Here is a 144,179-nt window from a genome sequence, read left to right on the forward strand (position 1 = left end):
ACTCTGCCAAAGGAGCCCTCTTCACTCTCTGTCACCTCAAGAAAATCAAACCATTCAGACCCACCGATTATTTCAAACTCGTAGTTCAGTCTCTTGTTCTGTCACGTATTGATTATGGTAACGCCATCCTTAATGGAATCCCCAAGGTACACCTAGCTCCAATCAAAGCTGTGCTCAACCTTGCTGCCAGGCTCATCACTGACTGCAAACGCTTCGATCATATATCCCGGCTCTCAAATCTCTTAAATGGCTCCCTATCGAAGGCAGATCTGCCTACAAAACCACCTACATTACTCATAAAGTCCTCCACCAAAACACTCCGCAGTACCTCTCAAAGAAACGCCACATTGCGGGCTCCACTCGACCTCTGAGAAGCACCAACACCCTACTCCTAATCCCACCTCTGCATAAAAAGAAAGCCACACAATCTTGCTCCTTCTCTGGCAATGTCCCTATTATCTGGAATGCCCTCCCAAAAAACCTGTGCTGTTATCCCTCCTATTCTAGTTTAAGAAAAGACCTCAAAACCCACCTCCTCAACTACTATTGGGGTTCATAACCTGTGTCCTACTCCTGATCTCTTATCAATCATACCATATTTGTTCAGTAATATATACCCTGTTCTCCTGTTCACCATTTACCTAGTTACTTAAATGTATAGCTCCTGCCCCTGTTTATTTATCTTGATTTGTATAATGCTCATGTTGTTTGTACTTTGCATATTTCAAATTTTTTGTTGCGCTACCTTTCATATGCTTTGATACCCTATGTGCCTTATACTATCCTTATCTTGTAAAGCGCTCTGATACCTCTGGGTCTAGCCAGCGATATATATAAAACCTTCCAAATAAAAATAAAATAAATAAAATAAGGCCACAGCTATGTACCCATCTGTACCTCCAAGTCCAAATGATTTTCTAATTTGAACGTAGCCTTGAGCAAATTAGCTGCAGGCATTGACGACTGACACGCCAACTTCCTGCTGATCTCACCTTTTCGTTTTGACACGACATAAAATGTTGTCATGGGAGAAGAGCATGAACCATATTTATCTTTTGGGATTGGTATTTGACCCAGACATGTGATTCTTCTACACCTAGTTATAAAAAACATTATACTTTCAGGAAAGGCTAACGGTACATGGTAAAAAAACAAGAAAAGTTTTGTATTTGTGTCTCATTTTTTTAAAATTCTGAAGTGCCTTTAGACACCAGCTACCATAAAAAATCTAACAGATTGAAACCTTTTTTGACAGCCGTCTTTTTTTACCAGGAACATAAACAGCAGGTGATGCAATACATTTTCCTCTACAGAATGTGTCAAAATGCAACAGCAACAAAAAGGGTTATAGAAACTTAAGGAACCCGCTGCAGACATGCATCTAACATGGAAGTAACTTTCAATATTTTATGACCGGTAGTTTTAAATACTCCATCTATTATGTTTTTTGACAACTGGGATGAGGTCAGGGATAGAAATTATAACCAAGGGGATCTTAACTATATTTCCTGCTCTAAGACTGTTCCCATGAGGCACAGGGTCAGACTGATTTGCATATGGCCATGTCTGAACTGGGGTGGTGGAGTGAGCTAAAGAATGATGATGGATTAAACCCAGATCAGTTGACTGGGGGTGAGTGCTTGCAATGTTCAACACTCCGTCCATCATCCCCTTTGGTTTTGCTTTGTTCGCCCTAAGTTGACAGGGTATGCCCAGACGTGGGTCCCTTGCTCACTTTGCCACTGGATTCAAGATAGCCTGGCTGATGATGGTTATGAACCCGAAACCAGTCCCAGGATGCTTGTTTCCGGTCCAGGGAAGACACAGCTTTGCAGTTCGGGCTGGACTGTTCCCATGAGGCACAGGGTCAGACTGATTTGCATATGGCCATGTCTGAACTGGGGTGGTGGAGTGAGCTAAAGAATGATGATGGATTAAACCCAGATCAGTTGACTGGGGGTGAGTGCTTGCAATGTTCAACACTCCGTCCATCATCCCCTTTGGTTTTGCTAAGTTTTATGACAGTTTACGGGTTTTATAATATTGTATTCATCGTGTTTTTGTAAAGTATGATAGTGAATTCTTTATGATTATTTTGTGTGGATTTTTGAAGCCGAAATACAAATTAAAAAAAACTGACACAATGCACATAACCTTTAAGTGCGCTAACGTGCTAACCCTACGCCTCTGACACGTGTTACTCTGAGCGAATACATCGGTAGGAGGGAAGATAATAAAAGCTGCCATGAAAGCAGAAATGTGCGGCTATGCAGGCGCTCCTGTGCATGACTACGTGCTTTTTCGACTACAGCCTTATAGGAATTCACTGTGGAGACACCAGCTTTAAAAATAGATGGGAGATTTGTGTGGGCATGTGAAGCATGAGGAAAACTGGCACAGCACTGGGTGAAAGCTAGACTTCCAAGGTGCTCGGCGCCAGGAAGAGACTTTACGACCACATCAGCTGCAACTGCTCTGGCCTTGTAGACAAAAACAAAGGGCAATGATACTGTGACTTCCGAAGCTGCCTACAGAGAGCAAAGGAAGATTGAAACACGTCAGCCATTTTCTGGTCCTGCACTGTGGTGCTCATGATGGGATCCGGTTAAATGTAACAAAGGAACAGGTGTATTTGTCTTGATCCCCAACTTTGGAATGCAATGCAAGCCGAGCTCCGTTGCTCCCATTGTCCTCTGTTTTTCAGACAAATCTATTTACACCCTCCCAATTAAAATGACTTGTAGATCTCATTGAGTTTAGTGGATTTGTGTTAGATCCCTGCAGCTGCCAACTGGCACGGAGCTAAGCGCCTCTTCTAGAGTTACTGTGGCTATATCTGCCAGTGAAAAATGAATCCACTGCCAGGGATACCCCTCTGGAGGTCTTATGTTGTCTTACATGAGATGCCTTCTGTTACTCATGGGGAATGAAGTCATGCCACCCTGGCAGAACTGCAAGGGCAACTGTAAACTAGCCAGGTGCCATCCGCAATAATGTAAAATCATACTTCATAAAACATACAGGTTGCTTGTTCTTCACATATGTATGTAGGGTTAAAGGTTTAGCACAAGCCTAGCTGGGGAGCAATGGAGTGCTGAACAGCAAGTGTGAAGGTAGTGGAGGCTGGTGACATTGGAAAGTGTTGGGACTCAAACGTTAGGTATTACCTCTACGTAGTAAGCTACGCCGGCAAGCGTAATGAACAAACGTGGGGTCCAGGCTGGATCCTCCTCCAGAAGAATTTAAAAAAAAATAAGATCTGCACATCTTCAACCACCTCTCTTTCCTCTTCAGCACCCACTTTTCACTCACTTCCTTGCATCTCCCTCACTTCACCACTCCAAACATACACTACACTCACTCACATTGCAGCTATATATTAACTTTAACTTTTGCCCTGAACATATTTTGCCATCTGTGCACCCACTTCACACACATTTTCACAAAATTGCATTTACAACTGGAATACATGACCATTGTTCTGTGTGCTCTGCGGAGAGGCCAACCCACACACAGGCACTTTGCTTTGGCTTCAGCTTCAGAACTCTCAATCAAAGCCCCTCATAAACACCTTCACAGATCACAATATGCACTGAAAAAAAATACAGAAAGAAACACACGATTAAATAGCTAACTCTTGAGGGAGGCAAGATTAAGTAAAACTTGAAATAAGAAATCGCTGACATGTATTACCTTAACATTTTTAACACTCGTTGTACATAAATCAATTCATGTTTTTGGCATTAATGTTGTTAAGGGCATGAAGATTGGGCTAGTTTTAATGTCATACAGCAGATAACTGTCTATTGTGAGCACATATCTCTGCCTTGCCCTTGACTCGGATATTTGTATCAACTTCACAAGGGAATAAGAACACTGCCTGCTCGTCTTTTTCATCCAATTCACGAACAAATGCTCCAGCTCCACTTCTAATGGGCCACCGACGTGCAGCCAGGGCCTAGGCTGTCACAGTCGGGGAGGTTAGCATGGCGAGTGGTCTCTACATAACAGAAGATTAGCATTCTAACACTTACCATTACCGAGGACAAGGCACAAAAACACATGTGCACTGTGCTTGCATCCACTGCTACGTGTGACGAATGGGAAAGGATGGGCTCTGTACCTGTGAATGACAGATGGCTGCTCTCACAGAGGGACAGAGACTACAGCGCCCCAAACCATGATGCTGACAGCGTCACTGGCCTATAGAGAATACTGCTATAGACCACAATGGCAATTATTAATTATGAAGGGCTTTAGAACAGTAAGCCCTCCGTCGTGCGTCACAGTTCAGAAAGTTGATTTACAGCCTGGCTTCCATCTCCTGATTCAGAGCGAGGCGGGGCAGGCAGCCTGGGGCACACAGCCCAGACTTAAATACATTGATTTGTTTAGAGATACGATTGTATCTCTAAATAAATTGATCTACTTAATTTTTGTACAGGAATGTGAAGGAAATAATTTCAGGGTGTACAGCCCCAGAGCCCTAATGGAGAATCCACCCCTGCGTGGAGGTTGTTAACAAAAGGCACTTTAAATGTGAATTCCTCTTGTGTGAGCAGATAGTACACTTTGAAAAGGTTTACCTTCAGCTTCTTTTAGAGTAGTAGACTGCCAGTAAGTTTGCCACAATCTTACCAAGTGCCACAGAACAACTGCAATGCAATAGCCTGTTACCTGAACACATAAAAAACAAAGCATGAGAGGCATAGCCAGGAAGCCGATTCAATATGATGCCTGCTAAGTAAGCTCCCGCTCCAGAGTGACAGCCACCGCAAGAATCACGCGTTTCCGGGGCTCAGCAGGCATCCTCCATGGGACCGGAGGCTGCAGAGAGGCGAGAGATGTGGTAGGCACCCCGGGGACAGACACATAAGCTGACTCTTGGACTGAACCTCTGCCAAGCTGCGCATTCAAAATGGTGGCTGTTCCCTCTGTGCCATGAGTGCCTCTCCAGGACTTTAATTGAGGAGGACCACAGCCCCTTATGGGCCGGTCTGAGCTCAGCCGACCTAAACAGCGCTCTATGGTATCCGTCCTGCTGTCACCCAGGGACAGCCATCAGTGCGGCTGGAGTCGTGATGGCGCCCCACACTCTGCGGAACTACCTGTGCTGAGGGCTCACCAGGCATCTTCCATGTGACCAGAGGCTATGGGCAGGCAATAGAAGAGGTAGGCATCCCGGGGACAGACATTGTATCACAGAAACATGGGCTAATGTTCACTCCAGTCCTGAACAGCTAATAGCAACTCCACAAGCCTACTCATTGATAAGAGCTGACAGAGTAGGAAAAAGAGGTGGCAGTCTTGGGATAATTTATAGAAGTCACTTCAAAATAAAATGGATTCCATGCCTAACTCAGAATGTGAAATGTTATCCTTCAGCCTTGAATTTACTAACAACTACTCCATTACAGGCCTGCTCATTTATCGCCCCCCAGGCACTAGACATGATTTTCTTCAATCAAGTCATACACTAGTTGAGGGGGGGCGTGTAAGAGCGAATATACAGTACTTGGAGATTTCAACTTCCACTTAGACTGTATTGAGGATAAAGACACAGAAGCTATTCTGGATATTATGAATGCTTTCAACCTCCCACAGTTAATACATCAGTCTACTCACAATTGTGGTCACATTCTGGATGCGATTTTTTCAAATAACTGTTTCATTTCGTTCAAATAATTATTTCCACTTACATGGTCTGACCACAAAGCAGTTCTTTTTGAACTGCCTATCCCCCTATCTACTCAAAGCAGGAATATAGATTCCAACCATTTGCCATTCTTTCTCTGGTCAAAAACTATTTTCGACATTTTGGAACAACACCTGTCCCAAGCAACGCCTTCTCAGTTGCTCGACCCAAATCAGGCCACAGCGGCCTATACCATTTGGCTCAAATCGGCCATCTCAAAAGCGGTTACAAACAAATGCGGCAATAAACACAAACTTAGACAATTCATACCTTGGTTTTCAGACGCTCTTCGTCTTCAAAAACAGAAGTGTTGAAAATTGGAAAGGATATGGAGATTAAACTACAATCCCTCTCACAAACTAATACATAACCACTCCCTGCCCAACTATAAAGCAGCCATCATCAGGGAAAAGTCATCCTTTTTTACACAGCAAACAGAAGCGTCCAAGAACTCTGCCAGACAAATCTTTCAGGTTATAAATAATGTAGTATTCTGATGTATGGTTTCTCTCCTATGTTATCCTGTTCCTAGCTGCTCAGCCTGTGTGTGTTCTGAGTGGAATGTATGGTGAATGGTCTATAAGTGGAATGCCTGTGTGACTGGATGAGTGTGGACAGTTGGTGGATGGGGCTGAGCAGCTAGCATGCTGCTCCTGGTGGGGCTGTTAATGATGACTTACAGGCTGCTCTACAGTACTTACATACCTGTTTATAAGGACTTACTGAGGATTTATACTGCCTGTCTACTTATATGAATAAACCTACTTGGATTACATCAAACCAGCGTGGACTTTCAGGCACATGCATCATCATAGGGTTTTGCGATTCCTTAATAGCGATTATTAAGGAATCGCAATTAAGGAATAGCAAAACCCTATGCATGTAGGAATCGCTAAAGAAATAGCGATTCCCACAAATTCCTTAATTGCGAGTCGCAAATTGCAAGTCGCAATTAAGGAATGTCTTCCCATTCATTCCTATGGGCCTCCAGGCCCATAGGAATGAATTAGAGATTGCGGGAGCAATTTGCGAGTACCAGTAGGCACTCGCAAATTGCTCCCGCAATGTCGATGGTGCAAGGGTGTCAAAATGACACCCTATTGCACCCATGTATGTTCACTCTGCACAAATGTTGCATACACACATGCTCTAAGGGCATGTGTGTGGGCAACATGAAACTTAGAAAAATGCAAATAAGTGCATTTTTCTAAGTTTTCGCAAATTACCATGAGGTCCAGCCTCATGGTAATTTGCTCACGCTAATAGCGAAATCGCTATTTTTTAAACTGTAATGAATTGCATTTAAGGAATCTCAATTAGGGATTCCTTAAATGCAATCGCTATTTCAGAAATCACAATAATTTGCGATTTCTTAAATTGCGAGTGGCCAGTTGTTTCATGCATCGCAAAAGCTATTTTTGCGATCGCAAACGGCCGATTTTTGCGATTCGCGCCGTTTGCGATCGCAAATAGCTTTGATGCATGTGCCTGTAAGTTACTACATTAATTTTGGCAACGAGTTGGGGACCTCCCCACACACTACAAGTGGTACAAGTAGCCTGAAGAGATTTAATGATGCCTTCTACAACAAGTTGGAACGAAGCCACAACAGGGAGAAAACGACAGGCACAGACAACAGGAACAAGACGCAACAAGATTAAGCTACAAGATTTCACACAGAAATTTAGGAGCCAGAAAGGGAACATAAACAGCACGTCAAGCAGCCCCACCAGTGTCCATTTACATCGGACAGCCCAGCCCAAGCATGTTGTGTTGTGTTCACCTGGCATATGTTGACAGTATGTACATGATCAAGAGAAGTAAGCATAATCTTTTTACTTGTATGTGGCTCACTTGGCTCAAATGAATGTTGCGCAAGGACATTTGTTTGGTGTGTTATGCTACACCAGCTCAACCGTGCTGTACTGTGTGTTTGTGCGTACACCCACAAGTCCTGCGCCATCAAGGGAAGCTTGCTCCTTGAAAATGACTTTCTACATGTGTACACAATGCTTGGATGCAGCACATTCCATGTTCTACATGGCCATCTGTCCTGGGTTTGGGCTTTTGACTCTCATTGTTTTAGTTCCTGTCCTTTTTGTGATGCAGGTGGTGTTTCCCTCATCCTTTGGGTTCTACAAATAAACTAACTAAATTTCCAGAGACTAAAGGTAATAACATTAGTCAATCTTTTTGTGAGGATATAGCTTCTCATTTTCGTAACAAAGTAGAACAAATCTACAACCAGTTCTCTGCTTCGTGTGACATAAACCTTATCGCTAGGCCCATGACTGTCCAAGCTGCAGCCAGTATAAGTCCTCCATCCAACTTCAACCAATTCGCATCTACTACCTCTGCAGATGTCCTTCACTTACTCAATTCCACAAAGTCAGGATCACCTTATGACCCTTGTCCCCCCTCCATACCAAAACTGATTTCAGCCCCGATCACTACACTTCTAGCTAGCATCTTCAACAGGATGTTTAGCATCGGTACCTTTCCTCATCTTTGGAAAAAGGCCTCGATCTTGCCACTCCTAAAGAAACCCAACTTAGACCCTGCTAACTATCGTCCTATCTCAAGGCTACCACTCCCAGCCAAAATAGTGGAAAAACTGATTAACATACAACTGACACAGTTTATTCAGAAAAATCATCTGTTGGATCCTTCTTAGTTTAACTTTAGGGCCGAACATAGTACTGAGATGGCATTAATAAAAACCACAGCTGAATTAAGAACTATCCAGGACAAAGGAGGTTCTGCAACACTTATTCTCCTTGACCTGTCGGCGGCCTTCGATACGGTTGATCATTTCACTCTTGTCAACCGCCTCAAAAGATTGGGCATTGCTGATAAAGCCCTGGCCCTACTTCAATCATTTCTAACTGACAGAAGTCATTCAGTTATGTTGGAGAAATGTTCATCCAACTCCTTCTCCCTTCCGTGCGGGGTCCCCCAGGGATCTTCTTTAAGCCATCTGCTCTTCACTGTCTATGTTTCAGAATTGGACTCCTTGATTAGATCTTTTTGATTGTCCCCTACATCTTATGCAGACGATACTCAAATCATGGTGTCGGCCTCCAACAATACAGAAGTCACCATCTCTCAATTTCACAACTGTATATGAGCTGTTAGTGACTGGATGGGAAGGCATTGTCTCAAACTAAGCTTGGGGAAAACTGAGGTGATACTCTTTGGTAATAAACCACAATTTTGGAGCCCAGCATGCTGGCCAGCAGAGTTGGGAACCCTCCCAACCCCAGTACAGAAAGTAAAAAACTTAGGCATAATTATAGATGACAAGCTGTACTTTAATAAGCACATAAGCTCAGTTGTCTCTACCAGCTTCAACACTTTGAGAATCATCAGGAAGGTTCTTCCTTTTATTCCTCTCACCTCTAGAAAAACAGTTGTTTCCTTACTAATTCTCACGAAGCTAGACTACTGTAATGGACTCTTTGTTAAGCTCCAAAAACAACACATGAAGAAACTCCAAAGCGAACACAATGTGGCGGGCAGGCTTATTTTTCATCTTCCCAAGTTCCACCCAGTTTCAGCCTCCGTTAAGGAACTTCACTGGCATACGGTAAACAATCGCATTAAATTCAAGGCATTATGCCTCACCTATAAGGCCTTGCATGATCTAGGTCCTAGTTACCTCAAACAATCCCTCTCCTGGTACATACCCATCAGAGACCTACGTCCCAAAAATTCCCTGACGGTGTCACGTCCCAGTTTTAAGAGACTCAAATGGGGAGGCAGTTGTTTCTCCTATGAAGCCCTGGTTCTATGGAACACCCTACCTATGAACATTAAGGCAGCTCCCATACTTTTGAGTTTTAGGAAATTTACAAAAACCTGGCTTTTTAACCTCTAGTCACCCACTGCTTTCACCTTACTGCTATCCAATCAGCGCCAAGACACCCATGGGTATTCAAGCGCTTTAGAAACATTTTAACATAACATAACATAACACATGATGACTCTCGTCCCGGTCCTCTGCCAAGTCATGCATCCAAAATGACAGTCGGGCCTGCCATGCCACAAGTGCCTCTCCGGGGCCTTAATTGAGGGGGAACACGGTCTGTTACAGGTCAGCCTGATCAAGGCCGACCTGAACAGTGCTTTATGGCACCCTTCCTGCCGCCAACCAGGGACGGTCATCGAAGCGAACCGTGGCTGTGACGGAGCTCGATACCTGGCGGATCTGCCTCTCCAGAGATCAGCGCAGGGGGTGGGGGTGATAGCGGCCCCCATCCTCATAGGCCTTCAGTCTCTTTTCATTGGGGTCCTTGGCAACTAAACCCTCAGGAAGCGGCACCCTAACAGTGCTCTCCCCCACATGGGCAGACCAGACTTACGACATGGTGAGGGATAAAGGCACAAAGAGGTCTCTATTTCACCATCTCGAGAAGTATGCATTCCCGAGCACAGAGGATGAAAGCGGAAAGGGCAGCATGGCAGACACAGAGGGAGCAGCCAGATATGTCACGCCCCACCCTTAAGGAACTGCTGCAAGCCATTTAGGCCTCCAAGGCTGCATTAGAAATTAAAATAGATATGGTAGTGACAGATGTCACGCTAATCTAGGCAGACATGGGGAAGATTGTGGGTGTGTGACCGCAACGGAGGCCACCCTGAAAGAACACTTGTGTTCTATTAAAACCCTAATTGCTGAAGTCCACCACCTCAAAGTGGTCACTAGACAGCTCCATGCCAGAGCTGAGGACGCTCATGGGGGATTTTTGTAACGACACAACTCACGGACACTGGATTTAGTATGTTTATTGTAACATACAACTGCCCTAGATGATCTGTCAGCTGCTCCTGGTCCAACTGCTCTCCCTCTAGTTCCAGAACCCTCTTAGCTCACATAGAGTCAGTAACCAGGGAGCAGCAAGCATACCATGAGGAATGTATACAATGAAGAAGAAAGATTTATAACGTTAAGGTAACAGAAACAAACAATAAAAAAACAAGCATAAAAAAAACCCATCATAGAATGACAATGAAATTATGCACATACAAAGTCATCAACACTCCCTTCAAGAAACAAAAGAAAACCTAAGAACATGCATAATCATCAAGATATTTAGGTCTAACTTTAAAACGAGAGGAACGATCACTAATAGACATTTCCCCCGTCTTGACATTGGAATCCACACTGGTAAAATTGAGTTGACATGGCACTCAGTATAACTTATAGTTTCATCTTGTAGTATTTCTTGAACAAGACTGGAATGAGAACTTTCACCTTCAGAATTTTGGAGCTTCAACCATTCCTTTTGTTCCGTGGCATTACAAATTGAAAGATTTCTGGTATTCCACCAAGTGCCATTCGTCAACTTCACACAATTACCTTTTACATATACAAAATTTTTAGGACAGGACCATTTAGAAGCACCTTTTTTTGTTTAGTCATCAACAAAAACTCTCACAAACATGCCAGACTTGAAAGGGAGACTAGGTTTGAGAATCCTCATATTGTGTCTTTGTCCACATGTATTTTGGTATTTTTTAACTCTGTTTTGCATACTCTCAAGATCAACAATACACTTACCAGCCTTGTTCATCAATGCAGGCACAGCTACCGTACAAGGTCCCTTCCTTCAATTAAATTGAAAGGAGTTTCTCTTGTGACCGAATGTGGAGTGGTTCTATAACACCATAACATATCTTTGACTTGTTGTTTACAATGTAAACCACTTTTACATGCAAGTTGTATACACTCCACTAGCACTCTATTAAACCTTTCAAGTAGACCATTTCCCCTGGGATGATAAACAGAGGTTTTGATATGCTTAATACCCCAAGTAGATAGAAACTTTTCAAAATCTCCAGAAATGAACTGAGGACCATTGTCAGAGACAATTTCAGTAGGACACCCCACTCTTCTAAAAATGTCCTAACAAAAAGAAATTATGACACTGGATTTAACCTCCTTCACAAATGCCACCTCAAGCCATTTAGAAAAATAATCGACCATGACAATTGCGAATCTGTCATTGGTACCAAGTATTTCAAAAGGCCCACAAATGTCAATGGCAAGTTTTTCCCAGGGTAACTTGGGCAAAGGTAAGGGATTGATGGTAGTTTCTTGGGTAGAATGAGATTTATCATTAACAACACAAGCAATGCAATTACGTACAAATCTTTTGATCTGCATATCCATTCCTGGCCACCAGAAGTCTTCTCTGATACGCCTTTTCATAGCTGACATACCACAATGGCCTTCATGCATAAGTCTTAAAAGTCTTTCTCTTAATCCTTGAGGTACAAGCAATCGTCATCCTCTCCTTACAATGTCATTCACAATGGCAAACTCTGACCAAATACGCTTGAAAGACTCTAATGACTCAGGATGTAATTTCCACCTTTGAACATGACTAAGAGCCTCAACAAGATTTTTGATAGTGTGATCCTCTTCAAGGCAGATTTCTATTCTTCTTCGGAAATGGCACCACACACATCACTAATTTCCGCAACCATCCATTCATCCTCATCATCAACCTATTGCACACATTCCAATGGCAATCTGGACAAGCAGGCAGCATTTATGTTTTTTACACCCAGAACATATTTCACATCAAAAGAAAACTCTTGTAAATGGTAAAGCCATTTGGCTATCCTGGGTGTAGTTCTACCTGCACCCCTTGTGGAAAACAAATCCACTAAAGGTTTGTGATCCGTACGTATTATGAACCTGATGCCCCACACAAAAATAAAAAAATGCTGAACACCCCACCAACAAGCTAAAGCTTCTTTCACAACTGTTGAATACGTATGCTCAGCACCTTTCAAGGTGCGCGAGGCAAAGGCTACAACTCTTTCCTTGCCATCATGTATTTGTATCAATACAGCACCAAGACCATGATTACTGGCATTGGTAGAGATTATGGTTTTATCATATGGATTAAAAGGTTTTACACAAACAGCACTTGCAATAGATCTCTTTATAGCATCAAAAGTTAACTGACATTCATTAGTCCACACAAATTTCACACCTTTCTTCATGAGATTTCTTAATTCTTGAACTTTATCTTTGAAATGATTGACAAATTTGGAGTAATACTCCACAAGACCAAGAAATGACCTGCGTTGGACTTTGTCAGAAGGAGGAGCCTCTAAGAGTGTGGCCCAAATATTCTACTTCAGACACACCGAATTTACATTTTATAAGCCCCATGGTGAGCCCAGCATCCAAGAATCTCCTCAAAATCTTTTCCAAAAGGATGTCATGTTTTACAATATCCCGCCCCCACACAAACAAATCGTCTTGAAAAACCAAAGTGTTCTGCACTCCAGATAAAAACTTCTGCATTACTCTTTGGAAGAAGGTAGATGCAGAAGCAAGTCCAAATGGCATGCGAATGAATTGAAATGCCCCCTCTGGAGTAATAAAAGAAGTAAGGTGCCTGCATTTCTCATTTAAAAGAACCTGATGGTAGGCACTTGACAGGTCCAGCATGCTGAAGCATGCACCTCCTTCTACACAGGCTAGCATTTCATTGATTTGAGGTAGACGATTGCGATCAATCCATATACAATCATTCAAGTCTCTCAAATCAATGTGCAACCTAATATTTCCATTGGGTTTCTTTGCCAAAACGACCGGACTCAACCACTCAGATGCCTCAATAGGCGCAATCACACCTTCAGTACATAGCCTCTGCAGTTCTTCTCTCAAATTTTGTCTCACGTCTAGAGGGAACATTCCTTAATTTGTGTACTTTGGGTACAACATTGTCTTTTAAAATAATACGATGTTTAAATCTTTTCAGACAACCAAGGGAACTTTTAAAAAGATCAGGAAATTTGGTGACCCACTTATTATTGCTAGAGGATACAATAGTTAAAACTTGCTCTGGGTGGTTTGGTTCCAAAATAATATCTAAGGCTCGTTGTTCCTTCCATCAAAGAAGGGGTTTCCCTTTTTCAACAATGTAAAGTTTAGCCATGGTTTTCCTTTCATGAAAACAGATCTCAGTTATCACATAACCCAAAACAGGAAGTCTGTTTCTACAATACCCTTCCGGCGTGACATCGGTGGCTTGTAAATCCTCTATCCCAAAGCCCAAACTTTCCCAAGTGACTTTATCAAAGTTGGAAAAAGGAGAACAGGAATCCGCCCACACATTAATTTCCTTTCCTTTGATCCCAACAATGCATTTGGTAGGGCGATAACTATCTTTAGTCCCGTCACAATTGCAAACTTGGGAAGAATCAATCATTAATAATTCTACATCCTCTTTCACCATATTCATGGATTTCTTATCAACTGAATAAGTACTGGTGCCTTTGCACAATCTTGCGAAATGCCCCATTTTCTTGCACCTATAACATCTACTCTTAATTGCAGCGCAATGACTGGCATCAGCAGTGTGCATGGGACTTCCAAACTTAATACAATATTTGGACTTCATCCATGACTGAACCATTTTTTTCTCACTAGATTTGGCCTGATCCTCCCTCTTGATCTGTTGCCAGAATTATTAATGCTATGAACTGACTCATCTTGGACATCTTGTTTAGAAGAATTGCAACCTGATTCTTTAACGTATCTAGACGTGTTTTCCATTCTTCTTGCTACTTCAATAGTTCTTTCTAGAGTAGGAGCTTTCATTCCTAACAATTTCTCTTGAACTTTGACTTTATATAATCTATTAATCATTTGATCTCTGATCAACTCATCTCTCAGATCCTTAAACTTACAGTTGACACCTAACTTTCTTAAATTGGCTACAAACTGCTCAATTGATTCACCTTGTAATTGAGCACGTGAAAATAATTTGTCTTTCCACTATTATACTAATTTTCTTGCAAACATTTTCTTCTAATGCCTTTAACGCAATTTCCTAAACGTCAACTTCGCTATCTCCACATTCACCCCATTCTTCAGTAGCATTTTCTTCTATCAAGGCATTGTTAACCCGGTAAAGTTTTTAACACATTTCTTCCTTCTAAACCCAAAGAATGTTTGAGAATGGCTAATTTCCTTTTTGCTACATAAACATCACCCCCTATAGCTTCAAGGTAATTCTCGAATGTCTCTTTCCAATCTTTCCATTGCATGCATGGTTGTCCAGGACTTTGTGAAAATAGCGGAGGAGCTGGTATCGATTGCGATGTCATAGAGCCAGAAATATGTAAAATAGTTCACCAAACACAAAGTGATAAGTTAAAAATGATATAAATAGTGGTTAGTGTAAAATGTACTTTGTAAAAGATATGGTGAGAAACAACCAAAACAGGAGTACCAGTGGTGTGTGTGTCACCGATGAAATGACACACAAAAATACTGGATATTTCGAGCTGTAGAAATTGTTAGAATACCCAAAATCATCAGCTGGCCTTCATGTCAAAGGAGTAGACGATCGTTGCAGTGGTGAGCTGGCCTTAATGCCAAAGAAGGAGTGGACAATCGTTGCAGTGGTGAAGTATGCTCATGTGAGGAAACGTTGCAGGCGTACGTCCACCTGTTACAAATGAACAAAAGGCCAATGACCAGAAACAGACAATGTAATCCGCCGTTTGCCTTGTACTTGAAGAAAATTGCCCAAAGCAAGATGGAAGCACACACACGTGGTGAACGATTACGTCTACATTGGCCGGTTTCAAATGGAAGCACGTTGCAAATGACACGTGACCTCACGTTGCAGCAACGTCAGCATGCATCAGAGGATGCGCAGTTGTAGATTCCCAATACAGAGCTCGAGCAGATCAGCACGAGCAAAATCCAGTGCAAGCTTGGCGGTTGTCAGTGCCACAAAGCAGATACAATTCTTAAATTATTCCAAAAGTCGAGAAAAAACAACGTACCTTTCGCTGGAAATTTTCTCAGTGTAGACCCCAAAGTAAAAGAATCACCACAATGTAATCAAGGGCCGCAGTTCACGCAAACAAAAATTTGAAAGGAGAAAACAAAATTCACGACAGATAATCTCAGGAGTCCTTAATGGGGTATCAATCATATGCTCCTTGCCAGTTTTGTAATGACACAACTCACGGATACTGGATTTAGTATGTTTATTGTAACATACAATGGCCCTCGATGGTCTGCCAGCTGCTCCTGGTCCAACTGCTCTCCCTCTAGTTCCAGAACCCTCTTGCCTCCCATGAAGTCAGTAAACAGGGAGCAGTAAGCATTCCATGAGGAATGTATACAATAAAGAAGAAAGATTTATAACGTTAAGAAGATACAACAGGGATCCCATTGCAATAACGTCTGCTTTGTGAGAATACCTGAAAAGGTAGAAGGCACTGATGTTGAGAAATTCATTGAGGACTCTCTACTCACTTTGGTGAACATCAAAGATTTTTCCCCTCAACATGCAGTAGAATGGGCCCACAGGATACCCATGGCCACCCGAGGCTGGGTGTTCGTCCACAAACGATAATAGCCCACTTTCTCAATTCCAAAGGTAGAGACGCCATACTGAGAATAGCCCGCTCCTCTCTGTATACCATACATCCATGGTATTTCCTGACTTTACTCAAGAACTACAAGTATGACTGAGGTCTTTCAAGTAAATCAAGTTGGAATTGAAGAAGCCTTATCTGCAGTATTCAATACAGTCTCCAGCAAAATTACGGATTGTGAAACACTTTTGACTTTAATAAAGAGTTGGGGTGGGACTCCTGAGACTCAAAGTACTAGTGGGGCTTAACCTGAATGATTACTGCTAGCGAAAGGAGAGTGGGACTCAGGAACCTGCCTATAAAACATTAGAAACCTGACACCAGGGAACTGTCTGTATTGTTTGTGAATATCATATTTTAATTTGTGTTTGTATATAAATACTCCTTTTTTCATAAAAGCAGGTACGTGACTGAACAATCATTTATTCTTGCTGCTGAACGTATTTTGAGTTGTGAACCTGTGTTCACCCCTCTGTGTCTACCTCCCCTCCCCGGGAAGCTTTGGATTGCTTGTACCCGCACAACAACTGAGAGTCAAGTGCTGAAGGGGTACTTGGCCCAGTTGCTCAGGATCCATAGTAGGTTGGGCGCTCACAGTAGCTCCTGCTTGCCTCGTGGCCCTCTGAGCAAGGTTCTGACAGTTCTCACAGTACAATAAATCTGTGTTGGGAACACTCATCCAGAATTTGAAACAATTCCACCCTTAAAATCACCAATATACATCCACATTATGGGAAAAAGTATGGACCACACAAAATATATCATAGAATTGTCCTGAAGTGATCATCTAAAGCTATTACCAAAATGGAAGCGAAAGAGAATGAGAAAGGCTCGTACTAATAAAAAAAAGTCTGAGAAGGCACCAGCAACCTTCAGACCCAAGATAACATCAGATAAATTATTTCCAATCTTCAGTAAGCATTGAAATCAAGTTGCCATTTCAGGCATCAACAGAAGAGTGCAAGAAACTAAAAGTCATCACCGACACATGTAAATACACAGGGCACTTCAACTGAAAAAAATATCAGGTTAAAATCTTCCAATCAAAATTCCCTAGTCTCAGACGAACAAGGACATGAAATAGCATCAAAAAGAGATCAAGTCAATACTGAAAACATAATCAAATATGCAGGTTTTCATTCACCATCCAAAGGAGGATAATTGTGATACTGCTGTACAAGGCCAAGTGCCTTCAAAAGCAACAGCTGTCGCTAATAATTGTAATTCAGTACTAAGGCAGACACCAGTTACACCCCCAAAATATAACTATAAAGGGGGAATTAGCTCAAGTAGGTACAAGGCGGTCAGTTGAAATAATAGACCATATGAAAAACGACAAACTCCCTTGGCAACCAATGCTACCCACGTAAATCAAAACTATCCTCTCACTCAAACTCAAAAGAAAGGGTGAAACAAATCAAGTAAGAGTAACACTGCCTGTAGAAAACAGGGGCCAACTATTATCAGAAAATGAGCAGAATAAAGTTATCAAAAATAAATTAATATTTCACTCAAGGTATAAATCTAAAGGTAACTTTGATGTATTAAATAGAATTAAATATTTTGAAAATGGTCAGAGCAAAAAAGGGGTTTTCTCACTTTAAATCAACACACATTAAGTCAATAGAGTTTCAGTCGGTAAATAGCACACATGCAAACAATGCAACATTAGTTTTCTGGTCGTCAAGTTAGATTGTAAACCAATCAAAAAAACTATGGAATAAATGGAGAATTAATATCACAGAAGGCTATGGGTCCTTTCACCTAGAAATCTTATTACCTTTTAAGAGTGAAGGGACAAGCACATTTTTAACATTCGGTAATGCTCTTTCTGGTAGAGACTTAGCCGCAGATTCCTCAACTTTTGAATATTCCCCATGCATCATAATGGATCCAGAAACCTTTCAGCAGTACCTCTGTGCACCGGAAAGTCTTACCATGCGGCTCCACACTGACACGTTTCACTCTGTAAATGACATGCGGGCCTATATAGGCACCACTTCCACGCGCTGAAGTTAGTTGCTTTCAAGACCTCCAGATGCTGAGCCCCAAAAGCATATTGGTAAACTGTGTGCAGATTCCTATACTTGGGATTGTATTAAAGGACAGATTCCAATCTTAGAATGGGGAGACTGGGAGGGTCAATGAGGAATCTACGATGAGAAAAGAGTCTCTTTCAGAAAGATGGTTACCTAATGTAAGTAACTTGTTCTTCAAATAGAGACTTCTAGCCACAGATTCCTCCCCTTTTGAATGGATACCAAAGCAATACCCATTCAGAGGTGGGTCTGTGATTGGACTTAAACCAGAAAGCCCAGCAGGACAGAGCAGGCAAAATGCCCTTCCAGCTAACTTCACTTTCCAGGCAATAATGATTTGTGAACATATGGAGGGACACCCACATACCCACCTGGCAAATGTCTAGGACAGGGACTTTGTGTGCCACCTCAGTGGTAGCAGCTTTGGCCCTGGTACAATGAGCCTGTAGTCCTTCTGGAGGTTTCTTTTTCTAAAATGCGTAGCAGTTCCTAATGCATAGCACAATCCAGCTAGAGATGGGTCTCTCTGCGCTGCTTGCTTTTTTGGTCCAGAAAATCCCACAAAAGCTGATCGTCTACCCAGTGGTCTTTGGTACGATCTTTGTAGAAGCGCAGTGCTCTCTTGGGGTTCAATCAATGAAGTCTCTCCTCCTTCTTAGAGGGGTGAGGAAGAGCATAGATTGCCAGCAGGCTAATGGCTTGACCGACAAGAAATGGCATCACAACTTACAGCAAGAAGGATGCCTGCGTCACCAGAACGAGTTTGTGAAGAAGGAAGTGTATGGTGGATTGGTACAAAGACCCTGAAGCTCAGTCACACGCTGTGCTGAGGTGATGGCAATGAGAAACACAATCTTGATAGTAAGAAGCCATAAAGGGCAACTGTGAAGCGGCTCAAATATAGTGCACATCAGATGAGGACTTAATTATGGTCTCATTGGGGCATGATAAAAGGATGTGGGAAACGTGTTGAAGAACATTTACATCACAAACAGTGGCTTTAACAACGAAGGCTGATCTGGCAACCTTAGGAAGGCCAAAAGGGCCGCAAGATAACCCTTAACCATGCACAAAGCAAAACCTTGCCGGGCAAGAGGCAGAACAAATAACAGAACATCAGATAATTTGGCTTGCAGGGGGTCAATCTGGGTGTGCTGCACCAAGCCACAAATTTGTTCCGACAGGCATACACAATTTGCGCTGAGGGATGCCTAGTTATGAAGTTTACAGTTTTTTTGGGATCGTGCACAGACCGAAGGTTGAGCAGTTTGCAATGTTGTCAGGTGCCACAGAGGTATCACTCTCAAAACCCAAAGAGTGTAAGAAATCAGAAAACACATGCGCAAGTTTAACATCAACTACCTCGGAGGAAAGTTGAAGGAGGTCAGCTGTTGCTACTCAATCTCCAAGTATGAAGGTAGAGAAGGGAGAGGGGTCTGCACTTTCTGCAGCAAAAACAATCTATAGGACCCACCTGTGTAATGTGATCGCTCGCCAGCATAAAAAGAATCGGGTGGATTCTGCCTCCCACTGGTTGGCTGTGTCCCTGCAAGGGCATGCTGAAGAAGTTTGGCAGATGGGCCTGCAGGGGGTGGTAGGTTGAGCAGTAAGCTAAACTTGGCTGTGGGTGATGTGGCCACCACCACCTCTTCCTTGATACTTCTGGGGTCCCTGTAGGGTTTTAATGGGTTGGTGGTAAGGGATGCCTCGGCCAAAGCCGTGAACAGAACGGTGAAACTGTTGAAGTTAGTAAGGTGGGGCAGAGAGGTCCAGGGAAAGAGTAGCCCTGCTCTCCTTAAAATGCCGCAGAGCGAAAACTGCTTTTTTACCAAACAGATGAGTGCCATCAAAGGGCATGTCCATCAGGGAGGACTGGACATCACCAGAGAAGGGGGGAGTACGTGGCACAGTGACCAGAGCTGGGGGCGATCGGGGTTCAATTCTCTGCGTTGGCGCAGCATCCTGGGATTCTGGGCAAATCACTTAATCTTCCCATGGCCATGGACAGCACCTGAATACCCTCATGGGTGATAAGCTGTGCTATATAAATCCACAAACTTTAACTTTAACCCACTCGATTACAGCCAAGCATGGTGGCAAATGGCAACTATGGTGCCTATGGCCCATTCAATGGAATTGGTGGTGTCCAAGCCACAAAGAATCATGATCTTGGCAGCATCACAACAATATTGAATTGCCTGAGAGAGTACAGGTCGAAGGTCTTCCGGCACATCAGAGAGGAATTCTTCCACAGAATCCCAAACGGCGTTAGTAGCATCCCAGCAAACAGCTGGTGTTAAAAGATCTGAGGACCAAGCTGGTAGAATAAAATATATGTTTTCAGAATGTTTCCACTCACTTAGATTCCCTATCAGGGGGAGTGGTGGGAAATATGGTGGGATTAGAGAGGCTAGTGGAAGCCTGCGCCACTTCACTTTCTGGCAAGGGGTGCTGCGAAAGCAAAGCTGGGTCTTTAGGAGCAGGGCGAAGGCAGCTGGCAATTTGTCTATTGACTAAGGGGCCAGAGCAGGGTTTGACCTAAGCCCTCAGTAATGTGCTCGTCAGTGCCATGTTAAAGGGGAGAAGGGGCACAGAAGATGGTTTTAATCTCCAAGGTGGGGTGCTGGAGCTCAAGTACTTCAGCCGTCGTATGCATAACCATGGCATAGGAAGCAGAATCCTCTGTGGTTGGTCCAGGGAAAGAAAAAAAATGCCATTTTATCGAGTGACATCTCTTTCACACTAAAGAAATTTTGGGTAAATCTCGAGGTAAGTGTCTTAGAGAGACAAGAGGGAGCTCCATATCTGTGTCTGGTAGCGCGGGAAGAAAGAAACTGACGTCAGTATGCGGGAGTGGTGCCTATATAGGCCCCACATGTCATTTTCAGAGCAGAATGCATCAGTGTGGAGCCACAAGCCACCACTTTTCAGCATGCAGAGGTGCTGCTGAAAAGTTTCCAGGTCTAGTGTGACGCCTTAGGAATATTCAAAAGGTCAGGTATCTGCAGTTAGAAGTCTCTAACAGAATTTGCAGATACAACTGGCACCAATACGGGGGCTAGCAATCCAGGATATTTTGGTTATTAACAAGTGGGTATTGGTGGATCACCGGGATCGGGCACACAGCGCTGATAGAGCATCCATGGGCCGAGGAGGACACGAGGGACTCCTCTACGGGGCGACAAGTGTCAAAAACATACCGCAACGTACACAGACAGTAATGGGAGTTTGGAGAGAGACCACACAGTTTTTGGGATGAAGAGGGAGACTCTCCGGGATAATGCCGGTGTGGCACTTTAGTCTGCTGTCAGAGGTGGGAGGTCTAAAGAGGTTCTCGAAATGGGAGCCTATGGAGAGATGTTTAGAGGAATCAAGCTTTTGTAAAATTTGAGGACCTCCATAGGGAATACAACCTTTTTTAATCCGAGCAATTTCGTTATATATACAACTGGGGCATGCCCTTTATTGCCACCTGCTGGAGGGTGAACAGATACCTGAGTCCTCCCCTCTGGAGAACCAAATACTCATCGAGGCACTGAAGGAAGGGGTAGTGTCGACGGTATACAGGAAACTAATACATAATTCCCCAGACCCATTGGGCCCCCTGAAGCTGGCGTGAGGTGGGGGATCAAGGAGAGCTTTATGAAGAGGACTGGGTGGAGGCCCCCCAGATCCCGCAGGAGATTGCCATCCGAGTAAGATTCAGACTGTTCCAAATTAAAATGCTACATAGGATTTACTATTCACAGACATTGATTCAAAGATTTGGCTGGGCAGAGTCTCCGCTGTGTAGGAAGGGATGTGGGAGTGAGGGAACATTTTTCCACATCCTTTGGGCATGCCCACTTGTGCAGAGCTACTGGGCAAGGGCGACGGCAAAGATGGCCAGAGTCACAGCAATGAAGGTCCTTCTGGATGCAAAGTGGTTACTCCTAGGGATTAAGTGGGAAGAGAATTAGCCAAGGTACACGGAGATCTGGCTAAGGCTGGCAGCTGCAGTTGCCAAATGCGAGATAGCAAAAGCATGGGGGTGAGATAGCAGAGTTGGGGGCCAATTTGGATTGGTGCCATTGGCCAGAACAGGTCATCTACAGTGTGAGACTCTGTCCAAAAAATGGGAGAAATTATGGGGGGCATGGAGTGAGTACAGGGGGTCAGGACGTTTGGATTCAGAGGGAGCGACTCCACATGGGGGGGGGCTGTGGGGCCGATATGTGCATGTTGCAATTTATTGGGGTGTAAAAGCACCGCATCTGTAATGTTGGGAAATACCGACCAGCCATACAATGAACTAATGTTAGCTGTATGTGTAATGATTGTCAACCTTCTATTTATAATATGATGTACAAAGCCTAATTTGTTCAAGAAAAAGACTGGAAGAAAATGCCACCAATAAAGTAAATATGATGCAGCAGTGCACCACCACTGCAATAGGACCCACACATTTTAAATCCACTGAAAAATTAAGTCTTCAAATTAATATTAATCTGGTCACTAATCTCTATAGCCAAACAATAGATTGGAGTTGCTTCCCTTCAATATTAGCAAAACCAGTGGAATATTGAAGGAATTTTACAACACTACCAGCTTTAATCATTTGGAAATATGCTCATGGAATGTTGGGGGCCTGTCTCGATTAGGCACAGATAAAAAGGTACAAAATTATTGGCAAAAATGTGACATTCTCCTGCTACAGGAAACATGCTGTGAAATCACGTTTCCACTGATAGGTTATATAGAGCACCAAAAACAAGCAGCACAAGGTGGCAATAAAGGTCAATCAAAAGGGATATTGCTTCCAATCTGAGTTTGGATTTACCATAAAAGAACCTTGGTTATTGGGGATATTAGCAATTCTCTGGGACAAATAAAGCACTACTGTTATTGAACATCTATACAAATCCAGAATCAAGTAAAAGAAATATAGAATTTCAAAAAGGCTAGAAGAGAATATCACAGACTTAAAATGTGAATACTACTTTGCGGAGTGATTTTTAATTGGCAACTTCAATTTGAATATGATGAATGATTTACACGACTGTGAGTTAGTATGTTACCAGAACCATCAATGGTATATTCCTTAACAACATAGGACCAACTCAAGAAAGCACAAGTGAGGAGAACATACCCACATTTTATTACAATCAGGGGGACTGCGAGTTTTAAACTGCCGTTTTAACGCGGCTCCGACACATATTACATCATCCTCAAGAAAATCTTGGATTATATTTATATCTTAACAAGTTTGAATCTATTGAAGACAATAGCACATTTTAAGATAGATATAAGAGCAGCAAGTGATCACTTTCCTCAACATATGACAAAAGAACAGAACATAAATACTCTACAAAAAGAAAGAGGTTTGATGGTCCAACCAACTGCTTTTAACATAAAAGTTATGAAATTGACTTCAATAAGCAGCGATCAGATAGTAGAAGAGCTAAAAACGGAGAACAATTATGTATTGCTGAAGAAAACAAGAATCAATCACACAATTACCTAAACTGACCTCAGAAATAGTAAAACTTTTACAGAAAGCTTAACAGAAAAATTCTCAACCCCACCGTTAACTAGAGGTCTTAAGCTGGTTAAGTATGGCTGGAAAAATGCTTGGTTCACACAAACATGAAGATTGAAAAGAAGAAATCTTAACAGAACTCAGATATCTCAAAAACTCAACCACAATCAGTCAAACGGAACTGCAAAAAAATATGTGCATGGACCCAAAAATGTTTTTAAAAATATGTGGAGGGAAAATATAACTGCTCACATGCAAATGTGGACCACGCTGAAAAAAATCAGCAAAAGCAACAAAATAAAAGCCTTTTTGGACTTCATAAATAAAGTGGCAAATAGGCAGTCCATATCAAATAATGCAAATATTAACAAACAGACATGGATAACTCAAAGTGCCATTTTATATGATGCTCCTAAGCTGAATAATGACACGACACATCAAATTTGAATATTGATTTAAATAAACTGTGGCGGCTGCTGCCAAGCGTTCCAATATTGGCCCCCAAGATCCCACAGCATAAGCCCCGGGAAGTCGGTGCTCCCCAGGGCATTTATAAGCCACAGGAGGGAGGCCCCTATGTCTTTAATTTCCCCATGCCCCTGGGACCTAGCCCACCCAGGGGCCTATTAGTAAAGAAGCGCAGGAACCCGCACTTCTTTTTTTCTTTCGGCGGGAGCTGGTTTTTTTCCTTTAAAAAAGTTGTTTTTTTGCCCTAGCGTGGTCTCCGCAAGAGGTACAAGGGCTCAGGTGGTCCCCAGATGGCTGCCAACACTTCCTGGCTGAAAGTGTAGGCAGCCAATCAGATCTCAGCACGAGATCGGGAGGGTTTGCGAAGCCTTCGCGTCCCTATATATAAAGATTTGGATTTTGCTTAATATCTTTAAAACTACTGAACAAAATACAAAAAAGGCACTTTTCTAGAATAATATCTACCTTTTTGCCAAATTTGGTGTAATTCCGTCCAGCGGTTCGGGCTGTAGCCATGTGTAAAGTTCCTATGGGAATCAACATAGGGAAAACGCATTTTGGGACCCCCCCTTTTTTTCAGCCCCCGCTTGACGGATCACCACGAAATGTTCAAGATAGCACCTGAAGCGAGTATCAAACTAGTTTTGATTTGAAACGTTCATAAGGATTTGTCAAACGGTGCCAAAGTTATTAGCAAAACCAAAACGCTCTTCCAATGAGAACTAGGTCCTATCTATACCTACCTACTGGCGAAAGCCAGTAGGTTACATATATATATATATTCACTTAAAAAACCATAGGTTTCACACATGTTATAGTTAGCTGGGCATTTCCCTCGTAAAAAACCAATGAAATTCCCCTGTTATAGTTAGTGCAGGCAACTATAACTCACGCGACCGCAATCCTCTGCTGATGACGTCAGATATTACATCACTGTATTTAGACACTTATTTACCCATGTCTTCTTCCATTCATCTTTAGCTATACATATATTACATTTTTTTTTTTCAGAATGACACATATGTCATCAGTGATGTAATATCTGACGTCATCAGCAGAGGATTGCGGTCGCGTGAGTTATAGTTGCCTGCACTAACTATAACAGGGGAATTTCATTGGTTTTTTACGAGGGAAATGCCCAGCTAACTATAACATGTGTGAAACCTATGGTTTTTTAAGTGAATTTGCAAGGTTTTTTAAATGCTAATTCCTAACTATAACGTGTGTGAAACCTATGGTTTTTTCAGTGAATTTGTACGGTTTTTTAAATGCTAAGTTATGTATTTATTAATATATTTTTTTAAACAAAACTTTTTCACGGCGCGTGCACGGTGCGCTTCGCGCACCGTGCGCGCGCAGTGGACACGCAGTGCGCTTCACGCACCGCTCGCCCACTTTACGCAGTTCGTGCCGTGCACGCACGGAGCGCTTCGCCCCCAAGGGCCTAATTCATTTTTTTTTTTTGATAAATTGCGGAGTGCGCGCACGCTGCGCGAACTTCGCAGAATTTTTTCCGTTTGGGTGGTGCGCGCACTCGGCAATTTTTCGAAAAAAAAAAATTGTTTTTTGGCCCTTGGGGGTCCTTCTGGGACCCCCTGACCATGGCTAGGGGGTCAGGAACTGTCTACCCTGCCCCCTTTTCACGTTCTCCACATTTGTTTTTCACCCCCTCAGATTGCGAGAGACAAAATGGCGGCCGACACTTCCTGGTTTCGACCGATTCGAATGTTTACTAAGATCTAACAACCAATCAGAATTGCGCTCGCGCACGGCAAGGTGCGCGCACCCAGCGCGCACGCTGCGCGCGTACAGATATATATATTGATTTAAATGCTATTTTCTCTGGAAATACTGAACAGATTTACACCAAACCTGCAAAAGGCACTTCATGGACCTTATGGCTACCTCTCTGCCAAATTTCACGTAATTCTGTTCAGCCGTTCGGGCTGTAGCTGCGACTAAAGTCCCTATGGAAAAATCCATGGGGAAAACGCGTTTTGGGACCCCCCTTTTTCTCGGCCCCCGCTTGACGAATCACCCCGAGACTTTCAGGGTAGGAGTGGAGCGGAGCGCCCCATTAGTTTTGAAAATTTCGCGAGGATTCGTCAATCGGCGCCAAAGTTATTCAAAATAGAATTTTGAGATTTCCTATGGAAAGTCGGTCCTAACTATAACTATCTACTGGCGACCGCCAATAGATAATATATATATATATATATATATATATATATATATATATATATATATATATATATATATAAATTCAATGAAAAAACCAAAGGTTTCACACATGTTATAGTTAGCTGGACATTTCACTCGTAAAAAACCAATGAAATTCCCCCGTTATAGTTAGTTCAGCTAACTATAACTAGCGCGCCCGCAATGCACTACTGATGACGTCACATATTACATCACTCATGACATGGTCAGTGACATCACTCATGACATCACTGATGACATCTCAAATGACATCACTGATGACATCATCCAGTGAATGTGTGTTTTTCTGAAAATTAAATATGTTTTATATATGTATATCTCAAGTTAGATGGAAGAATAAATGAGTATATAAGTGTCTAAATTGATGATTTGTTTCTGAAAAATTGATTGTATAACTGACTGATTAAGTGTATCTTTTTGAATACATGGCTTAGTGAGTAATGTTTAAATGTGTAAATACCTGTATCAGTCTCTCACTTTGTATATAAGTGGCTGCATGGGTTGGTGAGTAGCTACATGAGTGTCTATATAGGTTAATAGTTGGTTTTTTGAGTATCAGTATGAGTGTCTGAGTGTCTTCATGGTGCGGTGGGGGGTATTACGTAGTGCATAGATGCATGAATGAGTGACTCACTGTTTGTATGTGTTGAAGACAGCATGTGTGCAGGACTGTATGGGTGGATGAGTATGTGCATGGGTGTGTTAGTGAGTGAATGACTGTCTCAATAGTGTCTTCATAAGTAACTACATATGTTTTAAACTAGTATATGTGACTATTGTTGTTTATAAGTGAGTATATGTGAGAGTGAGAGATTGGAAGAGTTCCTGTATGAATAAGTATGTGTTTCTATAAGTGATTGTTAAAAAGACTAAGTATGTGTAAGTTTCTGTAAAAGTAAGTGTGCTGGTGTGTGTATAACTGTATATGCAAGTAAATGGATGTTTGATTCTTTATTAGCATGAGTGACTATGTGTGTGAGTAACTCTATGGATGAGTGGGATTGTGTTACAGGATGTTTAGGTGTATGAGTACATATGATGTGTGAGTACATGTATGAGTGACTGTATAGGATTGTTGGTGGATGAGTGGATGTGTATGTGGATCTTAGAATTACTGAATAGGTTGTTGTAACTGTTATTGGTATGTCCATTGTTTTGAAAATTTTAGTGTCTATTTTTGAATGTTTGTATCAAAGGTTATATTAGGGTGAGAGGAGGTCTACCACTCTGTCACAAGGATAATGTCATCAGTGATGTCATTTGAGATGTCATCAGTGATGTCATGAGTGATGTCACTGACCATGTCATGAGTGATGTAATATGTGACGTCATCAGTAGTGCATTGCGGGCGCGCGAGTTATAGTTAGCTGAACTAACTATAACGGGGGAATTTCATTGGTTTTTTACGAGTGAAATGTCCAGCTAACTATAACATGTGTGAAACCTTTGGTTTTTTCATTGAATTTCTAAGGTTTTTTAAATGCTAATTCCTAACTATAACGTGTGTGAAACCCATGGTTTTTTCAGTGAATTTCAAAGGTTTTTTAAATGCTAATTCCTAACTATAACGTGTGTGAAACCCATGGTTTTTTCAGTGAATTTGCAAGGTTTTTTAAATGCTAATTTTTTTTTTTTCTTCTATTTTTTTTTACATATTTTTATTTTAATTTTCTATCCTTTTTTAAAGACTATGGTTAAATTTTTAAAATTCTATAATATGTTTTTTTTAATATATTTTATAAAATAAACAGGTAAAATTTATTAGCAATACATTTTTTCCTTTTTTTTAAATTTTTTTTTTAGTACGCGTACCGTAAGCTTACGGTAAGCGTACGGTTTACGCAATGTCCGTAATTTATCTACGCTGTTTGCGTATAGTTACGCAATTTGCGTAGCCGCGCGTACTCCGAGTGGGGCGCGTACGCGTGTACGCTACACGCGCACGTTACGCGGAAGTGTCGGGGAGTGACTGTTATGCGCATGCGCGCAAGCGCGTGTCTTTTTTACGCGCATGCGTACTTTTGCCGTAAGCGTACCGTAAGCGTACGGTAGGTCATGTGATCATGAAACACAACTTTTGATTGGTTGAAACTACTTTCAGTTCTAGAACTCTCCTACACCACACCCATTCCCCTCATTTCTGCTTGTGATCCCTTAGGAGAAGGAGCTGGGTTGTCTTTGTGATACGATGGCAGAACAGCAGAGCTCTTCTGAGAGTGAGGCTAGCAGCACTACCTTGAGGCAGAGAGCAAGGAAACAAAAGACCTCTTACGTATGGGAGTATTTTACTTTTCCAGAAGGCCAGCAAAAGGTAAATGCACCCTTAGTGACTTGCAAGCTGTGTAAGCGTGTACTTTCAAGAGGTAATCCTGACAGGAAGTATTCCTTTGGGAATCACACCATGATGAGACACCTTAAGGATGTACACAGAAGGACACATGCTCGACTTACTGAAGGTAACCCTTCAGTAAATCAACCAAGCACATCCACAGCAGCTCAGCCTGGACCATCATCTGCAGAGCCGAGTCCTTCTTCTGCAGGTCAGGTGAGCCCTTCATCTGTGGGGGGAGCATCTCCTTTTTCTGGTCCTCTGGAAATTAACCCTCGGTTTGCGAGGGTTGAAGTACGGTGCGCCCATTGTCACGATCTAATTACTTATAGGGAGACCAGTATTTCCCTAGTGAACATTAAAATAGATCAGCACACTTGTCGTACCGTCTAATATTCCCAATCTTTCTTTCCTCTGTCCCTGCATGAACACAACGGCTCTTTTAAGAGCCAACCTTACCTTTCATCTATTTTTTATATATTTTTTTAAAAACTTTTTTTATTTTTTTTTTTACCGTACGCGTACGGTACGCGTAATTTATTTTTTTTTTTTAAAAAACACTAAAAATTAATTATCACATTACAAGGTCCTTGAGAGACTACAATTAAAAACTGCAAATGTGATTGTAGAGAAGTGGAAAAAAGGGACCATGGCATTATTGACTTACCATACCCACTCAAAAAAAGATTTATTCATTTAATTTATTTTTAATTGCTTTTAAAATGGTTATAGTTTTCGAAAATTTTCTATCTCAATCTGAAAAAAAATAAAAAAGTATTAATATTTAATAAAACATTTAATAATACAGTACACATATTTACATATTTTTCCAAAAATATTTTTGCCTTTTTTTTGCTGTTTTCAGAAAATATTGCATTTCACTATACATTGTGAAAGCAATTGCATTCATCATTTAACAGCAGGCAAAAAAAAATTAACAATCTCAAAGATTGTTTTTAAAAAAGCCCAGAATCTCTTTTTTCATAAACATAACTTTAAAGAAATGCATAATATTCTAAAAAAATATCATCTAATATCTATACTTACTTCTTTAAAATACCGTCTGATATTTTTGTTTCAGAAGTATAATCACAATAATATATGTCAAATAACTCCACAATACATCTGGTTCCATTTCCTTTAGGCCAAATAGTAATTTTAAAATTCTTTTTTTGTTTAATTTCCAATGGTAATCCAATAAAAAACAAAAGTTTAAATTGTACAGATGTCACCGTTTCTCTGTAACATTTTGGTTTCCGAAAGATTAATTAATAATTAAATAAGTCCACAATAGAATTGTTTACTTTTCCGCATGGCCAAATAGTAATTTTAAAAATCTTTTTTGAAAAAATTTCCAATGGCAATCCAATAACATTCCAAAATTTAAATTGTGCAGATGTTACCGATTTTTTCTAAATTTTTGGTTTTCCAAAGTTTCCTTAAAAAATGGAAAAATTCCACATTACAATTGGTTACCTTTCCATTAGGCCAAATGATAATTTGTTAAATCTTTTTATTTGTAAATTCCAAATGGTAATCCAATAAAATGGTAAAATTGTTTTCTCCAGATGTTGTCAAATCTCTCTAAAATTTAGGTTTCAGGAAGATTAGATAGGAATTTGCTAAATCAAAAGGCAAACGTTGCTTAAAAATCAATTGGGAATCATTACACAGTGTCCAGCCTTTTTCACATTTAAGATAAACTGTGTAATGACCAGAAGTTACAGTAGGTCCATCATGGAAAATTATTGCAACTGTTACAAAAGTTTTTCCTGAAATTGATAATTGCTGTCCTGTAAACTTCTTTATTAAAGTATCCAATTTTGAACCATCAGCTCTACATCGTTGCATCATTAAAATTACATACTGTCTGTATTCCTTTAAAATTAATGTTGAAAACATGTCAGATTTACACTCACTGCATTGCATGCTATGATTAGCATCTTTAACTAATTTAGCAAAAGTGACTGTTTTACTCTCTGGCAATGTTAAATAAATAAACCTTTCAGAATCAACATTAGAGCCACATATATTATAACAGTTTTCACAACTATGTTCCCATTTATAAGAGAGACCAAATAAATTTTCAATGTTAACCCCTTCTTCTTCCAGTACCTGAAGAAAATAAATCAAGAATTCCTGTGCGTCTTGCTGTACATTTTGAGAAAACTGTGTTCGTCCTGAACATACATCTAAAACTTTTCTAATTTCAGTAGCACTTTCTATTTGAGTTTTATCATTACTCAGCTTTTCAAAAAGGAGACTCAGCACAGTACAGAATCTTTTTCCCTGATTTACTATTATCTGCTCTTGCAAACTTTCCAGATAAAATGCAACATTCAGCACTACATTAGCGTAGCAGTTGACACCAGAGCTATTTTCAAAATAACATCCTACAACCTGTTCTTCATTTTCCTTATTCTTTTTGCTTGCAATTACATCACTCCTCTTTTTTTTCCTCCTCTCTACATCTTCATTACAGATATTCTCATTTCTCCTTTTACGAGAAACTACACGTTTCTCCAACACAGGATACTGACCTAAATGAGGAGCATAGCTTCTTCTTAATCTATTATACTCCTTTACACAGTTTGTATCAGCACTAACTTTTGAATCATCAAAGTCTATCATGAATAAACCTGATAATGTTTTCACTCGTGACAAAGCAACATATGCCATACCTTCTTTGAACACAGTTGAACCAATGTTCACAAATGCACAATCTACAGTCAATCCTTGAGACTTGTGAATAGTTACAGCATATGCTAGAGAAAACGGAAACTGCTTCCTACGTACATATAAGTCTTTCACAAGCATGAAACGAACTGTACAACGACAAATATCTTTAACTTCTTCTATCTGATCAAATTTTATTTTTAAACATTCAATTCCATCTTTTTTCTGATAATTAATAAAACCCACAACTCTTCCCATAGCTCCATTAACTAAACCTTTTTCAACATCCAAATTTCTCCTTAAAAATACTCTACAGTTCATGCAAACATATAGATTTTTTTCTAATCCAGCTGTTTTGGAAATCTTCTTCTCTAGTGAATCCAATTTATTTTTCAGTGTGCCTGTTAATGTGACAGTAATTCTTCCATCCTCAATTTTGTCCACTGCTTCCAATTTCCTGATATCTTCCTTTTCCAATTTCATAAGCTCCTCATTGAATATTGAGCATTCACGTAGAGTTGGCATTAAGCAGATGACACTTTTGTTTTCTGCAATGTTCTTGTATATCTTCTCTGCAACTATTTCTTCCTTTGGAAATAAATTATGTAGCAACCGAGTCTGTAATGCTTTTTTGCCAGCTTCTGTGAGTAGTCCAATCCTGATATCTTTCAGAATACTTCCATATTCTTCATCGTTTGCTTGCCTCATATTAGTTGTAAGTTCCTTGTACTCAAAGAAGGACCAAATATTTGTATTACCGATGCTTCCCAATGACTTCTTCGTGTCTTCATGTGTCACAGTATTAAACACTGGTTGTCCTTTAACTGGAGTAAGTTGCAAAAGATCTCCAAAAACTATGACGTGTTTTCCTCCAAATAACACGTCATAGTCTGACTTCAGAATTTGCTGCATTCTTAAAGGCACAAAGGCAAGCATTAAGTTCGATACCATGCTCACCTCATCAATAATGAGAACTTGCATCTTCTTCAATACTCTTGAAACTTCCAAGCATGCTTCTCCAGTTAGCTTGTTGTATTGTATTTTGTTCTCATGCTCCACTGGTAACATTAGCAAACGATGTAAAGTGATTCCTTTTATGTTATATGCTGCTAACCCAGTTGGAGCAGTCACCACACAAGACAAAGTAGAATCCGTTTTTTGCTGTAGGTAGCTTCTGATGACTTTTATTAGGAAACTTTTTCCAGTTCCAGCTTGCCCGCTTACATACATCCTGATTGGATGAAATGATGTGCATGAGCACTCTTTTTTTTCATGTAGAAATCCGTGATCAATTTTGTTTCTGATCTCTTCATAAATTTGTTGCTGCTCTTGATTCAGTTGTCTTTCCAAATTTTGTAAGTCTATAAATTCTTCTTGAGCTTGATTCATAGCTGTTTCCACTTCATTCATGGCTATTGATGCTTCATTTTCAATGATTGGTTGTCCTAGGGGATCTTGACTGAGTGTTCCTGAACTTTGGCTGTCCTGAGAACTGTCTCTAGCTATTTCTGCTGCAATTGTAGTTTCCTGTTCAATTTCTTCATTTAACATTTGCAGATAAGTTGTGAATGTTCTGCATTGTATGCTGTCTTTGCAAGCATTAAATGAATCTTCATAGCTTTGAAATTCTCCCAGTAGTTCATCCTCTGTACGCCATGGTTTAAACAGCTGTAAAAGAGCCAAGTAGTAAAATTCCTTTTTGTCAGTAGTGTCGCAACTCAGCTTCCGGTGATTTATCAAACTTCCTTTTGTTTGCTTCACCAAACATCCTTCCTCACCAATGACTTTATATTTTCCATTGTTGATGTCTTCTGCGGCTTTCCGTGAATAAATGTAGTTCTGCAGCACTTCATAGAGACACATGTTCTCCAGATGATGACTTCTCTTTGGGTAATATGTATCCAACATGTTTGATTTCAAAATATCTGTACTTTCTGGGTCATTCTCGGCCAAATATTCAATTTCTCCAACAGATTTCAGTACCCGATTTCTCATTGCTGCAAGGCCTAAACTTGCCCAAATTATTCTTCTTGATTTCGAGTAGAGACTTGCAGAAGATAACCTATCTGAACATTCGTAGGATCCAATTTCTCGATGCGATAACATCTTCAAACTGAAACTGTACAGCTTCTTACTGACAGTTTTCTCGTGAGAAATCTCTTCCCACATTTCCTTCAATTCTGTTTTTTCTGATTTCGTAATGTAAGACGTTACATATCGAGCAACAGCAATGGAATTGTCAGCTACATACTGTATATCCATGTTAGCGTTCCACATGGATAAAATCACTGGGTTGTAGTCATTTATATTTTTTGATTCTTCTTTTCTTTTAAGGTTGTAGGTATTCTTAGGTGATTTTCTTGTGATAGTATGTCTCACAGATGACATAAAACTGTTAACTCTTCCATTTGAAAGAACAGGTCTAGGAAATCCAAATCGACATTTAGTGTAGTATTTATCTTTGCTCTTGTATTTCCGTCGACAGTATTTTCCACACCGATGACTTTGGAAACGTAAAACTTGCTCCTTTAACTTTTTCTCTTCTGTGCTTTTTGGTATAGCACATGTTGCATATTCTTCAATGTAAGATAACACTGCTTCATCAGTATCTGTTCCAAACTTTGGGGCATCCTTGATCCACAACAGCATATGAAGATGAGGAGCACCTCTTGCCTGGTACTCTTTTCTCCAAAAGAAATCCACTACTTCTCCTAGAGGTGGATTTTTTTTATTGCAGATGAAGGACATCATAGCCTCAAATCTATGATTGAAATATCTGCAAACATTAACCGGATCCAATGAGCACAGTTCTCCTGCTGTCTTGTATTCGATGTTTTTAATGTTTGAATTTGCCTCTCGTAGAAAATCCAGTAAATCATCCCAAGCGTACTCGGCACAGCTTAGGGTAAGGAACCATGTTGGAGTTCCTAAATTCCGTAACATGCATTTTAATTCACCATGGCGTCGGTACCAATATTCATTTGTCCCACGCTGACAAGCCATCAGATTGATCAGTTGTGTTTCCAAATGATCATCTCGGTGCTGCACTTTCTCCATAAAATCCTTAGCAGACACATTTTGTAAATGTACTCCACTTTTTAAAATGTGATTTACTGCATAAGACAGTGCAGACAAGTCGCTTTCAAATAAAAGATGGAACAAATAAGGAATACTTTGTCGAAATCTGGGATCTTCAGCATATAGTCTTGTAGTCCGATACTCAGAAGCTGGAATCTGTTCCGGACGTTCATCGTATCGTCCTCCTTTTCCTTTAGGAAACAGCTGGGGAAAACATCGAGCTTCCAAGCTCTCCTCCCATACACTCACGGGAGTTCCTTTTGCTTTCTTCATCTGAAATAGATCAATATTGTCTCCCATAACTTCTTTTGAATGAAGAGGATGTATGCTAAAATGTTCATAAATTTCTTCTTCCTTTGACTTGTCCACTTTTTCAATTTGTCCAGTTGGTGTTTCTGTGTCTTCTTGTAAATCTTCTTCTTCTTCTTCTTCTTCTATATAAATTGATTCATACCATTTGTTATTCCTTTTCAAATACAAATTTGCTCTTTGTACTTTCCGTACATCTACCAGCTCCTGCCAAATCTTCTTATTCTTTGTAGGTACACCATTAACCAGAATAATTAATGGTTCAGTTTCCAAAGTATCCGCATCAATAGTTTCCATATTTTTTTTCAAATCCAAGGGCAAATACACCACTCTACCTTTTAAACCTCTCAGTAAATCTGAAGGAGGTAATTTACCAGTTTTGGGCTCCAGACGTACTATGGTCTGGAACGGATGAACACATTGAATGAGTATAGACTCATATGTATTTAATTCAGAAAGTTCAGCAGGAATAGCATCCAATTCTAAATTATTATGTACAGCTCTGGTCGGCATTCTATTTTCCTCTAACTTGTTGTAACAGTATTTACAAATACGCTGAACTTCACCCAATTCAAAACAATTTTCAAGAAATATATAGGTGGCAAAATCCTTCCACTTATAATTATCTTCATTTTCACTCTTTCTGTAGAGATCAACATACCTGGTTTGTTTTCTATAATGAGTTCTGCGGCAACAAATACAAGTAATATTTGGTCTTTCATTAGAGATTATTGCAAATTTTGTTATGTGATCATTAAATGTCTTACTTACAGAGGGTTCTACATTTTCTTCCACTTCTTCCTCATTTACTGTGTCCTTCTCTGCACTGTTTTGTTCAGGACCAAAGTAACAAAACTGAATTTCATCAACAACCTTCTCTACATCTGATACCGTTCCACGGAACAGAGCCCTATTCAATTCATCTAACTTTATTGCTGGACTTTTAGCAAAATACAACCGTCTCACAAACTTTCTCATTTCAGTATGATGAACAGCCAGCATACTAAAATGATGGAAAACACTATTACACACTTTTCTAGATAGACAAGCCAGAGAATGACCCTGCAAACCAGTATTCTCTCTCACTCTGCATGGATCTAGACTTTGAAGCACCTTAATCTTCTGTTTCACACTTTTTTTGCTATATTCTCTTAGAAACTCACGAAATTTATCAATAGATTCCTGACGCACAGTGCAAATACTACTACAATTCCAAGTGTACACTGGGGCTTTAGGACGTCTCCCCATAGCCTCATCCGCCATCACTTGTACCTCATCTCTTGGAACCATTATCTCCTTCTCCATTATGCAACCATTTTTCACTTCATAAGCACGACCTCTGGTGTCAACTGCATGCAGCAAACTATTACTTTGAAAATAACTCTCTTCATTAAAAAAAGGTTCACTACTTGAACTATGCATCCATTTTCCTAAAAACACTTTACAAAAGTTTGTTCTGTTCACTACTCTTTTCCTTTTGCTATGTGATTTCAGTACATTAACCATTTTGTCTAATGTACGCATCCTATTCAAAATTAAAATGAATAGTTTCCTTTTTAATTCTAATGCCTTTGCTGCAATGGCTTCAATTTCTTTTTTTCTCTTATAAAACTTTGCCTTTTGCTTATATTTCTTCACATCCTTTATCAAATTGGACATAACTCTCCTCTGAAACATTTTTCTACGTATCTCTTTAAACGCTGTTTTTCTGTTTAAGTTTATCTTTTTAGTTGCAGAAGGTATATTTGCATTAACTAAATTCTCAATTTTTTCCTGTCCTTTTCGATTGAAATCATTCTTTCCAGTACAGACATTTTGTACATTTTTCCTTTTTTTGAATATGTTCCTTAGAAAATCTTTTGTTTGCTTACCAGAAGATTTTTTCTTCTTCCCAACATGAGCATCTTCAACTAACTTAGGTCCTCCAGTTGTCTTCAAATATAGGTTTTTTTTTTGCTCTTTTTTTACTCTGGATTTTGTAGGCATCTTAAATTTTGTTCACTGCTCTTCAGCAATACCTGAAAAAAACTAAAAAAAAATTCCTTTATTTTATTTAAATATATTACTACATTTGTTTTCACATTAGTCACAAAACGAAATTTCTTTGCCAATTTGAAAGCACACTTACTGCTCTTTTTTTTGGCAAGTGATAAACACTTTTACAGACTGACACATTATGAATCCACTTTTCAGATTTTTTAAAAAGCATATGTCCAAACTGCTTTTTCAGACCATCACCATTTGTAACCTGGGTGACTGCCTACACTCCAGCAAGGGCAACCAGCCTTAGTGATGCTGAATGTATTTGCATTACTGACTGAAACCTCAAATCCCACTCGCTTGTGAATACTGTGCATGTTTCCACATGGTAAGCAGCTACCTGTGTGCTAAGAGTCAGCTTCTGCACCAAAAAAAGGCTCCCCCTTTCCATCTAATGCAACTGTGAAATCACCAGAGCAATACGCAATAAATCTCTGCCTGTAATTCCTATTTGCACACAGAGTCATGTTTTCACATTAGTCACAAAACGAAATTTCTTTGCCAATTTGAAAGCACACTTACTGCTCTTTTTTTTGGCAAGTGATAAACACTTTTACAGACTGACACATTATGAAATCACTTTTCAGATTTTTTACAAAGCACATGTCCAAACTGCTTTTTCAGACCAGCATCATTTGTAACCTGGGTGTCTGCCTACACTCCAGCAAGGGCAACCAGCCTTAGTGATGCTGAATGTATTTGCATTACTGACTGAAACCTCAAACCCCACTCGCTTGTGAATACTGTGCATGATTCCACATGGTAAGCAGCTACCTGTGTGCTAAGAGTCTGCTTCTGCACCAAAAAATGGCTCCCCCTTTCCATCTAATGCAACTGTGAAATCACCAGAGCAATACGCAATAAATCTCTGCCTGTAATTCCTATTTGCACACAGTCATGTTTTCACATTAGTCACAAAACGAAATTTCTTTGCCAATTTGAAAGCACACTTACTGCTCTTTTTTTTGGCAAGTGATAAACACTTTTACAGACTGACACATTATGAATCCACTTTTCAGATTTTTTAAAAAGCACATGTCCAAACTGCTTTTTCAGACCAGCACCATTTGTAACCTGGGTGTCTGCCTACACTCCAGCAAGGGCAACCAGCCTTAGTGATGCTGAATGTATTTGCATTACTGACTGAAACCTCAAACCCCACTCGCTTGTGAATACTGTGCATGATTCCACATGGTAAGTAGCTGGCTGTGTGCTAAGAGTCTGCTTCTGCACCAAAAAATGGCTCCCCCTTTCCATCTAATGCAACTGTGAAATCACCAGAGCAATACGCAATAAATCTCTGCCTGTAATTCCTATTTGGACACAGAGTCATGTTTTCACATTAGTCACAAAACGAAATTTCTTTGCCAATTTGAAAGCACACTTACTGCTCTTTTTTTTGGCAAGTAATAAACATTTTTACAGACTGACACATTATGAATCCACTTTTCAGATTTTTTACAAAGCACATGTCCAAACTGCTTTTTCAGACCAGCATCATTTGTAACCTGGGTGTCTGCCTACACTCCAGCAAGGGCAACCAGCCTTAGTGATGCTGAATGTATTTGCATTACTGACTGAAACCTCAAACCCCACTCGCTTGTGAATACTGTGCATGATTCCACATGGTAAGCAGCTACCTGTGTGCTAAGAGTCAGCTTCTGCACCAAAAAAAGGCTCCCCCTTTCCTTCTAATGCAACTGTGAAATCACCAGAGCAATACGCAATAAATCTCTGCCTGTAATTCCTATTTGCACACAGAGTCATGTTTTCACATTAGTCACAAAACGAAATTTCTTTGCCAATTTGAAAGCACACTTACTGCTCTTTTTTTTGGCAAGTAATAAACACTTTTACAGACTGACACATTATGAATCCACTTTTCAGATTTTTTACAAAGCACATGTCCAAACTGCTTTTTCAGACCAGCATCATTTGTAACCTGGGTGTCTGCCTACACTCCAGCAAGGGCAACCAGCCTTAGTGATGCTGAATGTATTTGCATTACTGACTGAAACCTCAAACCCCACTCGCTTGTGAATACTGTGCATGATTCCACATGGTAAGCAGCTACCAGTGTGCTAAGAGTCAGCTTCTGCACCAAAAAAAGGCTCCCCCTTTCCATCTAATGCAACTGTGAAATCACCAGAGCAATACGCAATAAATCTCTGCCTGTAATTCCTATTTGCACACAGAGTCATGTTTTCACATTAGTCACAAAACGAAATTTCTTTGCCAATTTGAAAGCACACTTACTGCTCTTTTTTTTGGCAAGTAATAAACACTTTTACAGACTGACACATTATGAATCCACTTTTCAGATTTTTTACAAAGCACATGTCCAAACTGCTTTTTCAGACCAGCATCATTTGTAACCTGGGTGTCTGCCTACACTCCAGCAAGGGCAACCAGCCTTAGTGATGCTGAATGTATTTGCATTACTGACTGAAACCTCAAACCCCACTCGCTTGTGAATACTGTGCATGATTCCACATGGTAAGTAGCTGGCTGTGTGCTAAGAGTCTGCTTCTGCACCAAAAAATGGCTCCCCCTTTCCATCTAATGCAACTGTGAAATCACCAGAGCAATACGCAATAAATCTCTGCCTGTAATTCCTATTTGGACACAGAGTCATGTTTTCACATTAGTCACAAAACGAAATTTCTTTGCCAATTTGAAAGCACACTTACTGCTCTTTTTTTTGGCAAGTAATAAACACTTTTACAGACTGACACATTATGAATCCACTTTTCAGATTTTTTCAAAGCACATGTCCAAACTGCTTTTTCAGACCAGCATCATTTGTAACCTGGGTGTCTGCCTACACTCCAGCAAGGGCAACCAGCCTTAGTGATGCTGAATGTATTTGCATTACTGACTGAAACCTCAAACCCCACTCGCTTGTGAATACTGTGCATGATTCCACATGGTAAGCAGCTACCTGTGTGCTAAGAGTCAGCTTCTGCACCAAAAAAAGGCTCCCCCTTTCCTTCTAATGCAACTGTGAAATCACCAGAGCAATACGCAATAAATCTCTGCCTGTAATTCCTATTTGCACACAGAGTCATGTTTTCACATTAGTCACAAAACGAAATTTCTTTGCCAATTTGAAAGCACACTTACTGCTCTTTTTTTTGGCAAGTAATAAACACTTTTACAGACTGACACATTATGAATCCACTTTTCAGATTTTTTACAAAGCACATGTCCAAACTGCTTTTTCAGACCAGCATCATTTGTAACCTGGGTGTCTGCCTACACTCCAGCAAGGGCAACCAGCCTTAGTGATGCTGAATGTATTTGCATTACTGACTGAAACCTCAAACCCCACTCGCTTGTGAATACTGTGCATGATTTCACATGGTAAGCAGCTACCTGTGTGCTAAGAGTCTGCTTCTGCACCAAAAAATGTCTCCCCCTTTCCATCTAATGCAACTGTGAAATCACCAGAGCAATACGCAATAAATCTCTGCCTGTAATTCCTATTTGCACACAGAGTCATGTTTTCACATTAGTCACAAAACGAAATTTCTTTGCCAATTTGAAAGCACACTTACTGCTCTTTTTTTTGGCAAGTAATAAACACTTTTACAGACTGACACATTATGAATCCACTTTTCAGATTTTTTACAAAGCACATGTCCAAACTGCTTTTTCAGACCAGCATCATTTGTAACCTGGGTGTCTGCCTACACTCCAGCAAGGGCAACCAGCCTTAGAGATGCTGAATGTATTTGCATTACTGACTGAAACCTCAAACCCCACTCGCTTGTGAATACTGTGCATGATTCCACATGGTAAGCAGCTACCTGTGTGCTAAGAGTCTGCTTCTGCACCAAAAAATGTCTCCCCCTTTCCATCTAATGCAACTGTGAAATCACCAGAGCAATACGCAATAAATCTCTGCCTGTAATTCCTATTTGCACACAGAGTCATGTTTTCACATTAGTCACAAAACGAAATTTCTTTGCCAATTTGAAAGCACACTTACTGCTCTTTTTTTGGCAAGTGATAAACACTTTTACAGACTAACACATTATGAATCCACTTTTCAGATTTTTTAAAAAGCACATGTCCAAACTGCTTTTTCAGACCAGCATCATTTAGAACCTGGGTGTCTGCCTACACTCCAGCAAGGGCAACCAGCCTTAGTGATGCTGAATGTATTTGCATTACTGAGTCCAACCTCAAACCCTTAAACTATTCTTTTATTATACCAGTACACCTTAATTTATTGTGAAAACATAGTCCATATTATTTTACATGTTCCTCACATTTAAATTTCTCCCAAAACAGAAAATAATAAACACAACTTCAACAAAAAGAATTGCATTTCTATTATTCATTTCTTAATTTACCATATACATCCCTTCTCAGACTCTAAACTCACCTTTAAAATTAGTTAGTTGTGAAAGAAATGTGGCACTCAAACAGCAGATTATCAGAGCCAGGATCTCTGTTCTCTACACCTCTCTCCTCTCAGCAGAACCAGATAATGGCAAACTTTCCCTCTCTTTTTCCACACATATACATGTTAGTTTCAAATCTCAGTGCTTGCCCCTTTTTTCAAATGTAATCACACATTTCTATTGGTTGAAAACCAACCCTTTTCCAAAAGTACCCTTCCCCCAACTTGACTTCTGCCTAGTACCCTTCCCCCAACTTGACTTCTGCCTGCTACCATAGCAACAGCTCATGGAACACTGCTGTGTGGAGTCAGGTCAGAAGTTCGCCAAACAATGTTTCAATTCCACAGAGCAAGAGTGCTTGACTTTTCAAACCTAACAGCAAATCCATAGTACTGTTCTTTGGTAACACATTTTTCTGTACCAATACAAAACATGCTTCTATTAATTTACACATACAGCCTAGTTTTTATTCTAGAATGGTATGAAACAGCCAATCAGTTCTTTTTTTTGTTGAAAAAAATATGTATGCCTCCATTTCCAAACTGTCTTTCTTTTCATATTGCCATTCTACTGAAAGACACCTCCTGAGTGCATCCAGTTCTCCTTTGAAGATGTTCACAGTGTGGATTGTAGGGCACAGCTATGTCTTCTGGAGTGAAAAGTATGCAGAGAAAACAGATATGGTGAGAGACCTTGCTTTGCCAAATGTAGACATTAAATGGATTGGTCAGAGAGGGTTAAAGTGGCACCAATTAATGCCATTGGTGAAATCCTTCATGCACATCCAACACCCTGACCTCATAATAGTGCACTGTGGTGGCAATGACCTAGGCACTTTGACTGGGGTAGGTCTGGAAATGCTTATGAAGGAGACCTTTGCACAACTGTTTTCACTTTTCCCTAAAACTGCCTTTGTGTTTTCTAACATATGCCAAAGGCAAAAATGGAACTGGTCCAATCATTTCTGTCCGCAGATTGACAATGCAAGAAAGCACGTCAACAAATCTGTTTCTGCTTTCCTCCGTGACTATGGTATGGGTTCCATTTACCACAACAACTTGCGTTATGACATGTAAGACATTTATAGAGGAGATGGTGTACACTTCAATGATGAAGGGAACAGAGTCTTCCTCTTGAACCTTAGACTCTGCATCGGTACTTACTTGTAGGTACCACAAAAAAATCACTTCATAAACACAACGGCTCTTTTTAGAGCCCCCTAATATCTAAACACTTAAATCTGATTTTCATTTATTTTTTTATTTATTTTTTTACCGTACGCTTACCGTACGCGTACCCCGTGATTTTTTTTAAAATCAATAAATGTTTTCTTTGTACTTTTCTGTCCTTCTTTGACCCCCTTACAAATGTTAGGGGGTCTGTAACTCTCCTCCTTGCCCCCTTTTCTTGTTATCACTCTTTTTTTTCTGAGTGAAACACTCGAAATGGCGGCCGCCGCTTCCTGGTTTCGACCGATTCGAATGTTTACTAAGATCTAAGAGCCAATCAGAATCGCGCTCGCGCACGCCACCGTACGCGTACGGTAAGCGTACCGTAAGCGCACCGTAAGCTGGCTCAGATATATATATTGATTTAAAGGCTATTTTCTCAGAATCTACTGAACAGATTTACACCAAACCTACAAAAGGCACTTCCTTGACCTGAGGACTACCTCTCTGCCAAATTTCTAGTAATTCTGTTCAGCCGTTCGGGCTGTAGCCCTGTCTAAAGGTCCTATGGAAAAATGCATGGGAAAAACACGTTTTGGGACCCCCCTTTTATCTCAGCCCCCGCTTGACGAATCCCCCCGAGACTTTCAGGGAAGGAGCGGAGCGTAGCGCCCCACCTATTTTGAAAAATTCGCGAGGATTCGTCCACCGGCGCCAAAGTTATTCAAAATAGAATGTTGCGGATTTCCTATGGAAACGTGGTCCTAACTATAACTACCTACTGGCGACCGCCAGTAGGTAATATATATATATATATATATATATATATATATATATATATCTCCATATACACTAATATTTATTGAAGGTGTGGGGGCGAGCAAGGGAGTGCGAGAGGGGTATTCCTACCTCCTCTTGCTGACTTTGGAGTGATGTGGCTTATAAGACATTCAAGCTATTGAGGCACCGAAAGGGTTGAAGCACTTTGTAAGCCCATAGATTTGAATTATGGATTGTAGTTCTGAGAGACATTGGATGGTATTTTTAATTGTTGCTCTGCAATTCCAACTGGTATTGGTATTTACTTCCATGGTGCATTTTGGTAAATAAAGGATTGTCAGACTGCAGAACTACAGAGCAGCCTGCTGTTAAATATCGACACCTGTTAAAAAAGCCTGTTCACCAATGATTAAGGCTCACCATGGAGCCGAAACGCATCTGGATAAGTGAGCACACTGCCGCTGTTATTGATTAAATAAAGCACCTCCATTCCTGACTTGCCGAGGCCGCCCTGAGGGCTCAGGGGCTCCCAGCTATGGAGGAGTTTAGAAGGTTAGATATATATATATATATATCTGAAATCAATTGCCTGACATATCCAGTATGTTTGATCCTGCTTTTGGGCCCATTGTTACTGCTTTTTCTTTCCAGGATCTTGTGGTTTTCCGTCACTGTCTCCTGCAAGATAAGTGGAAAACTTTCACTAACAGCAAACCATTCCTCAAACCTTGAGTAAGCCCCATGCTTCAATTTTTATTTCAAGAAGTACTCACTGTCCATTTGGTGGTCTGTGTTGGATTGTGCTTGGTGACTCTTGGCTCTGCAGCATTGTCACTTGTAGATTGGACGCTAAAAGACAGTGCAAAAAAAAGAAGATACTTTACTGCAGTAAAGAGACTTGTGACTATGAACTGATAAGAGACATTTGAATGTGGAAAGTTATTTTCTAACCTTTTCATTTTTTCTGTTGGATTACTTTAAGAGTCATTCACCCTTAAGTGTTCTGGACCTACTGCCTTTTTGAGTTTTCAGGGTTGTCAGCAAGGAAAGAGGAAAATCTTGGGTAAGAGTTATATGGCTGTGTAGGAACTCTGTAACAATCAAAAATTGAGATATTAGGGGAAGGTGACAGTGTTCATTTGGTGTTTTCTAGATTACTGATGTTAGAAGGTTGTGAGCATATTCAACCTGTTGTGGGCATTCGACGGAGACCCCTGTTCTTCATTTCTGTGTCTTTTCTTTTCTCCAAATCGCTTTCCCCTGAGGGCTGTTGTGATTTGGGAAGCGTGAAATTTCTCCCAGTTATAGCAGGGCTTAGGAGACACTGGAAGCTGGCTTCTGGAGACTCATCTCACACCTACAAAATCTGATGCAGACACTTTAAATACTGGTTGCATACATTTGTGACAAAATAGCAGGCCCCAGTATATTCCTCTTGTCCTAGCAAGGTGGAGTCCCAGAACCCACCACTATCTGACATCATTGCTGTATTAGTATTGTCAAAAAATGAGACATGGGACTTGAGACAGGCAGTTCAACAATCCCAAAGTGAAACTGAGACATTGATTCAGCGATTAAATGAATTGCAAGGAGGCATTAGTGATGCTGGCCCACGTACTAAAATACTGCCCTATGAAAAAGTACCTAAGAAATCATTGTTGAAGCTCCCTAACTTTGTTTATACTGATTCTCAAGGGTCTGATGTAAATAAAGGAGCTTCTGGTGGGAACATATCAGTGAGCCCAATAGTCCAAGTAGAAACCCCTCAAAGTGTTCAGTTGGCCCCACCTGAACGCTTCTTTGAGGAACCATCTACATTTGCTACCTTTATCAATCAGTGTCAGTTGCATTTCAAGTGCAAACCCAATTGCTTTCTCACTGATCAATCAAAGGTGGCATTTGTGCTTTCGTATTTGGGGGAAACCGCAGCTACATGGTCCATACCACTTTTATGAAGTCAATTGACACAGAATTATTAAACTTGAAACAAGGTAATAAAGCCCTAATCACATACTTAACCACCCTTAATAGGTGGGTGGTGGAGTCAGGCTGGCCTAAAGAAAAAAGGGGTCCTCTGTTTCACTGAGGCTTGGAAAATGAGTTAAAGGACTTATTAGCTCAGTTAGTGGATCCGCCTGAGGACTGTGACGAATTGATTGATTTGATGGTACAGCTAGACCAAAGAATAGGTGAAAGTAGGTCAGATAAAGGAAGAAGTGAACCAAGACAGATAGTGTCAAGGGAAAGCTGAATAGAAGATAAAAAAGAGGACAAGCCTGAACCAATGCAGATGAGAGGCTTTCATGGCCCTCTTTCTTCTGAAGTGCGTCACGGAAAAAAGAGTCGAGATTCTGCCTATACTGGGGAAATGCAGGTCCCTTTTTAAAAGATTATCTTAATAAACGCAAAGAGGAAGTTAAGACACCATCCTCTTCTTTCAAGCTATCGGGAAACACAGAGGTCCGGTAATTGAGGAGGATAAACTTCTGGAGACTAGGTTCATTCGTCCGCCTCCTTCCCCAGTTTCTTCTCCTCTGTTTTTTGTCCCAAAGAAGGGGGGGAGTTACGAACTTGCATTGATTATAGAGCCCTTAATCGTGTAACAATTAAGCACAGATACCCCTTCCCCTCATTGCATCGCTATTGGATCAGGTGAAAAATGCTACTGTTTTCACCAAGCTTGATCTTAGAGGGGCTTATCATTTGGTACAGGTCAGAGAAGGAACAAACGGAAGACCGCTTTCTGTACTGAGTTTGGTATATTTTAACATGTGGTAATGCCATTCGGTCTCTGTAATGCTCTTGCAGCTTTTTAATTCTCTATTAATGAGGTATTACATGATTACATTGATGTCTGTCCAGTGGTTTATACTGATGATATTTTTTGATTTTGTTTTAAACCATGGGAGAACATATAATTCATTTTAAAAGTATTTTTATGAAATTAAGGGTACATTGGTTGTTCACAAAGTTAGAAAAGTGTTTTTTCCATGTGGAGGAGTTTGAGTGTCTTGGATTCATTATTTCAGCATAAGAAATACAAATGATCCGAAGAAGGTAGAAGTAGAAGCCACTCAAAAGTAGAAATCAACTCAATCAGTTCAGGAGGTGCAGAGTTTTTTAGGCTTTTTTGTTTTAATAACACATTTTATTTGGTTATTTTGCAATATGTAGGGGTCGCAACCCCACCATGGCAAGAGAGATGTACACTTAGCTTGTGCCAACAACCATATTTCTGATTTATAACAACACCCACCAAACATGTAGGTGACATAAACGAAAAACTTACAGACAGGTTCCGGTCTCCATATTCGTGCAAGCAGTGTATTCATCATAGTGTGCAACATTAAACATATCCATAGACACATTTTAGAACTTAAAGTGGGGATATACCAGCACATAAAAACAAAACAATCCAATCTCAGGGGTCCGACTCAGGCACGGGGAGAAGGTCGATACCACGATAGTCTGCCCATCGAGTCCAGATTTTGCAATGTTTAGCGGGGCACCCTCTGGCCTCAAAAACAGCAATCTTGGCCCCATAAATTTATCTATCTCAGTTTTCTATTTGCCCAAGGTCGGGGCGATGTTGCCTTCCACATTTGCGCTATGTCCCTCTTGGCCACCATGAGAGCTAAAAACAAGAGGTGCTGCTTATACCTGTTCCCCCCAATGTCCTCTATTGAATGTAACAAGAAAAAGCGAGTGTCAAGTGGGAGATCCCATGACAGCACCTGATGAAGACATAAACGGATTCGGTGCCAAAACGGCTGTAACGCTGAGCAGCTCCAGACCGTGTGTAGGAATGTCCCCTTCTCCCTATCGCACCTCAGGCACATGGGAGACTGAATAACGCCCATCCACCATAGGCGTACCCTAGTGTAATATGCGCCATGTATGTACTTAAATTGGATAAGCTGAAAGCACATGGAAACCACTGTACCCCTAGGGCTGGTGATGGCTTCGGCCAAGTGATCGGCGGTCATCGTCGGTGATTTCGGGTATATCTGCTTGCCATGCAAGCTGTGTCTTGTCCAGTGTGGTGGGTGTATGAGTTGTCAGTGTCTGATAGACCTGTTTGATCTTGAGGGGTCCTAGGTGTCCTGTAAGCAGCCGGCCCTCTAGGGGTTGAAACTCAGGGAAGGATTCTAATGTTTGGATCTGGGGCAGAAGTGAGTGTCAGAGTTGAAGGAACTTATACAATTGTGATTTGAGTAAATCGGAATCATCCTGTAGTTGTTGAAAATATTTCATTGTGGTGCCACGCATTACATCACCGAGGTTTTTTAGGCTTTGCTAATTGCTATAGAAGGTTTATCAGCCAGTTCTCAACATTGGTCTCGTCGATGACCAGGCTTCTGAAAAAAGGGGTATGTTTTCATTGGACAGAGGAGGCAGAAAGCTTTCAGACCCTGGAAAAAATAGTTCATCATGGCCCCACTGCTTAGGCATCCAGATCCCCCTCAACTCTTTCATGTTGAGGCAGACACATCACTGACAGCTGTGAGTGGAATACAATCCCAGACACATTCTGTTATGAGTCAGATGCATCCAGTAGCTTATTATTCTCAAAAAGTAAGTACAACTGAATCTAATTGTACTGTAGAAGGCAGTGAATTATTGGCAATTAAGTATGCCTTTGAAGAGTAGCAACACTACTTGTTGGGGGCACAAGAAACTGTAACCATTCTTACTGGTCATCGTATTCTACAATTCCTTAGACCTGCCTGAGCCTTATCGGCTCATCAATTATTGTAGACTAAATTTTTTGTAGACTATGACTTTGTAATAACTTTCCAACCAGGCAGAAAAAATGGAAAGGCAGATACTCTCTCATGCAGGGCATGGTCACTGGGAAGGGGGCAAAAAGGAAGTGTGGGATCAGTCTGGGAAATACACAATCTGGCCCAAGTGAGCGAAGGCATGGTCCCATAGAGCATCTCAAAAGGGCGACCATGGCAGTCAGAGCCACCAAAGGGAAAGGCAAATGTCAACGTGCATACAAGTAAAATAATGAGGGAAAGTGTCCTTATCTATGGAGAAAAACACCGTAGCTCGTGAAGGTGAAGAAAGAGTAGGGTAACCCGTCCAGTTGTCGTCACTCATCACAATCAAGGATCCCTTCCTTTCCTCCTGGAAAAAAGACCATAACAACAATCAGTTAAATCTCATGCAATGTGGGATAAAAACAGTAACATGAGAGGATCAACAACAGGGGGAGGAAATGTCAGTGGTCCTGACACAATAAATGGTGATACGGCAGAAGTCACACATCATTCTTCATGTATGTGGACCCCAAGCTATTGGGCCAGATTTTGTTCTTCCCAGACTGTTCCTGTACTTTCTTTTTGCCCCCTTCTCAGTTACCATGCCCTGCTCATATCAGCCTGTCCACCCAGAACTCTCTTTACGTATGGTCCCCCACCACCCTATTAGTGACTGCATACCAGCATACCAAACATACTTTTTCTCCTGCTGCTGGAGGCTTCCATCCTCTGTTTTCACTATGGCATGCACAGATCAGAGAATACTCTCCCATGCAGGCACTTGCCTCACCCCCACATGTGGCCACCTTGGCAACAGGGAATTTCTTATGCTATTCTTTTTTTCAAAAATGTATTTTTATTGAGTGTGACAGGTCAAAATACAATGGTCACATTTCATAAACCCGTAGCCATTATTTGTACATTTTCGAAGTTCTAGGGCGAAAAACCAATTTTTTCCCTTTTTTCCTCCCACCAAGTTCTTGCCTTCTGTCTTACATCACTATTTCTATGGGGATTCTTCCATCTGGTCTACTCTCCGCAGTATCCCCCGCTTGGGATCACACACAGATTCCCACGGTACATATTCCAGATGTTCCAGATCTGTTCCCACTTTTTGGGGCATCCTCTGCCTATATACTCTGTTTTTTCTGCTACCATATGCCAGTCTAGGTCCCTCTCCCAATCTCGCAGGCACTGCACTACCTGCCCCCCCAGTGTTGAGCAATATTACGCTTTGCAATTATGAGTCCTAGTGTGACCCAGATCCTCCCTTTCTCGCTGAGGTCTGTTGGCTTCCATATGTTGAGGAGACACCAGCCAGGGTCAGGGGTCAATTCTATCCCCACAATTTTGGACATTTTCCGTATTATGGCAATCCAATCTTATGCCATTCTTGCCTTTACAGTCTTGAGGGCACCAATATTGCATGAGTTCATTCCTTGCCAATGTCCCTTCATTTGACAGCCACTTGCATTCTCCTTTGTTCTTTTTTCTCCATCCTCCACTGTCGCAGAGCCATGACACCTACCGGTTGTTTGACATGTTTGCTATATCACATTTATGCATGCTTTTGAGTAGTTTCTTTACTGTGGTTATCTGATCCTGTTATGTATTACAAGTTACATACTGTCAGGGTTTCAGTTCTACACAGTCTTTATCTTTCTCGCCCCGCACTCGTGGCAGATTGACTGTTGACATTGGGCCATACAGAAGCCACCCATTCCGATTGAGACCATTCTGATTATTTACCATTCTGGAAGAGGAAAATGCATTACTTTGTGTCTTATCACATCTTGTCGGTGTGTTTGGAGACATGTGTGCAGCTATATTTTCAGAGAAGTGCATGTTACATGACATATAAACGTCTATTACTTAGTACCTCGTTAGACATAACACTAGGACTTCCTGTCTATTTACATGTGATCAAGACCGCGCTGAGGGTAAAAACGCATTGTGAGCTTATACAGTAAACTTTTTGCATGATTGATAGTGTCCTGAGCGTGCATTTATTGTCTCTGGCTGCTGTAATTTATGCCAATGTGCTCGCAGTTGCAGCGCACCAGCCTTCACGGGTCACGGGTTCCAGAGAGGGCAGATTGTGGTTGGATATATATGTATATATTTATGATTGAAATCACTTACCTGATGCATCTAGTGTGTTTAATCCTGCTTTTAGGCTCATTGTTACTGCTTTTTCTATCCTGGATCTAGTGGTTTTCGGTCGCCATCGCCTGCAAGACACAAGTAAGAGGAAAACATTCACCAATAACAATCCTATCCTCAAACCTGGGTTAAGGCGCAGGCTTACATTTTTCTCACAAGAAGTACTTACCATCCATTTGGTGCACCATGCTGGATTTTGCTTGGTGACTCTTGGATCTGAAGTGTATCACTTGTACATTGTAATCTAGAAGACAGAACAAAAAAGAAGAGACTTTCCTGCAGTAAAGAGACCGGTAAATATGAACTAATCACAAGAGACATTCATATGTGGAAAATTATTTTCTAACCTTTTTGATTATTCTGTTGGATTACTCTAAGGATCAATGTTTAGTTAAATCAAACTTGGTCAGTCTTTATCCTCCCTTTTAGGAATGAAGTAATTCCTTTTGATTAAGGACACTAGCCAGGTATTATAATGTTGGGAAGGGATGGGTTAACAGAAAAGAATCATAGATTACAGTTTGTATAAAATGATCGTATTTACTTTTGTTTTTCTTTGGGTCATCGCTCTCTAGTGCTCTGAGCCTACTACCTTGTGGAGTTTTCTGGATTGTCTGAGGGGAAAGAGGGAAATCTTGGGTAAGAGTTGTATGGCTGTGTGGGAACTATGTAACAATCAAAAATGTAGATATATGGGGAAGGTGACAGTGTCTTTTGTGTTTTCTAGATTACTGATGCTAGAAGGTTGTGGACACATTCAACCTGTTGTACACATTCTGCGCAGACCTCGGTTCCTCATTTGTGTTTTTTCTTTTCTCCAATTCCCCTTTCCCCTGAGGGATGCTGTGACTTGGGAAGTATGACATTTCTCCTAGTTATGGCAGGGACTGGGAGACACGGGAAGTTGGCTTCTGGATACTCATCTCGCTCCTACAAGATCTAATGCTACCACTTTAAATGCTGGTTGCGTACATTTGTGACATAATCATACTAAATCTTGGCACTAATCAGCTATGTCCGACAATAAGCAAGGCAACATTGCTGGTGCCCCAGGCCCGAATGGACTACCAATAATTGTTTCTAAATGATACTCATTTCTGGGCACAAGTTTTTCTTCCCTATGCAATGATTGTCTTCTAATAAAACAAGTGCAGGAATCTTGGTGAGCAAGCATCCTACACCCCACATACAAACATTGTTCTCCAGAAAACCCTGCAAATTATAGGCTTATTGCCCTTTTGGATGTGGAGGCAACATTTTTTACATCCCTACTTCTACAAGATCTTTAAGAATGCGTTGATAACACTGTTCTTATTCCCATAAATTAAACAGGTATTTGTAACAGAAGCAAAGCCACCACAAATCATCTGGCTTTATCCATTCTAGTCAGAAACCACTCAGTATGTCTGTTTTGTTGATCTAAAGGAAGATTGCCATAAGGTGTCAAGAAAAGCACTATGGGAGCAGCTGAATCTCCAGGGAATTCCCCTTGACATCTTGCGAGCAATAGAGCTGCTTTACATGAACACGTGGGTGAGGGTCAAGATGGAAGATGGGACAGTAACAACAAGGAAAATATCTACGAAAGATGGTCTAAAGGAAGCCTGTGTATTAGCTCCATTATTATTTCATCTTGGGAGCTCTCAGTCTCCGAGGCTAACATCCCACCAAATATACAACTACCAATACACTGATGATAGAGAACTAATCAGCCAAACTGTGACTGGCCTACAGAGATTGATATCAGATATCAATCCTATGTCACAGCCATTGGTTCAGAAATAAGTTGTTTTTTTAAACTATATAGTGCTCTTGGCCCGTAAACCTATAAAACCAAATAAATGCTATTTGAAAGAAAATAATCACAACAATATACAGTGACCTTCATGTTATCTTCGACCACAGACTTAATTTTAATCATCAACTACAGTCATTCTTTTTTTTAAAAAGGCACGATCATTGACATTTGTATTTTAATCTATAGATAAAACTACAATGTCCTTAATTTGAATCAAGTTTAAGGGTCATAAATAGTAAATTGATACCCATATTAAGCTATAGGTTGGAATTGTTCAGAGGTGGAGATGCTGGAAGGATTAACACAGTACATGCACACTCATACAAATGTTTGTTTAGGCTTCAGAACAAAATATACTTTTCAGAACCAGATTTGTTTGAATTTAGATCTGCCAAAGCAAGAACTAACCAGACATGGACATTTTATCAAACTTTGGTAATCTTGCCTGGATAACGATTGGGACCCCTAAAGGATACAATCCATGGCAGCAATATTTGCTGACTAGCAGGTACATTTCTTGAGTACACTGTTGCAGCAAGTACTAGGCACTTTTTGATAAATGTGTTTCTTGTTACTCTTATCTTTTCCATATAACTTAGTTCTCCGACACTCACTTGATCCTCTGATGGATCTTGTATTGTGCCACTGAGGGGTTGGCAACCTAACATCCGGATAGCTAATGAGGATCAGGAATTGGATAACGATTCACAAATTTGTAATTAGATTCATGTATACGACCCTCAACACCAGACTATATAAAAAAAGGATTATTACTGCTAGCCCGAACCTTCTGAAGAAATTTAGCCGAACTAAAATCATGCAATCCAACAATTCTGTTAAGGCAATACAAAACAATAACATTAGTCTCTTTGCTGATCTCTCCCTGTCATTAATAAATCAATTTGAATGCACAACCAATTTAAGGAGACAAGTCATGATAAACAGAGTCTTCGGTTGAGTTAAGGTAAAGTTTTCGAAAATATTCAAAAGGACAATACATCATGAATAAACATTTGATATTTAAAAAGTTCATGACAGTCTAATTAGTTTGGGCTTGCCATAAGGTGAAAAAGGAGCTGTGGCAAAGTTCAGCAAGGACATGAGGCACGACAGCTCATGGGTAGGGTCCCATCGAGAAAGAGTCCAAGATTGGCAAACACAGCGTATGTATTAGCCGGGAAAAGAGCAAGTAGATTCTGCAAAAGTTCCCAACAGAAGGATGCAGGGAATCAGTCTCCGGGGTCTGTCAGAGAACCACCGTACATCCATCAAACCAATCTATAATATAATCCTCTAGTTCCATGGTGACGCCTCCTTGGTCACCTCATTGTATCAGACCACTCAGTCCATTGGTCAGTTCGTATAAGATGTTTGTCATCTGGCATAAAGGAAGACACATATTATAGAAAGAGGTCCTACTGATCACATAAGTTGTCAGATCATCCAGTACACATAAACTTTCAAACAATGATCCTTTAGCACATGAGTGATTCAAGAGGACAGTTTCCAATAGCAGATGTTCCCAGAGTATCAACCTTTGGTGCAACAGGCCTTGTAAGCAAGTGAGAACTCTCCTAGTAAGACAGTTTTGCTTTACAATGAAAATTGAGGAAAACTTCTCACGAGTGTTAGACAAAGTAGAGTAGGAAAAATGCAGGCCTATAATAAAGTTAATTTCAAATATGCAAAATATAAAGTAATGGAACTATACATTTCATAGGGGAAATCAATAGACTAAAAATCCTTTCACTTAAATGCAACATTACTGCATTTTCAAAATACTAACATATAAAGTTATTTAAAATCATAAAATGTTAATATTATTTCAAATGTTTTACATTAAACATACATATATGAAGATAGTTGTCTGACGGTTTCAGGTCATTTTCACTAAATATGGCTATGCAGCATCAGTTTTCTTTTCTCATTCGATGCACAATTTCACATATGCAAATATGATGAAATTCAAAATTCACACGTACCATTATCTAGATTATGTTAGATTTCATTAATTCTTTAAACACATTACTATTTTATTGAGGATAATTAGGAATTTCATAACATTTCAGTACATCACTTTAACTTTTTAACACACTTTGAAATAACATGTTAAAGCTGGTTAATAAAATATGAACCTATATTATCCAAATGATTATGATTTAATCTATTCTACAATTATTTGCAAAGTTTTACAATGTAGGAACTAAGTTCTATTACATTTATTTTTCATGTTTCTTTAACATGTGGTTAGTGTACATTTATTCATAGGTTACTCACAATGTCTCATAATTTGTTTATGTGTCAAGCAAGGGATCTGACAGCTTTTCAGCTGCATCAACACCACCTACTAATGTTGCATATAAAACTCTGGTCAGCAATGTTGTAAAAAAAACTCTTTCCAACAAGATAAGAGCACCTTTGCAAAGAAATCCCACGCTTGGTCATTAATTACATTGTATAAATATCTAAGGCTGCAAAAATACGATAAATGTTTCCATGCATTTAAAAAAAAAACAATTTAATACAGAAAGGGCTGTTTCGCGACAAAGGACCTAACACCCATGTGGAAAGAAATGTGTACAAAATAAAATTGCAGACTATGTGGCTATGAGAAGGACTCAATTCTACATATCGTGTGTGTGCGTGTAGGTGTGTGTATATGTGTGCGCACAGAGCTGAATGCTCCACGAAGGACATTTTTATGAACATGCTTTAATCAGCAGCATAGTAGGTAAGCACGTGCAATTGAGCTATAGGTTTGCAAAATGTATGGGCTTAGTTACACAAATGTTCACTATGTATATATCTTATTAATAATGCACTTAACACTTTTCCAAATTCCACATTGGCTTAAATTATATTATCCAGATATAACATTTTAAATATATGTTAATGTTGTTTTGTAATGTCTGTTTGAACTTGTCTTGTAAAGGTTTTTATTAACCATACAGTAAAAAATGAAATGATAAATGGCCTGCACATAAGTTTATGTACACATTCATACTTACTTTTGTGAACGGGGCGATACAATTATTTACAGATGAAAGAACATTATGATTTTTAAAAATAATCTAAATTAAACCATTTTAAACATTTAAAGATTATACCACCCTCACTATGAAATTAAATATACAGAATACAAAGTAATGTATAATCCTATTACACTATAGCAGCATAAAACAGAAAAAACAGAAATATGTAAATCATAAAAATATAACTGTATACCACCCAAAACTTATATTTTCATAAAATAATAAAAGATTGCTTAGCAGCTGAAGATCCCTTGAAGCAGAAATCCAATTCCCCATGTACATTTCCAACCTAAAAAAATACCATAACCCCATAAAAACAAACAAATATTCCAAAATAAAATTATTAATCAATTGAAAAAATCCATATAAAATCCTTTGAATCCCCAGAAAACAAGAAAAATACATTTAAAAACAGAAATGCTCCAGGAAAACTGAAACATACACAGAAAATGAGCGTGAAACTTTGGATATATAAATTATTTAAAAAAGAAACATACTCTCAAACAAAAAAACCTACCTCACAAAAGGCGTTATTACCTGTAACCAAATAACATGAATTCACACCTACAAAACAAACAGTGCTCAAAGTCATACAACCCCATCCTATATTAAATAACTAGAATTGTGATATAATAAGTGAACAACTCACTACACTACACACTAGGCCCTAATGCAGTTATTAAGCCTAGTAGAAGGATTTATTACACTCAACTAGCTAAGCCACTATTACTAAATATGCCAACCTTCACTAGCCTGAATTTAGACCCACCCAACCTAGCACTATTAGTCAAAATTCGAAAAAGAAATACCCTCGCCTGGAAAGCACAGCTGCATGCATAGAATGCCATCCTTGTTGCCAGTTCCTGCATACTGAAGAAAAGAATTAGACTATAGAATATGGTGGTAAAAAAAGGCAGCAAAATGGAAATTAAAAAGGACTTTACTTACACTTCGCTAAAATTATTGGAAGCATTTTTATAGTTCTTTTACAAAATCCAAATATTGTATATAAAAATGTTGCAAGTTGTTTACAACATTAACACATTGGTGTTTTCATAAACACAGCTAAATAGATGGGAAACAATGTAATCATGTACAATTTATTCATGTGTTATTAACAGTCTATTTTCTAAAATGTTTTTAATTGTATCATTGTTGTCTCCAAAAAAGGAATGACATTCTTTTTACTAATTGTACACATTTTGTCTAAACTAAAATAACAAATGGGTTATAATTATGCTGTACTTTGCTGTAATTAATATCATGTTTATCATGATAATTAATGTTTATGTTCATCTGTAAATATACACTTTATTTAATAAAAATACATACTTTAATATATTGCATATTTGTTATGTGTATTTTGCATTTGGCTTTGTTGAAAAATGCATTTCAAGTTTTTTTAATGTGTAATGAATTATAAATGTTGTTTGTGTATGAATTGTGTTGACTATTCTAACTCAAACCCCACACCCATTGGAGAAACTGTTTGATTGTGGAAAGTTCATATTTATTATTCTAACTCCATCCCAACAGCCATTGGGGAAAGTGTGTACCCACTCTCATTGAGACAGTGTTTAATTTTGAGGAGTTCAGATTTACTAATATAACTCCAACCCAAGGTGCTTTGGAGAAGGTGTTTAATTTTGGGGATTCCAAATTTACTATTCGAAGTCCACGCCAATACGCTTTGGGGAAACTGTTGAGTTTTGGGGAGTTCTAACCCCAAATCTACTATGCCCACAGTGCGCCTAAATGCAGGCATATAACTAATGGCAGGATTGTGGAGGCAATTAGGAGTACTGCGAGGGCTTCACTTTTCACTTAATAGCTATTTGGAAGTCTCACACCACAACTTCCCAGGGTGCCTAATCAACTTACAATTTGATTCACATACGTTTAAGGAATTCCTCCTCCTAAATAGTGGAGTATGTCCAAATCAAAGTAAAAATTCTTATTAATTGAACATCATGTGATTGTTTCAATTGATTCTGTACGCCCCTCTTCTTACCCCTTCTTGTCCCTCTCCCAGGCTGATATGACCCCTTTCCTTGAAAATTGAATGTATCGTAATGTATCCTTACATATGATTCTTGTAGAAATTTGTGGTCACCATCCTATGTCTTTCCACTGTTGCTTATTCTTTAAAACTGTTAATAAAGACATACCAAAAGAAAATCTAATTAAAATCACTAATTGTGGGCTGTAGTCATGCACCTCTGGGGTGCCCACACTAGTAGATTAGGTTATCAAATATTTGGTCCTGATAAATCGCCATTTACATGCTCAAGAGCACATGCATCAAGAAACTTGTCGACCTCTAGATGAACTCCAGGATCAATAATACTTCAGGAGTTCCCCTTGTTTTTAACCCTGAACAAGTTCATCCACTTAGAATAAAGGTAATTCTGGTGTCCTTAGTTAATTTCAGTTTCTTACCACTTCTCGATCCAGTCTAATAAAATATGTTGGCCCACACAAAGCAAAGGGCAACCGCCGGTGGCCAGGCAAACAACTAACAATGTGGCAGAGAGAAGATATCCAACAAAGTGCCCCCTTACGAGGCATGTTGGACATTGTAGAGCATGCCCAACTAAAAACACGACCCGATAATAAAGCATGCCACTTCAGTGGGTGAGAGTCTGTGTATTCTATAAAGTGTGCCTCTGTTGACCTGACATTGGTTCCATAACCAGAATTTGGAATACAGGACCTCGATTATGGAACTGCACACTCTGAATAAGTACCAGGCCTAGCCAGCTCTGTTACAGACTCTATGGGTCCAATTCAAAAAGGCAATCTGAGACAAAAGTGTAACTTTACAGCTTTTGGTATTCACAGAGGTCATTTATGAGCCGTATCTTTACGTCTGCAGTCGGGCTGGAATCTCCGACTCAAGCCGCACTCTTCAGCTCAAGCCATACTCTCCGGCCCGGGCCAGATGAAGTGTAATCATAAAAGGGAACATTAGGAACGGGAGATAAAGGGTATAGGAGGTCATGAAAATCAGTTTAAGTTGGTAAAAGGTGTGGGGCCAGACAGTACATCACATCCCATAAAAGTTTGCTCCTTTACATCATGGTTCTTGCACTCCAAAGTTTGGTGTAATACTACAGTCAACACTGAGTGTGGTGTAACACTACAGTCAACACTGAGTTTATAAGGGAGAAGACCACACCCACTCCCCCCATGAGCAACAATCAAAAACGGGGGCACAGGCACACCACGAATTGCAAACATAGTACAGGCCCAATTCAGTCCCACTCAGAGTAAAAGATGGAGCCAAGAAACATCCCAGAAGCCCCAACCAAATCAAGGAGCAACAGTGGAAGTCCATTTCCAGCATGCATCACAGTCAAGGAGGGTAATCTCAACCCGTATGGAAGCAGGTAATGGCACTCCAAAAATCAGAACTGGTACCACGCAACCCCCAAGAAGACCAGCAGGGAAGCAGGAGCACGGAAGAGGACATGAGACAAGATACATATATCACACAACAAATCTTAAGGTGAACCCAGAATAAAGAAGGGACCCTCACTTCTCCTCAGGAAAGAGGTCTCCATTGCCATACACCAAGCAGGTAAACTGTAACCCTAAAATCAATAGAGAACTCACTGGGGATGGCCCTCCCCCCCAACCTGCTTAACCTGGGAGGAATATACAACCGTTGGCAGAGGCCCACACCAGCATCAAGATGAGCAACCACGGGAGGCGTAGCCTGCCAAGATGGCCGATAGCACCTAAGCTTTATGTGCTACCGCTACCCGCACATTAATCCTTCGACATCCTGCAACCTGGAGTGCGAAATTTTCACACATCGGCCACTATGGAAGCAGTGAGGCTGCGTAGACCAAAATATATGGTGCATTTCCTGTTTGAGATACCCTGCAGGACCCCTAAGCCATGGGTCTGAACTGCAGCCTGGACTGCGGCCCATGAGCAATTGAGTGGGGAGGGTTCTCAAGGCAGTGCCTGACGCTCTGACTGTGGCCCCTGAGGATAAGTGGCTGGAGTCCAACAGCACTAGGAATGGTCCTGATAAGCGTTGCATTCGGGGGCTGCGCTGTCAGGATGACTGGAGAAAAATCAAAGCTGAAGATCCCTGAGATGGGAAGCAGAGCCACCCTTGAGGGGACAAGAGCCTGCAGCACTCTTTTGGGTGATGGGGTACCCTGGGCTGTCTGGGACAGAGAGGGGTGGTGAGTGGTGACTCCCTAGGTGCAGAGACGAGAGGCTTGGACCGACAGTTGTCGGGTGGGACTTTGTGCCCTGCGTGATGAAGGGGCCCCCCCTGAAGTAAAGAATAAGAGGTTTTGGGCCTTCCCCGGCGCTTAGAGGCTCTGGTGCTGCTGCTCGCTGCCCTCATGGCGCTGCTGGCTGTGAAACGCTGTGAGAACTGGTGGACAAGGCCGGGGGTACAGAGGCCCTTCTGATTGGAAGACCAAATGTAGAGTATTGGGAGCCATGACCTGGGTCTCCAAAGGGGACTGCAGTCCCCGCAGAGTGGAGACATGCGGAGGCCTGGACTGGGAGCCCTGGTGGAAAACGTGGCTGTGTAATATCCCAGTTGGACTGCCGCACCAGATATCCAGCACCCTGACTGCCATTTAATAATAGCTGCTGAGTGTGGGTGGAATGCCATGAATGTCTGCTGAGTTGTTGGGACACCTGGGGATGACAGTTTACTGGGAGTCAACTGTATAGTGACACCACCACAATGTGCAAAGACAGAGTTCTATTCTCATCCCTACAAACAAAAATAAACATGGGTGGGGGGCCTGGCCCAGATGATACCTGCGTCCGTTGAAAAATTGAAGCCTCTACTGCAAAACAAAATTGATGTGTCTCAGTAGAGGTCAGAAATGTGAGGGATAGATCCCTGGCCACAGAGAAAGCAGTGAGCGCACTCCAGACCTTCATGTCAGAGCTAAAATAGAAGGTACGCTCCCCGTCTGAACTGACATATTTTCTAGAGGCTCGAGTAGAAGGCACAGAGGGGCGCACACCCCACAACAACCTCTGGTTTGTCTGCTTTCCCGGCCATGCAGAAGGTACTGAATCGGAGACATCCCACATCCAGAGGGCCTATCTAATGTCTTCATAATAGAATGTGCGCATAGAGCGCTTTTGCCTATGTCTCCCTTGGGGGCCACACCAAAAGCCTTCATAGCTAAAATTCTGAACTCTAAAGACAGAGACCTTATTTTAAAGCAAGTTCGAAAGTATGAGGACCAAGTGATATGTATCTTCCCCGACTACACGCAGAAAGTGCAGAAAATGAAAAACATTTACAGAGGTGAAATAAGAGCTAAGGGCCTCCAATACATGTTGCTGTATCAGGCAAAACTGTGTGTGGTTCACAAGGGTCGGAACATACTTCTTCCTTGACTCATAGTGTCGTCATTAGCATCCACTGTACGCCCCTCCCAAATTATATATACATTTCCAAATAATAAGCACACAACAGTTTGTTAGATTGAGTACAAATGCCACAGGTTTATTACATACACCGTTATGTAATGGTGGGTTATCTTACGGGCGATCCAAGGGCAGGCAACCAACTGGGCCGCCTGTCCGCCTGATGAGCCGGGCAGCACTGGAGCGAACCCAGCCTCTGCTGCCCTACCCGTGATTCTCTTACAGGATCACGTGACCATTGGTAACTTCTTACTCACCCCCCTTCCAGGGCGGAGCGTCGCATGGCAACCCCCCGGTTGTTCAGGCCCACAACCGCCCGAAGGACTAGCGGGACGCCGACACGGCATCCAGGACCCTCCCATGAGGCTCCGCGAATTTGGCTCAGGCACCCCTATGGTGCCGCGCAGAGGTACCCCTTGTACCGGCCTGCTTCCAGATCGCCCTGTAACTCCACCACAGCTCTGGAGGTGGCCCCCGTCACCGCCAGGGCCCCCCGCCACAGCTGTAGCCGATCTGCAACCTCTCATCTCTAGCACCTCACTCAGATCCAAAAGAAAAAGGTCCAACTGGCGACAAGTGAACCCCATCTTTGTCAAAGTAACCTTTCACATTCTCTTTGATCATGTCATGTCTTATGAAACCTAGGCCCCTCTGGTCAGCAAACTTGCGCATTGCCCCATTGAGACGCCTCCAGGAATGCTCCACTGCCTCAACTGAATTGGCCCCTCACCACGTTCAGCGTGGAATCATCTCCAACCAGAGGACATCGCACTGCCCTACGCGCTTGCAGATCTCGCCTAGGTCCCTCTTCATGGCCTGCAGAAGAAACCTCCTACCCAGAGCAATGAGGTTGTTCCCACTCAGGTGAATCACTAAGATTTTGGGGGGATCCCCCTGCGCAACCAGTCTCTGCTCCAGTCTGTTCCGGAGCCAGCTCCATCTCATGCCAGGGAAACCCATCCACTCAAACTGTGTCTGTGGGAAACGCCTCATCCAGTTCCGGTGCGACGCCCATTGAGCCACCCTGGAGATAAATGAATGCCCGGCAGGGTGGGAGGCCCCACACTTACTGCAGTTGTGTGCGAACCTGCATGCTTTGTCCCACGAACAGGAGCCGGCGTTGAATAGCCTGCAGGTTCCATTGAACAGTGATCTGTTGCCCGGCTTCTGGCCCCCTCCTGACCCCCCCGAAAGGGTTTCCTTATCAGTCCCCTCGCTTCCTGCTTTGTGTCTTTTCTCTTGTCACTGCTGGAGGTGCTGGGCTTAGCTGTTCCTTCCACTGCGCGCTTACCCATGTGCATGACCCAAAGCCTCACCTCTAGCTGGTCCCACTCTAATTCTGGGCAGATGGCCCTTTTCTTCCTAAAGTAACAGTCATAGCGGTACCAGCCCATTCCCCCACTATTCGCGGCATCTTCAGTGATAATGCTTGCATATTGGAATAGCCCTGGCCCTTGGTCCGGGAACCTTTCGATTATTACCGCCGCCAAAATGGTGAAGGCTTGCCCCCACGTGCCAATGTTCTTTTCCTGCCAGGTTTGGAAGCGCACTTTCTTATCATCATCCTTGGCTCCCATCTTCCTAGTGTCGACCCCCTCAGCCCCGTGCATGAGTAGGGTGAAAATGTCAATAAACTCTCTCCTCCAGATACCTTCTTTGGCTGCCAGGGGCACTTCCCACCCCAAAGAGCAGCGGCCTGATAGTAGCAGCGCCATAGTGACGAAGGGCTTTGGCACTACAGCGAGGGCTAACACTGTTGGTGGCGCAGCCGGCGGGACCACAATGGGTGTGGTGGGTGCGTTCACCACCGGAGGTAGGGCCGAGTTGGCTGCGGGGTTGGTCGTCAGCGGAGGGATGCCCCCAATTGGAGGCTGTCCTCCCGCTGGCAAGGGGATTGCCAATGCCAGTCCCCCAACCTGAGCCAGGGATGCGCTAGACGGGCTGCCCGACCCACCCAAAAACTTGCGTGAAAGCCGGTAGCGCCGGAGCACCCACGGAGAGGGGAGGAACGGCGGTCCCAACCCCACTGGGTGGGCTAGCCAGTGCTAAGCCTGCTCGGACCTCAGACATGAAGCTCCGCAAAGTGTCTGAGAGCTTACCAAGATCTTCCGATGTAGCATAGTCTGCCGGGGCAGGCAGCTGGCCGTTATGGGCGATGGTCCATGTCCCAGCAGGGGGGTGGTGGCCCGAGGGGGGGCCACGGCCCTGCCCCTCGCTGGCGGCTGCTCCCCCGAAAAGTCTTTGACTGTGGGGAAACGTATTCTCTTGGACTTAGAGGGGCCTGCCTCATCATTGTGCTCCTGTTCTGCGGGCGGGACCTCGCTGGCGATTCCGGAGTCCTCTGGGTTATTGGCTTTCAAAAGTTCGGTGGCCCAAGCCAATCCCTTGGTCTTGGCTAGTTCGAGAAAAGCTGCGATCCGTGCATCTTCAGAGATGCCAGTCTGGGTCTCCTCGACTTGGGACCTCAACGAAAAAAGCGGTGGGGATCCCTGACTATCCATCAAATTTCGTGCGTGTGCCTCCCAATCTGGAAGGATAAGGAAAAGAGTTTAGCACGAAGCCCCACATTGCGGAGCACCACTAGTCCCGGTCTTTTTCCGGGGGACCAACTCTGGCCCCCCGTGGCTATGTACTTACTTACAACCGAAGAAAACGGGCGGAACGTCGGGCTGGTCGGACCGGTGTTTCAGCTGCACTGTGGGTGGAGATGAAAGAGAGGTTAGCCAGTACCCCCAAACCTCCCTGCCCCCACCTCTGAGCCCCCACCCTGCCCCCGGGCGCCGCGGAGGGCCAGCTCCATCCCCCCTTGGGTGGAGCCGCGCGAGGGATATCCCTGCTCCCCGGCTAGGGGCGCTGTCACTCGGGCATGCGAGGTGCCTCTCCTCAACCCCATACCTGCAGGGTGCATGTATCGCTTTGAAATCCGGCGTCCAACGCGCTGCTCCTCTCCCGCTGACCTGCTGAGAGACAAACCACATGTGAGGCTAGGGAGGGCAGTGCGGCACCTAACCAAAATAGCGTGACCAAGTGTCCACTCCATTGGACCATGGCCGGTCACGAGCCTGCCACGCCCTACGTGGCACGCCTTAATACCCTAGTGGCCGGCTGGTTTTTGGCCGCAACAACTTACACCCCGGTGCTGCTCCTCTAGACCGGGAATCCCGCAGCAGCTGGAAAACAAGATGGCGGGATGCACACGTTAACTGCAGGGACACCGCACAACCGTCCCCTACTGGGCAGCACAGGCCCTGCTGGGATGTGCCTGGGTCACTGTGGGGCGCCTGCACAGCCCCTTGAAACAAAACTTCACCCGTGCCTGCTTACTCGATAAGCAAGCGTGATAGAAAGAGCTGCCGCTGCTAGGGACTGACCCGGGACCGCATACATGCGAAACACACTGTATCACTGATCTACTTCCCCCAAATAGCTGTGTGTCATTCTAAATGGGCCCCTGTTTCCGCTCAGCATCATAAAGGAGCACGTGCACTGAGTGCTCCATCAAAGCGTCTCCCTTCACCCGCCGTGCGCAACAGGGCACGCAGACGTACTAGCTCTCTGAACACTGCTTATGCATCTGAAACACGTGCAACTCACCATAGATGTCACATACTGACCGCATCAAACTGACGCAAACGCATTCCTATTAACATAACATTGATACATATTGGTACAGTGCTCTATGCCCTTAGGAAGAGTTTGAAAATTTGGCGCCTTAGGACACTTTGCAGGCATTAGCGGGATCGAACCCTTGTCCTACATCTACACCTCATTGTGCCCTGTCTTACACAAGCCTCTCCTCCACGTGGAAAGTGCAACTATTGAGCGGTTTAAGTCCGCCCCCTAGCCTGCATGGTGCCGCTTTAACCTGGCGGTAACATCGCCGACTGACGCTCCCTGATGAAAATATTTGCTGAATATTGGCGCGAATTCAACCCGAAGGTATCGAAGCGCATTGCGTGAGCGCCGACTATTTGCCCCTTCGGGCACGGGCGGCTGAAGTGATTTGGCCGTAATTCCATGCTGCATGTGCGAGCCTCCCAGTTTCTGGGTGGAGGCCGCTCGATGGAACTCCCTGCAGCCACCGCCGTAACCCAGCAACTCTTGCACGGGTTGAAGGGGGGGGGGGGGGTATGACACGCACCGGATATCGCCGCCCCTGCACACGTGTGGGGCCGCGCTAGCATCGCGGTAACCTACATTACACATTCTGTTTCACAGATTCTTATGGCGCTAACGCGACCCGAAAGTATCGGAGCGCCTTGCTTGTGCACCGGCTCTTTCACATTTAAGGGCGGAGAGCTTAAGTGATTTGCCCGGAATCACCAGGTGCGTGCGCAACCCGGAGGCTCGCAACATGTTTACCAGCACCAGAATTGGCCCCATAGCCTACGGGCCACATCCTGAGGTAATTTCTCCAGCCCGCATGCCGGCCGCGTCGGAAACCAGCCTCATCCTTAAGCGCGCTCCTGTCTCCCGGTGGGAGCAATGGCTAGCGGCTTCTCCCATTAAGGCTCTACACGCCCCCTGCTCACCCCCCACGCAGTGGCAGGAACGGGCGGCTGAGCCCTGGGCAGCGCAACTCCTGGCCGGGAGGGTGGAGGGTGAGTCGGTGTTAAAATATGTTGAGTTATATATGACATATTTAGACAGAGGTATAAACTGCATACACAGGACCTGCAGTTAATATAACTGGACCCACTAGATGGTCCATTTGGTACTGAACCCAGATCATGCAAACTAGTCTCATAATTTTAACATGGGGTGTTAGAGGTATCAATGATCACACAAAAATATACAGTGTGCACTATAGCGTTTCTACAAGAAACTCACTTAGTAGACAAGGAGGCACAGAAGGTCCAAAAGAAATGGAGAGGTCAATTGTACTCATCCATCTACTCCTCCTACCCTAGGGGAGTGTCAATCCAGCAGGCCCCTGGGGTCCCTTTTTCTCAGTGTTGCACCAGAACTGTTGTAACAGGGTAATATATTCTGATATATGGCCTACTAAACGGAGCATACATATGCTCTCTTAATATATATGCCCCATATATGCCCAAAATACAGATGACTCCGTCTTTTACCCAACAGTTATGGAATTATTTACACCCTACCTGGATATAACGCTCATATAGGCTGGCGATTACAACTGCATGCTGGACAGGGATGATACCGGTCTTGCCCCCACACACAAAAAAAACCATAACGTGAACCCTGAGCACTATTATGACTACATTAAACTGCATAGATATATGGCGGGTGCTTCACCCTCCTTCGCGTAAATACTCCTGCCTCTTGGCAACGCATGGAACCTATAGTAGACTCGATCGTATAATAGTGACGAGGGAGATAGTGGGGTAAATAGAAACAGCTCAATATCAATACAAGTTCCTGTCCAACCACACGCTGATGATGATCGAATACTGCAGAGCTCCACCCAACCCCTTGTTCCCTTATGAAAGCTTTGACCAGAAGCCCTGAGCAATACAATATTTAATATGACGTTTGGGGAGGCAATGGAGTCCTAGTGTGAAGACAATTGGGCCTCAATGGCTAATAGGGCCAATGAATAGGAGGCTTTTAAGAGTGTGGTGAAGGGGGACTGCGTAAGCAAAATGTTGGGGTTATGGCGCCAAGTCAGAGAGAGTTAACACATCAAGAGGAAAGAGTGTCTCAACTACAGGGGAGGGCAAATAGAGATGACTGGGTCTGGCCTGAGCTCTTGGGTGACGAAAAAGCCCTGAGTGAAAAATGGAACGAGCTGGACAAATGTACTATTAGAGAATACAGACAATGATTATACAGGGAGGGTGGTAAAGCAGGAACGCTCCTTACATGGTTACTTCGTAGAGAACTTCCTCATACCCAACTACATTCGCTAAAGGGATCAAATGGGGAGCATATATCCACTCAGAGTGACATTGCGAAGACTTTCCGCTGCTACCTGGAAAATATTTATGTATCCTCATGGGATGGCAGTGCCTCTCCGAGAGGATTTCTTGACCAATATAGAAATGCCACGTCTGATAGAGGGCCAGGTGGGGTATTGGAGACAGACATGATGCGACAGGAACTAGGGGCAGCCCTGAAGGAGATGCCACATAGTAAAACACAAGAACTGGAAGGATTCCCCTCGGAGTTCCACCCATCCTACACACCCGCCCTCACTCAAATAATTGCTGGAGGTCAATGCTGAGGCAAAAACACCTCTGAGGTTTCCAGACTCCATGCACATAATGCTCACAGTGATGATACCTAAGCCTGATAGAGATCTGGAAGAGCTGGGATCCCATCACCCTCTCTCTATGATAAATACAGATATGAAGCTACTTGCCAAGATACGGGTGAATAGACTAAAACAGATTAATGGATCACAGGTGCATGAGGATCAGTTCAGCTTTGTCTCAAGGTGCAATACATCCATGAATCTCAGACGGCTCGCTCATATCCTTCAAGCCATACAAAGACTAGAACTAGATGCTGCCATGATGGTGGTAGAGCGCCCTTGAGGTTTAAAAAATTGTAGGGGTGCATTATAATCACGCATAGTCAGCATCCGCATATACTCTTACGTTGTATTAACAGATGATCATTAGAAGAGTAAATGTAATAATGAATAATGTGAGTGTAATGTTAGAAATGTAATTCGTGTTAGCTGAAAGAGTAAAATGACTTTAAATGTAACTGCCTGTTGCAAAGTGCCTAACGAATTAATTCATGTGCAATGTAATGAATTAGATTTAAACGTGCCCAATATTAAAGTCTGCACGTGTAGGAATGATTACTTATATATTGGATCTAATGAAATATAGTGCTTACAGATGCAATGTTGATTAATGTCTGTAGTTCTTGATGCATAGAGGCCTAAATGAACATCTGTGTTTTGCTATGAAATGGTCTACTCGCATTTCTTATGTTAGCTGAATTGTGCAGGCCAAGGTGTACTTTCCCTGGGAAGGCTCTCATTTGGAGGATTGTCAGCGAATTTCATGTGCAGGGAAGTATTTTCTGTTCTCATGCTTCTGTTGCAGGTGCAAGGACACCGTCCTTGTTAGCCAAGACTAACCTTTTGTTTTAGGAGTTAGGTATGGTGGAGCGTATGCTACAAGAGTCTCCAGGAATGCTGATATTTGGAAGATGCTACTTTCTGCACCGAGGGAGCCTGGGACTCAAGGACGTTTCAACCGTTATTGTACGAAATACAGGTTTCAATGGAAATTTACCTTCAAGAGGTGTCCTGCCAGAAGAGGTGTTACGGATGCGTGTCTTCCATGTTGTGCATTTTGTATTAGGGACAGTGCCCCGAGGGATGAGTGTCAGAGAAGAAGCAGATGAGGGTAGAAGGACGAGATCGATATTGAGGAAGGAGACTTAGAACAAGCTTGGTATATTTGACTACTGACCCCTTCAATGTGAGTGTACTTCTTAGGAAGTCTTCACGAGCTGACACCTTGTTTCCTGATCTTGCTTTGAGAAATGCTAAGTAGGGATGTCACTTTAGTGGTAGAGTAGGGACAGACTAATCAATTCCTTTGTAGGTATCCATGAAGACTGATTTAGATATTGGAGCAGTTATCTTTTGTTTGATATTTTTAGAGTTCATTATTCTTTTTATGCTTCATCGAATTAGGTTGTTGCGTAGATTAAACTTTGTATTAGTGCCCATGTATTTTCTTAACCTCGTCATGAGGTGCTTGTATGTTCAGTTATTTTTGGCTTTGTAATAAATCCCCCTAAAATTTAACTCAGAGTTAGTGATTCTTTAGTATCTGAGTTGATTAGTTATTGGTTTCAATTGAATGAGTTGGTTCTCTCCCCTTTACACTCCGCAGCAGATAAAAAGATTCAGTCGGCCGAGTATTCTTAGGAGTGGTAAGAGATGGTAAGATAAGATAAGAATCCGGCATTATCAGTTGGTAGCAGTGTAGGATGGTTATCTCTGTAGTAAGGGGAGAAGTAGCGAAAGGTAGATATTAATCCCATAGAGTCCAAGTGATGCGGATCCAGTGGATCGTGAGCGGAGGACAACGGCGTTGATGGAAGCCGGCGGAGAGTAACAGTGCGGCGGAAGCAGCAGTTCATGAGAGAGTGAGTATGAACACGGTTGTGTGTCTGTTAGATTGCGGTGTTGTGTTGGATTGTGTGATGTCTTGCGGAGTTAGCATGAGAGTCGAGTGATTGTGGTTTCGGACTGGGAGCGCGCACGGTCCATGAGATTTGACTTTGATATCCCGGGATAAGAGATTGTGGTGTAGAAGACACCCAGAGGTGAAATTGTCTGACCAGTGATTGTGAGAGTCATGAGATGTCGTTGACTGACCCTCCGGTGATATGGAACCTGTGTGTGAGTTGCTGTATGCGGAACATTGAGTGTTTGGATCCTATGGATTAAGTATATGACTGTCCAGCCGTTCGTGGGCAGATAGTCTGAGGCAGTTGTCCGGTCGTTCCGCGGACATACGTTTGCCGGAGTTGAGGTCGACAATTGTGTAAGACTGTCCGGTCATTGGTGGACAAACAGTCAGAGAAGTGACTGTTCGGTCGTTGGTGGACAAACAGTTATTTCATTGTATGAAAGAGATGCGTGAGTGTGCGAGAGACAAATTGTCAAGAAGGGGAACTGCTGCATGCGGAGGAAGAGTGACGTCAGAGGGTGCCGTGCTGCGATAGCCGTTTGTGGGCAGATAGTCTGAGGCAGTTGTCCGGTCGTTTCGCGGACATACGATTGCCGGAGTTGAGGTCGACAATTGTGTAAGACTGTCCGGTCATTGGTGGACAGACAGTCAGAGAAGTGACTGTTCGGTCGTTGGTGGACAAACAGTTATTTCATTGTATGAAAGAGATGCGTGAGTGTGCGAGAGACAAATTGTCAAGAAGGGGAACTGCTGCATGCGGAGGAAGAGTGACGTCAGAGGGTGCCACGCTGCGATAGGTCGGTTAGTGTGAAGCCGCGCCGGTATTTGTGGATTGACATTAGGAAGTAGAACGAAACACCATGTGTGTAAAAGAAGTTGATTAAAGTTGATTTTACCATGAAATGTTTTAAAGTTTTACGAGACATGTGTAGAGGAGATAGAGCGGTGGTTGATCGGGAAGGAGAAGAGGCTCCGCCCGAAGATACCCCGGCTCATTACATGGCAATGAATGTGGGATTGCATACTATAATTTGGCTTGAGAATTGGCATAAAATGACTGAAAAAGTGGGAGAATTGGCTTTTCCGAGTTATGGTACTTTCAGATCGGAAGCATTGTATCAGTTGAAATCAGTGATGTCTTCATTGCGACCCCTACCCAGACCAACACAGTTTGAGGCATTACATGCCTGGAATAGAGCAGCACATGATAGGAAACGAGACCGAAGCCAAGAAAGAGTGAAAAAGTCGATCAGAGCATTTCAAGATGCACGATGGGATGCATTGGAGAAAAGATGGAGGGTGGAAACCATTGAGGGGGATAGGCTATTCCCGTTGATGGTAAAGGTGGGTGACACGCAGAAGAAGAGTACAGAAGAAGACGATAGCGACACAGATGACAGCTTGCTAGAGAAGCTATTGTCAGAGAGACCACCCCCATATAACCCACACTCAGAAGAGGGAAAGTCAGTACCAACAGAGGGGATTGGGGAGTTGCAGACTCAACCTAATGAGAGAGTAGTTGGGAAAATCTTAGCAGGAACAGAGGGGATGAGGGCACAGACCCCAGCAAGTACTGAGTCTAACGGAACTGCAAGGTTAACGGATGCTCTTACATTGCCGGTTACCATTGGACCCGTAGTGTCAGTTTATGATCTGGATCTTTGAAGGTTGCTATAAGAGCAAAGATGTTGGATGTGGTGAGATTGAAAGCTGAAGTAGATGAGATAGTTAGTGGGAACCAACCTTTGGAAAGAATAGAACTTTATGAGCCCGACGAGTTACTGTTTGTAGCGAAGGATGTAACTCGCAAAGCAAGGTTAGCGCATGAGAAATTGACTGAACTAGCAAAAAGGTATGAGGTGGATCTGTCCAAAACGAAGATGTTACAGGGAAGTCACAGGTTGCAGTACAGTGATCAGGAATTGGAAGAGGAGAGTCATATGATTGAAGGCTCATATTTGAGAATTGATTATAGGGATACGTGCATGGAGCATGCTTGATAAGTGGGAGGAAATATGGTCCAAAAAGAAAAGCACTAAAAAGAGCATAGGAGAGTTGCCGCCTCCAAGAGGGGGGATTATAGGGGTGGAGAATTACACTTTACGAGAGGTACAGAATGGAGGGTATGTGCATGTGCCTTGGAGTGGAGGCAATTCGGCAGCATTCACTAATGATTTCCCTTGGCTGAAGGAGAAGCCCGTCGAATGGTACAAGCAGGTTGATCGTTTTGTCAAAATGTCGAAGGTGTTGTGGGTCGATCTAAATACATTGTTTGACATTGTTGTAATGAGTGATCTGTGGGCAGCTTGTAAAGTTGCAGTTGATTGATCGACTTCTGAACCAGACAAGGATTCTGTTACAAATGGCCCTTCACCAATTGGTATGAAAAAGTTCGAGCAGGTAATTACATGGCTGAAATCTAAAATCTTGCCCCAAGATATTGATTGGGTTGAGATAGATCGAACTGTTAAGGAACCGAAAGAATCCGTCCATGAATACTACGAAAAGCTCCTACAAGCCTTCAAGCAGAATAGTGGGCTTGACACGTTAGATCCCAAGGATATGGGACAGTTTGTTTCCAAGTTCGTGTTGGGTCTCAGACCACAGGTTATCTTCATGATTCAGCAACATCTGATCTGTTGGAAGAACAAGTCAGTGGATGAAATCCTGCGGTATGCCAGGTATTGCAGTGATGAAGTGGATTGGAAACACAAGAAACTTAAAGATAAGTTGATGCTGGTTAAAATGCAGACCGCTGATAGAGAGCTCCAGACACAGTCGAATGGAGGGACGTTAGGAAGAAGACAGGGAAACAATCAAGGAGGGAATCAGAATGCGCAGGGTCAAGGGAAATGGAAACCAATAGACCCCAAGACAGGGATGGATGTGGCAACACTGAAGAAGACCACTGCATGTCATCTTTGTCACAAGATCGGGCGAGTGTAGGTTGAATCCAGCAAATCCGGTGTAACAAGAGACAGAGATAGTGCAGGTACCTGAAGCTGTTAATACAGTAACGAGACCTAGATCCATACAAGGGGGGACGATGGTCCCACAGGTCCAAGTCCCACAACCTCAGAGAATTCCACAGGGAAATCGGACGTATTAGCAGATGCCCCTTTTCGAGAAGTTTGATGAGTACAGCTCAGACCCGTTGAAATGACGGTGCCTGAGGGGGGAGGAAGACTGTACTCTTCGGGAAGTCTTAGAGGTAGACCAGAGGGGACCGTTTGTAGAGGCGGATGTTGACAGTCATCCTACCACCTTTTTGGTTGATACTGGTACTACCCGTTCTACTGTAAGATCTGCAGTAGTTCCCAACCTACCCCTCTCAGGACAATCAATCCAAGTTGTAGGAGTCGCTAACAAGAAAATGACAAACCCATTGACTGAGCCGATTCCTGTAAGAATAGGAACCTTTTGAGATCTTCACCAGTTTGTGGTGTGTGACACAAGTCCAGTCTGCCTGCTAGGACGAGATCTTTTGTGCAAGTTGAATTGCACCATTAATAGCACGTCCAAGGGAGTAGAAGTTCAGACGAAAGACGATGATGCCACCTAAGGTTGCGAACCAGCATTTGTGCATAGAAATGTATCCTGTGCTGACAGTGGAGGAGCTTCCATTGGACTTAAGAGACTCGGTTTCATTGGACGAGTGGGATTTCACGGAAGAAGAGATTGGGTTAATCAAAGGTGTCGAGCCAGTTAAGACCCAGATTAAGAAGAATGTTGTGTTCCCGAGAACACCACAGTACAATTTGTCACCAGAAACGATCGCAGGGATTAAACCTGTAATTGACTCTATGATTAAGCAGGGAATTCTGAAGGAGATAATGTGCAGTCCATGCAACTTACCCATTATGGGATTGCAGAAACCAAGTGGTAAATTCAGAATCGTGCAAGACCTGCGAAGGGTCAACACGATTGTTGTTCCATGTTGTCCAGTGGTATGGAATCCATCAGTGATATTAGTCCAGATTCCATGCCAAGCCGAGTGGTTTACTGTGATTGACTTGTTTCAAGCATTCTTCTCGATACCTCTTCACGAGGAAAGCCAATTTTTGTTTGCCTTCCGGCTGGAAGACCATGTGTTAACGTGGTGTCATATCCCTCAAGGGTATACAGAGAGTCTATCGATCTTTAATTTTAATCAGATCTCGAAAAAGAATCTGGAGAGTCTTGTGTTGCTGCAGAACTCAGTTCTCGTGCAAAACATTGATGATCACCTTATTGCGTCAGAAACTGAGGACTCTTGCAGGATTGACACGATTGCCCTACTGAATCATTTGGCAGAGAATGGACACAAGGTGTCCCCAAACAAGTTGCAGTACTGTTTGAGTGAAGCACAGTACTTGGGTCATCGAATTGAGAAAGGGAAGAGAAAGGTGTCACCAGATCGGATTGAGGCGATCATGAACATGGCTGTACCTACCACTCAGAGGGAGGTCAGAATGTTCTTGGGGATGGTTGGCTATTGTTGCAAATGGATTCCCAATTTCTCTCTGAAGGCGAAGCTTTTACAGAGACTGACTCACAAGGATGTAAGTGATCTGGTACCATGGGACCATCATTGTCTGGTTTCATTCTTGGAGTTGAGAGAGGGCATGGGTCGTGCTCCGGCTCTGGGAATGCCTGACTGCAACAAGCCTTTTTCATTGTTCTGTTGTGAGAGAGAAGGTTGCGCATTGTCAGTCCTGACTCAGAGTCATGAAAGTGTCCGTAGACCAGTTGCCTATTTCTCAACTACTTTAGATCCAGTAGCGTCAGCGTTGCCCGGATGCCTTAAATCCGTTGCTGCAACGGGTGTCGGTATTGAGAGATGTGAAAGCATTGTCATGGGTCACCCTTTGATTGTGTACGTTCCGCATTCTGTTGAACTGTTAATGATGAGGACTAAAACTCAGCACTTGACAAACAACCGACTCACACGCTACAAACAAGTTATGCTTGCCACGGAGAATGTGACTCTGAAAAGGTGTTCTATTTTAAACCCTGCTACACTTATGCCTTTGCCAAACGCAGATGATGAAGATTGTGAGGACCATGACTGTCTCGATGTGACTGAACTTTGCACCAAGCCGAGGCTCGACATTGTTGATGAACCTCTGCCTGACCCTGATGAAATTTTCTTTGTAGATGGTTCATGCTTAAGAGACAATGTTGGCCAGTTGAGAGGAGCATTTGCTGTATGTACCATTACAGGAGTGGTTGAAGCTGCTTGTTTAGATCGAGTATACTCCGCACAAGTGGCTGAAATCATTGCTTTGACTAACGCCTGTTTGGCAGACAATCAGATCCGAATTACCATGTACACCGATAGCCAATATGGGTTTGGTGTGGTTCATGACTTTGGACAGCTATGGTCCCAGAGGGGTTACATGACATCATCTGGTTCACCTGTCAGGAATGGGGAATACGTGGGACAACTACTGGAAACGTTGCAATTTTGCACTGAACAAGGGTGTATATTTACTGGAGATTACACAGGAGAGAGCCAAGAGAGAACCAAGCTCACCATGATGTTAGCCATGGCAGACACTTCAGATGAGCTCAAGCGTCTGCAGGAATAGGTTTCAGAACAATAAAAGGAATTATGGGTCAGCTCAGGCTTTGAGAAGTGAGACATTGACATTTGGGTTTCAAGTGATGGTCGAGCAGTATTACCAGATGACTTATTGAGCCCGATGGCGAGGCAGATTCATGGAGCTGTGTATCTTGGAAGGGATGCGATGGTGCGAGTGTTCAGACAGACGTGGTACAACCCACGGTTTCGGACGGTTGTTGAAGCAGTGTGTTACTTTTCAACAGATGAATGCTGGAAAGAAGACTGTGGTTACACTGAGTCACTTTGGGAGGTCGCAAGGGCCTTTCAATAGGATGTAATTAGACTTTATCGAGATGCCTAAGTGCAACGGATTGAGGTACATTCTAGTGGTGGTGTGTGTTTTCTCACGGTGGGTGGAAGATTACCCAACAAGAAGGTGTGACACCCTCACAGTGGCAAAGCTGCTACTGAGGTACTGATACGAAGGATCGGTTTTCCAACCTCGTTGGAGTCGGGTAGGGGGCGCACTTCCACAGCTAGATCATGAAGTTGCTGTGTGCCGCCCTAAATGTTGATCAGAGACTCCATTGTAGCTTTCGAACAGAGGCTTCTGGAATAGTGGAGCAGATAAATGGAACTTTAAAGGCACGGATGGCAAAAGTGTGTTCGTCTATATCTCTGAAATGGCCTGATGCATTGCCTTTGGTGTTGATGAGTATTCGCAGTGTCCCAGATAGAAGAACTGGCCTTTCCCCGCATGAGATTTTGATGGGGAGGGCAATGCGATTGCCAGCAGTACCGTCCACAGCTTTGATAAACATCACTGATGACTTAATCCTTGACTACTGCTACGGACTAGCTGACGTGGTCCGTTCTGTGTCTCAGCAGGTGCAGGCTGCCGCTGTTCCAGCTTCAAGTGATCTATGCCACGATTTGTGCCCGGGAGATTGGGTACTTGTCCGTAAGCACGTGAGGAAGAGCTGCCTGGATGCTCGGTGGTGAGGCCCTTATCAGGTGATACTGGTAATGAACACAGCAGTCAAGTGCGGAGGATTGCCAACCTGGGTACATGCTTCCCACACCCGCAGAGTTTCAGCACCCTTGGAAGAAACAGCTCCTCTCACAAATGAAAAACCAGCTAGGGTGGCAGGGCCACAAGAGAGGACAAGTCAAGCTGTGAGGGTTGCTGGAGAAGCTAGTTGCTCACCAGACCAGGCTGAAGAGGGTCACGTTGTCCATAACCCAGATATCGACTCTGAGAAAGAAAATGACATTGGGAGTGGCATCGAGTTGGACGCAGCTGAAGGAAGTGGTGCGCAGAGTGACCGAGATGAAAGCAGAAGAGCCAGAAGTGCAGAAGAAGCCTGGCCTGGGAGACAGAGAAGGCTGAATCTGAGACTGGCTCCTGAGAGAAATCTTTCTCCTGTGTCTGAGGTCTCTAAATCAGAAGAGAATGAACAAGAACAAACTCAAATTCTGAGAAGATCTAAAAGGACAAGAGTACCTTGCCAGAGATATGCTTCCCCGGAGTGGACCTACGCAGTAACCGATGCCAGTAGTAGAGAGTTCCGGGAGGCTGAAGTCCATGAACGTGATCAGCAGGAGTCCTCGAATAAGTGCACAGCGTGAATGCTCCCTGTGTAAAGATGACTGTATGAATTGGGATAACCATATTTCGCTCGTTTGGTTTACCTGTCTGTCCCTAGTATAAGTGCACTGTGTGTGCCCATGGCTGGTAGACCAAATACTGCTGGTGGGCCTACAGCGCTGATTTGCGCTACCGACCAAAGCAGCTTTTAAAGTATGTCTGTGTAGCATGTTCTAATAACGAGTTACCCTCCATTTCCCTGTTTACTATTGTGAGGCAATCTATTCTCATAGACCAGAATGGGCAGGCTGAGTATTACATTCCATAATCCTACCTGCCCCCAGGAACCTGATAGGAAATTCGAATTTGATATGTTTAAGCTCAGGACATTGAGATGCATCTTTTAGTAAGGATCATTTGCATAGCCCGTGTTCGAAAATGCCTCTTCTAAAAACGAGGTATTTTCTTGCCTTAAGCTTTGCTGTAGGCTTTGCTAGTATGTGTATTGGTCATCTGGTTTTGGAGCAGCAGGGCCAGCTGGGTCAGACCTGGCTGGAGAGAGAGATCGGCATTCAGAGCATGGGGAGGGATGACTCTTTGATCTGAGCAGAGCCGTGCCTGGCAAGGTGAATAATGGCTCCACCTCCCACTGGGTGCCTGATAGCAGACCCCCTGATTCCCAAAAGGCAGGATGTCACCTCGTAAACCAAGTGCTTCCCGACCCCACCAAACTGGTTTTGGCTGGATTCAGTGATTTGTGACTTTAGAGAACAAAGAGTTTTTAGGTATAAAACGCTGCAAGTGTGTTCCTTCTGGATGTCAAGATGAAACTCTGTCCGAGTGAACAGAGGAAAGGACTTTGAAACTTTCACCAAGCTTGCTGAAGAAACTACCCGAGGGCCTGAATTGAGAGTGCCTCCTGCTGAAGTCTCAGGGAAATTAGACTTCACCCCGTCTGCCGTCTGAATTCCTGTGCGAGGGATTCTACTTGCAGGTGAGGCCTCCGTCGAGTAATCCGGAGACTCTAGTTCTACTGTGAGGAACGCAAACTGGTAACCCTTGTTAACTCTGTGTGGGCTGCCGCAGCTAAGAGAGAGCTGCCGCCGCTGACAGCCCGCCTTAATTTGAACCTTCGGAACCTTCGCTGAATCTGTGTGGGCTGCCGCAGTTAAGAGAGAGCTATAGCCGCTGAGTGCCTACTGTTGTGCCAGCCTGGTCGAGGTCATCCTTTCTCCTGTGGTCCGCCGCAGCTGAGAGAGAGCTACTGTCGCTGAGTGCCCGCACCTTTGCCAACTTTGCATCATCGTGATTCGTCCTGGGGGCCACCGCAGCTAAGAGAGAGCTGCTGCCACTGAGAGCCCGCACCTTGGCCAACTTTGCATCATCATGATTCGTCCTGTGGGCCGCTGCAGCTAAGAGAGAGCTGCTGCCGCTGAGTGCCTGCACCTTGGCCAACTTTGCATCATCGTCATTCGTCCTGTGGGCCGCAGCAGCTAAGAGAGGGCTGCTGCCGCTTAGTGTCCACACCTTGGCCAACTTTGCATCATCGTGATTCGTCCTGTGGGCCGCCTCAGCTAAAAGAGAGCTGCTGCCGCTGAGTGCCTGCACCTTGGCCAACTTTGCATTATCGTGATTCAGGCCTTGAACTCAGTCAGTGCCACGTTCTGGTGAATACGTTATTGCATTTTTAAGTCCATACTGACTTACGTGCATTGTGGCTTGTTAAAACGCTTTGAGAGTCTTGTGTTAAACCTTAGATAAAGACACTATTTTTCTATACCTACTTGAGTTGTGTCCTTTTGTGGTGTCGTTACTGCCTTATTGTGCATGGTCATAAATGCTTCACACACTGCCTCTGAGATAGGCCTAACTGCTTGTGCTACGATACCACAGGGTTGAGCAGGGGTTATCAAAGGGGGTAGCCCACTTGCCCTGACTTATGAAGAAGGGTCCCTATTTGGACATTGGCGCCAGCCATTGCCAACTAGAGACCCCCATTTCTAACAGCACTAGTCATCAAAGGGGGGGAACTGATAGAGCGCCATGAGGTTTTGAAAATTGTAGGGGTGCATTATAATCCCGCATAGTCCGCATCCGCATATACTCTTACGTTGTATTAACAGATGATCATTAGAAGAGTAAATGTAATAATGAATAATGTGAGTGTAATGTTAGAAATGTAATTCGTGTTAGCCGAAAGAGTAAAATGACTTTAAATGTAACTGCCTATTACAAAGTGCCTAACGAATTAATTAATGTGCAATGTAATGAATTAGATTTAAACGTACACAATATTAAAGTCTGCATGTGTAGGAATGATAACTTATATATTGGATGTAATGAAATATAGTGCTTACAGATGCAACGTTTATTAATGTGTGTAGTTCTTGATGTATAGAGGCCTAAATAAACATCTATGTTTTGCTATGAAAAGGCCTACTCGCATTTCTTATGTTAGCTGAATTGTGCAGACCAAGGTGTACTTTCCCGGGGAAGGCTCTCATTTGGAGGATAGTCAGAGAATTTCATGTGCAGGGAAGGATTTTCTGTTCTCAGGCTTCTGTTGCAGGTGCACCGTCCTTGTTAGCTAAGACTAACCTTTTGTTTTAGGAGTTAGGTATGGAGGAGCGTTTGCTACAAGAGTCACCAGGAATGCTGATAATTGGAAGATGCTACTGTCTGCGCCGAGGGAGCATGGGACTCAAGGACGTTTCAACCGATATTGGACGAAATACAGGTTTCGATGGAAATTTACCTTCAGGAGGTGTCCAGCCAGAAGAGCTGTTACGGAGGCGTGTCTTCCATGTTGTGCATTTTGGATTAGGGACAGTGCCCCGAGGGATGAGCATCAGAGAAGAAGCAGATGAGGGTAGAAGGAAGAGATTGATATTGAGGAAGGAGACTTAGAACAAGTTTGGTAGCTTTGGCTACTGACTCCTTCAACGTTGTGTACTTCTTAGGAAGTCTTCACAAGCTGACACCTTGTTTCCTGATCTTGCTTTGAGAAATGCTAAGTAGGGATGTCACTTTAGTGGTAGAGTAGGGAAAGACTAATCAATTCCTTTGTAGGTATCCGTGAAGACTGATTTAGATATTGGAGCAGTTATCTTGTGTTTGATATTTTTAGAGTTCATTATTCTTTTTGTGCCTCATCAAATTGGTTGTTACGTAGATTAAACTTTGTATTAGTGCCCATGTATTTTCTTAAACTCGTCATGAGGTGCTTGTATGGTCAGTTACTTTTGGCTTTGTAATAAATCCCCCTAAAATTTAACTTGGAGTTAGTGATTCTTCAGTATCTGAGTTGATTAGTTATTGATTTCAATTGAATGAGGTGGTTCTCTCCCCTTTACACTCCACAGCAGATAAAAAGATTCAGTCGGCCGAGGATTCTTAGGAGTGGTAAAAGATGGTAATGTAAGATAAGAATCCGTCGTTATCAATAGCACAGGTTATAGAAAAAGCCTTCAATACTATGTTGTGGCCTCACATTTTGCAGTGTTGAGCAGGGTGAGCTTTGGACTGGTAAGTCAAAGTGTATGGATCATAGTGTGCGAATTCACGCATACAGTGTCTCTGTATGCCGATGACACTCTGGTTTACCTTACAGACCTTCATATTTCCCTAATAGTATTGCTGACAGACCTGGAAGGGTTTGGAATTTCGTCTACCCTCAAGGTTAACTGGGACAAGACAGTGGTTTTCCCCCTGAATAGATTGGTGGGTGTTCCGCCACAGAATCTTCCAGCAGTTGGACTTTGCTGGGAGATGGACAAGTTTCACAACCTGGGAGAGCAGGTAGCACATACCTCAGATAAACAATACAGCTATAATATTGGCAGAGTCCTGGGGGTCATCCAATCTCAACACGTTTTGTAATACTATCCCTCTCGCTATAATGGGGTGTATAGCACCTGCGAAAATTGCACTCTTACCCTGATGCCTCTATCATCTACAGAATGTGCTATGCATGATCCCCAAAACCATGTTCCGCTAGCTAAATTTACTTCTGATTGCCCTGGTCTGGGCTGGTAAGAGAAGGAGGGTGGGATTACCAATCCTCAAACTGGACAGAGAGGAGGGTGAGCTGGGCCTCTCAGGCCTGGTACTATATGATGTGGCAGCTCAGCTCCAACACACGGCTAACTAGGGCGTGGAAGAGGACAACTGGGGAAAATGGCTACTACTGGGATACTAGGATGAAGAACCCCTTTTGGTTACATTGATGGATGGGAGGGGTGCGTACGAGCACTGACTGTTTACTATTAGGCACACCACAGTTATTTGGGCCCCAAGGATTTCCCGGGTTCTAAGACACTGTGCTTTCTCTAGATCCTTGGAGATCTGATGGCTACAGTCCTTCTGCAAAATCATCAGGGTTATGGTGGTTTCACAAAGGCAGGAGGGTGGATGTCTGACATTAGACATATACCCGACTGATAGCTTTATCTCTTTCACAAATGTGCAGCTACAATTTGGGGTGGGACCTGGACAGTTTTCTGCAACACGCAAAGTTCTCAAGAATGGACAGAGAACTCTGGCCGGGTTTCCGGCGACCTCCCAGACTGCATAGCCATGAATATACTCTTAGAGAGAGGGCATGTCACCCATGGGTTCTCCTCTCTCTATATGGCATTTAAGCTACCGGACGGGGGTGGTGAGGCGGAGGGGCGGGGGTTAATTAATAATAAAAGACACTTACCTTAGAACAGCCGGCCGGCTGCTGCTTCCCCTGCGTCCTCATCCTTCTTCCTCTGCAGTCCGGCCAGCAGCAGGAAGCACACAGGCTCCCCTGAGCCAATCACAAGGCTGCAATGCAGTGTTGTGATTGGTCTGAGCGTCGTGGATCGACGCTCAGACTCGAACAGGTAGCCTGTGCATGTTCCTGACCAGGCTGTGTAATGCATCTTGGTAGTAACATGCAAAGTGCGCATGAACTGTTTGGTCGGCCCAAGAGGGCCGGCAAAATAGTTCATGCGCATTTGGGAGTGCAAACCACTCCTCCCCCTGCGCTGCCCAGCCCCGCCCCACCTCACACTGCACAGGCCACTGACTGCATGCAATAGATCAAATAAAATTACAATAACGATACGTTATTGTCATTTTATTTTTCCTTTCTGCGCAGTGGGGCAGCACCCTCCGCCTTAGTGGAGGAGCCGGCACTGCCTTTAAGGCTGACAGGAAAATAATCGATAGCCTGGCAGCGATAGGATGCTGGACTGGAGTCCCCACTAACAGATAATGACTAGCGGGTAACCTGCGCACATGTAAAAATGATCTCAAATAATGCCAGCTTCCTTCTTGTGCAGTTTTGCTATCTCCACAAGACTCCCTTGAGTCTATATAGAATTTATCCTGAGAGATCGTCTGCATGCTCGAAATGCAGACACGAACGGGCAGATTTCCTTCATATGGCATGGAGCTGTGTGCAATTACAAGCATTCTGGAGTGTGGTGGCACCTAGGCTGGCAGACATCACGCACATACGTATCCAATTATTGGTGAGCCATTGTTTGCTTATTCTCATACCCAGACCTAAGGAGAAGGGGTCATGCTTAATCTCATTTCCAGACCTAAGAAGAAGGTAACATAAGTTTGCTATGGTAGGGTTGGTGTTGGCCAAACGCCAAGTCGCTATTCACTGGATGAAACCATGTGGGCCAAACCGAGTATCCTGGGAAAAAGATCCGAGGGAGTGGGTCGTTGCACAGAAGATCCGAAAGAAAACTGCTAAAACAAATGCAAAACTGGTACATGATATTGAATTATGTTCCGCGCTGTTTCAGGAATTGACAAGGGTGGATAGAGAGGGGAGTCAACAGACACCAGACAATGTGGTAAATGAATTGGTACAACATAATGCTACTGACGTGTATGATGACCATTGCTGAAATCCTATATATGTGTTACTTTACATGCCGCTTGTAGATTACCATACGTTCTACTTTACAAATAAAGTGTTGAAAAAAGGCGAGCAACCACAGCTTCAGGCCAACACTGAGTAGGGAGTAAGTGAAGGGCAGGCCAACCACTGGACCAGCACCACAAATAAAGTGTACTTGGTAAAGCGCATGTACCCCCTTTGGGGTATCTTAGTCCTGAATACTAGGTATTCATTATTACCCAACAATGGTAGTCATTGTATTGACCTTGGAATAATAAAAGAATGAGTGCCCCCCACAAGAATAGATCCCATGGCCATGACGTCAAACACAGATTTCTGGAGTGGATGCGGCCATCAGAGCAGTGAGCCATCAGACCAAACACATATCTCCAAGGAAGCCCAGCAGGGAGGTGTGGGTGCACCTTTTGCCAGCAGAATCCGGATCAAAATTCAGCAAGGCCCCAGGACACAAGCATAAGCAGGAACACAATCCACAGCAGCCACAGACTGTCAATGGCAATAAGAAAAGGCCCAAGTGGCTGAATAGGTAAACAGGAACTCCCAGGCAGGGACAAATAAAAAAGTGACTACTTTCTAGAAGAAGACTGACAAAACAGGACTGGTTTGGTAGACGTGGTTCTTCATAGAGATATCTGGATGGAGATGAGTTTAAAATGTTTTCTTTTAGTCAAGCACTGGTTGACTCTCTCCAGAGTATAGACGCACCTCAAGTTGTAAACATATGGTTGAGGAACAGATAAGGGGTGTTTAGAAATATGCAATAATACATGACCATACTAACAAACCAATGGATCTTTTGATCAATGTCTTCAAGAAATAGGAATATCAATGGACACACGAAAGAAAAGAACAATCAATGCTTCTGTTCGTGGCTCACTCTACACCAGTGACTGAATCATTCAATGGATACATATATATTCACTCAGTAGCTTACTCACATATGCTTTGCATCTCCACAAATAATGGCAGGAGTGGGAGTTTAAGAAAAAGCAGTGCCTTATTCCTGCCTTTTTAGGTTTGTGCAGTAGCTGCTACTGACCCCTTCGCCAACCTTAACGAAGCATTAACTAAAGAACAACGGGATTTAAGGTTTAGGAATCCCGTGCATCACACCCGTTGTACCCTCTCCACTCCGCTGCTGAACCCCACGCGCTAGTATGCGTAAGAACATGTGAGTCTGTTAGTCGGACTGAATAGGATAATGGAAGGATAGAAGATGGAAGAGTCTAGAACGTGTCATTTGGGAAATCATAGTAGTAATACCCCTGACAAGGCGTCGGAGTGCGTTCCAGCGAGTGGCACGCTGCTCCGGAATCCAAAGGGGGTTAGTGGGGGGTTAGTGTAGGGAAATATGTGTTCATTTGAGCGGTGGACATGTGAGTCTGTTAGATGGATTGAATAGGAGAGAGGGATAGAAGAGGGAAGAGTCTAGAAAGTGTTATTTAGGAGATTATTGCAGTAAGATGAGGCTTGGGATGAGTAAAAAGGCGAAATGGAGGAGAGAAGAGTCTGTAGGAAGGAATTAGGGAAATCATAGTAGTAAAATGGGTTTTGGCTTCATGAGGGAAGAATTTAGAAAGGGTTGCTTGGGAGATCATAGTAGTAAAATAGTTTTGGGTGAGCCCATGAGAGATAGAAGGGATAAGAGTTAAAAAAGGTTTACTTAGGAGATCATAGTAGTAGAATGAGGTTTGGGAGAGTCAGAGGGTGGGGGTCGAGGATATAGTGAGAGAGATATGGGGTGAAACAGTAGTGCTTTGGAGAGAGCCATGGGGTTGTTTCTTCTCTTGTTCTTATTCTAAAGTAGGAGTAAAGTAATACATTTATAGATACATACGTACATAGAAAGGGTGTACATCTATTATTATGAGTTTCTTCTGCAGTAGGAGTAAAGTAATAAATATATTGATACATACCTACATTGTGCTATAGCCGGCCTGCCTGACACATACTGCGCCACAGGAGACCTGGCCATGAGTTACTTTTCCCTTAAATGTCCGTCAATCCATTAAAGTGCAATGTGACTGCGGCCCAGAATGTGTGCCCTGCAGATAATACTGCATTTTGAATTGATGAAAGCACCTATGCGTGTGGTTACATTTGAAGGCACACTCACTGTGGTTTACTGAAATCAAGCACGCGATGCCTAGTTACATTCAGACGTTCTCTGCCTGGGTGTAGTGTCAGACACCAGTGCTCCTGCACAGAGGGTGTGCACACAGCTCTCTGCCTGGGTGTAGTGTCAGATACCAGTGCTCCTGCACAGAGGTTGTGCACACAGCTCTCTGCCTGGGTGTAATGTCAGATAGCAGTGCTCCTGCACAGAGGTAGTGCACACAGCTCTCTGCCTGGGTGTAGTGTCAGATAGCAGTGCTCCTGCACAGAGGTTGTGCACACAGCTCTCTGCCTGGGTGTAGTGTCAGATAGCAGTGCTCCTGCACAGAGGTTGTGCACGCAGCTCTCTGCCTGGGTGTAGTGTCAGATAGCAGTGCTCCTGCACAGAGGTTGTGCACACAGCTCTCTGCCTGGGTGCAGTGTCATATACCAGTGCTCCTGCACAGAGGTTGTGCACACAGCTCTCTGCCTGGGTGTAGTGTCAGATAGCAGTGCTCCTGCACAGAGGTTGTGCACACAGCTCTCTGCCTGGGTGTAGTGTCAGATAGCAGTGCTCCTGCACAGAGGTTGTGCACACAGCTCTCTGCCTGGGTGTAGTGTCATATACCAGTGCTCCTGCACAGAGGTTGTGCACGCAGCTCTCTGCCTGGGTGTAGTGTCATATACCAGTGCTCCTGCACAGAGGTTGTGCACGCAGCTCTCTGCCTGGGTGTGGTGTCAGATAGCAGTGCTCCTGCACAGAGGTTGTGCACGCAGCTCTCTGCCTGGGTGTAGTGTCAGATAGCAGTGCTCCTGCACAGAGGTTGTGCACACAGCTCTCTGCCTGGGTGTAGTGTCAGATAGCAGTGCTCCTGCACCGAGGTTGTGCACACAGCTCTCTGCCTGGGTGTAGTGTCAGATAGCAGTGCTCCTGCCCAGAGGCTGTGCACCCAGCTCTCTGCCTGGGTGTAGTGTCAGATAGCAGTGCTCCTGCACAGAGGTTGTGCACACAGCTCTCTGCCTGGGTGTAGTGTCAGATAGCAGTGCTCCTGCACAGAGGTTGTGCACACAGCTCTCTGCCTGGGTGTAGTGTCAGATACCAGTGCTCCTGCACAGAGGCTGTGCACACAGCTCTCTGCCTGTGTGTAGTGTCAGTTAGCAGTGCTCCTGCACAGAGGTTGTGCACACAGCTCTCTGCCTGGGTGTAGTGTCAGATAGCAGTGCTCCTGCACAGAGGTTGTGCACACAGCTCTCTGCCTGGGTGTAGTGTCAGATACCAGTGCTCCTGCACAGAGGTTGTGCACACAGCTCTCTGCCTGGGTGTAGTGTCAGATACCAGTGCTCCTGCACAGAGGTTGTGCACACAGATCTCTGCCTGGGTGTAGTGTCAGATAGCAGTGCTCCTGCACACAGCTCTCTGCCAGGGTGAAGGGTGGCTATTACACTTGCCGTGGTGGAAGGCGCGTGCTAAGTCGCAGGGGTGCTTTGTAAGCACTGGCACACTTTGAGAATGGCATTGCTAACTAACAAGGGGGTGCACGCCACCTCAGAGAGGAGCCCGGAGCCTCGATCCTTCCAGCTGTCCTGTAGATTAAATGTATATGGGCATGAGACGAGCTGCGAGCTATAATAAGTGTATAAGGCTGCGACAGATGTCCGGACTTTTAAAGGAAGGTATGTTGTGTCTGCACCCGTTCTGACTAGGCAAGGACTTCAATTGCCCTGGAAAGTTCAGAGACGTCCCTGTAAATTATGTACCTCGCCGCTTTCCTTAGCATTTCGCAAAGCACACCCTTGCTACACTTTCACACCGCAAAGATTCACTTTCTAAAACGTACAGAACTTCATCAAGTGGGACAGCGGTAGCTTTATCTAATGTGGCATAAAGACTTATGCAGAGTGGCAGCTTTTTAAAAGAATGTGTGATGTGGCTTTCTTTTTTTAAGAACATAAACAAATGCGCCCACAAGTAAGGCTAGCCTACCAGAGCCCAGATTCTTATTGTTTACAGTGTGCAGTACCTTTTGGGGATCTAGAGTAAATAAGGATATTCCATATTTCCATTTTTAGAGGCAGTAATTATGTTCACGGTTTGTTTCACAACTCTAAATCCAATGGAGATTTCATGTGGAATCCGTCATTCTCAGTGGCCTGTCAATTGGATGACTCTGCTGATAAATTACTTTTTACCCACTAGCAGAGGATTCACAACTTTTCAGGTGTCCACGTGGGGGCGGTATATGACAATATCACTCGGACGGGGCATTTTAGATACTGGAGTCGCCTAATTACTAGAATCAATTTAATAAGGCGCTGCCCTGATGCCAATGAAATAAAAACAGTGCTTTTACAGCTTTAACAAATAACTGTATGGAAAAACTGGTCTACATGTTTCAGCCTGCGGATATTTGAATCCAGGCTTTCGTCAGGACCAAAGAAAAGCTACTGCAAAAAACTAGTGTTATTGTGCAAACACAACGAGAAAAAATTGGTAACAATACAACCTGAACCCTTCTGTGAGTCCAAAATGATTTACAGATAGTGGTTCTGGAAAGTTTACCTAGAAAAATCAAAAACAAGACAGACTCACAGAGAAAGTAATGTAGATTTTGTAGCGTCAAAAATAGGTCAAACACGCATATAGATAAAGTGTATCATTTATGCAAATACTTTATATGTATCTTGACATCTTAAAGTCTGTCATATCATACTGAAAAAGGTTTAGGCACTTACCCGATTTGTTGCGGGTGTATACCTCGCCTCACCTGGCAACCGCTCAGACTATGAGGCACCGCTCTAAAATATAAAACAAGTGTAAAACATTTCACACACCTCGAGTTGGTTTGTATAATATTATACACTTGACTCATGAAGTTATTTTAGCACACATTTAAAAACCATGGCAGAACAATCACAGGAGCCCCTGCATTGATGAGTGTTTTTTTAAACTGTGTAAACAGCATGCGTATTTGTGTCAGAATTCAGAAGGAAATTCTTGAATACCTCAATGACAAAAGCAACCCCTTAGAAAGACCTCTAGTTGTTGTACAGGGTCAAATCAAAATAGTCATACCGATAAACAAAAGCTAGATCTTGAAACGCAGTCCATTAAGCCATAGTCAGGGTATGCATTTACAAAATAAAGAGTCTGTGTCTGTAAGCGCCTAGAGAAGGATAAGTTCTACATAGGGCGATTACCAAGACCACCTTGTATATCGAGTAATGTAGGCATTGTTGCAAATACGGTTATCGATATGGAGCCACACTCACCTCTCCGTCGATACCCCTCTGTAGTGCTGAGCTGGAAGGGGAGGTAACCGGCATCGGTGAGGATCCATTTTTTAATAGACGGCTGAGACGTCTCAATCACAGCGTCCCTTGCGTGGTGTACGTCTGTGAACGTGACGCAAAGAAATGACGTCATCCCGTCTAACGTAAACAACCCGCTTTTTCTGGGAATTGTAGTATTTATCAAACACGCATTGTTTATGAAAGCGTGAAGCTGCAAAAAGTACCATTTAGAAGCACACCTATGTTGTAAGCTACCCAGTATCGGGACCATGAGTATGGATGAGACGGATGATCTAATACCTTTGTGCTTGCTCTAAAAATAGTGGAGTTGTGTAAACTAACTCCTACACAATGTATTAAAGATGAGTGATTGCTGAGGCACTGAAAATGTTTCAAAACACAAGGCGCACCCAAAAGATAAAGCACTTTAGTGGAAGCCCTTGTGGTGTATGTATTAGCATGAGTAATTGCATAATGAGCTCGCACTGAAAAATTCTCTTTACATAAGCCACACCTCGGAGATAGTATTATGAGGTGAAAGCCCTTTTAGTATGTACACTCTCATTATTAATTAACAAAATTACGCAATAAGCTTGCTGAAGCTCGTTAGAAACAATGGCAAGATACCCCTAAAATCCAGATTCATCCGTCATAGTGATGTCCATGGTATTTCGTCATTTAACCCACGGCAGTCACTTTGAAGTTTAAATACCCATTTCTGTTCCTTCACAAACAGAAATTGTGTAATATCTGTGATGTGCGGTGGAATGAAAAGTTGTTCCAATATGAGCCATCTGAGATCTTCTGGTTTGTGTTTAGATGTCAAAAAAGGGTTAGTCAATCTAGTAGCTTGTTTATTTCGCCTGATAGTGCTTTTGTGTTCACTGATACGTACTTTGATCTTACGTGTTGTCATTGTAACAATGTCAGTAGCTGAGTGTTAGTTTGCACAGTGTACTACAAATAGAGTGGTGGCGACGGCCCTGTACTTTTTGCTGTGTTTTACTTTTAATATACTTTTTGTTAACAGTTTTCAGCTAACATTTCATTATGTGTTTGTGGTATGTGTATACTGATATAGGTAAATATGCTAAGTTGTAATGCAGCATCAGCACAGGTTTGAGGCCAGGATAGATGCTTACTTTAAAAAGTTTCTCTTTCTCTCCTTTTTTACATTTTGTTTATTAGATAAACCTTGTCACATGTGAGGCACGATTTCGAATCAAGAGTAGGCAGCCATATTTATTCCTTTTTCTTGCCATACTTAAAACTGGTGTCCGTTCTTTTAAACCCTTTGTGCTTTAAGCTGTTGTTGTCTCAATTCAACACATTCCATGGCAAATGATGGATTATTTCATCTTCATCACTCCCTAGGTTGGATATTGACCAATGGATCCACCCCCTCCGCATTCCTTTTTTTTCTTCTCGTCAACAAGTCTTCACATCAGGGACGACTCTGCCATCTCTCTGAGATATTATTAAGAATTTGTATTGAACTCCAACAGGCAACGCCCCACGAAACCCACCTGGATCACCACCGACCTCCGAGAATCCAGACGCAAGTGCCGACGTCTTGAGAAAGCATGGAGGAACAGCATTCTCTCGGAGGTCGTGTCTAAGACCAAAGGGTCAAAGCGTGTCTTTTGTTTTCTTGATTCAATCAATCAATCAGTCAGGGATTTGTGAAGCGTGCTACTCACCGTGAGGGTCTCAAGGCACTGGGGGGAGTGGGAATTTGTGCAGCTCCGTCTCATCCGAGGAGCCAGGTCTTGAAGGCTCTTCCTGAATGTTTGCAGAGTGGGGGATCATCTGATGCTGAGGGGGAGTCTGTTCCAGGTTTTGGCTGCGATGCAGGAGAAGGCTCTTGCTCCCGTTCTGGCTCTGCGGATGTGTGGGATTTCGGCCAAGGCGAGGTCAGCAAAGCAGAGGTTTCTCTTGGGTGCGGTGAAGGCGATTCCCTAGTCCAATCTGCTGGTTATGAGTGTGCGGGTGACGGTCTTTCTAGATTCGGAGGAATCCACTTGAAGGTCTTGTGGAGGATGCAGAGGGTATTGAAGCACGTGGAGGAAACGGCATTGATCTGTCGGTTCATGGTGAGGGTGGAGTCGAGTATGATGCCGAGGTTGCCGGCGTGGTCTGTGGGTGTGGGAGGGTTGCCGAAGGCGGTGGGCCACCAGGTGTTGTCCCATGCGGAGGGGGTGGACCCGAGGACGAGGACTTCCGTTTTGTCCGAGTTGAGCTTCAAGAATCTGCTGCTCATCCAGGACGCAACATCTTTCATTCCTTCCCGGGAGCTGTGTCTGGTGTCATCGGGTTCCTTGGTGAGGGAGAGGATGAGCTGAGTGTCTTCAGCGTAGGATACTATGCTGAGTCTGTGTTTTCTGACAATGGCAGCGAGGGGGGCCATGTAGATGTTGAAGAGCGTGGGGCTGAGCGATGATCCTTGGGGTACTCCGCAGCTGGTCTCTGTGGGCTCGGAGAGGAAGGGCAGGAGTCTGATTCTTTGGGTTCAGCCGGTGAGGAAGGAGCAGATCCAGTCTAGGGCAGTTGCCTGTGTGCCGGCGTCGTGGAGTCTTGCAGTAAGTGTGCGGTGGGAGACAGTGTTGAAGGCTTCTGAGAGGTCTAGTAGGATAAGGGTCGCCGTGTGGCCTTAGTCGAGGAGAGTGTGGATGTCATCTGTGGTGGCTAGGAGGGCGGTCTCAGTACTGTGGTTGCTGTAGAATCCGGATTGGGCGGTGTGGAGGATCGAGTTGGATTATATGAAGTTGTTGAGTTGGATGTTGACGATCTTCTTGGTGACTTTGGCTGTGAAGGGGAGGAGAGAGATGGGTCTGTAGTTCTTGAAGTCTGTCGGGTCTGAGGAGAGCTTCTTGAGGAGGGTCATGACTTCTGCGTGTTTCCAGTCATCAGGAGAAAGTGCCGGTTTCAAAGGTGAAGTTGATGTTACATCGTAGTTCGGGTGCTATGGCGTCAGCGGCTCTGTGGAAGATGTACAGCTGGCAGGGGTTGGTGTAGACTCCTGAGTGTATGCTCTTCATGGTCTTAGCGGTGTCTTCTGTGGTAACAGGGGTCCAGACGGTGATGGTAGGCTGGCTGGCGTTGCCGGTGGTGGGAGTAGTGAAGGTGCCTTGGTTCTGTTTGTTGAAATTGTCGCAGAGAGTCTTGATCTTGTGATGGAAGTAGGAGCTGAGTTTGTTGCAGAGGTCCTGGTAGGGAGAGGCATTTGAGGTTTCGCTGTGGGGTTTGGTGAATTCTTGTATGATGCTGAAGAGTTCCTTAGAGTTGCGGGAGTTGGAGAGAATTCCTGGATGAAGTTCCTCTTTGTGGATCTGATTCATTGGTGGTGTTCTGTCATGGCCGTTTTGTAGGCGGTGACTGCTTCCGAGGTTTTGATGTTCCTCCATCAAGACGCCCGCACGTGCGTCTGGATTCTCGGAGATCGGTGGTGAACCAGGTGGCTTTTGTGGTGCTAATACCTCAGAGAAATGGCAGAGTCGTCTCTGATGTGAAGCCTTGTTGACGAGTAGTAAAAGGAATGTTCCCTCCCAGTTTGCTGCACCAACCAAAAAAGAGGCTGAGCACTGGTGGGACTGGCCTTTAGGGCAATCAGGCAGTATCTGACGGCCCGGTCTGACAGGTCAGTGAGTGGGTAGTTTTTTTTTCGCTTTTTGTGGGCCTGTTTTATGGTCTGCTGGTCGAGTTTTTACTGTTGATTTCACTGATATTAAAACAAACATTACCCGCTGCAAGCTCAAATCCGTTCAGTCTTCAACACTTTGCAAAACACTTATACAGTGTGTCTTTACAAGTTCAAAACTGCCCCAATTTGCAAACATGGGCCACTTGTTTAGCTAATGGGGGCCACCTTTATTTTGATGCCTGGGCCTATTACCTGTCCACCAGTCTGATCCTAGCTAAGCACCTGGCGACCTTTGGACCAAGACAGAATTTTTTTTAGATTGTTTTAGACAATGTTTGTTTTATTACGTGAGGGACCACCACGGCCCAAATACTGCTATGGGGACTACTCATGTGCCACGTGTCTTCATACAAATATTTTCATAAAGTAAGCACTGGCAAAGTCAAAAGTTCGGAAGATAATGCCAGACTTGCTGGGTTTGCCAGCGCTAGTCATTTTCTATTTCTGCAGTTGTGTTCAAGATCGCTAGGTTTTGGGGTAGCACGAGCAATGCCGTGGGAACCACAAGACAAGCCATGGGTAGCATCGCCTACTCCTGCCCACCCCTAATTGATAAAAATGTCAACGACCAGAATGCATCTCGTCTTGCCCATGCAACAACTACGGCTGCTCGGCGCCCGTCACTTCGTCAAGGCTATGGGAAATGTGTGTGCAGCTGTGTGTGCAGTTGTGAAATTCTCGGGGCCTGGACATTGGCACGCGCAGCAGGATATTATGCATGAAGGTCTAGAGTGCACTGTTCCTGACACCTGATCACAACAGAATATTGATGGCTGGGTGGTTTCTTCTGAATGCAGGCCCGGCGAGAAAGCTGCCCCATTGAAACCCTAATCCAGGGAAGGGAAGCCAGTGTTGGGTTTGTAGGCAGCAGGACGTCGGTGGCCATCAAAAGGAGCATGAAAGATAAAAAGCTGAAAGTCGCAATAAATACGCCAGGCTACAGCCTGCAGCCAAACATGAAAGCATAGCATCAAATGATTGCATGTCATGTCTGACAATTTCAGACTGTTATGCTTTTTTAAGAACTGCGAAATGTTGCATTCTGGGAGTTGTAGTTTTCGCGTTAAACTTCACTTTAAACATTGTCTTAAATAGGAGTAGAGTAAAGTGCTGCCTGAGGAGCCTTACGTGACTTGCGCGCCTTGTACCTATGTATTAGACATGGAATTAGACGTTTCCCCAACCTTAGACATAACATTTGAAATTCGCGTGAAAAGCACTGGGCCTCTTCGGGTAAGCGCGCCTCGCGCACCCTGCTCGGTAACGCAGTCCCCGTGTCAAGGCTCGCGCAGGCCAGTCGTCCAGACGTCGAACCTGCCTCGTGCCTTTTTTAATCTTCATCGACCTCATCAAATTTCGTGCCAGTTCACGTCTTGCCCCCTCCTCCGCCTACTTTAGCTCCATGACACGGATCTCGGATCCACATAGCGCTGGCAGGAAGACAGGGTAGACACAGGAGGGGCAGAGTGTCCACTGTGGACTGGGGTCTCGAAGGCAGGAACACCGGACATCCTCTCCAGGTAACGTCCACCCTCTGGGCTCCGCGGATTCCCTTAAAGCAGTGTGTACATTTCAGAGAGGGCTTTGCAGCTGCGCAAGAAGGCGCTGGCTTTCTTTTAGTTCTTTTTAAATGGTGAAGGGTGTTTGGGAGTGAAATACTTCATGCTGAACTCATGCGGGCAGTTATTTGTCCAGTGCTTGTTGTGGCAGTGGGGGGCGGGTCAGGGAGCTGTGCTGGGAAGGGGTGAACGGTCTGCTTTGGTATGCAGACAGACAAAATGATCTCTCCCAAAGCTTCAAACTATACCTTGTGTAGCTGTCATTGTATAGGAAGCTTGAGAAACAAGATTCACGGCTGCACCATCTGTTTACGTCATTTATTCAAGTTGCCACTTTGCAGGGAGGGTTGTACCACACAGGGTGTCATGCCAAGAACTTAACATCGCAAGCAAACAAACACTGCATTTATAAAGCGCATGTCCACCTCTAGGGGAATCTTGGCGCTGAATAGCAGGTGTTTACAGTTACCTGACTCAATGGTGCTCATTTGATTGACCCACCGGGATTTGAAGCTGTGATTAGGAGGCCAAACACAGAATCATGGGCTGGAGGTTTTATCCACTGACCCACCATGGACAGAGCACTGACCCACCATGGACAGAGCAACTTTTCCCTTTTAAACAAACTTCCGTACTCAAAAAATGTATATGGGCATGTTTGTTCCATTCATTAGCTGTGCAAGCTGACTTAGATACTTGTTTTGAAAAGCAGAAAGTATGTACTTTTTCACAAACTATTTTCTTATTTCCTATAATTGTAATTGTTTACTTACAGGCTCACTAATAAGGCAGGCATGGAATGCAGAATTCCTTGAAAATGCTTCCGTCTTTTTTTCTTTAACTGTTTTAGGACAATTTTTAGAGTTGATTTAGCTTCAGACATGGATTGAATATGACTTTCTGCATTCACAGATGTGAAATGGGCAACTTTAACCAGGGGACTTATTGGAAAACAGTTTACCAATTCCCAGGAAGGCAAATACATACGCTGGAGATGTTTTTCTCCATCAAACCTCCCAAAATAAACCCTCGGCAGCCTAGACTTTGGGGTTGGTTTTAAGTGTTCGCAGCAAAGGCAGTGCCAGACTTTCAGAAAAATATATCCCTGCTATAGTGTTAGCCCAGCCCAAGCATTCTTCATGGTGTGGACCAGAGCAGACCAGTGGATAAAGTCAAAAGTCACACCAAGCATCGATTATGATCTAGACAGCTGATGGGTAATGGTTACTGCTGATCTGCTGCTAACAGTGCAGTGTTACCCTGGCAAGTCCTGACTTAGGACTGAGGGTCCACCTTGTCGACACGTCAGCGAACAAATAACCAAACATAAAGACTGCTCTTATGCCACAAAGAAGATCTTCGTACATTACTTACAGAAGCAGTGATTTGATTGGCTGATCATACCTAGTAGCATTCTAACAGAAACATTAACTTTCCCAAAATTAGACAGGACCCTTCCAAAGACTAAAAGGCTAAATTTGGAAGACTACATTACATCTGGCCCTTGCCTCATACAGCTGCCAAGCTGAATAACATCAGTGTGTAATCGGAGTATTGAGAAACTGCATTCTCACTGCCTGCCAACTGGCAGAAGCAAGGCTCTTCCACTCTTGTCAGCCTGGGAGTTCTTCTGAGCCCTCAGTTGGGAGTCGCACGGGTTGAGTCGCTTCCCAGTGCTGCTGGTGAGGTTAACGGAGGAGGACAGCTGCAGAATCTCCCGCTTGGGAGCAGCTGTGGCAAGTAGACATCTTTACTCCTCACTGGGACCATGTGTCTGAAGGATTTTCCAATTGATTTCAATTTCATCTTATAACTGGTTATGAATGTAGTGTATTATTTTTGCTGTTGATTATTACTGCCTTTGGTATTAACTTATTCTTTCTCCTGGTCATTTCAAGTCCAGTTCCGAAGAAGACGTCCAAGTATCATATACCATAAGTGCATGCCGTTGAAACCATTCAATACCATTTGATTTGAAGATTCCCTAGGTGCACTAAAGGGGAGGAGCCACAGAGGCATCTAAAGGTGGGTGGGTGGAGCCATCAGGGAGCTGAGGGGTGTGAGGAAGATGAGGACAGCTTTTTGGGTAGAGTATAAGATCCCTGAGTGGTGGGTGTTTTATACTTCCTCAACTCTATGTTGGCTATACCACTTCTGAAGAAACAACATCTTTCTTCCGGAATTATTGCCACTAGCAAGCAGTGCAGTAGAGGGTTGTTAATAGGGACCCACCCTTATTATAACATTAGTATCTCCTGTTACACTCAAAGCCTCCTACCAATCCCCACCCCCAACAACATGGTCTCTCCTTCCCATCTCTTTCTCTTCCCCTTTACCACTCTCCCATAAAAAAATACTTACTTCTGTCCCACACTATTACCCAACCCCATCCAGTCAAAAATAATATTTGGCCTCAGTGATGTAGTCCTCCTTCCAGCACACTATAGATATTCTCCAAACACAAACATGTGTATGTCTTTTGTCCTCAGTCCATATTTATGTCCCACTCCTGAAGGGAAACTACCCTATCTCCAGTGATGCCCTCTGCCACCTCCCTTGTCCTTCTCTACCACAAAAGCTGTCCTCACCCTCATCACATCGCTCAGCTCCCTCCTAACCACCCACGCCCATTAGCGCACCACGGGAATCATCAAATCAAACAGTTACTAAACAGTTACAACGGTATCCACTTCTGACATTTGATACTTTGGACATCTCTTCGGAACTGGACCTGAAACGTCGAGGCAGATGAACAACTGAATTCCAAAGCAACAGCAAAAATAATACCCTACATTAAAAAAACAGTAGGAAGATACAAGTAAAATCAACTGGAAAATTCTTCGACACATGGTCACAGTGAGGAGGAAACATTTCTACTTGTCACAGCTGCTCCCAAGTGGGAGACTCTGCTGCTGTCCTACCCCGTTAACTTGATCAGCAGGACTGGGAAGCGACTCAACCCATGTCGCTCCCGACTGTGAGCTCAGAATTCCTAGGCTGACAAAAGTGGAATTACCTTGCATCTGCCTGTCCACAGGCAGTGAGGATGTTGGTTTCCAATACTCCAATAACACACTGATAAAATACCCCTTAAGTCATTCTCTGTTGTGACATCAACACTTATAAAAATAAATCTTAGCATCCTCTTCTTATGGGTGACTACATTCACCGACACATAACATACTACTAGCCTGTTTATTGTACATCATTACAAGCGAGCTTCTGTGAAGACGTCTGAACCTCTGGACTTCTTAAGGCTGGCAGATCTGTAGAAAGAATGTGTACTGCTCCATCCTAGGTTTGCCTCCAGCTGGCATGGAAAGTTCTCAATCTTCATGTATTCCTGGACATTATCTCATTATAGCGAGGGCGAGTGAAAGCCTCAACCGTACTGATTCAAATCGATTCACGTACAATTAACTACAAGGTTTAGAAATCCCTAGTTTTGACTATGGCTTACTTGGTCATTGTCACTTTGATGTTCACGGGAGGGTATTTCTTGTTTACAGCAGGACCAGCCCTAAAGTCGTATCCCCTATTAAACACTTAAACTGCAAAAGTTTCATCTTGACTTCTATGTGTCCAGAACATCCCATCATTCTCTGCCCACATGGTGGAAGTTTCTTCCTCTCTACCGCTGTGCTCCGCTTTGATCCACCCCTTGAGTTAAACCAATATGTCATACGGTTCCAAACAAATTCCTTCATTAATTCACTAAAACACATGTTCTTTGGGGGACGTTGTACTTTATGTATTTGTTCCTTACTATGTGGCCCATAGGGTTTCATTTGCATCCAGAAAAGCATGGATATTATAAGACACATCTCCTATGTATATGAAACCTGATGATAACATTAAGCTGTCACATACTATCACTTACTAAAGCAAGCCATTAGTGAGTTTCTATTAGTGGTGAACGGAATGAATATCACCCAGTCCTACTCCATTCTGGATAATATCCATGGAGTATCACTAGTCAAAAGCTCACAACTACCTATAGTGTCACTATGCATATTTGTGATCAGTTAAAAATGCTGCAAGGCTATGGGGCCATTCTGAGCCTGCTGAGCCTTTATGCCACTGTTAAAAGTAAGACACCCTGGGTGTGACGGGTTACCCAGATGTGGGCACTGTGCTCACTGTGCCATTGGACTTATGAGGCATCTTACTATTAAAGCACAAATAGGCTGAAACCAGTTTGGGGTTGCTTATGTTCCTGTCTGGAGAGAATCTGGAAGGTTGGGCTGGTAAGTTACTAGTGGAGCAGGACCAAGCCCTATACGCCTATAGCTAGTCTGTGTCTACAGGGGCAATTATTACAATCTTACTAAAGACGTAATATCCAGTCAGGGCTTTTACTTAGTTAAAAGATCACTTTAATAATGTTTAAAAATATATATACACAGTAAAAAGTAAACCAAACAGCAATAAATCACACAATTGACACACAATACCAACAGTGAATACCAAAGTTGCACACGGACCAAGTATCGCGATCACCTCTCCCAGCAAACAATGGCCAATCTTATCCTGTGGGAGAATACCTGAAGCTGTTTGAGATCACGAGTATGACGGACATCAAAACAAAGACTAATGTCATCCTCTATGAAGGGCTCTGATGACCCTATGTTTTGCTCGCAACCAGTTATTTAGTTCTTCATCATGATCAATAACAACTATAATTGTGGGGTGGGGGGCAGGCTGGGTCTTCACAACCCGCCCTCCCCCGAGAGAAAATTTGAAAGTAAGCCCAAAAGGCCATATTACTTTGAATGACCGCGCTCAAGCTCTGGATCTGGCTACAAGGCTGCTAGGAGGTGCCTCTGCAAAGCCAGGGTGCCCACAGGGACACTTCTTCTGGCTGGCTGAGGTTGGTGATGAGTCCATACACAATGCCACAGCAAGTAAAGGGTAGTACGTACTGGAATTAAACAGTGGAAGGTGCCAGGGGGGAATAAAAGGTTCACAAATGTTGGGGAAGGGGCAAGTGTTCTTCAGACAGTCATTACTCCAAGTTGCTCACCTTCTAGTGAAGAATACGCTTTCTTGTTCAGCCACCATCCAGCCTCTGTTTAGAAGTAAAGAGACATTGTAGGTGCTCTGGTCAGCTTCCTCTTGATTCTTTGGTAGACTGGAGTTTGCACTCATGTAAAGCCGCAGTTATAGCACCAGCAAAGCAAAGCCAGCAGAGCATCACAGGACGCCCGTGGACTTAGTCCCAGTCCAGGGAAATGCGCGGTCTATAGCTCCATGTTCATGGACCACTTCAACAATGTCCGCTCAGGTCTGTGACAATGTAGCTCTCAAAAACCCTGGAGAGGGGTTCAGCTTGTATGTATAGTTCATGGCAGTTGGGCAGAAGCCCAATCACTAATCCTTTCGGGTGCATCTTCTGAGTTTGAAATTTCAACTCCTGTGGGTGGGATATATTTTTCACTTCTAGGGAAATGCAAATGTTATTTGGCAGAGGCAAGCAGACTGCTCTTTTAGAGACCTTGTGTACCTAACCAGACAATGCCTATGAAAGAGTAAGAGGGTGATGGGTTGGCCTTCTTGTTTATGCAGAGAGCATTTATAGCAATATTATTCTCAGTATGTATGCATTTTTATCTTAACAAGTAGCACATAAGCTTCAGACTACAGACACTAGTAATATTTCTAAAACTGAGGTATTTCAAACGGAGTACATAGGTAACTACTATGCATGAAAATGCTGTGAAATATCTATTATTTCTTAGTGAGTAGATGCATTCATGCTTCTTATTCACTTTTTACACACTTTTTATAAGATTCTGAGTGTGAAGTATATGCATTTCACTATTATGTATTAGATTTACGGGTATGACTTATTTTCTATTGAGGTAACATTAGCTGACATATAGGCAGACTATCCAGAGGAAAACATATGGCACTTTTCAGATTGACTATTTCATTTTATATGCAAAGTCCATTGATAGTAAAAATACCATATGAATATCTATGCAATGGTTAAGAATGTAAAAAATGAAGAAATACATTTATGGAAAGGAGATTTTGAGGAGGCCATTACAAACTAATTGCACATTACATTGCAATGACAATTAGGAAGAAACTATTATAAGAAATACCAAATTTGAGGACAACAATGCTCATTAAAAACCCTCAAATGTACCATTAACCCAATCCTTTCCCAAAACCTTCACTCTGCCCTAAATACATCTCACAGTAACCAGAACCCTATCAATAACACTAACACTAGCTCTAAGGCTAACCTTAACTAGATAACATAACCATATGCACAAACGTGAACCTAAATATAACACGAATCCCTCTCCTAACCTAATTTTAACCCTTGCCCTCGGTGTAACACACACTCTAAACTCTGTCCTAATCCTAAACGTTGCCCTATTTTAAATTCAACCCACAGCCATAAACTTAATTTTTCACATATTCGTAATAAAATGCTATCACTTTTAACAGCAATAACTCTAATTATATCCCTAACCCCAGGCATAGACTTTCAATGCTGAAGTCACCCATAGGACAAGAAATGACATAAGTGAAATACAATTCGAAAATGGGTGTATTTTGTTACTACTGTTAAAAAACCTCTTAATTTGGATCCCTTCCTTTACACCTTTCTGCATGTTATCCTGATGGCTTTCTTTAATGGTTTCTCAGTTTTGACATATTGCCAAAGTACACAATTTTCACCTGCTAAGAATAGAGGCTGTAGCACAACTTCCAGTGATTTTATGGGAAAATGATTCAGTGTACTTCAGATACCAGCGACCAGCGTGTAGACATATTTTTTCTTAAGCTATATGCGTATATATTTAGACATAGTATGAGGTCTGGCACCGTGGGACATGACAAATCACGTTCTTCCTCACTCTCGTATGTCTAAAAGCTCACTGTGTCTCAGATTGTTTAGTTCCTGCCAGCCTATGAATTCTGACAGTGCATGATGTTAGTGCTGTCACTAAGTTTGAGAATGTACACAAATATCCTGACCTTGTGTATTGTACGAGGGGGAAAAGACTACGGAACACATAGCAATACACTGAAGGAACAAGTACTAAAAATGAAACTGAATATATTTGCACATAAGGGCCAAACATCAAAAAATGCATATGAAATAACCCCATAAAATACAAAATGACTGTACAACCACACCTAATTCGTCACGTCAAAAGATTTAAAAATGAAAGTAGGTGCTCAAAACTGACATGACCCACAAATTGGAAAATGATGAGCAGGTATCTACAACACATTTAACCTCAAGCACCCCCAGGACCACAACCACGGGAGCACTTTCGGACCTTCCTTGAGCCTTTTGGAATAAAAATTTCCATAGCCCCCATACTGACGTGATGTCACTCCACGCTCACAAGAAACAGACATCGTCATTGTGTCAGAGATGTGCTGGTGCACCAACCAATTTTTGATAAATAGATGGTGATCATTTTTTTTCTACTTAAATTAGAATGTGGCAAGCCCACCATCCCTTCACAAGGCCTCTCAATGTATTTGCTTCAATAATTTCAACTTTTTTTTTTTTTGTTGCATGTCCCTTTTCATACTGGCAATGGGTTTCCAAATTACCATCTCAATTGTGTGTTGTATTACTTGTGTCAGAATGAAAGTGAGGGGTGGGGTAGGGGGCTACAGTGAATTTTCTCAACCTCTTGTCCGACTTCTATTGCCTCCACCTTCCTGTACCACTTATTTTTTTTCTTCATTTTTACTCCTGCCTATTGATCGTATTCTTTCTCATATTTTGGTTTGCTATCTCAGTCAACTTATGTTGTGCATGCTTGTGTGCCTTCTCCTTATGCTTTGCATTTCTACTTTAATGCTTATATAGTCCTATTTTATTAATATCTGTATGGATTAATACATACATTTTCTGGAAGGAGTTAGGCGAGATGTGGAGCACTGAGTTATCTATACTTGTCAGTACTGGGCACTGCGGCCATGTTTAAGATGATCTTCCTGCCCAGGTTCCTATACATCCTTCAAAACATAGCAGTCAATTTCTTCAGGGAAACTGGAGATAACAATTTGCCTATTTATGCAGAACAGCAAGACTACACATACAGCTTTGAATAAAGTGATGAGGAGCATGTACGACAGGCATATAGCCCTTCCTGACATCAGAAACTACTGGCCAGACCATTGACAACCATTAACAACTGGGAGTTCATGCCCTGGGACGAAGCCGCGATTAGAATAGACAGGCATGCAACAGAAAGTAGGAGATACCAAGCAATACTATACAGGCACCAGATGCCCAGAATATTACTGACATATGCACAAACAAGCATTGGCATAGCCAATAGGTCTCGCCTTTGGGACCTTATAAGTGTTTAATTATGAAGCACATTATCCTTGGTGCAACATCAACTGTTGTATGGCTAAACACTTATAATGTCCCAAAGGCGAGACCTATTGGCTATGCCAATGCTTGTTTAGAGCGGGATGCAGCCTACTATCTGGATGGCTGATGAAAACTCTTCTTCAATCTGGGGAAGGCGAAACCTTCACCAGCCACATTCCATTAACTGTTGTTGTCATAAGATGGCCTTTTCTTAAATATGTTGTCGATTCTACCCCAGAGAGGTGAATCCCTTAAAATGACATGTGATATATTGTTGGTTTCTGTGCGGCATCTACGTGCCGGGCTTATAATAAAAGATCTCTCTGAGCTGTAATTGATGATCAGTTGGCTAATGCTCAGACCCCCCACTACATTCCTTCCAGTAAATCTATAACACCCAGGGCCTGATTAACAAAGGTAATTTTACACTTTTCTGTAAGTTTACACTTGTAACCACTTTTTGTATTCACAAACTGCGAGTGTAATTTTACTACTGGTAAAATGACTAGTAGTAAAATTACACTCGTAGTTTGTGAACACCACAACAGTAGTAAAGTTACTACAGCAATTGTAAACTTCCATAAAAGTGTAAGTTTATCTTTGTGAATCAGGCCTATTAGGCTTTGTATAAAGTGTACTACCATTTTTTGGGAAGTCGAAAGACCTTGACTTGAAACAGGAGTAAACGACTGCATATGAGTGGCCCCTTCATTTGTAAAAAAACATTACGCGGAAAGAATTGAATAGAGACTCAGAAAATAATAATCCTCATTGATTATTAAGTTCACTACAAATTGCGCTTTTATTTGTCCCATTGTGTTTCCTATGTTGTTGTTTGTGATATTTAATGCAAATTTTAATGCTTGACAATGGTTTGACATTGGCGAATGACATTGAGTTTTTATGCCTTATCAGTAATCTTCTTTATGTTATTTTATCTGCCATATGCCATGTGTGGGTACGAGTATTATATGGGATAATCATTTCTAATTATGAGATGAATAAATATTGCCTGATGTCAGAATAAACTCCGGATGGCAGTGTTAATTAGAATTAATGCTTGATTTATGGCCGATCAAGGTACTGTGTTTGTTTTAGACATGTTGTCCAAGCCTCAACGTATTTAAAGGGCAGGGTGACAAGATTGCGCAAGCCTTTGATGTTGTGACGTTTTCAAATGATAAAATCAACTTAGTGAAAACGTAGACCAATGCAGGCACAATGCTCATGAAAAGAGCTTTCTCTGGTGGCCCCCGGCGGCCGTGACTCCTATTTCATCAAACCTGAAAAGTATGGAGCCACAATAGTCTCTTTCAAGGCTTACAATTGTGATGTTTCTTTCTTACTTGAAGAAAAAGAGAAAGGGCGGGGTCTGATTCGACTGAGTGATGTAATGAGCGTGCACTGAAAGCAAATAATCACAGGCGAAACAATAAATGCGCAGGACTTTTAAGGAAACTTAAACAACAGAAATGCCAACTTCTAATACAATATATGCTACGTTGTCATGCATCGTGACATTATTTTTGGAACATAATAATGATTTACGAAGCACATTGCATTTAGCATTGGACTGCAAGGCAATCTCTAATGGGGTGCGGCATCAACATATAACAAGTGCACAAAAGACCGTGAAAATGATCACGATCGCGGGGACGCGCTCTTTGGTCAGGGAGGGGTGGAGCGAGGCGCGCTGCATTGGAGAGGCGGAGCGAGGCGCTTGCTTGTGCGCGTATTCGCAAGCTGGTGGCCAAGCCTTTGGTATCACTTTTAAAACCCTCTTACAAAATGTCTCGCAGAGCAGCGCGTGCGCTGACTCAGCGAGACCTAAAAATTGAGACCGTATGGCGGGAAGCTACAAGATTTCTGTGTGCGGGGACACCAACTGAAAGTACTCCCCTGTGGGGTAGCAAGCCTTATCAGATTTGGTCACCCTTAAAGGATTCAAAGAGTGGGATAATATTGACATAAGCAAGTTGGGTGACGCCCGATCAGGTGAAGAGATGATCCCATTTAGGGGCAGATTTACAAGCCCCTTACGTCATTTGTGCACCGTTGTGGCGTCACTTTTTGTGACGCAGCGGCGGCGTAAAATGCGTCCCATTTACAACGTGACGCATCTCGGGAGATGCGTCACGTTGTAAAGCCCTGCGTCACATTATACCTGACGCAGGTTAAAGGGGCAGATTTACAAGCCCCTTGCGCCACTTTTGCGTCATTTTAAACATGGGAAAAATGACGCAAAAGTGGCGCAAGGGGCTTGTAAATCTGTCCCAATGTATGCACGGTGGGAATTTCCACTTAAAAAAGCCCCGTAGAAGTGACGCAGTGAAATCTGCAAGATTTCACTGCGCCACTTCTAGGACACCACTGCGTCAAAACCTTACGCTTGCTTGGAGCAGGCGTAAGGAGTGACGCAGCACAATGAGGATAAGCCTCCCCATGCATTGCTGGAGTTGCGTTGTGCTTGCGACACGACTCCAGCAATGCGTGACTTTTGGGTTGACAGATGAGTCAGAATTTCAGAAGCATCTGTTAATCTTTGCGCCATGGTGCGCCATATTGTAAATACGGCCCATCCATGGTCGCGCAAGGGTTTCTCAGGGTGGCGCAGGGAAAGTGACGCATCTCCACAAATGCGTCACTTTCTTGTAAATCTGCCCCTCAGAGTTTTTTGGAGGGAGTATCAGATGCCAGACGCTGAACAATATAAATACATGTAGGTACGGCATGCTTTGATGTCCCACAATTAAAAGGGTGCTAAGATCGCCGAATAATTACAGTTAGAAGACAGGATACATAGTGAACCCTTACATTTTACCTCACTCTGTTTTAATCACTGTTGTTTCTTAATATCATTAATTAATCAACTATTTGGGTCACCTTTTTATTGAGAAATATTACTCTTTTTAATGGCTGAAGTAGCAGCTATTTTTGCTATGCTCTTTTTCAGTAATACAATCCAAGACCGAAAAAGTCCTATTTTTTTTAAATAATTGTTATCAAAAGTATACCATAAACAATTGTGCATCGCCATTCCAGAATCGAGTTCAGGTAGGCTTTATTTAATCGCTGTTCTCTTTTTCTGGATATGGGCAAATTAATCAGAAAACCATTGCAGTGATCTAAAGCACCTCTTCCAACCAGTCCACTCTCCTCCATGCACAGTCATAGTACCTCGACATAAGGACAAATGTTTTGCGCATTTCTCCAGTATAATCAATCACTTTGCCATGGCCAAACTGTACAGTTTTTGTGGATCAGAATATCAAAGGATAAGTACCCCTTAGTTAGTATTCCAAATGCAGTGGTCAGAACTGCCCAATATCTGTCATTGACCTCTTTTCTTCCAGTTAATGGATAGCAATGAGTTCTCACCGATACCTTGAGCAGTTCTCGCCAACTACACTCAACTAGGTTCTCATGAAACATAGGGTCTAATTCACAAAGGTAAACTTACACTTTTGTGTAAGTCTATGATTGTTTGCTATTCACAAAGGTATTTAACCAGTAGTATCTTTATGACTGCGGAGTATCCGCACATAAAACAAGCATTTACAATGCAATGGTCTCGGCATTGTTAAAGTTAGAGCTGTTGGCATTGCTCATGACATTCTTGTATGTTTTTTGTTTTTAAAACATTTAAAGAAACTGCATTGTTATTTACAATGTCAATAGCTTAATCACTCTCCAATGCGAGACCTATTGCATTTGCACCCACACACAGAGCCACCCACACAGAGCCACCCACACACACAGAGCCACCTACACACACAGAGCCACCTACGCATACAGAGCCACTCACATAGAGCAACCTACATACAGTTACCCCCACCACTCACATAGAGCAATCTACACACAGAGTTACCCCCACACAGAGCCTCCCACACACACAGAGCCTCTCACACACACACACAGAGCCTCCCACACACACACACAGAGCCTCCCACACACACACATAGAGCCTCCCACACACACACACACAGAGCCTCACACACACACACACACACAGAGCCTCCCACACACACACACAGAGCCTCCCACACACACACAGAGCCTCCCACACACATATACGCTACAGCCAGGGCTTTAAGAGGGCCGGGTCTCACCAGTGAAGAGCATCGGCAGTTTTTTAAATGGGGCCTCGAAACGGGTCTCTATCGGGAGAGACCCCATGAGACGTGTCCGGGAGGTTTCGAGGTCTCAACCATCTGAGTACCTGCTTCTGGGACGGCGCATGGTCCGGGTGCGCGCATTGTCTGACCACCCGAATACCTGCTTCTTGGGGGTGTGGGCAGGGAGACTCCCATAGCCTGTCCGGGGCTTCCAGGGTCTGAAGTGCACGTGTTCCAGCTTGTCGGGGTAGAGACAGCCAGAGGCGTGAGATCTCAGAGTTTAACCCGATGCTCAGAAGTGTAAGTTTAATTCCAACAGCATCCTCATAGTCGCCCACATTTTCGCTCTCAGGGTCCGTCCCTGCTACTCAGAAAGTCGGTTTTATATCCGTACGGTTGGCAATTCGCCCAGGGGCACTCGCATGTCTTCCAAACCCCCGGGCACTGTACTTTGTGGGGATTTAACTACCCATGTAAGTATGACACATAAAGATTGTCTTTAACTGTATGGTTTGGCCGCTAGTATTATTGGGGGTGGACTCCTCGAATCCACGAGCACACTCTGCAGCCACGAATTCTTTAACAAAACCTTCACGCGCGTTGTAAGAAGTCTCGGGGGTGGGAAAAATGCAAACCCAGTGAAAGTTTAAAGATGTATGCACTGTACCACCTTATCACGTTCAATTCCGCGGCTCGTCAGGGGTCGGGAATCCCGTGCATCCCTTGCACGCTCACTTCAGCGCCTAGACGCCTTGCACGCTCACTTCTGCGCCTTGTCAGGGGTCGTACATAGGATACGGACAATATAAGCACATACACCACTCTTTGCAGTGTCTACAGTAAAAGGTGCAAAGCAGAGTGTGAGTATTCGAACTACAAGAATACAGTTATCGGCGAGGCGTGGCTGTGTCTGTGTTTTGGAATCGAGTGGTGTGAAGTGCGTGCTTGTGTGTGTCTGTCTTTAGTGGCGTCCGCTGGCCGCCGCCGCTGGTTTCACATCACACAGCTTTAGGACCCGAGGCTGCAACCTGGCAGGACGCAGACGTCTCAAGTGTCCCACGCCAGCGGAGAGTACGAAATACGAGTTTCTTTTCTATCCTTTGCAAATCTACAAATTCCAGAATGTACCGGGGTAAAAAAGCCTGCCAGTTTCAAGGGGACGATTCGCAGAGTTTTTAATGCACTGAGATCGAGTTTATGTGCACAAAAAGGTCAACTAAGCGTTAAGGTCGGATCTTCTGATTCAAAGTGTCAGACTCTGCGAAAGACAGGAGTGCGTGCCTCGGTCTCCCCAGGGTGAAAACTGGAAGGCAGCACCGCCATACTCATTCACTGGCAAAATACGGTCCCTGTAGACAAGATGAAACAAAACCATTGTGCAAAAATCAGATATTTCAAATAAATGTACCTGTGCGATTAACAGGAGTAGGTTTAGCGGATGTGAAATGTAAGCCTCCCACTTGCTTGGATTTCTACTTACTTCTGTGAGTTTTGTCAGAGGGAATCGCCTTGAACACCACCGCCTTTCCACCGAGGTCAAGCAGAAATGCCTCGGAGAAACGCAGCGGCGTTTTCGGATTCGATGGCGTGTTTTCCTTTCTCTCCTCTTGCCATTGGCTGGAATGTTTACATTCCAGAGGAGAGAAAGAATCGAAAAAACACGCCCCGGAATCCGAAAAGGACGGGGCTTGTTTGGAGAGACAAACCTCTTCTCCAATGGCTGACCAGCATTTAAGAGGCCAGCCAATGGAGAAGAGGAGAGAAGAGGGGCGGGTTAAAGCCCCTCTCTCCGAGTCATTAAATCTCGCGAGCGAGACTGCGCAAGCGCAGCCTTCGCTAGCCGAGACCTAAAAATAGAACTGTCCTATATTTTTATGTGAGGAGGCTCCGCAGTCGTAAAGATATTACTAGTAACATGCCTTTGTGAATAGCAAACAATCCTAATCTTACACAAAAGTGTAGTTTACCTTTGTGAATCAGGCTCTCTGTTTTTGGAAAGACAAATATAGCATTCATGGTTATTGATGCTAAGGCAATGTTGCTACTTGTAGCGAGGTGTTTATTTGGCAATTCAGCAGTTGAGTTTCTTGACAACCTGTGAAAATTGTTGCTCCAACAGCTTCACACACAAGATGATGGACGGAATGTTGCACATTGGCAAAACATTCACCCCCAGTCACTGATCTGGGTTTAATCCATCATTATTTTGCTCACCACGCCACCCCAGTTCAGACAAGGCCATATGCAAATCAGTCTTGACCCTGTGCCTCATGGGAACAGTCCAGCCTGAACTGCCAAACCATGTCTTACCTGGACCGGAATCAAGCATCCTAGGACCGGTTTCGGGGTTTCACCCCTCTTCAGCCAGGACAGCTTGACTCCAGTGGCGTAGTGAGCACGGGACCCACGTCTGGGCATACCCTTCCCACATAGGGCGAACAGCAAAACACACAAGATGATGGACCGAATGTTGCACATTGGCAAAACATTCACCCCCAGCTACAGATCTGGGTTTAATCCATCATTATTGTGCTCACCACGCCACCCCAGTTCAGACATGGCCATATGCAAATCAGTCTTGACCCTGTGCCTCATGGGAACAGTCCAGCCCGAACTGACAAACCATGTCTTCCCTGTACCGGAATCAAGCATCCTAGGACCGGTTTCGGGGTTTCACCCCTCTTCAGCCAAGACAGCTTGACTCCAATGGCGTAGTGAGCACGGGACCCACGTCTGGGCATACCCTTCCCACATAGGGCGAACAGCTTCCACAAGTTGGAACCCTGATTCAATAACTATAACTTACATTTTGTATTCTACTAATACTAACAACCTTTCCTGCAGCGTTTAACCAACCAGAGTGCTGACCCTGAATTCAAAGAGAAAACTGTATACAAAATGCATTAGCTAAAACTTCTGCTCTGAATTCTTGATGAACAGTAGGATTTTTATAAGTTTTTAATTTTATTACTTTGTCCCATCTGCAGGAAAAGCTAACATCCACCTCTTGACTACTGCTCATAAAGGACTCTGTGAGGACTTGGACCTCAGACCTCACCATCATTGACAAAGATGGAGCGATCTACACAAGAGCTGTTCCTCAACTTCATGATCGTCTTGATCACTGTCCTGCTCATGTGGATTCTTGTGAAATCTTATCAAGAATAAGGAACCTCAAAATGCCGTTCGGATTACCCTAAACGTGTACATCTGTGAAGAACAATGTAAGCGATGCACAAGTTCACGCAAGCTACACCGCTGTGCGTCCTATGCAGCTCATATGCGGTCTGAATTGCAAACTGTAAAATCCACGCAAAGATCTTCCATCGAATCCCTTAGGCACCGCAGGCTGTTCTCAGAGGACAAACTAAACCTCCAGTTAACAATGACCCTAATGTGAAGCGCTCACCGCAAAGTTAATCTATGTGCTTCTTGTGGTTTTGTGTTCAATTGTAAAAGGAAAGGAAAGTAATTTCTTTATTGTCAATGCCATAACATGGATACCACCTTTTCCTTGCAAGCAAATACAGCTTGTCCAGTATGTTATTGCTGCTTAAGTGCAAAGACTACTCCAGTAGATTGAATCCTGACTGAAGAAACCCATTGTTTGCTCAACACTGTTTGCAACTGAATAAAGATACAACGTTTGTTGCCTCTTTGTTGTTGTTTTCACTGTTTCATTGGTGCTACTCGACTATAACTATGTATCAGGCTTTGCACGCTTACTGTGCCATCCACATTTTAGTTAAGAACTACATTAATATATATACTACGCACACAAATCTATGTTTCTGTTTACATATATCGATACCCCTGTTATTAACACCAAGAATCGGGAACAGACCCCACTTCACTATCTCTGCTAATTTATTGCAGTTTCTTCTCCCATGGTGCGTTTTGGCCAATCCTGACCTTGATCAATTACACTCTGCGATAGTGAAGCTCAATTGTATACTAATCACATGATGTGTAGACATAGAAAACAAACCACAAGGAATAACAAATATATCGTGATAAAATCATCGTGAAGTTCAGGCAATATGCTCTCATTGTTATAAAAGTTGTTAAACAATCAGCAACCGCGAAAGACACAGAATGAATTACTACATATGATTAAACTGGGTATATGCACTACAATTACTGGCTGAATCCATTTATGTGTGCTAAAATCACCAAATACTTTCCTCATGTATTAGAAGGTATGCAACGTTCACAAGAAATCCTAAACCTAATGCACAAAGCAAAACAATACAAGGCAAATGGTTATTCATGTGTATCCACAATGGATGTGCGAACCATATACATCCCATTACTATTATTAGTTGCAGTCACACATCACTAAACATAGATAAAAGACCATTCACTTGTCGATTAAGCCATGGTTAACCAAATAGGTATTTCATATAGCCTAGTCAAAAATCAAGTACAAGTATCCCCTATACAAACATGGTGAAAGTTATATAAAATATTGCAGCCACATAACCAAAACTCAAAATACCAATTAATGAACAAAAGAGTTGAAATGTAAACTGTGCTGATACGATGTCAAAAATGTCCTGATATGATGTTAAAAAATAACCTCAATTGATCCTAAGCAATTGCCTAAAACCCAAACACACAGCCGCACCTGATGTGAGGACTATAAAAGACTTTAAGGAATGGATACCGGTTCAGTTATTACCCTCATAAATAAGTCTATCCATATCAAAATCAGAATACATCGGGAACAATTTATAAGAATGTATGAAGATCACATTCCTGATTTATTGCGTTAGGTGATTTGGAGTCTAGGTTCAAGATATATCTAGTCTCCAATTGCCTTAGCAGCCCTTGTTCACTGGATGGCAATTTGGTAGCAAGAAATACGTAGCAGTCATTATTCAGCTCATTAAATATAGTTCCTCCCCAAGTGGGTAATGATGCATGATGGTTATTGCAGTCCTGTGACCCAATACGATTCTCCCTCTTCTGTGGGTTCGCTGTACCAAGTCTCATATATACTCATGAATCGCCCCTTTTGGCTTACCAGTGCCTCCAATTCCAGTTCGCCACAAGAATTGTGACTTCATCCCTGTCATGACAGACCTGCAGAACAGTGGTGCAGTCCCCATGGCTGGACCGGCCGTATTAATTGAAAAAATAAGTTCATCCTCGAATGGAGACACACTTGATGCCAGGCAACATTACAATTTATTCTGCTACAAACACAGAAAAGCACACTGCAGACATGAGGCCAAAAGTGTTTCGGGCTTCCCTGCCCTTGATCACTGGCCGGACATTTAGTAGCAAGCAATACGTCACAGTCATTATTCAGCTCATTAAATAAAGCTTTCTTAGGCCATGAGGACTCCATCCCCCAAGTCCACTATGAAAGAAAACTAAAGAGGAGGGGGGTCTTAAAGCCCCCCCCAAGCCTTTTCCAGGCACGGGGACCCGGTGGGCAAGGAACCTGCGGCTAGATAAAGTCTCTACCAGATAAAGCGTTACAGAAGGTAAGTAACTTGTGATAGAGACTTCTAGCCACACATTCCTTACCTTACAATAGATCCCCAAGCAGTACCCCTCCGGAGGTGGGTCTGCGCACAGATTAGACCAAGAAGTCCTGCAGGACAGAACGGACAAAACGCCCATCACGGTGGACCTGACTGTCCTGACAGCAGTGATTGGTGAAAGTATGTAGTGATAGCCCACAGTGCTGCCTGACACATGTCCAGGACAGGGACTCTGTGAGCTAACGCAGTGGTCTCAGCTTTGGATCTGGTGGAGACAGCATGCAAACCCTTAGGGAGTTGCTTTTTGACCAATGCTTAGCAGATCTTTAAGCAGAGAACTATGCATCATGGGATGGTCCGTGTCTGCGCTGCCTTCCCTTTCTTAGCTCCAACATAACCTATAAAGAGTTGATCATCCACCCAGAACTCTTTAGTTCGATCAATGTAGACCAGCAATGCTCTTTTTGGCTCCACATAGTGGAGTCTCTCGCTTCTCCTCCTTAGAAGAATGAGGCGGAGCACAGAAGGTAGGCAACGATATGGTCTGGCCTACATCAAAAGGTGTCACACCCTTCAGCAGAAAGGAGGCACAAGTCCTGAGAACCAGCTTGTCTGGGGAAAAGGTGGTATAAGGAGGGTGTACAGAGAGTGCCTGCATTTCACTGACCCCCTTGTCAGATGTAATGGCCACTAAGAAAGCCATCTTGAGGGTTAACAAACATAGTGGGCAGTTGCAGTGGCTTGAAAGGAGCCCACATGATAACATTCAGGACCAGATTTAAGTCCCACTGGGTCATGATAAATGGTTTGGGAAGAAACAAATGGAGATATTTGAGGAACCTTGTCTCAAAAGGTAACTTGAACAAAAAAGGTTGGTCCGGCCAACGCAAAAAGAAGAAATGGTTGATAAATAGCCTTTAATTGTGCCCAGAGCAGAACCCTGCTGGGCCAAAGACAGAACAAATAGTAAAACTTGGGAAATGGGTGAAGAGAAAGGGTTGATGTCCTTGGATGCACATCATGCCACAAAGTTGTCCAAACAGCAGGCAAAGACCATCTTGGTGAGGAAAGTTGAAAGCTGCCAACTGTTGCAGCGCAATCTCCACGCAAGGCGACGGATGGTGCACAGATTTGGGTGCAGGATCCTCCCTTGTTTTTCGCTCCGACAGAGATCCTCCTGAAGAGACAGTCTGACCGGAGGACTGATGCTCATGCTCAATAGCTCAGAATACCAGACTCTTCGTGTACAATCCAGAGCCACAAGAATGACTTGGGAACGGTTGTTCCAGATCTTCTTGAGAACTCTGGACAGGAGTGGTATTGACAGAAAGGCATACAAGAGGCTGGATCAAGGCAAAAAGCATCTCCAAATGAGAGCTGCCTTGGAAACACCAGTGCACAAGACTGCTGACATTGCACGTTCTCTGCTGTGGCAAACAGATCTAACAAAGGCTCTATCCACGCTTGAAATTGACTTTGCCCCACCTCCGGATTGAAACACTATTAATGATCCGCTAGGCATCGATGGCAGAGTTTGTCTGCCCTGGCATTCAGAGAGCCCACCAGGTGTTGAACCACCAGGGAAATGCCCTGACATTCCAGCCATGCCCAGAAACTCAGTGTCTCTTGACAAATGGTCCACGACCCCACCCCACCCTGTTTGTTGCAATTCTTCATGGCGGTGGTGTTGTCCATGAACACCTGCACCAGCCTTCCCCTTGTCAAAACAAAGGCTTTCAATTCCAATCAGATGGCCTAGAGCTCTAGCAGGTTGACGCAAAGCTCAGACTCTTCTGGAGACTAGAGTACTTTGATCTCCACCTCTCCCAGATGCTCGTCCCAGCCGAGGAGTTATGCATCCGTCACTACAGTCAACTCTGGCTGGGAGAGGAAGAGGGGTCTTCCCCTGACCCAGTCGTTGTCCATCAGCCACCACTGCAGGTCTTTTGCAGTTGCCTCTGAGATTTGAACCATGTTGGATTCCCCTGATGCTGTGCCTGCTGGAATTTCAGGTCCCACTGCAGAGCCCTCATATATCAATAGGCATGTGTCACAAGAAGGATGCAGGAAGCCATGAGGCCCAGCAGCCTCAGAGTCAGTCTCAGTGAAATCCAGGATAGAGGCTGAAACATTGGTATCATAGTCTGAATATCCTGGACTTGCCACTGGTGAGGATAGGCCCGAAACTGCCCTGTGTCCAGAACAGCCCAGATGAAAGGGAGCATCGAAGAGGGAGTCAGGTGTAACTTCGGCATGTTTATAATGAACCACAGCAAAGGCAGGAGGTCCCCTATAGTCTGGAGGTGGGAGACTGCTGCCAATCGCCGAGGGAGGGTAAGACTGACACCCTTGACATCTGCAGATGTACTTCAGAACAAATTAATTACCTTTGATAACACCTTATCTGGTAAGGACTCAATCTAGCTGCAGATTCCTTACCTTAAAAGTATCCCCATTCGTCAGACTGGAACCAAATTGTTTCCAGCAGTAGCCCTGCATGCTGGTAGTTTGTGCAGTTCAGCTCTGCATCGGCACAATTCACACCGGAAGTGACATACATGGCCCATTTTCAGGTGCCACCACAGCACGCTGACGGCAGCTCATTGTTGGACTTCCCACGCCAGGAGCACAGAGCCACGATGAAAACTGACCACTTGTGTGAATTGCTAGGGCCCTTTGAAAGGGGAAGTCCTTATCCGTTAATCAGGTCGCAGAGTGGGGAGGATGTAAGGGTCAGTAAGGAATCTGCAGCTAGATAGAGGCTCTACCAGATAAGGCGTCATCAAAGGTAAAAAATGTGTTAATCTGATAGAGACTTTTAGCCAACGATTCCTTACCTTAGATTAGATACCCAAGCGATGCCTCCCCGAAGGTGGACCTGTAAACCCAACTTAGACCAGAATGTTCTGCAGGACTGAGCAGGAAAAATGACCATCCCGATAGACCTGGCTGTCTAGGCAGTAGTGCTTCGTGAACATGTGAAGTGAACCCCACGTTGCAGCCTGACAAATATCCAGTACTGGAACTCCACAAGCTAACGCAGTAGTCTTTGCTTTGGCTCTGGTAGAATGAGTGCGCAAGCCCTCAGATGGTTGCTTTTTGACCCGTGCGCAGCAGATTTTTATGCAGACCACAATCCAATGGGAGATGGTTCGTTTCTGCACAGCCTTCTTTTTCTTGACCCCAGCGTATCAGACATAGAGTTGGTCATCCACCTGGAAATCTTTTGTGTAGTGAAGGAAGAATGGCAATGCTCTTTTTGGATCCAGACGGTGGATTCTCTTGTCTTCTTTAGAAGGATAAGGCAGGGCAAAAAAGGTAGGCAGGGTGACCGTCTGGTTTACATGGAACGGGATGATTACCCTTGGGAGGAAGGAGGCATGTGTCCTGAGAACCAGTTTCTCAAGATAAAAAGTAGTGTATGGTGGGTGCACTGAGAGAATCTGCAACTTCCTTCCCTTCCTGGCCGATGTAATGACCACCAGAAAGGCTGTTTTGATGGTTAATAACTGAAGATGGCAGTTGTGTAACAACTCGAGGGGCGTGCATCTCAGGGAAGTGTTCAAGTCCCACTGGAGCATGATTAATGGCTTAGGGGGAAACATGTGTTGCAAACCTTTGAGGAATCTTGTCACAATGGGTGACTTAAATAAGGAAGGTTGGTTCAGCAACTACAAAAACACAGAAATGGCTGAAAGATAGTCCTTTGGTGGAGTAAGGAAAGATGGTCCTCCGTCAACCGGTCGTGAGTGGGTCTCATTGGTGGAAAAGCAGCCACAAAGGGAATGGAGCAGCCCCTTTGTACAATCTGTAGTACCCAACGGACTGATGTTATTGACCTCCAATGTGGAAGGTCATGGCGTATCCTGACTCCACTGGATGCCCACGATGGTAGGAGCACAAACTAAAGGGGCTTGGAGGCCATGGCTGCTTTGGCCGCTTGTTGCCCGTGGTGGCTGAGAGTTGGCAGTTGGAAATCCCATCCATTGCCACGAAAGGAAGACTGGGGCTGGGGAGGGGTCATATAGAGGTCGAAGGACCTGGCCGTAGCCCTGGAGTCCTTAAAGCGCTCTAGCGATGAGTCCACCTTCTTTCCAAAGAGACGGGAGCCAACAAAGGGCATGTCTGTGAGCAATGCTTGAACATCCCCGGAAAAGTCAGTAGTCCTCAGCCAGGTGTGGTGCCGAATGGCCACCGACAAAGAGAAATGACCCTGCTGAGCGAGTTGGTTGTGTCCAGACCACAACAGATGGCAAGCCTTGCTGCATCTCTCCCATCAGCAATACCCTGGGTGAGTATGGCTCAGGCCGCCTCCAAAACCATGGAGAGCTTGGTGGTCCAGACCTCCACTCTCAGAATTACTTTGGCGCATTCTCTTCTACTGCACTGGATAGGGAATCCAAGAGGCTGGATACCTTTGACAAGAGTGTTCTCTTCTGCCAGGCTAGCACTGCAGTCGATGAACACTGCGTGCCTCTTGGGCCGTTACTCTGACACGATCTGGGACTCGGTTGCCCAAGTACTGCCAATGGTCTTGGAGGCGGCCCGAGCCATACTCACTCAGGGTATTGCTGATGGGAGAGGTGCAGCAAAGTTTGCCAGATCGTTATACCAGGTGTCCTCAGTATCATCCAATAGGTGGTGATATTCATCAGGTTCACCATGCCCCTCCCATCATCCCCTGTATCAGGTATGCCAAAGACAAAAGGCCCATGCTCTGACCCAGCAGGCATGGCTCCGGAACCTTCACACCAAAGTGCAGGGGTACTGCTAAAAAAATTCCGGACCCAGTCTGACGCATGGGGATAATTCTAGAAATCTGTGGCTAGAAGTCTCTATCAGATACTACTACCATCACTTTGGTGAACACCCGAGGAGCACTGGTAAAGCTGAAAGAGAGCACAGCAAACTGAAAGTGTTATTGGCCCACTGTGAACAGCGGGTAACGTCTGTGGGCAGGCAGGACGGGGATGTGGAAGTATCCACCCTGCAAGTTCAATGCTACAATTCAGTTGCCAGGATGGTTGCACAGTGTTCCCTGTAGATGCAGTGTCAAGTGTGGAGGTCGGTTACCGGATTGGTGACCAACATGCCTTTGCAGCGGTAAGCACAGTGAAAAGGTACTGGAGCTTCACTGGAACCGGGGGAATGAGGCAGCAGCCTGAAACCTCGGGGCAAGCGAGACTGCAACTCCCACAATGCACTGGTCAACCTGCAGTTGCGCGATCCCATAGAAGGCCCATTGGCCAGCGATTCTTTGGATCCAGTGAGTGGTTTTACCTGCAGTTTGCAGGGAAGTAGTGCTACTAGTCCAGGGGAGTCTGAGGGGGCTTCTGGCATCCACAAGGGTCCTTCTCTTTGGGAGGGTTGAGGTTTAGCAAAGAAGAATGGTAGTTCATTCAGTTCCAAGTCTGTTGTCACAGGTACAAAGTATCCCTCTTTTGCTTTGGGACTGTGATCAAAGGCCTGTTGTCGGCAACACAGGTCTCCTCTTCCTTGATGCAAGTTGTTCAGATCTGAGGTTCTGGTGTCAGGGACAGTCCCTTAAATACTAGATTTAGGGGTGCTAGAGGTATTGAAGCTAGTAGCCAATAAGCAGCTAGTCTCTGCAGCTTGTCTGCCCCTGAGGTGACCACATCCAGGGGTGTAGGTCACCTTTTCTACCTATAAACCTCTATTCTGTCCCTCCTACAGATGGCAGGAATCAAATGGTGGTGTACAGACCAGGTTGCTACCCTTGGAGGTGTGGCTAGCCTTTTGGCGGTGTATGCCTCCCTTCATATCTAGGTTCCCACCTGTCTGGGTGCAATTGTGCCAGGGGCAGGGGGAGGACAGTTTCCTCCACTGGAAGTCAGCCCTGATGCATATCAGAGGCGGTGCAAAATTTGAAGCTCACCTCCTTGATGTGCCACTTCACTAGCCTGCTTAGGAGTAAGGGAGGTGTGACCTCCTTCCTGCCCAAGGCTTTCTTCCTGACTCATGGGAGTGATCACACTGCCTTGCAGGAGGTCAGAATCCTTTCTTGGCTGAAGCAGGCATGGAATGCAGGGGCTGGTCAACCAGAAAACAGTGAGGCTGGGGCAACCAGGTGGGCAGCCTCTAAGGTCACCACCTGTGTGCCTGCCACATCACCTAGGGCACAAGATTCATGTCAGGGATGACAAGGCATATTGTTTGATACCAAACATGACATATTTCAGCTGTACCATAATGGAGCAGCCAACCTTAAGAATAGCCAGGTGGCAGCCCATGTTATCCTATGGACAGCTTAAACTTATAGTAGTTCCCAATGGGGAACACCTCTGTAGGGACATGTAGGCTTGCACTTGTCTGCCCTCACCTTTAATATCCTGCATCCTCCCTCCTGGGCTGAGAAGGCCTACCTTAGGGATGCCGGACCTATATTACAGGTAGTGCATTTGACTGTGCCACACATGGTGAGGGCACAGTCGACTTCAAGCAGTTTGCATGGCTGCTGCAGTCTGCAATGGCAGGCCTGCTGTCAGTAGTTTGCTTGGGTCGCCCAGGGTGGCACAAACCATGCTGCAGCCCTGGGGACCCCTTTACCACCTATGCCCTGGGTACCCCTGTTACCATATACTATGCACTTATAAGGGAGTCAAGTCTTTGCCAATTTGGGATTACAAAGTCAAACATAACAGTTTTGGGAGAGTGCACAGGCACTGGGGTCTGGGCAACAGACTCCAGTGCACTATCAGGGTCATACCCATCAGCATTTGGAGCAAAATGAGGGGGGTGACCATACAAAAAGGGGCACTTTCCTACAGGTCTCTGGGATGGAAATGACAATTTAAGAACTGTTTGTTTAATGATCAAAAATGTGCCCACTATATTTTGGATATAAGTCAAGGATTTAAGTATGACATCTATGAACACAGAGTAATTATTCTTGAAAAAGTGAAATAAATAATTGAAGAAAAATCTTATGAATTCCCAAACACATTTCTGTTTTTGTTCTCGAGTTTCTGAGTGCAGTGGGTCTCAGCCCTCTAATGACTGCTTTAGGGGTGTATTTTCAATGGACAAATTAATTCACAATTTCTTAGCCCGCCCTTTTACATGATAATATCTAATTACAAAAATATGACTGCAGCTATCTACAGACCAAAACCAAGCAACTGAGCCATTGATAGAAGTCCTTCAACGTACAATTGTCACGTTATCAAAAGCTAACGTTCCGGTGATTCTAGAAAATCAGCTGTCACTCAACTTCCTTGTTATCTCACCTATCAAAAATAACTATTTCAGTTGCAAAACCCCCAGAATGATAAAGATTAATCTGAAAAGCCCAAAAATGCTTTGATACACGGAGCACTTACAATTTAACGGTCTGTGCTGTCTTGGATTGGAAATTTACATCAGAGGGGCATTCATCACTCAAACACCTTTAATAGTGGGATATAAAATCTTCCTCTAACAACTTGATTCACTACCTCAACATGTACACAAAGATATGATTAATGTTGTATGGGATCAAATACCAAATTTTCGTGAGCGAGAAGTGAATTATCAGGGAATTTTGATTGTACAATTGTATCCTGCCCTTATAAACTTAACTCTTGCTAATTGGTTTCATCTATTTGTAGGAAATTGATTTGTATAAACAATGTTGCTAATCAAGATGTTTGCAAAGCCTCAAGTGTATTTAGGTTATTCAAAATGGTATTTAATTTACTATTAAACTAGACCTGGACACGAGCACATGAACTGCAAGAAACCCTCTGTGATGCTGTGAATATTTCCATTAAGTATGTTTGTGGTATTTCTATAGCTCAAACCTATCCAAAAGGCAACAAAGTACTGAACAGGGTCAAAGAAAAGCGTAGGCGTAAGAGTAAATGACTGACTGGAGAGGCAGCTGATCAATGGACTGTTAGTGCATTGTGACATTGTGTGTTCGTAAAGCGGTGCACCTTCAACTCGTTCCTCAATTGAAGCAGCATTGGGGCTGTCCAGATGGATACGAGATGTTGCTCCAGTTCCAGGGTGCATAGATGCAAAATCCATTTGTGGAGTTTATTTGTGTGATCCTGTGGGAATTTGTTACAGTCACCATAATTCCCACAAAGTCATCATGTTAGGTCAGAATGAATGCTGAAAATGTCCACTTTTCCTGTTCACCTCTGACTGCACCCGACCTGCAGCCGTCAAGCGACTGTTCCTGTAGCCTCAATTGTGCTAGCAATGCACCCGTGTTGCTGTAGATGGCTCGTTCGTGTTTCTTACCCTGAACTGCACCCTCAGGGAAGAGGTGGGTGTGGCGGACACTCGAGGGTCAAAATTAGTATTCTAACTTCAGTCCTGGAATATTTGAGAAAAGAGCAACTTTGCCCAAAATATTCCAGGAGGCTTATTTAGTTTTCCAACTGCAGTCCCGGAATATTTTGGGGAAAGTTATACATTCCACTATTTTTTTTAGGAATGGTTGAAAAGTAGTCATTTTGAATGGCGGAAAATGCTGCCCGAGGGTGCAGCTCAGGGCACACAATTGGGAATACCCTGTAGATGTGTCCTGCCAGGCTGAAGTAAGATTGAAACTTTACTAAGTATCTACCTATCAAATTCCCCCTTCACAGCCTTGTCAGTGATGAGGACAGCGGGGATCGTGAGGGGTCACCGCTGAGTTCTGGCAGCTCTGCGAACACTGTGTGGGCGGAGGCAGCTGCAGCCCTGCTCAGCAACAGGAGAACCGCGGCTCGGGTTTCCTTCCGGAGCAAGATGGCAATTAGTCTTGGCAGCATTGGCAGTGTGGCAACAGGATTGCCTACAACGCGAGGAAGGAAAGAAACACAGAGAAGGAACCGTAACATAAGCAATGGGCGCAGTGGGCACATTACTCCTGTAAGTGATCGAGCTGACCGAGGTGAGGGAAATAGCCCACCACAAGACCACAATACATTAGAGTCAGTCAGAGAAAAAAAGACAGGGGCAAGGACATACCAAGGGCACAAGCCCAGGATCTCAACTATAAAAGAGGGATAAGATACTGTCTAAGGAGTAGGAACCTGGCGCTTAATATCACTACTGACACAACACGGAAAACTTCTGTCTCAGTGACTGTAATTAATACCAAGAAAGGGAACCGAACCACACTCCCCCAAAGTCTGGAGTTACCCCCGCGCCACTACGTGCCAGATTAGCAGGCTCTAATGTAAAAATCACCCCTTCATTACGCTCTTTTTTAAAATGCAAGTTAAACAGGACTTTCCTAGCTCGCTTCTAGGTGAACAAGGGGAAAAAGGAGAAGATTCTAGCATAACAGGGGACAGTCCAGTAGGGGGGAAACTTTTAGCAGTAACAGATACCAAGCTCTAGCCGTAAATAAGGTAGATGCTGGGGTTATTTCCCAGAATCAACTAACACGAGTATCACCACAGGCAGAATCGCAAGTGGTAGGGTTAAACCCCCTGGAGAGCATGGAGGAACGGAATAATTGATTGAGTCCCTAATCTCAGAAATGAGGGTGAACTTCGCCACCTCAGAAAGAAAGCAAGTTAAAATACAATAGTCATGCGAAGCCCTGAAGGCCAAGATCAATAGCCTGATGGAGCATATACAAAAGTGGAGGCCACCATACATTAATTGGGTATTAGTGACAAATCAGGAGGAAATACAGACCCTGAAAGCAAATGAGAGAGGTCTCCGAGAAAAAATTGAATCTCTGGAAAATCAGGCAAGGAGGAACAATCTAAGGATCTTGAATGTTTCGAAGGGATTTGAAGGGGAAAATATCAAAAGCTTTGTGATTGATCTCCTGAAAGAGTTTTTCCTCTGGGCAGAGCCGGGGCCCTGGGAGAGGACATTTTGAAGGTACATAGGGACCCATTTGGGAAAGGAAAGCCAAGGAAAAACCCAAGAAGAATCCTGATAAACTTCAAAACTTATGTCTTGAAGGAAAAAAAATTAAGTGAGCCTCTAAAAGCTGGATCTTATACAAAGGGTGAATGGGTTTGCAGAATAAGATCAGATATTTCCAAAGCAACACAGAATAGGCAGTGGGAGCTGGGGCAACCCATGCAAGAACTAAGGACCCTGGGAGTGACAGTCCAATTACTCTTCCCGGCATCTCTAAGAATAATGTGGGGAAATCAAATGCATGATTTAAGGGACCATTAGGGACAATACAATACAAGCTAGCCTAATTTAAAAAAAGACAAAAGATTTTGAGTATTTAAAGTCAACAAATAACAAAATCATAATTTTACAAGAAACACCCCTCTTAAAGGCAGAATTGGGGGAAATAATGTAGAAACAAAGCTGGGCGGACACATTTATCTGCACTGACCAGGCGTGTTGTGTGAAGGGGGTCATTATTTTGTAGAAGAAGGCAGCAAAAACAATGATAGAAGCCGCTAGCTGTGACCCCAAGGGGTCATAGCGAAGGTTAGAATGTTTGGCAGAGTATATGTCTTAGCAGGATATTATGGCCCCAATGTGGATGACCCCACCCCGAATTTTTCCCTAAACGGAGGTATTAAATGCTGTCTTTTTAAAAGGAAAGGACTAGCCAAAGTTCTGGGAAGAAGCATCTGTATGTATATTACTGTAACCAGGGAAGGACACAAAGCGCTCTGAATCATATAGGCCTATATCAATATTAAACAGCGACTATTAAATCTACACCAAAATCCTGGCCAAGAGGCTGGGAAAGGTTGCTGATCAGCTGATACATCAAGGTCAGAAAGGTATTATCTGGAGAAGACAAATCCAGGAATTGACACATGAGCAGGGGGCAATAGATGTGGCTGTCCAGGAAAGGATTCCCCTGTCAGTGATCACATTTGATGCAGCAAAGGCCTTTGACAGGGTCAGCTGGCCTTTTCTACACAAAGTTATTGGAACGTATAATATGGGGAGTGTATTCTCTTTGTGAGCTATCCCCTAGAAGCAAATGTGCTAGTCTGGCGCATGACGTGTGCTACAGAATGAAAGGTATCGCCATCCATCACATAACCCAGCATCCTACAGATATCCTCTAAATTGGTTAGAGGCTGTACTATGGAATTGTGGCGTATAGGTCTCCTACCAGTCTTGTTGTCCATGAAAGACAATATTCATACCCCCACCCACCAATAGGTCACCCCTTTGGTATTGTAATGCTTTGGAGACAACCATTTTCAAGAAGGATTCCTGATACGTGTTGGGCGCAGAGACGTTTAGGATCATGAAATGACTGGAGGCCAGCTGGACTGTTATGCCGAATACTCATCCATTTTTCTCCAGGTGTATTGCAAAAATGTCACCTATAAAGTCTTTACTGCAAAGGATTGCCACACCTGCATGCTTTGTAGTTGTCGAGGCAAAGAACTGTTTTGAGAAAAAGCCAGGTTTGTGCATATGTATCTCTTTTGAAAAAAGATATGTTTCCTGAATTAGGCAAATGTCTACCCTTGATTGTTTTAAAAGTTTAAGAAAAGCCACTGTCTTGGCTCTCTTGTGTTGTGGAACTCCAGCTCTTCTCTTCCTGAGTCACATAGAATACAATTAAATCCAAATATTTCACCAAAGAAGAGATTTTGCACATTCCTGAACAAATTACAAAAGAATATGGGGCGTCCAATTTCAGCACGGGTAAGCCAAATAGTGCTCTCTAACCTATGTGTGACACTTTTGTGGTGTAAATAGTGTCAACACTTTTCCAGCACATCAAGATACTGGCTCTTATATTGAGCAAATGGAAAAACACCAGAGGCCTTATTACATAAGGTGCCACAGGGGCGTAACTGGCATTTGCGCCCGATTTGCGCACCCCCGGGCACTTTGGTATTATAGAAGGGGATGTAGACTCTTGTGTGTCCACTTCTCTAATACCAATAGCGCTGGTGCACTGAAAGTACCAGCGCTACCTTCAGAGGGTATTCCGTCATTTGCATAGGGGCGTGCTCTATGCAAATGAGGGCATTCCTTTGACTCTGTGCCCCCGCCATATTATAGACGGGCGGCAGAGTCAAAGAAGCCTTCAAGAGGTGCACTGATAGTGTGCCATTTAAAAGGTGGCCCGCTGTCAGTGCCGCCCCCTGAGAGCAGCCCTTTGCAAGGGCTAAATGGGGTCCCATGGATCCCCCAAAAATCGCCTTGCAGGCGGGTGTAGTCAATGACTGCACCCGCATGCAAGGGGATCTCTAATCCCCTTTGAAAGTGCAGGCGGGTTGTCACATGCACTGTGAAAACATGAAGCGGCTGCTCCGTGTTTTCACATGAATGTGCTGCCCCCAGGGCAGCGTGAGTTCAAGCTGCCCTGGGGGCAGCGCATTCGCCATAATGGGCGAACAGGCCTTTTCAAAGATGCCCCGGGCGCAGACAATGCCAATACGTAATACGGCCCCTATTAGTCAATTCCTAGACTCTTGCACTGCATGTACAATTTATAAGATGTAGAAACAATGTGCTCTTCCACAATCAGGATCAGTTACACGTGGTCACCCACAGCAAGGCAGATATCAGTGAACCTACAAGTGGCTCTTATGCCAAATGCTGTATATGCAATAATGAAAAGTCAAATACAGAAACTCTACGTAGGCATTAATTGACTAGATTAGGGCAGGTACATATTCCATCCACACTGCCAAATCCCTGGTAAAGTCCATTGAGGCCTTAGTAACTATGATGTGGAAAGGAAAGAATATCCCAAGTCTGTTTGAGCAAAGGGAGCTGTACCTAAAGGGATCATTTTCAGTCAAGACAAACAGTGAAGGAGATAGAAGCTGTGGTTCCTTCAAACACAATATCAAAGCTGTTTTGCACCTGACTTTGGTGGGGGAGAGGAAACCCTGGAAGATGCGCTCAAAGGACATATCCAAACCTTTGTCTCTATCTGAGAGGAAAGCATCTCTCACAGTTTTTGCCACTTTTTGTGCAGGGACTGCACTATCAGTTATGCACTTCCCCAAAGTCCATAAATCTCCTTGTACAGTCTTTTCCATGAACCTATCCTTTCATGCACAGCAGGGAGTTTCTTTCATCCACAATTGGGAAACTGGCTAGTGCAATCAATGACAAATGAGGCGATGGCAATGCAAATACATATTGTGGTAGGCATGTTGCAAAGTGCTGGCTTTATGCTAAACAAAAACAAACTTATATCGGAGGCTTGGGAGGATCTGGAATGTATTAGATCCATGATATGTACAGATGAAGATGTGGTCCTTCCAGACTGCCACCTCCTTCAGTTCAAAGTTTCTGAGCATAAAATAGTTATGGCCCAAGGGCATGAAAATATCCCTGGCATGCAGCTCTAAGTTAGGTTTCACTGGGTACATTGTGAGGTGTTTGTCATCCTAACGCTCAAGCATTCACTATGATGGTCTCAGTCATTTGGGAAGCTATGATTATGAATGTCATTATTAAGGCAGCACTTACAAATACTCACAAACAAAATATTGATACTGTCAAATTTAACTACTACTCGATAAGACATGCTCAAGGCCAACAGCATAGTCAAATAATTATTTAAAGCTGTCAAACACTGCTCCAACCCCTTTCCACCACTTCCGTATCAATCAATTGAATAATATATGCCACAATCAAACTCAACATTGAGATTTCCACCACCATTGCTGCGAAACAAATCACACTGCCATTAATAAGCCCTTCGATGATATGCCTTCAAACTCTTTACTACAAATTCTTGGCTATTATCATATATGCTAGAAGCAACCTTCTATTATAACAAATGAATTTTATTTCTATTATTAAAGCCCATGGTCCAAACGCACATTGACACCTTTTAAACATCAAAAACACCACTTTTCTTACAGCCATCTTGCTCTCAGCCCTAAAGACTGGTCAAATTTGTTAGCTCTGTAATGAATGCCCCATCCCATGCTATCCCTTCCTAATGAAAATTCTTGAAGGGGCAATACCTTGCCAGTTTCAAGATCACTTTGATCGATGCAACCTCTTCAAACACTACCTACCTAGATTACAACCCTGAGCTACTACAGAGGCCTTTTTCATCCAGGAAGAATCACTGATAGGGGTGATCCAGTCCTGTTGATGGTGCCTGATCAATTGGACTTTGATACCATCAACCACCAGGATAAAATTGAAACTCACCATTCACAAATAGGCATCAGCAACACAATTGAAAATGAGTTCACCTCTAACTTCTCTGATAGGAAAGGATTTATATAGATGACATGTTTCAGACGTCCTCCAGACTTTTCTCTACAGGGATCTATGTTCGCTCCCGTGATGTTCAACCTTCGCACATGGACACTTGGACAACTATTCAATAAATAAGACATTGCTATCCACCATTACAAGTGGAGTGAAATTCCAGTATTCACCGTGTAATGAAGTTTATACCTGGAGTATGTCTGTTGAATTATCTTGTATGAGTCAATACCCAGGCTGCAGAGTGGAGTACAGTGAACGGGGTTAGATGGGATTTAGATTGTTAAGCCACCAAGGTGGATGCTTTCAGTAGAATCATGAGGGAGATTACCTGTAATCCTAGTTCTCTGTCATGGGTATTCGCTCTGAATCCATAAATAGTAGAATAACTCTGCGCTCTGGTGGGATATCCAGAACACTGCATTAAAAGAACTTTTAGTTAAAAAATGCCTATAAGAGGCAGCATTTTCTAAATATTGTTTTTGTTTTAGGAAGTAAATCCAATTAGCCAAGTTAACAAACAATACATTTGGCTGATTACATTACTGAATTACACCCTTTTAAAACCTCCAAAGTAGCCTGAGCACACACTGTGCCAATCAGATAGGGCACCTTTAAGAAATTGAAGATCCAGGCAGCTCTCCCATCATGCAGTGCAAGGTCAGTGAGGCAATTTGTTTTGAAGGAGATAAACAGAACGAATGCTGTTTCATAGCCTATTTGCCAAAGCCTTTTGAAACAGGGAGGTAGTAGGGTTGTTTATAGTTTAGAGAATGCCCAAGATAGAGAACTAAGGCTACCGGTAATTAACTTTCCCCTTCCCTGTCAAGGGGTTCTCTCTAATATCCACAAACAGAGAAGAGAATAGCAAGTTAAACACGCACAGCCCCAGAGGAGGGGTCAAAGGATGATGGCGAAAAGAGCACAAGTGTTACTTGAGCAAATAAATTCCATAATAAGGCCTGATCTAGAATAATCTGTGTTGGATTCAGTGTCTACACAGTAAAGATTAGCAAAAGTGTGGGCTGACCTCCAGGTTGGTGCCTTACAAATATCCAAAATGAGCACTTTCAGTATGAGAGCAATGGTAGCTTCTTTCCCACGAGTAGAGTCAGACTTAGACAGAGGCCAAGGTCGGGGCTTATTAGCTTTTTGATTATGTATGAAAGTAATTATGCGAGAAACATTCCATCTGGCAAGCCCCTCATACCACCTTTACACTGATGATATAAAACTATACCTAAAAGTCTCCTCTCTGGATGACATACTCCACTGGACCAACCCTAAAAGACATCTGATCCAGATTATCCTTCAACCACCTGAAGCTAAACAAGACAGAATTCCACCTCCTCTCCGCCCCTTACAATTAGTATCCGGTACAAGCATGGCTTGATTCTCTCAACGTTCTGAACTGTTACCCGAAAATCATTGACTGCATCAAATCACTTGGAGTCACTCTTGACAAGAGTCTGAATCTGCATTCCTATATAAACACCTCCCCTAAAAATGCACAATACTAGCTCAAACTCCTCAAAATCCTCAACCCTTTCATTCCAGAAAAGCATAGTACAATCACTAGTCATCTCTAATCTGGACTATGGAAATGTGTTACTCACAGCTATCCCCAAAACTCATCTACCACCTTTGAAATCCATGCACAACACAGCAGCACAATTGCTGTCAGGAACTAGGTGTTTTGACCACATCAAGTCAGTAGTGATCTCTCTAAACTGGCTCCAAATAGCAGCACGAAGTCTCTTCAAACTGGCTTGTATCATACTCAAAGCTCTTCACACAAAAACATGTCCTATCTGGGGGGGTGGCAGCCACTCCCTCAGAAGTGCTGAATCCTTGCTCTTTGAATGATCAAGTGTTAGACCTGGCTTTCTTGGCATGGTTTTCCCCAAATTTCTTTGCCTTCAACCCTCCTGTTTTTGTGGACTCATTTTTGTTGACTTTAGGACTCTGGACTCTTTACCACTGTTAACCAGTGCTAAAATGTGTGTGCTCTCTCCTTAAAACATGGTAGAATTGGCCTATACCCAAACAAACATATCTCAGGCCTGCCATTGCAACCTGTGGTGCACTTTTAAACTGTCATTTTGACCTACCAAAATAAGCTGTTTGCAAGGCCTAAAGCTTCCTTTTATTATATAGTTTTCCCTAGGGCATACCTGAACAGCCCAGAGAGCAGGGTGCAGTGTATTTAAAAAGTAGAACATGCACTTTTAAGCTTTAAATGTCCTGTTAGTGAAAAACCCCTAAAGTCATTTTTCACTACTGCAAGGCCTATCTTTTCATAGGATAACATTAGCGTTACCTTATTACATTTAATAAACTGTAACTTCCGATTGGGAACAGGTAAACAAGTCAAGTTTGTTGTCTAAAGAATTGTAATTAAAAGTTCTCTTTAATGGTAGAGTCAGATTTTTATCACAATTCTGAAAATGGCACTTTTAGAAAGTTCACATATTTTTGTCCTAACCATTTGGTGCCTGCAGCCTGTTCCTGGGTCGCTGGCAGTTGGTCTTTGTGTACTGCTCCCAGATAGTGAGACAGAGGGAAAATGGTTGTTGGCAAGATGGGCCATTCTGAGTTAACAAGGGAGAGCAGCTATTACCAACCACACATGTCACAAAGGCACTACCTGAGCATTCTCGCAAAGGGATTGTCACTAGTCTAGTGTGTGCTGGCACTAGGACAGGGAGGAAGGGGATGCCCGACATCTCAGGGGGTGATAACCTCCAGAAGCTTCCACCACTTGCAAGTGGGCACCAGGTATAAATATTGGACCTCAGACCCCAACTCTTTAGTGCACTTCTGGACCTGTGGGCTCTGCCATAAAGAAAGACTGCTGTGCTGCTGAAAGGGCTGCCACTCTGCTGGACTGCTGCTTTGAAGGGCTTCTGCCTTACTGTGTTGACCTGCTGCCCTCTGGCCTGGGTGAGAAGGACCATGGCCCTATGACTTGTAGTCTTGGACTTTTGCGCAAGTCGGTTTGTTTAGGCGCATTCTTTTGTTTCTGCCCCTGTTTTCGATATGTCATTTTTCTTCCTGTACGCATCGACCCAACGGGAGTTCAGCAACAATTGCTGTAGTGCTAATAAACTTACATATCAGCATTTTGCATTTTTCCTTTTGTTTCTGTTCCCTATTTTGTGTACGATCAACATTTGTTTTGTTTAGCATAGGCATTTTTTTATGTGCACATGGGGACAGCACACGCCAAGACTCGAATCTGGTTCCCCAATTTCAAAGTCAGCAGCTCTGGATGTTACGCCACATCATCTCAGACCGAGATCAAATGTCTGTCGCTGTTTTTTCTCTGACTTCAAAGTGGTTGCTTAAGGCTAGTGTGTCCGGCGCCCGGGTAGCATGGTTGCTTAGTGTACATTCTTCTAGCAGCCCGAAGTCTCCTCCTGCCCCCCTTCTCATCTAAACTCGTCAATGTTTCCGTGTTGTGCTTTGTTCCAGGATTACCTATTACTAGGTGATTTCAGTTTCTGCGCATTAGAGAACAGAGGTTCAGAATTGCTAACTAGAAAAGAGAACTTGTTTTATTTTGCTGACCGAATTCATTTTGGATGTCCTTCTCATAATCACAGTGCTTCTCAACAGGTGGTACCGCCCCTGGGTATACCCTTTGGCAATGATTTGTCAAGAGCTTGTAAAGCTCTCCTGTTCTTGGATGACTGGCGCTCAGTTTCAAATAACAGGTGTTGGTCACAAACTACTGCTATAAATCGTGGTTTTTTAAAATAAGCCATTAACAGAATGTTAGAGCAGGCCCAAAAATTTAAACAAGTGACTGGAGAAATTATTAAACAAGCATTTGCAATGCAAAAGATTTCGCATTTACGAGAGTTTGAGCTATTGGTATTGTAAATGACAATGCCTTTTATTATGTGTTGTTTTTTAAACAAATAAATAAAAGGCATTGTCAATTTAACCCCTTGGATGCTCATGAGCATCGGTGCCCCTGGGCTCATGACGGAACCATTCCGTCATGAGGCCAGGGGCACGAAATCCTTATGCTGCAGACAGCAGAGGGATTTCTTTTATTTCCCTGTGACCTTGGGAGCTTCCCCAGCTCCCAAGACCCCCTCCCTGGTTTCTGTGGAATGACGATCAGCGCGCACGTCGCGCTGTCGTCATTGCACAGAAACCAAAACTGAAATGAGCCTTTAGGCTCATTTCAGTTTCACTTTCTATGTGCTCAGGGAGCTATCTCAGCCCCCCGGGCACGTAGAAAGACGGGAGAGGTATCATTGGAAAGGGGCCCAGTGGATCCCTGCTTGGGGATCGCCCCAGGAGGGTGATCCCTAAGCAGGGATCCACGCACTAGACACCAGGGAGAAAGGGCTTTTTCTCCCCCCAAATGTAATGGGTGTGATTTAGTCTTTTTGCCCCCAATCTGCCCACTAGACACCAGGGATATTTACTTTTGGCCGCATAATTTATTAGGGTGGGGGCTGCGCATAAATGTCCATGCCCCCACACTGTACAATTTACAGCCTTTCTGCCTCCCCTGGGGGGAGTGGGGGGCAGTAGCCGCTAATCTGCCCCCCCCGGGGGTGCAAAAAGCCCAGTAGACGCCAGGGATTTTTTAGGCAAATTTTAATTAGGGTGGGGGCATTGGCACGCCCGTTTTGGGCAGCCCCCACCCTAATTAAAATTTGCCCCAAAACTGCTTGGCATCTAGTGGACTTTATGCCCCTTGGGGGGCAGATGGGGGCTTTAACCCCCAATCTGCCCCCCCGGGGGAGGCAAAAAGCCCACAAGACACAGGGATTTTTTGGGGCAAATTTGAATTAGGGTGGGAGCTCCCAAAACGGGCATGCCCATGCCCCCATCCCCCAACTGCAAAAATAACAGCCTTCCTGACCCCCCTGGGGGGCAGATGGGGCAGTACCCCCAATCTGCCCCTGCTGGGGGGGAAAAAGCCCACTAGACGCCAGGGATTGTTTTGGGGCAAATTTGAATTAGGGTGGGGGCTTTCAAAACGGGCATGCCCATGCCCCCACCCCCCACCCCCATGAGGCCAGATGGGGCAGTAGCTCCCAATCTGCCCACCCGGAGGGGCAAAAAGCCCACTAGACGCCAGGGATTTTTTTGGCAAATTTTAATTCGGGTGGGGGCATTGGCATGCCCGTTTTGGGCAGCCCCACCCTAATTAAAATTTGCCCAAAAAACTCCCTGGCGTTTAGTGGACTTTCGGCCCCCCTGGGGGGCAGATGGGGGCATTAGCCGCAAATCTGCCCCGCCGGGGGGGGCAAAAAGCCCACTAGACGCCAGGGATTTGTTTTGGGGAAAATTTGAATTAGGGTTGGGCTCCCAAAACAGGCATGCCCATGCCCCCAACCCCCCCCCCCCCGCAAAAATAACAGCCTTCCTGCCCCCTCTGAGGGGCAAAATGCCCACAAGACGCCAGGGAGTTTTTTTGGCAAATTTTAATTAGGGTGGGGGCATTGGCATGCCCGTTTTGGGCAGCCCCCACCCTAATTGAAATTTGCCCAAAAAACTCCCTGGCGTCTAGTGGACTTTCTGCCCCCCCCGGGGGACAGATGGGGGCTTTAGCCGCCAAATTGCCCCGCCGGGGAGGGCAAAAAGCCCACTAAACGCCAGAGATGTTTTTGGGGCAAATTTGTATTAGGGTGGGGGGTCCCAAAACAGGCATGCCCATGCCCCAACCCCCACAAAAATAACAGCCTTCCTGCCCCCTGGGGGGCAGATGGGGCAGTAGCCCCCAATCTGCCCCCCTGGGGGCAAAAAGCCCACTAGACGCCAGGGATTTTTTGGAGCAAATTTGTATTAGGGTATGGGGTCCCAAAAAGGGCATGCCCATGCCCCCACCCCCACAAAAATAACAGCCTTCCTGCCCCCCTGGGGGGCAGATGGGGCAGTAGCCCCCAATCTGCCTCCCCCCGGGGGGCAAAAAGCCAACTAGACATCAGGGATGTTTTGGGCACATTTTAAATAGGGTGGGGCATTGGCATGCCCATTTTGGGCAGCCCCCACCCTAATTAAAATTTGCCCCAAAAAGTCCCTGGCATCTAGTGGACTTTCTACCTCCTCTGGGGGGCAGATGGGGCATTAGCCCCCAATCTGCCCTGCGGGGGGTCAAAGAACGGGCATGCCCATTCCCCCCTTCCCCGCAAAAATTACAGCCTTTTTGCCCCCCCTTGGGCCTCCCACACAAGTGAGGCACCATTTTTATCGGGAGACCTGGGGGAACGCTGGGTGGTGGGAAATTTGTGTGAGCCCGGTGATGCCACAACTTTCCCACACAAAAATGTGTGAAAAAAAGTGATTTCTTCAGCTAAAATTGAGGTTTGCAGGGGATTCTGGGTAGGGAAACGTTGGGGGATCCACACAAGCCATACCTCCCTGGAAGCCCCTGAGTGTCTAGTTTTCAGAAATGTGTGGGTTTGGTAGGTTTCCCTAGATGGCCGCCGAGCACGGGGCCAAAAACCCAGGTGACCCCCCTTGCAAAACCAGGTGGTTTTGAGATAGGCAATTTTGATGTCGCCTCACTACGTTTTGGGCCCTTGCCTGTCGCGGATACTTGGGCCTCCCACACAAGTGAGGCACCATTTTTATCGGAAGACCTAAGGAAACGCTGGGTGGTGGGAAATTTGTGTGATCCCGGTGATGCCACAAATTTCCCACACAAAAATGTGTGAAAAAAGTGATTTCTTTCAGCTAAAATTGAGGTTTGCAGAGGATTCTGGGTAAGGAAACGTTGGGGGATCCACGCAAGCCATACCTCCCTGGAAACCCCCGGGTGTCTAGTTTTCAGACATATGTGGGTTTGGTAGGGTTCCCTAGAGGGCCGCCGAGCACGAGGCCAAAAACCCAGGTGACCACCCTTGCAAAACCAGGTGGTTTTGAGATAGGCAATTTTGATGTTGCCTCACTACGTTTTGGGCCCTTGCCTGTCGTGGAAACTTGGGCCTCCCACACAAGTGAGGCACCATTTTTATCGGAAGACCTGAGGAAACGCTGGGTGGTGGGAAATTTGTGTGATCCCGGTGATGCCACAAATTTCCCACACAAAAATGTGTGAAAAAAGTGATTTCTTTCAGCTAAAATTGAGGTTTGCAGAGGATTCTGGGTAAGGAAACGTTGGGGGATCCACGCAAGCCATACCTCCCTGGAAACCCCCGGGTGTCTAGTTTTCAGACATATGTGGGTTTGGTAGGGTTCCCTAGAGGGCCGCCGAGCACGAGGCCAAAAACCCAGGTGACCACCCTTGCAAAACCAGGTGGTTTTGAGATAGGCAATTTTGATGTTGCCTCACTACGTTTTGGGCCCTTGCCTGTCGTGGGTACTTGGGCCTCCCACACAAGTGAGGCACCATTTTTATCGGAAGACCTAAAGAAACGCTGGGTGGTGAGAAATTTGTGTGATCCCGGTGATGCCACAAATTTCCCACACAAAAATGTGTGAAAAAAGTGATTTTTTTCAGCTAAAATTGAGGTTTGCAGGGGATTCTGGGTAAGGAAACGTTGGGGGATCCACGCAAGCCATACCTCCCTGGAAACCCCCGGGTGTCTAGTTTTCAGACATATGTGGGTTTGGTAGGGTTCCCTAGAGGGCCGCCGAGCACGAGGCCAAAAACTCAGGTGACCACCCTTGCAAAACCAGGTGGTTTTGAGATAGGCAATTTTGATGTTGCCTCACTACGTTTTGGGCCCTTGCCTGTCGTGGGTACTTGGGCCTCCCACACAAGTGAGGCATCATTTTAATCGGGAGACCTGGGGGAATGCTGGGTGGTGGGATATTTGTGTGAGCCCGGTGATGCCACAACTTTCCCACGCAAAAATGTGTGAAAAAAGTGATTTTTTTTCAGCTAAAATTGAGGTTTGCCGGGGATTCTGGGTAAAGAAACGTTGGGGGATCCACGCAAGCCATACCTCCCTGGAAACCCCCGGGTGTCTAGTTTTCAGACATATGTGGGTTTGGTAGGGTTCCCTAGAGGGCCGCCGAGCACGAGGCCAAAAACCCAGGTGACCACCCTTGCAAAACCAGGTGGTTTTGACATAGGCAATTTTGATGTTGCCTCACCACGTTTTGGGCCCTTGCCTGTCGTGGGTACTTGGACCTCCCACACAAGTGAGGCATCATTTTAATCGGGAGACCTGGGGGAATGCTGGGTGGTGGGATATTTGTGTGAGCCCGGTGATGCCACAACTTTCCCACGCAAAAATGTGTGAAAAAAAGTGATTTTTTTCAGCTAAAATTGAGGTTTGCAGGGGATTCTGGGTAAAGAAACGTTGGGGGATCCACGCAAGCCATACCTCCCTGGAAACCCCCGGGTGTCTAGTTTTCAGACATATGTGGGTTTGGTAGGGTTCCCTAGAGGGCCGCCGAGCACAAGGCCAAAAACCCAGGTGACCACCCTTGCAAAACCAGGTGGTTTTGACATAGGCAATTTTGATGTTGCCTCATTACGTTTTGGGCCCTTGCCTGTCGCGGGTACTTGGGCCTCCCACACAAGTGAGGCACCATTTGTATCGGGAGACCTGGGGGAACGCTGGGTGGTGGGAAATTTGTGTGAGCCCAGTGATGCCACAACTTTCCCACACTAAAATATGTGAAAAAAGTGATTTTTTTCAGGTAAAAATGAGGTTTGCAGGGGATTCTGGGTAAGGAAACTTTGGGGGATCCATGCAAGCCATACCTCCCTAGAAGCCCCTGGGTGTCTAGTTTTCAGAAATGTGTGGGTTTGGTAGGTTTCCCTAGATGGCCACCAAGCACGGGGCCAAAAACCCAGGTGACCCCCCTTGCAAAACCAGGTAGTTTTAAGATAGGCAATTTTGATGTCGCCTCATACTTGGGCCTCCCACACAAGTGAGGCACCATTTTTATCGGGAGACCTGGGGGAACGCTGGGTGGTGAGAAATTTGTATGAGCCCGGTGATGTCACAAGTTTCCCACACCAAAATGTGTGAAAAAAGTGTTTTTTTCAGCTAAAATTAAAGTTTGCAGGGGAGCACGGGCCAAAAACCCAGGTGACCCCCCTTGCAAAACCAGGTGGTTTTGAGATAGGCAATTTTGATGTCGCCTCACTACGTTTTGGGCCCTTGCCTGTCACGCAGAATCCAGAACTTTGCCAAAAAAGGGTCATTTTTCACTGCGAAATTGAGGTGTGACCACGTTGCGTTTTGCGCCTTTTCCTGTTGTGGGCACTAGGCCGACCCACACAAGTGAGGTACCATTTTTCTCAGAAGACTTTGGGGAATGCGGGGTGGGTAGAAAATTGTGGATCCACACAGATTCCAGAACTTTCCACCACAGAAATGTGGGGAAAATGTGTTTTTTTTGTCAATTTGTTCGGTTTGCAAGGGATTCTGGGTAACAGAACCTGGTGGGAGGCAGCTAAGTCCCCCCATCCTGGATTCCCCTGGGTGACTAGTATTAAAAAATGTATAGGTTTGCTAGGTTTCCCTAGGTGCCGGCAGACCTATGGTTCAAAAACGACAGCTAGGCACTTTGCCAAAAAAGGGTCATTTTTCACTGCGAAATTGAGGTGTGACCACGTTGCGTTTTGTGCCGTTTCCTGTCGCGGGCACTAGGCCGACCCACACGAGTGAGGTACCATTTTTCTAGTAACACTTTGGGAAATGCGGGGTGGGTGGAAAGTTGTGGATCCACACAGATTCCAGAACTTTGCACCACAGAAATGTGGGGAAAATGTGCTTTTTTGACAATTTTTTAGGTTTAAAAGGGATTCTGGGTAACAGAACTTGGTGGGAGGCAGTCAAGTCACCCCATCCTGAATTCCCCTGGGTGTCTAGTTTTCAAAAATGTATAGGTTTACTAGATTACCCTAGGTGCCGGCAGAGCTAGGGTTAAAAAATTACAGCTAAGCACTTTGCCAAAAAAGGGTCATTTTTCACAGCGAAATTGAGGTGTGTCCACGTTGCGTTTTACGCCGTTTCCTGTCTCGGGCACTATGCCGACCCACACATGTGAGGTACCATTTTTCTCGGAAGACTTTGGGGAACGTGGGGTGGGTAGAAATTTGTGGATCCACGCAGATTCCAGAACTTTCCACCACATAAATGTGGGGAAAATGTGTTTTTTTGGACAATTTTTTAGGTTTGCAAGGGATTCTGGGTAACAGAACCTGGTGGGAGAGAGTCAAGTCACCCCATCCTGGATTCCCCTGGGTGTCTAGTTTTCAAAAATGTATAGGTTTGCTGGGTTTCCCACGGTGCCGGCAGAGCTAGTGTTAAAAAACTACATCTAGACACTTCGCAAAAAAAGGGTAAATTTTCATTGTGAAAATGCGGTGTGTTCACGTGGGTTTTGAGCCATTTCCTGTCGTGGGCACTATGCCTACCCACACATGTGAGGTACCATTTTTATCAAGAGACTTAGGGTAATTCAGATTTTAAAGCAACTGTTATTATCTATTGATTTTTGATGCATTTCTGCCTTCCAAATGAAAGACATTGTGTAAAAAAGAAGTCATTTTGAAAAATGACCCATAATTCTCATGCTAGTATGAGTATTCTCAATTTCGAAAATGTGCAAATATGTACTGTTTCTAAACTCTATAATTTGTTCCCATTTCAGAAATACATAGATGTCTTTCAAACCGATTTTTCCATGTATATATTTTCCCACAATAATTGGTATATACCCGGAACATAATAAAAAACCATTGCAAATTGCTGCTCAGTTTTTTACTCTGGGCTCCTCGGGTTCTTGGCGAACCTCCAAGTCCTATATATCTCCACAACCAGAAAGGTCCAGCGGATGTAACGGTATATTGCTTTCAAAGAGCTATCATAATTAGAAGAAGTTACAGGTGAAAACATTGACACAAAAGGCTGTTTTTTTCAACTAATTTTCACATTTTCCTAAATTTAACTGTTAGTTTCTATAAAGAAACCTTGATGGATCTACACAAATTACCCCTTGCTGAATTCAGAATGTTGTCTACTTTTCAAAAATGTATAGCTTTCCAGGATACATTATTACTTTCACACCTATTTCTACCATTAACTAGAAGGAGGTTGAAAGCACAAAAAATAGTAAAAATAGGCTATGTCCCAGAAAAATGCCAAGACTGTGTACAAAATGTTGGTTTTCTGACAAAAGTCTGTCATTCCCTAAAAGCTGGGAAAATGGTGATTTCAGCCCCACAAACCCTTTTTTGATAACATTTGCAGAGAAAAACCCATACGCTTTCATTTGCAGCCCGTTTTTCCCACTTTTCCCAAAAAAAACTAATTTAGCTGTATTTTGGCTAATTTCCGGGTCCCCTCCAGGGGAATCCACAAACCCTGGGTACCTTTAGAATCCTCATGATGTTGGAAGAAAAGGATGCAAATTTGGCGTGGATACCTCATGTGGTCAAAACGTTACAGGGGCCTAAGCGCGCACTACCCCAAATAGCCAAAAAAAGGCTTAGCACAGGGGTGGAAAAGGCCTAGCAGCGAAGGGGTTACGTTTATTCGATCAATAACATGATCATACACATACATAAAAACACATGACATACAATAATTCAATGATAAAAAAAACATAAAAAAGAGTGACCAGTAGAGGCTCCTGGAGGGAGTGCTGCCGGGCGGTGACGCAGGGCGGGGGAGGGGCAGGGTGGGGGTTAGTAAACTCCGGATTATGGCCAAACGGAGTGAAGTATCCAAATAAATAAATAAAACAAATTTCGTTGCACGCGCTGCATCGCCAAATAGGATGCAGCGCGCGCAATTAAATTAGTTTTATTTATTTATTTGTATACTTACCTCCGTTCGGCCGTAATCCGGAGTTTAATACCCCCCACCCTGCCCCTCCCCCGCCCTACGTCACCGCCCGGCAGCACTCCCTCCAGGAGCCGCTACTGAGAGTGACAACATCTTCATAGTCCTGTACATCATTCAAGAGTGGTGGTATGGGATCATAACTAAAATAAGTTACTTTTAAAATTGCTTTGAAACCTAGAGTAAACATTGAAAAATGCATCAGCATTAACAGATCAGGCCGTGGCCATCATTTTACACTACAGTCCCTGAATAACCTCAGTGCATACTTTCCCTGTAGGTTCAAGAGTCCTGCTCCACTATATTATTTTAACAATTAAGACCTCTGCCACCAGGCATAGAGCAGATATCTGGACAGTGTAAAGACAAGCCACCTTGTCGTACCTGATCTAAATACAAGCAGGGCGTCTAAGGGACTTGAGAACAACAGCAACCAACAAGCCGGGATACTCCATGTTTTTCTCAGGGCAGCATAGACAGGACAGAAGAAGACAATGTGTTCAATAGTTTCTGGGGTAATACAACAGGACAGACACAAAGAAGTTACAGTAGTGTTCGCCCAACTACTTTTCATAACATTCAGTGGGAGAACCCTAATCCTAAAGGTGGTTAAAGTGCCATGTGACCTAGTATCAGTGCAAGAAGAATAAATAACATTCCTGTACCTTTTTTTAACCTGGGGTTCAATTTTTTTGTAACTGACTGCGGATCATCCCACATGGTCCCCAGCCCCAATAAAAAAAAAAACACTCCTTAACCTTTTCAAACCAAACCAGACGCCCTATCTGTCTCTGAAGGGTTAATAGTTCTTCCACAGCATCCTTTATTAGAATCTGGGTATTACTAGTCCAGAGTCTTATCCAAAACATAAGCTCCTTGAGGACAGCAAAGTGGGTAATAGACCTTAGTCCGAGATCAAGGCGTAGGGGTAATAAAGGAGTATTCACTGGAAGATTAAGAATTGATCTTAAAAATTTATTTTCCGGGACCTCTAGCTGATTAAGAGGCTCCAGCCTCCACAACTCGGCACCGTAAAGGGCTGCTCCCAATCCTTTGGCCCAATGCAGTTCTAAAGTGGGAGAATTGGGTGGAAGGCTGAACGTTTAATTCTCATAACTATTGCACAGTCCACTTGCTGAAGTGTCAGCTCACTCTTCTGGATTTGGGAAGTCCATGACATATTGTCACTAATTCTAATACCCAAATAGTCAAAGACCTTGACCTGCTCTAGGAGTTGGGTACCCAACCTCACTTTCCCCTTGGTGGATTTATAGGGATTAAAAACCATAAACGTTGTTTTTGAGCAGTTTATTTCAAGGCCCCGGTCTTTGCATGCTGTCGCAAACTTAGTTAACACGTTCTGGATGACCATTGGGGTTTAAGAAATGAGCAGCGTGTCATCTGCGAATAACAGAGAGGGTATTAGCTTGCCTGCTAGTTTTGGCGGGTCACCGCCACAATAATAAAGATCACTTAGGAGCCCGTTCATGTACAAGGTAAACAGGGTTGGGGCCAGCACACAGCCCGGGCGCACCCCTTTGGAAACCAGTATGTTATTGGTTAAACTGCCATCGGAGTTCCACCTGACTTTGGCATAATTATTTTGATGTAAATGGACCAGAAGTTGCAGCTGGCCACAGAGGGGTCCAAGGTCCTTAAGGGCAGCCCAAAGCCTAGTGCGATCGATGGAATTGAATGCTGTCTTAATGTTGACAAACACGACATACAGATGGCCCCTCATTTACAATGCCAATTTCTTGAACTCTCTCAAATGCAAGACCTATTGCATTGCAAATGCGTGTTATTAAAATAAATTAGGAGAGAGTGTGTCCAGGACAAAGCTATTTGAGAAAAGAGTGCTCGGAGGCTGTAATTAAAGCCTACTGAGTAACAACACACGTGACAGTGGGTTTTGCCATGGAAGGATACAAAATGAGACAAGGTGGTACTACGGAGGGACTACTAAGCCTATTGACCAATGAACAACCACAGTTTATAGTGTACAATGACACAACCCAATGAAAAATATGGGCAGCGAGTGGGCGGAGCTTCAGGTCCCTACCTCACTACAGCATGCCTCGCAGAGCAGCTCATGTACTGCCCAGGCTGGACCTAAAACTAACTGGAATGAAAGGAGCTCTATATTGCTTACCAGAAGTGTGCATAACAACACGGGCCGTCTTTTCTTGGGGTGGGTAGTTTTTCTAACCAGTCGTACGATTTATGAACACCAAGGCTTCCCTACTACTTTCCAGGCTCCTCTAACATTGTTATGACTACAAGAGTGCAGATGTAGCACAGAACACAGCGCCAGGACAAGCATTTGCAATGCTCGCTTTTACCAACGTTTGAGGTATTGGCATTGTAAATAACAATGCCTTTGATGTATGTGTTGTTTTTAAAACAGATAAATGCAAGTTATTGTCATTTACAATGCCAATAGCTTAAACTCTCGCAAATGCGAGACCTATTGCATTTCAAATGCGTTCAGCGGCTGTGCTATGAACATTTTTTTAAAGCGCTAGGAGAGAGCCTGACCTGCCTGCAACAAGTGGTGGCTCCTCTGCTATGGCGGAGGAGTGTCGCCCCACTGCTTTGAGCAGTGTAAAGGAAAGGAAATATAAAATGATAATTACTTTTCAGTTATTATCACTTTATATTTCCTTCCTTTGCAGGCGAGCGGGTGGGTGATGATGCTCTGCTCACGCAGACCAGGGCAGGAGAGGTGTGGTTTGGCTACTCCTAAGTGCACAGTGATTGCTTGGTCGGCCCTCTCCAGCAGCCCAAACCAGTCATGTGCACTTTCCCCGTTCTCCGTGCAGGCTGCGTTACAGCCTGCAAGGAGAACAAGCCCAGGCTCCCATTCCCTGGTTGAGTATCCCACCAGGATGCTCAAAACCAATCGCAGCGTTGTGAGTGGTCAGGGGAGCCTGGGTGCCTACCACTCACAACGCTACATTGCAGCGTTGTGATTTCTCAGGGGAGCCTGTGTTCCTGTCCCATGACAAGAGCAGGAGCAAGGAGCAAAGGCTTTCGGCGGGACCGACAGCAGGGTAGGTGTCATTTTTTTCATATTTATTTTTTCATAGCCTTACATCGCACCCGCCCACCTCCCCCCGCACCCAGCCTGCCACCTGCAAGTCATGCCAGCCACCCCTGTCTAAAACACCATGCAGGACAAAGATATTTGAGATAATAGTGCTCGGAGGTAGTAATTAAAGCCTACCGAGTAACAATACACTTAACAGGGGGTGTCCTCATGGGAGGCTACAAAATAAGACAAGGTGGTACTAAGGAGGGACTACTAAGCCTATTGACCAATGAAAAGCCACAGTTTTCAGTGGACAATGACACAAGCCAATGAAAAATATGGACGGAGAGTGGGTGGAGCTTCAAGCCCATACCTGAATACAGCATGCCTCGCAGAGCAGTGTGTGCGCTGCCCCGCCTCGACCTAAAAAACTGTGTATACCAATAAGGTAATGGGGTGTTGAGCGCATTGTGGTCTGCATTATTTGATTAATCCTTTGGCTACTCTGCTTTGATAGAAAACAGCTAAGGCATAGTGCCGCCTTTCATAAACATTCTGTCAGTGCAGTTTTGCTTTAATATTTGCACTGCCCACATGCAAGAAGCATTGGCACAGCTAATAGGTCTTGCGTATGCACAATCTGTTGGCTTTTTCAATGTTCGTCTAAAACAATTTACCAAATACAATAGATCACGAATATGCGATATATTTTTGCTTTGCCAAAGCTTATTTTATATGCGTTGCCATGTGAGATACTATGACAGTAATGAAAAAGGCACTGAATAAAGATGTAATTCATGCTGGCGTTGCCTTACTTAAACAGTGCTTCCAGCCTTGCAAAACTACTTCATAAGTGCATTATTGTGAAAAGAAAAATAGTGGTGAGTAATACACTTATTTTCTTAAAATTATGTAAGGACTCTTGGGTCAGTATTGGTCACTATCTGGAAAACTTTGTACAGTTGTACAGTTTCTAGATTTCTTTTCCTTAGACCAGCAGAGGGCGCTCTGGGAATCTTGAAGATGGTTTGCTCGATAGGCCTATAGGCCCGGACAGAGAAATGCTGGTGCATCAAGACGCATATGTAAGGAAGAAGTGATACCGTAGATGTCATACTTGCTTTTCACTTTTGTAACAGGTGGATTGATAATATGCAAAGATGATAAAGTCGTTGGAAAATATGGTTTAAAGCGTCTTTTAATCAGGTAGATGTATTGTAAGGCGTCTTTAAATCAGACAACGTCTCAAGAAGTTATTTATAACCATATTCCTTTCTAATTTCTGAGCTGTCAACTTGGGCTGTGCTGGGGGAGGGATTAAGACATTTGAGAGGAGGAATGTTGCAGCCAGCCTTGTGCTAGCTGTCAATTCTTCATGGCTTTGGCATGTTGTGTTAACGCCTGGTGCCCTTTGACAGCCTCTATGCGAACTGGCTTTAAGACTGACTGATTAGAGACCCAAGGACCCTGACCATTATGAGGGCACGGTATGCTCCCCGCTAAACCATCTTTTCTCAATTAATCTCTTCACCGCAATGTTCTCTATCAGCAGTAAACCGTCCTAAAGGCCAATCAGAAAAACAAAATCAATCCTGGAATTAACAAAAATATAGAATATGAAGTGTCCTTTTTCGTTGAAAGACCCCACCCCAAAATGGCCAATTTTTAACAAACATTGGCAAAGCCAATAGGTCTTTATTTGCTTACGCATGAAATTCAAGCATTCACTAATGCATTTTTATTACCAGCGTGCACAAATGCTTTTCTGCACTTTAAAGCCAAACCTGCTCGTTTTGATGCTTCTGATGAAATACCTAGAGGTTTTATATTGCCTATAGAATGTATAAAGGAAATAAATAATTTAGGCCCAGATTTATAACCACTTTGGGCCTGATTCCCAAAGCTAAACTTACACTTTTGTGTGAATTTATCATTTTTTGCAACTTACAAAGCAATTTTACGAGTAGTATCTTTTCGACTGCCTATCTTTTTATGTGCGAAGTCTCTGCCTCGAGTGCGGACACTCCGCTGTTGTAAAGGTACTATTGGTAAAACGTTGTTAATTGGAAAAAAATCGTAAACTTACACAAAGTGTACGTTTACCTTTGCGAATCAAGCCCTATGTGTCGAGTTTGCATTCCCATGCAACCATCCATGGGTTTTAACTCAAATCCCACAAAGTATTGTAGACAGGGATTTACGCCAAAATCCTGCACCTCCTAGAGGCAAGCGATTTTCCCTCTTTACATGTGTGCTGCATTCTACAGCACAGATACAGAATAGGAAACACCTTAAAACATAGTTTTTTGTGCTGAAAGGGACCCCTTCCTGTACAAAGGCTATGCTAAAGCACTATTGCACAAGAGTGTCTGCATTGGCCTTGTTTCAATAGAGGGTTCTTTCAAGTGTGTATAGGGTGTGGGTAGATTGGGTTTTGAATTTTATTTGTGTGGTTTTAACCTGTATACACTCAGCCTCCTGATAATTTGAGTGGGCTCTGTGTCAGCCAACTTCAAACCATTCTGTTTCTGTGTACTTTGTCTTGCAGCCCTTGTCCTGAGGCATTGTCAATCATGTCTTAGATCAGCCCAAAGGTGAAGGGCTCTCTCATCTTGTTCAGTTGGCTTTTTCTGTGTTCTTTTGTCTCCTGTGGAATCTCCACCTTGAGTGCATGAGGGACTATTTTGTCTCCTCCCTCACCCTCTCTACTTGTTATCGCGCCTCTTTTGCCCCACCCCTGAACCAATGCTCTCTTTCCAACAATCTCTCCCACCCAAGGTCTCTAACATTTTAAAGAAGAGAAAACAAATAGCAAAGTCCTGGCAGCTGCACATTTCCAGGCAGGCACTTGCTTGGATTTATTTTTGCGGCATCCTGCACCTACTTTATTTTTAACTTCCTATTGAAAAATAGCCATCAGCCTCCTTAGAACAGTACATTAATAATAAAGTATAATGAAAAAGGGCGCTAATCTAAGATGTCGTGTTCTTATTCATGCAAACGTGCACAGTGGCTATTTTTGAGTATGATTGAAAAACAGCCCCCATGCATGTATGTGCACACATGTGAGTGCACACACTGGCAAACATCTTTCAATGGTTTTTGCCATAAACCGTGGCAAAAATAAACAAGTATTGCCAATGTTGGCAATGGCAATAGCTCAGACCAAACGGGGGCTAACTGTTCCAAATGTGGGCACAATAGTTATCCACAAAAAAAGGAGAGAAGAGAGGAGGGAACAGGAAACAAACCTAGGTCTAAACCCCAAAGACTAGAGGCAAGCGTAATATAGGCAGGCATGTAAGGGGTAGGTGCTGGCAGGCTATGCACCCGACGGCAACCTCTGTCACGATGCGGGCGAACACGCACTAGCCTATGGAGCAACTCATTACTTTATACTAGGTTGCTACAGGAGCGGTCATTAATTGAGCTGAAGCCACCTTGTCGTTTTACACAAGGGTGGACCGTTTCCTCCTTCTAGGGTTCTATACCCATTCATTGCTCTTTCACTCACTTCATTGGTCCTGAAGAAGTGCCAGGGATCTCTCTGACCATTTGTAGGGTGCGAAACATGTCGACCAAGAGTTTCGTTTTTTTTTTGCAGATTCATATAGCGCAAACTCGACCTGAAGGTACTGGAGCGCTTTACAGACACCTCCCTGGAGGTAGCTGTGCGCTTTACAAATGCTGGTATTTCATTTTTTCATTTCACCAGTTCGGTTATACAAGGACACATTCATTTCTTTTTTTTTGATAGGCACGGGGAGACATGATTAAGTGATTTTCCCAGAATCACAGGATGTGGAGTCGACCCCGAGGCTCGAAACTTGGTTTCCCAGCTCCAAAGTCAGTAGTCTAGCCGTGAGACCACATCCTCTCCCCAAGAGAGTTACAGAGGAACATCATTGCTCTATCAGTAACACACAACCTACAGGTTTTTTAGCCAGGCTGGGGGAACCAGCACATTAAACTTAGCTTCTTTTTGGTATCCCTTAGCTAGTTTTAACATTCACTCATCTTTTCGAACCCTTTATCTCCCCCCCTCACTCATCATATGGCATTACCAATAAAAGATCTCCGCTAAAGCGACCCTTTGGGGGACCAGTAGGGCACTGCATTGCCGGCCCAGCAAGGTGCAACGCCCAATGATGAAGCATGACATCCCTCGGGATGTGTGAGGGCATCAAGAAACAAGCCTTACGCTTGCCTCTAGTCTCTGGGGTTTAGACCTAGGTTTGTTTCCTGTTCCCTCCTCTCTTCTCTCCTTTTTTTGTGGGTAACTATTGTGCCCACATTTGGAACAGTTACCCCCGTTTGGTCTGAGATTATTACATGGAGCACGGGTACTGGACTACAACAAGCTCCTAGTGCCCTCTTTTTTTGATACGTAATGCCAATAGCTCTGCCTCCTGCTGTAACAGTTGCCTCTAGGCTTTGTCAATACTTGTTGTTATTGGCTTTAAGGAAGAGGAAGATAGTACTTGCTTGAATGGGCTACTTTCTTGGGAAACTATATGTCAACTTCCCCTCTGACATCACCAACTATTGAAACTTCCGATCTGCCGCTATTGAAACTCCTGTCTTGAAATGTAAATGGGTGAAAAGATAAAATCAAGAGGGCAATTCTGAGGGCAAGATGTTTGGAAGTACTAATACTTGAGGAAACTCACCTTTTGGCCTCCCACAGTCCTTTTTGTGCAGATATAGGTTCCATTCAACATATCATGGGGGCTTTAAAAAAGGGCTCTGGGGAGTAGTATTCTCCTAGGAAGGACTCAATCAATCAGTGTTTGTAAAGCAAGGCTAATCACCTGTGTGGGTCTCAAAGCGCTGGGAGGGAGGGTGTGGCTGCTGGTCCGTCTGCTCTTAGGTGTTCAGTCAAAGAGCCAGGTCTTGAGGTCCTTCCTGAATTGGGTCAGCGACGGGGATTGTCTGAGGTGGGTAAGCAGGGTGTTCCAGGTCTTGGCGGCGAGGTAGGAGAAGGATCTTCCTCCGGTTCTTGTCTTGTGGATCCGAGGGACGGGGGCCAGAGCCAGCTGGGCGGAGTGGAGGTGTCTGGTGAGGACGTCGAATGAGAGGTGGTGGTTCAGGTATGCTGGTCCTGCATCGTGGAGGGCTTTGTAGGTGTG

The 144,179-nt window shown here is 43.8% G+C and overlaps 2 protein-coding genes across 2 annotated transcripts; one reads left to right on the forward strand and one right to left on the reverse strand.

Annotated features, from left to right (window-relative positions):
* Nucleotides 1–46,286: 46,286 nt before the first annotated feature.
* Nucleotides 46,287–97,452, reverse strand: LOC146801965 (uncharacterized). Its single transcript, XM_085621492.1, has 4 exons — nucleotides 97,164–97,452; nucleotides 50,248–50,322; nucleotides 50,058–50,146; nucleotides 46,287–48,282 (listed from the first exon to the last, which is right to left on the reverse strand). The coding sequence occupies exons 1-4, from the start codon at nucleotides 97,286–97,288 to the stop codon at nucleotides 48,248–48,250; spliced, it is 324 nt and encodes a 107-aa protein (XP_085477618.1). The 5' UTR covers nucleotides 97,289–97,452; the 3' UTR covers nucleotides 46,287–48,247.
* Nucleotides 92,004–108,270, forward strand: LOC146801966 (sarcolipin). The gene is made up of 2 exons (XM_085621493.1): nucleotides 92,004–92,101; nucleotides 107,602–108,270. Exon 2 carries the CDS (start codon nucleotides 107,687–107,689, stop codon nucleotides 107,780–107,782), a length of 96 nt encoding a protein of 31 aa, XP_085477619.1. The 5' UTR covers nucleotides 92,004–92,101; nucleotides 107,602–107,686; the 3' UTR covers nucleotides 107,783–108,270.
* The last annotated feature ends 35,909 nt before the right edge of the window (nucleotides 108,271–144,179 follow it).

Source organism: Triturus cristatus, chromosome 8 (assembly GCF_964204655.1).
Source record: "Triturus cristatus chromosome 8, aTriCri1.1, whole genome shotgun sequence".
NCBI classification, from domain to species: Eukaryota; Metazoa; Chordata; class Amphibia; order Caudata; family Salamandridae; genus Triturus; species Triturus cristatus.

Coding starts and splice junctions, on each gene's coding strand:
- LOC146801965 (XM_085621492.1), bottom strand. CDS start 97,288: ATGAGTGCAAACTCCAGTCTACCAAAGAATCAAGAGGAAGCTGACCAG. Junction 50,323..97,163: donor AGCGTATTCTTCACTAGAAG/GTGAGCAACTTG, acceptor TCTGTCTTCTAG/ATTACAATGTACAAGTGATA. Junction 48,283..50,057: donor AAACACACTAGATGCATCAG/GTAAGTGATTTC, acceptor TCTTTTTTCCAG/GAGGAAAGGAAGGGATCCTT.
- LOC146801966 (XM_085621493.1), top strand. CDS start 107,687: ATGGAGCGATCTACACAAGAGCTGTTCCTCAACTTCATGATCGTCTTG.